The sequence below is a fragment of the Peromyscus maniculatus genome, chromosome 1, assembly GCF_049852395.1.
Source record: "Peromyscus maniculatus bairdii isolate BWxNUB_F1_BW_parent chromosome 1, HU_Pman_BW_mat_3.1, whole genome shotgun sequence".
NCBI classification, from domain to species: Eukaryota; Metazoa; Chordata; class Mammalia; order Rodentia; family Cricetidae; genus Peromyscus; species Peromyscus maniculatus.
The window spans coordinates 6,418,343-6,562,163 of NC_134852.1; the positions used below are offsets into that span (position 1 = coordinate 6,418,343).

The 143,821-nt window shown below is 44.2% G+C and overlaps 4 protein-coding genes, 1 long non-coding RNA gene and 3 pseudogenes across 14 annotated transcripts in view; 7 read left to right on the forward strand and 1 right to left on the reverse strand.

The window, feature by feature from the left end:
• LOC102909565 (leukocyte immunoglobulin-like receptor subfamily A member 6) overlaps nt 1-9,496 on the reverse strand; it is an 11,398-nt gene extending 1,902 nt beyond the window's left edge. Inside the window, exons 1-6 of one of the 3 annotated variants that reach the window (XM_076568653.1) lie at nt 9,444-9,496; nt 9,262-9,297; nt 8,364-8,669; nt 7,358-7,663; nt 4,956-5,121; nt 1-1,156 (exon numbers count right to left, since the gene is read on the reverse strand). The exon at nt 1-1,156 is cut by the window's left edge and continues 1,902 nt beyond it. In XM_076568653.1, coding sequence (XP_076424768.1) covers nt 4,958-5,121; nt 7,358-7,663; nt 8,364-8,669; nt 9,262-9,297; nt 9,444-9,477 — 846 coding nt within the window. In that variant the 5' untranslated portion in view covers nt 9,478-9,496 and the 3' untranslated portion in view covers nt 1-1,156; nt 4,956-4,957. The other 2 variants (XM_076568648.1, XM_076568652.1) reach the window with 2 other exon arrangements.
• A 21,307-nt stretch (nt 9,497-30,803) lies between these two features.
• On the forward strand, nt 30,804-38,701 carry LOC121820890 (paired immunoglobulin-like receptor B). The gene is made up of 10 exons (XM_076568667.1): nt 30,804-30,905; nt 31,071-31,106; nt 31,284-31,571; nt 31,708-32,013; nt 32,986-33,270; nt 33,397-33,702; nt 33,890-34,186; nt 34,426-34,728; nt 35,023-35,073; nt 38,209-38,701. The coding sequence occupies exons 1-10, from the start codon at nt 30,872-30,874 to the stop codon at nt 38,343-38,345; spliced, it is 2,043 nt and encodes a 680-aa protein (XP_076424782.1). The 5' UTR covers nt 30,804-30,871; the 3' UTR covers nt 38,346-38,701.
• Nucleotides 38,702-49,818: 11,117 nt separating this feature from the next.
• Nucleotides 49,819-80,534, forward strand: LOC121820863 (paired immunoglobulin-like receptor B). 5 transcript variants are annotated; one of them, XM_076568665.1, is made up of 10 exons: nt 72,598-72,673; nt 72,835-72,870; nt 73,050-73,325; nt 73,465-73,770; nt 74,754-75,038; nt 75,165-75,473; nt 75,700-75,996; nt 76,227-76,529; nt 76,827-76,877; nt 79,992-80,534. In XM_076568665.1, the coding sequence occupies exons 1-10, from the start codon at nt 72,640-72,642 to the stop codon at nt 80,126-80,128; spliced, it is 2,034 nt and encodes a 677-aa protein (XP_076424780.1). In that variant the 5' UTR covers nt 72,598-72,639; the 3' UTR covers nt 80,129-80,534. The 5 variants fall into 5 exon arrangements, 2 of the variants coding, with proteins under 2 accessions (XP_076424780.1, XP_076424776.1); XM_076568661.1 differs by having other exon boundaries at nt 72,614-72,870; XR_013050331.1 differs by lacking the exons at nt 72,598-72,673; nt 72,835-72,870; nt 73,050-73,325; ... (5 more) ...; nt 76,827-76,877; nt 79,992-80,534 and adding exons at nt 49,819-49,955; nt 50,091-50,396; nt 52,312-52,558.
• Nucleotides 80,535-91,782: 11,248 nt separating this feature from the next.
• On the forward strand, nt 91,783-95,236 carry LOC143267618 (paired immunoglobulin-like receptor B; annotated as a pseudogene). The gene is made up of 4 exons (XR_013042932.1): nt 91,783-91,878; nt 93,361-93,502; nt 93,685-93,972; nt 94,111-95,236. The product of XR_013042932.1 is annotated as a paired immunoglobulin-like receptor B (transcript).
• LOC143267664 (paired immunoglobulin-like receptor B) lies at nt 94,532-98,952 on the forward strand (annotated as a pseudogene). The gene is made up of 6 exons (XR_013043043.1): nt 94,532-94,629; nt 95,340-95,659; nt 95,775-96,085; nt 96,315-97,162; nt 97,463-97,503; nt 98,823-98,952. The product of XR_013043043.1 is annotated as a paired immunoglobulin-like receptor B (transcript).
• A 22,469-nt stretch (nt 98,953-121,421) lies between these two features.
• LOC143271898 (uncharacterized) lies at nt 121,422-122,508 on the forward strand. The gene is made up of 3 exons (XR_013049217.1): nt 121,422-121,595; nt 121,684-121,747; nt 122,342-122,508. It is a non-coding gene; the product is annotated as an uncharacterized LOC143271898 (long non-coding RNA).
• Nucleotides 122,509-128,738: 6,230 nt separating this feature from the next.
• On the forward strand, nt 128,739-136,107 carry LOC102904024 (paired immunoglobulin-like receptor B). The gene is made up of 15 exons (XM_076568657.1): nt 128,739-128,849; nt 129,012-129,047; nt 129,228-129,503; nt 129,643-129,948; nt 130,921-131,205; nt 131,332-131,640; nt 131,867-132,163; nt 132,396-132,698; nt 132,994-133,044; nt 133,918-134,034; nt 134,339-134,414; nt 134,491-134,528; nt 134,755-134,807; nt 135,551-135,706; nt 135,783-136,107. Exons 1-15 carry the CDS (start codon nt 128,816-128,818, stop codon nt 135,960-135,962), a joined length of 2,517 nt encoding a protein of 838 aa, XP_076424772.1. The 5' UTR covers nt 128,739-128,815; the 3' UTR covers nt 135,963-136,107.
• A 3,320-nt stretch (nt 136,108-139,427) lies between these two features.
• Nucleotides 139,428-143,821, forward strand: part of LOC102904944 (paired immunoglobulin-like receptor B) — a 5,884-nt pseudogene continuing 1,490 nt past the window's right edge. Inside the window, exons 1-7 of the transcript XR_013045956.1 lie at nt 139,428-139,449; nt 140,054-140,338; nt 140,465-140,773; nt 140,969-141,265; nt 141,506-141,808; nt 142,105-142,155; nt 142,886-142,918. The product of XR_013045956.1 is annotated as a paired immunoglobulin-like receptor B (transcript). The remainder of the gene's footprint in view (nt 139,450-140,053; nt 140,339-140,464; nt 140,774-140,968; nt 141,266-141,505; nt 141,809-142,104; nt 142,156-142,885; nt 142,919-143,821) is intronic.

A 143,821-nucleotide genomic window follows, 5' to 3' on the forward strand; every position in this document is an offset into this window, starting at 1 on the left:
GACCATACTCAGCATCTTAATTGAAATGATCAGCATCTTCTTCCATGTTATTCCAGACATCTTCTTTTTTATCCTGCATGAGTTCTGAGATGTTCTTACTGTATGCAGAATGAGATGAGGATCTGTTCACATTGGTAACATTCTCCACCCATACCTGAAAACCTGGATGCTCACAGTGAATGTGGGGTCAGTGAGTGAATGGTGGCTGTCATCAGAGGACTGTGCTTTGGATTTATTTGTGGATAACATATACTGGATCCTTGAATCCCTTTGAATTCCCCATTAAAACTAGAGCTTGGTACAAACTCATGTAAACTGGACATATCTGAGGAAACCTATATCCAACATTGAGAGTTTATTTTCAGACATTTTCAGCAGATGGAATTAACATGCCCTTTTGTAACAAATCTAAATTCTGCTGATTTTTCAAAGTAAGGTGTTCTGAGGGCAGGACCTCAGTGCTCAGTCACTCTGGCTTAATTCGGAAGCAGATGGAGGTAAAGGCAACAACTCCAGATGCTCTCATAATCAGAACCTTTGCTGACCTGAGAGTCTCCTTCCCTCATTTGAGGAGACATAAAGATCCCTGTGTATGTGAGGGGGTGCAGCTCAGTGTCTCTCAGCATAAGGGAAGAGTTGTGCTGATGTATCTCCAGGTCCTGTTGCTAAATGGCCCATCTGCTCTTCTTTCACATTAACCCTGAGCATAAGAACATTTGTAATTCATCCATGGGCACTGCCCCAATGTTCACCATGCCTTGATGTCCTCTCCATTGATCTTTTTCATGTGGCTGTTCCTTCTCGTGGGGCAAACCTCTTCTCCAGGTGACAAATTCTTATTTAGCTTGCCTTCTGCCTGTACCAGCACCAGGCTCTCTACTGACAGCAAAGACAATAACAGGGTCTCAGCACATGACATTCTCTGTCTCATTTCTCTATATCCAGAAATAGCTGCAGATAGTACTTCTGTATTCCTCATGCGGTTGATTCTCAGCAGGTTTGAGTGAGGGTTGCTCCACTGTCTAAGAACCTCTGCATGGATTCCTTCTTTTCCTCATCTTGTCCATTTGTATAGCACTTGGTTCCTTATCATAACTGATCACCTTCCTGGCCTTGGAGACACTTTGATGAAGATGCAGGTTGATGCTGCCCAGGGCTTGCAAAGCAGGAAAGACAAACTAATCAACTAATTACAGTTTATGTGGAGACAAGTCCTTTCTCCTAGACCTCTTTTCCATGCAAGCATTTCTCTTTCCTTAAATTCGCATTCATTCATCAATAACAAATATGCCCTTGTCACATCCATGTAATCTCAGAACAAAAAGTGACTCATGACATCAAATGGTTTCTTGCAGGGAATTAAGACATTTGAAAAGGTACAAATTCAACTTCAGTTAATCAACTTCAGCTTTCTGCACTTCAGGGAGCTACATGGAAGGGGAATTTAAATCTCTCTGTCAATAGAAATCAAGTGAATCTAGGGTTGAGGCTGCATTAAGGATGGGCAAGATCCAGGCCAGAACAAAGGGTAGAATACACTAAGGATTGCTTACTCATCAAGGATGACCATCAGCTATTTGAAGAATTGAAACTCTCACAGAGTTCTGTGGCTCCACCTTATTCTTTTGCAATGTTTTTTTTTAATCTCCAATTAAAGAGATATCACTAGGTAAAGAAATATCTGACTTAGTTGCTGCTCTAAGGAAACCACTGTTAGGGAAGGATAATAGTTGAAGGAATCTAGTGGTATTAAACTCTGATAAACCTCCAGTAGTAATCTGAACCTAAACAATATGTCTTCTACTGTACTAAGTTGTTTATGTGGGTTTCTAGCATGTTCCTCTAACATGGAACTGAATTCATGAATATATATATATGTATATATATATATATATATATATATATATATATATATATATATATACAGTTGAATAGGTCAAGGTAAGCATACTTCTCTGCCCATATGTGTGGTGTATTCTAGTCTCTAATTGTCCTTGGAAAGTAAGTGTGAGAGGCACAGATATTTTATTACTTTGAAGTGTGATATCATTACTGCTCTTTCTTTCTCTCTCTCTGTTTATCTTTCTGTCTCTCTGAATCTATTTCTTTCCCTTCCTTCCTTCCTTCCTTCCTTCCTTCCTTCCTTCCTTCCTTCCTCTCTCTCTCTCTCTCTCTCTCTCTCTCTCTCTCTCTCTCTGTCTCTGTCTCTGTCTCTCTGTTTATGTGTATGTGTGTGTATTTGTGTATGTGTATACATGATTGTTTGGTAGAGGCCATGTATGCCATGTAGTAAGTATGGGTATGTCATGTAGTAAGGTGTCAGTTTCCTGTAGGAGAGGCTATCTCTCCAAACTGTGAACATCAGGAAGGGATTCTTGGTGATGTTGTTGGAGGAAGAATTTAACATGGATGAGGATAGGGACCAGAGAAGAATGTTAGAAAACCATCTGTAGAGTCTAAAGGAATTGGGATCAAGTGAACCAGAAGCCTAGAGTACTGCAGGATGTGGATGAATTAACAGTATAGATAGATGTATTTTGTCTTCACTGACCTTGGATTGTGCTGATGCTCAGGGGACAGCGACAGAAACAGCTAAGGCAAGGGCTCTTTTGAGTTAATATCAGAATGAAAAGGGAAGAATGAAGAAAGTGAGGATTCCTCTTTACTACGCAGTTCAAACATGGTCATCATAGACAGTACCACAGAAATTTAGGGAGAGTTCTATAAGTTCTGTGTTACTCACTTTATTTACTGGCCAGTAATTTTCTTACTCCTCAACTTTTTTATTTCTGTAAGAGGCAGTACTTTCTACTCCTACCTCTGTATGTAAACCTCCTCAATGTTTTTGATCCTCCAGTTAATCTTATCTCTAGACAACAGTTTCTGATAGGACACTGCAGATCATGTCTCAATCCTTTTTTTTTTTTTGACATAGACTAAACTCACTTATGAATGAAGGAACCTCTACTGAGAAATTGCATCCATCAGATTGGCCTATAGGAAGAAATTATGGTCTACTCACATAGCTTGTCAGTAAGGTGCAAAGAATGGAAAATGTCACTTAAGTCATGCTTTGAGGCCAGCATCAGCTAACACTAAGTCAAGACAAAGACATTAGATAAAACTATGTATTGACAAATGCCTCTCATAAACACTGCTGTGGGATAATGATCTTGTACACTGCTTCAATAATGTGCTGATTGGCCAGTAGCCAGGCAGGAAGTATAGGTGGGGCAAGCAGACTAGGAGAAGGCTAGGAAGAGGAAGGGCAGAGTAAGGACTCGCCAGCCAGAGACAAAGGAAGCAAGATGACAAGGCAGAACTGAGCAAAGGTACCAAGCCACGTGGCTAAACATAGATAAGAGTTATGGGTTAATTTAGGTGTAAGAGCTAGCTAGCAAGAGACCTGCCATAAACCATACAGTTGATAATTAATATTAAGCCTATGAGTGATTGTTTTACAAGCAGCTGCAGGACCAAGGGGATAGGTGGGACTGGAGAAAACTTATAACTACATAAACACAGGTTCAAAGTCTTCAAAAATCATCATTTTTGCACCATATAAAGATGATTCCTGAAGATCCTATAATATGTGACAACATATTCATATTTTTCTGTGACATCAACATCATGAGAAACTGACTAGATGTACAACCATCAGATAATATTCTGCTGTTACTCATACAAATTTATTCTAAAATGTTGTAAGAGGATTTAAATTTCACAAAACTAGAATTTACACTTATGTAAATGACATTTAACATTCAAAATTATGTGTCATTGATGGTAGTAACAAGGTAAAAACTTAAAATATACATTCTAAAGGCACAGTTCTTGATAGAGACAGCATTTGGCAGTGTCCTACAGTCATTAATCATGAACACTCACAGTAAATTAGGAACAGAGAACCCCTGAGTCAGAACAATATCCTGTACTAGGAAGAACAAAGTTACCATCAGACAAAATGGTGAGAAAGCTGAAGTTTGACATTAATGACTGAGGAACCCAACCGTATTCCCTCTTTGCACACATTGTCCATCTTACACTTGAAGTATTAAGTAACACAGTAACAGAACTAGGTAAATGATCATTTCTCATATTGACAAAAAAGGGAAAGAAAGACTACCATTGTTTGAGCATAACCAGATAGTGTGTATAAAGATTCTGTGTTACTGTATAAGCAAAGGGATTCGTGGATGACTGAGCTGTGTGCCAATTTCTTTTGCACATGTGAGGAATTGACACTGGAATTTGAAACAAACAATGCATCAATTTCATGTGTCATTTCCACCTCCATGCCTGTTATGCTACATTGCTTTTTTTTGTAAGTGTCAGTGAAGGCCATAAATCAAGACATTTGGTTAAGGAAATAAAACTTTCTAAGTCGTGCCCCACAGTATCTTGCCAAATAGTTCATATCCTACCAGAATTACAAAATTGGCTCCGTATTTCAAGGGAAGAACTGTGAGGAATATGTACTGAAGACTGAAGAGTTGGGTTGAAGGGGCATGGAGAAGGTTTGGGGCATTATAGGCACACAGTGATTTTTCATTATGGACTTTGATTTACTTATTTTTTTCTTTTCTTTTTTATCTAGTCCAACAGACAGAGACTCCTGCCAGGAGAATGTGGTAACTGATAATAAAGGAAAATGTCACAAGATAGGGAAGGAAAGAAAATATGTACAGAAAAAAGGAATCTAGCCAGGCAGTCAAGACAGTAGGTCCCCTTACATTGTATATTCAGAGAGTTTCGTCAGTCAGTACAGTCCACAATAAGTGGAGGGTCAGAACTTCATTTCTGAGGTAGGATCTCATCACATCACTCAACCTTGTTCTATGCCCAAAACACATCTGCTCCCTAGACATTCTCTCAGAACATATCTTCAACATAAGGACTGAATTTTCTTACAGAAAATTTTGGAAATAACTTATTTATTTCCCATATCCTTTTACCTTCAAAGTTGTGCATCTGCCTCTTCTGAGTAGGCCCCAGATGCATTGTGGGACCGCCTCTGGCTGTTCCAAGCCTCACACATCAGAATTCCAAGGACTATGAGGATCAAGCCGGCCATCCCCATTCTAATGAGATTCTCAACTGTTTGATCCTGTGTCTCTGAGGCTGTGTTTGTGGACAAAGAAGTCACAGAGGTTAGGGCAGAGCAAAGTTTCTCCCATGATAACTGGCTGTCCACTCAGGCACATGCCTTCCCAGGACAGAACTTGGACCCTCTGTGTCCGGTGTCATTGTTTTCAGTTATCCATATTCGCCTGCCTTGATTTTCATCATGTTGTGTAAAGGACTGAGTGTCTTAGCTGATCCTGAGCACAGAGTAAGAGGAGTAGAATGCAGAAAGTGCTTGAGAGCCCTGAGTGTTCCCTAAGTGTTGCACAGTCTCCATTCCTGTAAATGACCATCATTATCATCATATATACTCATGAAGTTCTGGGGTGAACCTTTCTCTGTCTCTATCAGGCTCCCTCTTGTATTCTTATTAGAATCTTCAGCTTGACTGGGCTAAAAGAGACACCAATGATACACAATTGAAAACAGAAAATTCGGAGCAGAACAAATTGACAAGGCATTGTCCAGTTGATGATCTTTGGTCATGCAGTCCCTGCACTGAACAACAACCACAAGGCACTATTCTGGCTATGGCATTTCTGGTGATCTCAGTAGGGACTCTGCAGATTTAGATGCCCAGTGTTGTGGAATTGTGCTCAAGAAACCTTGGTGGACTTGAACCAAGAAGACACATGCCAAGGGGGCACAGCGGAAAGTTACTCACAACTGAAGTGGGGAATGCTTGATTAAGATGTCATGCAAAGTGTTGTACAATTCTAGCCCTCAGTAAACATTTGAAAGGGGTGTGTGTGTGTGTGTGTGTGTGTGTGTATGTGTGTGTGTGTGTGTGTGTGTGTGTGTGTGTGTGTGTGTGTGTGCATGTGCCATGGAACAGAGTACAAAGCACTGAGAATTTATCTATACAGTTCCCTAGTAGTTTGGAATCCTCTCACTAAGCATAGGTCCCAAGATGGTTCTATCTGCCCCAATCCTTGTCATCTTTACAAATAACAGTAATTGAGGCAAGCAGTACAGGCCATAGAGTGACAAGCCTGGATCAGCTCTCCTATGACCTCAGAAGTCTGGAAGTTCAGCAGTGGAGGGTCACTGGAGGTCTTAACCCCACATCCTCTCTTGTTCAGATGGACACACCCAGGGCAGGATGAAATCCTCTTATTTATCCTCTTCCAAGAGAATTCTGAATCAATGCATATTCTGCTCCTGTATGTCATCCTGAAGAACAAGGTTGCAGGCTTCACTGAATTCTAGGTTTTGATTGACTCACTGGATGTTGGTTTAGTCTAAGTGTGATTAGTCATGTGGTATGTCTAGGTACTCTTGGCAAATTCTGTCTGGTAGGACTGAGTTATGGTTTTAGATCATATGTAGATGAGAATGGTCATGTGTCCCTACTTAATATAGAAGGAGGGTCTAGAATGGTCTATGATTAATGCAGTAGGGCTGTCTCTTCCTGTGTAGGCAATGTGTGGTGTGGCTACACTGAGAGAGATCATGTGACAGAGGCCTGTCCTAAAGGGAAGAGAATAGGAGTAGGGGTAAGTCCAGTGTTCTGTGCTGAGACCTCCATGGGGCCTGACTCTGAGGACCTGGACTCTGTCTTTATTCTCTGACTTAAGCATCTTCTGTGCATCAACTGTATCTTTGCATCACCTCCTGTCTATGACCCCCATTCCTCTTCCCAGTCATCAGCTTATGGAATCCCCCATCAGGGCCTCTGCAGAGGCTACGAACCTAATTGAATCTGCTCAGACTCTCACCTGTGATCATGATATCCAGGAACTCAGTAGACGGACTGCTCAGCAGAGAGGCTGTGTGCCCCATAACCTCTCATTGGCGCCCAGGGGAGTGGCTCAAAAAGCCAAGGGTGAAGTCAGCCAAAGGGAAACAACCCGTATTTGCTGGCCACAGTGTTGGCTGAGGTTAGTTCACCCAGTTTTTACAGATCAACTCTTTCATAGTTGATGCCAGAGCCAAACTGTAAGGTCAGGGTTTTCCCAGGTTCCAGCATATGGCCTTGATGGGGAAGGATTTGGAGTTTTAGCCCCAATGGGAAAATGATGGGCTAGGAATTGTGCAACTAGATTTTACCAAAAATGTATCCCATGCCATGTTGCCTTGCACATATTATGGCTTTTATGTAGCTGTTGGGCTCTGGCTAAAAAAACACACTCTCCTGTTAGTTACTCTCTACAGGGCACTCCCCAAAAGGGCAGGGCAGTAGCATGGGTCTTATAGCTCAAAAAGAGATTATTCAGTGATGGTGCTAACTCACCTGAGACGTGTATTTCCAGGGGATCACTGGGTACAGACCACAAATGTGGGGTATTCTTGTAGTAACCATAACATCTGAATGTTCCTGTGTGGTGTGGGGTCACATGATCTATAGAGAAAAAGGCTTGGTACTGCATAATATGGTGTATATACTGTGAGTTCATGGAGCTGAGGAACTTCTGACCTTCCTTGGTGAGAATGAACTTGTCATATCCCTCCCAGGAGACACACTTGAGAGTCATGTTCCCTCCTGAGGTCACCACAGGGCTGGGCAGGGCTGTCAGGCTGGGTTTATTGTGGTAGATTCCTAGGAGAGGAGGCAGACTGTTACATGAACTCACTCAGCCAGTGTTCTCCAGGGCTAGACTGTGGGAGGGGATTACTCCTGAGAGCAGAGCTTGGGGCTGAGACCTTGATTGTCCCCTCACTTGTCACAGCCATCTCTAGGATGTCACTGTGATCTGACCAGCCTGTTGAGGTGAAACTGTATCTGTGACATTGCTAAGCATGTTCCTGTATCACAGAAGGGATGGGAATTTGGATGTCTTCCCAAGGTACTCTGTGGTTTGTGTGCCCCAGGTCTTGTGGCTTCCCACTTTATAAAGAGCAGGTATTTCTGCATCCAGGTTCCCCTGACACCAGATGGTCATGGGACTTCCTGAGGTGATCACAGAGCCTGGTTCAGCCTTGATGGAAGATCTATTGAGAGGCCCTGGAAAAGGTAGCAGCTAAGGAAGTGGGTGTGTTTGAAAGTGATGCAGAATAGACCACACTTAAGGTGATTCAGAATAGCAGACAACCCACTGTAGACTCACTTCTGTCCTGGACCTCCTGCATCACTTCCTCACTGTCTGCTTTGGATTCTGTCTCTTGGGTCCCACTGTCTTCCGGACTCTCTAGCAATGGCCTAAAGAGAACTGGCTTCTCACACACACCACACACTCAGTCCTCCATGTGCACCTATATCAAGTCCAACATCATTTTAGGGACAGGCAGGGGTCCCTCACCTGAGAACAGCAGTTCCAGGGGCTCACTAGGTTCTGACCACACCTGTGGTTTGTTCCTGTAATTGCCGTAGCATCGGAATGTCCAAAGCTGGTTGGGAGTCAAAAAGCCCAGAGAAAACAGGGCTTCAAACTGCCCAGAAGATTGGTTATACTGTGAGTCCATGATCCAGGAGAGCTTCTGTGGTCCTTCCTTAATCAGAACAAACCTGTCATATTGCTGCTTTGAGACACACTGGAGGGTGACATTGCCACCTGGGGCCAACACAGGACTTGGTTGTGCTGACAGTCTGGGTTTACTGTAGGCTCCTGAGAGAGAAGAAGGGATAAGGTATGTGTTCTCAGATATTATATCCTCAAGGGCTGCCAGGGGAGCGGAAATCCTGAGAGCAAACCTACTTCTTGACAGTCCAAATGAGGCTGGGAAACCTGTGTGTCCTCTTACTTGTCAGCGGCAGCTCTAGTGGGTCACTGTCCTCTGACGCTCCAACACAGTATCTGATAGTGACAGCAATATCACCCTGCATGGTGCTGCTCAATTTTTGGGATGAAGACTTCAGCCTTGTTACCAAACTCCAGTACAATCTGTTCGCACATTGGATTTGGGCCTCTGTCTTTGTAGACATCATGCTTTTTGGCTTCTGTGTTCACCTCACAGAAGATCATCACCTTACTCCACTTGGGGACTACAGAGGCTGTTTGAGCTCTCAGGATAGGTTTAGCGAGGGTCACTGCAAGTAACTAAGCATCTGGAACCCAGGGCACCCTTCCTCAGATTCCAAGTCTCAACCTCACTGCAGCCCAAATCACGATGAGCACACAGACATTGTTTTCCATCCTTGCTTTCCAGCCACGGCTGGGTATGAAGAGAAGGGCAGCAGAGGAAGCTTCGGATACTCACCTGCCAGCACTGCATTCCTGAGGCCCACAGTCAGTTCTGGAAGAGAATTCAGTGTGAGAGGTTTGTCCCTGAAGCTAGGGCCCGTCCTCCCCTTAGCAGAGCCTTTTGAGACCCTAGGGTTTTCTGATGCTTGTCTGTGGATCGGGATCATTTCTAGACAACAGATCGCGGCCCCATCTCACCCAAACAGAGCAGTGTTGTGAAGAAGAAGGTCATGGTATCTCTTCCTAGAGGCTGTAGGAGTGCAAAATTAGGAGCGGAACTACCAAGCCTGTTTGAAGGAACAGGAAACAGGGTGTGGTCTTTGGAGGCAGGGCAGTCCTCATTACATGATTGTCCTTCGAACCCACAGGAAGGGGAACTGCCTTTCTCAGGCACCAGCCTCTTATATCCCCAGTGCAGTGGACAGTTGACTCGGGGCTTACACGGATGTTTCCACAACCCCATTAGTGTTTGCCTTCTCTGCCTTCCTCCTACTCAGGATAGACAGGAGTAATGGCAAACAAACCTGATGTCTCCCTTAAGTATCTCCCCAAAGGTGAAATTTGCATATGTCCTTAATACATCATTACAATGTTGCAAACTTAGCAAGCACACAGTGCTTCTTCTTGAGTAAGACACATGGTCGTATTAGTACACCCTTTAAATATTCTAACAGTTATAGACAAGGCATCAAAGCAGATCAGGTGCAGGCATGTCCGTCCCCAGCCCTGATTCCAAGCTCATGTCCTCATTACCATCTATTGTGCCAGTCAGTAGATAAGATGGTTCTGTTTACTGGGGCTAAAGGGAAGTCTCACATTCATGCCTCCATGAAGGGAGAGTGAGGGGTCAGCTTCTTTCCTGAAATAGGTGAGCTGTCTTGACCCCAGAGTCACACAGAGAAATATTCAGATTATAGTTTTTACATTGATTTTTCCTGTCTCAGGCAGAAAGCTTTAACACCAGAGTTGACTATGAAGTTGTTGTAGTTAAAGAGAAGCACTAGAGTCATAGAGGAGAGGGGAGTGCATGTACACATGACAAGGATGATGAATGGTGAAAGTCAGACAAACTGGTTAGATGTGTGACATCGAGGGGAGAGTGTGGCTGTAGATACTGAGAAGCCTTGTGTGAGTTGTCAACCCTTTTAACCTCTCAGATTCTCAGTTAGGTATGAAACTGTCATTTTACTTTGTTCAATGATGGGACTCTTTCTATATCTCTGCAAACACTACAGTTTCCCTTTGTCTTAGTCACCGCTCTACTGGTGTGAAAAGACACCCCGAGCAGAGCAAGTCTAACAAAGGAAAGGATGAAATTGAGGCTTGCTTGTAGTTCCAGAGTTTCGTCCATCATCCTCATGTCAGGGAGGAGGGTGGCATTCAGGCAGACATGGTAGCTGTGAGTTCTACGTCTGCATACACAGACAGCAGAAAGAGAGAGAGGGACTGGACCTGAGTTGGGATTTTGGAAAGCAGAATCCAACCATGCACTTCTTCATCAATGTTACACCTATTCCATCAAGGCCGCACCCAGTTCCCCTCAAATAGTGCCACTCTCTGATAACCAAACCTTCAGGTATATGAATTTATGGGGGTCATTTTTATTCAGGCAACCACATTCCACTCCCTGACCCCCCATAGTCATGTAGCCATATCACAATGCAGAAAATGCCTTCAGACCAACTTTAAAAGTCCCCATGTTCCTTCAGTCTCAAGACTGCTTCAAAGTCCAAAGTCTCATCTGAGACTCAAGGAAATCTTTTAACTTTAGCCCACTGTAAAATCAAAATAAAAAAGGAGACAACATACTTCCAATGTACTAGGGCACAGAATGCACATTACCACTCCAGAAGAGGGAGAGGGGAGCATAGTGAGGAAATATTAGAAGAAAGCAAGATTGCAAAGCAGTAGAGAAAACTCTAAATGCTGCATCTCCATGTCTGAAGTTAGAGAGCTCTTCAGGACTCCAACTCTTTTCAGACGTGTTGACATGCTTCTCTCTCCTGGGCTGGTTCCAATCCTAGTCTACAGCTTTCCTTGCCAAGTCTCCCACAAATCTGGCATCACCACCATCTACGGGTTCCCAAGGCAGTGCAGGCCTTACCTCTTCAATTTCCATGCATTGGCCTCTTTGGGACTCCATGCAAGGACACCACTGACACTTGTCCAGTCCCATCATCTTTCCTTAACTGTGGAGGGAGATTCCACAGCCCCTTTCTTCTCTCCCTGACTCTAAAGCTATAACCACATGGCCAAAGCTGCTATGTTCTGCTGCTTGCTGGAGATGGAACCTGGTCCCTTCATTCAAACACATTTTACCAACTTTCTGTCTTCAATAGTTTCCTTGACTGATTAAGGATTTCTTTAATTACTTTTCACAAGTTGGAATCTTAGCTGGATTGGTTCTTGACATAGGCCACCACCCCCTTTATTCCATTTAACATAAAACTTTTCCTCAAACATTTTATTTCCCTGAGTACTGGCTTAACTCCATTATACTTCATGGTATTCTTTTACTCTTCAAACTATAAATTTTATATTTTTCCTTGCTCAGCATGCCCCCTTTCACATAGGTCTGCATATGAGTGGCCACTAATAACAACATTACACAGTCAATACTAGACTCACTTGAAATATTGTCTGCCAATGTCAATAATTCCAAACTCTTCACTTTAGATCAGACAGATTTTTTTTTGGGGGGGGGGACAAGATCAGAAAACAGACACACTCTTGGCCAAAATATCTCAGGAATGGTCTTTAGTCCATGATAGACTGCAACATCTGACCAGCAAGGCCTTCCAACACAGGAAGGCAACACTGAAAACCGCATACACGATGAACTACAATGATGGTCACATTGTCTGGGTTCAGATCAATGCTAGAGATTTACAGATTACTACCAATATGTTCCTTATACCAACTTTCCTACTTAACAGTGGCTTCCCTGGAGCACTAACAAAGTCAAATATTCTTTGCCCAAAAGATTTCCCTTTCTTTGGAGATGAAACCACAGATCATATTCATCATGTAAGACTGAGATGGAGCCATAGCACTCTGTGAGAGCTTCTCTTCTCAGAATAGCTGATGGTCCTCTTTGATGAGTGTGCAATCTTTAGTGTTTACTACTCTGTGCTCTGACCTGAACTCCACCCATGTTCAATGCAGCCTCAACCCATGACTTACTTGTTTTGGATTACTAGAGAGACTTAGCTTCCTTTTCTATGTAGCTCCTTGAAATTCACAAAGAAGAACCTGGAGGAAGGATTCAGCATTTAGGAGGGTAAGGATCAGAGCAGTCTGTTAGAAGGACATTTGGAATGTTGATAGAAATGAGATGGAGAGGGTCAGGAGTTTGGTGTGCTGCATGAGATGGATGGTTGAAGAGCATCCACAGATGCCTAGAGTCTTCTCTGAGCCTGGACTGTGCTGATGACAGGCAGACAGTGAGAGCAGGAGCTCAAGTTGGAACTGTTTGAAGTTAATGTTAGAATGAGAAGGCTGAGGATGTCTCTTCACTACTGGGGTTAACTGGGGATCAAATATTGCCATCATAGGCAGCCAGTACCAGAGAAGCTGTAGAGAGAGTTCTACAAGCCATAGGTGACTCACGTGGAGAAGATGACCCCCTCCTGATCTGAACCTGGGCGTTTTTCACTAATTTCCTTGTATAAGGAATTTCCTTATTCCTCTGAGTTCTTCATTTCTGTAAGGGGTAGAAACTCATACTTCAGACTCAGCATCTGAACCTCCACAAAGCTTATCCTCCCTGAGTGCCTCTTATCTCTGGATGAAGAGTTCTCATAGAACACTGCAGATATTGTGAGAATTAGTGCTTGGGGCATTGAGACAGGATCTGCATTGTCTTATGAGAAATAATGCTCGAGGGAGGCAAAGTCACCAGTGTCTATATGAGGGACAAGGACAACATTTACCAACTCTTAGCCTCAAGTGGTAATTATATCCCTTCAGTCTCCAGGCTGCAATAATGGAAAAGATCATTCTTTCAGAGTTAGTGTGAGGATCATATAGTCCAGTGACATGGAAACATCCAAATATATATTATAAGTTTTGAGAATGAGAAATGGGGTGGGATAGTGTACTGACCTGTAGGCATGTCAGTGGGGCATTATTTGAGAATGATGTGGAAAGATATCAGATCCTGTTGCTGTCCATCCACCTCAAAGAGATTAGTGAAGGGAACCTACGGCTGGAGCTCCAGACATAGCCACTGCCATTTCTCTGATTCCAGCAAGTAGCCAGCTGACTTGGGTATAAGAAAAGGCCAACAGCTCCCAGAATCCTGGCTCTCTCAGTTGGGTCAAACTAGCCCTTTTATTCCTGGTTCACTTGGAAGTTATCCATTCCTTCTTTCACAGCTTCAGGAAGCTTCCTCAAAGTATTGGGAAGTGTCAGGGATGGTTGAAGTTAAGATGACACTGTTTCTTCCTTGAGGCAGGAACGATGAATGCTGCTGATGCTCACATCAGCAACCTGTTTCCTTTGCCATGTTTCACGACTTCCTGGGACATAGTGTGGAATAGAGAGTATGGAGAACTGCAGAGCTTCTGGGCTGATTTGTAGCCTGTGGGGTTCGAGCTTTCCATATCCACTTGCAGTGACCTCCAATGTCCTGTCAGATTCATTCTCTGTAGTTTTCTGTAGACGTCATGGATCAGGATCAGGGAGTGGTATTGATCTCCCTCGTGGTCCTTCCAGACTCTGAAGAAAGTATAATAGTATCAGGACTACCTTTCTACCTGGACAGAGTGAAGGATTTTCTTTGGGTGCAAATGAGTCTCTTCCCCTCATATAAAGATTTTCCATATATAAGAAGAAATTGAATACAGTCTATCTAGATTTAGACCCAGTGAGTGTCACATGTAACCTTAGCTATGCTGTGAGGCTTGTATCACCTAACACTAAGTCTAGAAAAAGACAGTACAAAAAACAAAGTATAGACCAATATCTCTCATTAGCACATTTAATGTTTGCAACAAATGTCATTCACAAAGCAATTAATGGTGGTCTCTGAAGATCATATGATCTGTGACATCATTTCCATGGAACATTTTATAAGTATTTTGTGATGTTAATGCTCTTAAAATCATTGCCTAAATGTACATTTACCAGAATACATTCTGTTGTAAGTCACAAAATTTAATTCAAAATGCTGTAAAAGGATTCACTTCTGTAGTGAAATTTAACCAATTACATTAAGTCCATCCAACATTCAAATATCAAATATCATGGATGATAGTTAAATTATTTAAAAATACATAATGTAAACACAGTATTTTAATGAAGGGTTAGCATTTGTCAATGTGCCACAGCCACTTATTATGAACTCTCACAGTAAACAGAGAACAGAGAACATCCTGATTCAGAATAAGATCATGGTCTAGGAGAACTATGTGAGCATCATATCGGATGGTGAGAAAGGAGAAAATTTGTATTAAAAATTGAAGAAATAAACAGTGCTCCTCTCTCCACACATTTCAGCCTTACATTTGAACCCTTAGACATTAAGTAACTGAAGAAAAAAAGAAGCGAAGCAAAACAAGAACAAAAAAGAACAGTTCACGAATATACAAAAAGAAAAAGAAATAGAGCTATAATTGTATGAAAACAAAATGATTGTGTGTGTTGAAAATCTCAGTTATTTTATAAGTCATCCTAAGAAGGTGGTGATGTTATCTTTAATTTGGTTGCTAATTGCTTTTGCATAAATGAGCAGTAAACAGGGGGCCTTGTAATGAAAATCACATGGGTTTCATACATCATTTCCCGCTCTCACAACTTGCCATTTTCTTGCTATTAAAAGGTAGATAATAAAACACTGTATACAGTGGTCATCAAAAGCCATGTATCAGGAATTTACTTTCAGAAAATGATACTTTCAAAGCCCTGCCAACAGTGTGTCTCCAGACAGTTCCTTCATTCCTCAGTGTAACAACATTGGCTTTGTATTTCTAGAGAAATCCTGTAAAGAACATATACTGCAGACTGTTGAGGGTTGAAGGTTTGGAGGGGCACACAGAGAGATTTTGGGCATCATAGACACAAAGTTACATTTCAATTTGGAGTCTGGCTTAACTCATCATTTTTGTTACTGAGGCAGCTTCTCTGTTTCTAGTTCAAGAGACACAGTCTCCTGCCATGGAGAGTGTGGTAGCTTCTATTAATGACACATGAGAGGGAGGCCAAGCTGAGAGAATGCACAGAAGTGAGAACCAAACCACACAGATGGGATGGGACGTTACCTCGTGTATTAGAAACAGAGGAGAGATGGGTCAGTCATAAAATGCCCACAGTAGATGGAGGGATAGAAATTCATATACTGAAGAAAGAACTCCTCATAACACCCAAATCTTCCTCTGCACCCCAAATCCATTTGCTCCCTGGACACTTTCTCACAACATTTCTTCAACATAAGAATGGGATTTTCTTACAGAAAACTTGCATCACCAGGTTTATTTTCCAGACACTGGAACCTTGAAATTTGGGTTTTTGTCTTATCTGCTTACCTCTGAGCCGCATGTTGCTTCCATCTCTGAATGTGCCAAGCCTCAGACAGCAGAATCCCAAGAACTATGAGGACGAAGGCAGTCATCGACATCCGGATGAGATTTTCAATTGTGTGGTCCAGGATCTCTGAGGCTGTGTTGTAGACAATGAATTTACAAATTTTAGGAAAACTCAAAATTCCCCCCATGATAACTTGTCCCCTGGGGCACCTGACTTCTTTGGCTAGGACTTGGAATTTCTACATCCAATGCTATGGCTTTTAATTCTCCTTATTTATCTGTCTTGGGTTTGGGTATGATCTGTGATGGTCTGATGGTCTCAGCTGATCCCAAGAACAGAATAAGATGTGTAGGATGTGTTAAGTGCTCAAGAGACCCTAGTGTTTCTTTTGAGGTCCACATTCTCCTTTTCCGTAAATGTCCATTATTCTCATCATACAGCATCATTAAGATCTGAAATGAAAAATTTCCCTGCTCTTTCAGGCTCCCTCTCATACTTTTATTAGAATCTTCAGTGTACTGTGCTAAAACATGAACCAATGATACACAAGAAAAAGCAGCAAGTTTGGCACAGAAGAAATTAACGAGACATTCCAGGCAGTGACCCCTGAGTCACTGCACAGAGCAGCCACGGGACTATCCCGAGTGTGGTGTCTCTGGAGAGCTCAGCAGAGGTTGTGCAGACTCAGGTCCTCGGTCTGGGATGCTTCTCCCAAATGCTTGTTTTTGCTGAGTGCTCCCTTGTCCAACTCAGACCCCATCTAAGATGTGAGTAACCTCTGGCCTGTTCTGGGTACCAAGGAACAGCCAGGTGTCAACAAGGCCGAACTGTCTCATAATTTCTCAGAAATGAAAATTATTTTTCCTGAGACACAAAAATGATTTGTGTCTTGTTGCTAAACTCTCCCAGATATTTCTCTCCACATCAGACTCAGAAACTTCACTATTTGCAGTTGAGATAGAAAGCAGATATCTTTACTGTCCATGGTTTTTCACCCCCTTTTCTTCTCAGTCCTACTGTAGCAAATGTCAAATCAAGGGCTGGGGCAGTATATGGATAGTGTTGCACAGTGTTGGCTCTTAACAACACATCCGAAAGTCTTGTGTGAACGTGTGTGTGTGTGTATGAGAGAGACAGAGAGAGACAGAGAGACAAAGAGAGATTGTGTGCTTGAACCAGGAACGAGAATAGGCCATAACCACCTGGATTTCATCTGTTCACTTCCCATATTAGCATGGCTTCCCACCTGGATTTCATCTGTTCACTTCCCATGTTAGCATGGCTTCCCACTTGGATTTCATCTGTTCACTTCCCATATTAGCATGGCTTCCCACCTGGATTTCATCTGTTCACTTCCCATATTAGCATGGCTTCCCACTTGGAATTCATCTGTTCACTTCCCATGTTAGCATGGCTTCCCACTTGGATTTCATCTGTTCACTTCCCATATTAGCATGGCTTCCCACCTGGATTTCATCTGTTCACTTCCCATGTTAGCATGGCTTCCCACTTGGATTTCATCTGTTCACTTCCCATATTAGCATGGCTTCCCACCTGGATTTCATCTGTTCACTTCCCATATTAGCATGGCTTCCCACTTGGAATTCATCTGTTCACTTCCCATGTTAGCATGGCTTCCCACTTGGATTTCATCTGTTCACTTCCCATATTAGCATGGCTTCCCACCTGGATTTCATCTGTTCACTTCCCATGTTAGCATGGCTTCCCACTTGGATTTCATCTGTTCACTTCCCATATTAACATGGCATCCCACCTGGATTTCATCTGTTCACTTCCCATATTAGCATGGCTTCCCACTTGGAATTCATCTGTTCACTTCCCATGTTAGCATGGCTTCCCACTTGGAATTCATCTGTTCACTTCCCATGTTAGCATGGCTTCCCACTTGGATTTCATCTGTTCACTTCCCATATTAGCATGGCTTCCCACCTGGATTTCATCTGTTCACTTCCCATATTAGCATGGCTTCCCACTTGGAATTCATCTGTTCACTTCCCATGTTAGCATGGCTTCCCACTTGGAATTCATCTGTTCACTTCCCATGTTAGCATGGATTCCCACTTGGAATTCATCTGTTCACTTCCCATGTTAGCATGGCTTCCCGCCTGGATTTCATCTGTTCACTTCTTCCCATGTTAGCATGGCTTCCTTACACCAAGCTTAGATCCCAGGGCTGGTATATCCACCTCTATCTTTTTCATGTTTACAAATCACAGTAATTGAGACAAACAAACGGGCCATAGAGTGACAGGCTTGTGCAGGACTCCTGTGACCACAGAAGTCTGGAAGTTCAGCAGGGGCGTTTCCCTGGAAGTCTTCTTTCCACAGCCCCTCTTGCTCAGATGGGCACACCAAAGGCAGCAGGAAGGAACCCTTCACTTCCACCTCCCAAGAGAAAGCTGAACCAAGGCAGATTCAGCTCCTTTATGTCACCCTGAAGGGTAAGGGTTCAGATTTCCCGGAATGATACGTTTTTAGTTGACTATGCTGTATTTTGGTTTAATCTAAGTGTGGTTGCTCATTTGGTATGTCCTGTTCTCTTAGGGAATTCTGTCTGGTAGGACTGAGCTATGGTTCAGATCTAAAACAGACAGGATGGTCATGTGTCCCTGTTTTGTACAGAAGGAGAGTCTAGCAGAGTTTGTGTTTAATTCAGTAAGGCCATCTTTTCCCCTGTGGGCACTGTGGGGCTTTGCTTCACTGAGAAGGATGGTGTGACAGAGAGATGTTCAAAATAGAGCTAGGTAAAGTGAAGTCTTCACTGTTCTGAGCTGATGCCTCACCAGGGCCTGACTCTGAGCACCTGGACACTCTTTCTTTTCTCTATCTCAAGCACTATTCTGTACTCCTTTTTATGCATCAATTTCTAAGATCCTAGTTCCACATGGAAGGCATCACCTCCTTGAATTCCCATTTATGGCCTGGGCAGAGGCTAGGTCCCTGACTGAATCTTGTGGGTTCCTCACCTTTGATCAGGATGTCCCGAGGCTCACTGGAGTCTGACCACGCAGTGAAGAGTGTACAGGCAGCGCAGCCCCTGTGTTATCCCCCAGAGCAGTGGCTCACAAGGCCCAGGATGACATTGGTTACAGGAGGTCAGCCTGTGTTTGCTGGCCTCAGTGCTGGCTGAGGTCAGCCTCACCAATGTTTTGCAGAGCACATCTATCATAGTTGATGTCAGAGCAACACTGCAGGGTGAGGCTGTTTTCAGGGTGAGGATATGGCTTTTGTGGGCCAGCAAGGACGGCTTCTTGGAGAGGGCTAGAGGGAAACTGATAGGCTAATGATTGTGGATATTATCTTTAACAAATACTGATCTCCTCCAAGCCTGCATTACACATGTAACTGCCTTTAATCAGCTGTGGAGCTCTGCCTCAGACACCGGATGCTCCCTTCAGTCACTTTTTACCTGGAACTCCCCAGGGTAGTGGGACCGTGACAAAGTACTTAGGGTATCAAAGAAGATTGGCCAATGATGGGGCTGACCTCACCAGAGCCGTGTAATTCAAGTGAGTCACTGGGTGTTGACCACAACTGTGGGGTATCCCTGTAGTTACCCTAATATATGAACGTCCTCTGTTGTCTGGAGTAACTCTATCCATAGAGAACAGGGCTTGGTATAGCCTAGTAGGAGGGTATATACTGTGACTCCTGGGAGCTAGAGAAGTTCTGATTATTCTTGGTGAGAATGAATTTATATTCCTGAATGAGACACTGGAGTGTCATGGTTCCTCCTGAAGTTACCCCAGGGTTGGCAGGCTGCATTGGTTTTTATAGTAGATTCCTGGGAGAGGAGCCAAGTTGATACATGAGATTACATAGCCACAGTGTTCTCCAGGGCTACTCTGTGGTAGGGGGTTACTCCTGAGTGCAGAGCCTGGGGCTGAGACCCTGAATGTCCCCTCACCTGTCACCACCAGTTCCAGTGTGTCTAATATGTTGCTGTGCCACAGAAGGGATGGAGAAATTGCTCTTGTTCTTGGCCTGCTCTTGGGTTTGTGTGCCCAAGGGTTTTTGGTTTCCCTCTTTATACAGATCGTACATTTCTGCATTCAAGGTCCCCTGACACCAGATGGTCATGGAACTTCTGGAGGTAATCACAGAGCCTGGCACAGCCATGATGATGAGTTTGTGGAGGTTCCCTTCAAGGAAGTAGGAGAGAAGGAGCTAGGTCTGTTTGTAAGCGACACAGAGATGGTCACACTTGCGGATGTCACTTTAGGCTGATCCAGAGTAGTAGATGGTCCCTGAGGATTCATCTCTCTTCTGGACCTCCTGGGTTTCACTGTCACTTTCTGCTTTTTCTTCTGTATCTTGCATCCCATGGTCTCCTGTGCTCTGTGTCAGCGCACTGAACATCCATGGCTCCTCGGATACACCACGCTTCAAGGTGCCTCTATTAAGTTCAGTTCTATGGAAAGGCTGTTGATTTTCTGCTGTGGATATCACTCTATATAACTAAAATACTGATGGCCAGTGACCAGACAGGAAGTATAGGCGGGACAAGGAAAGAGGAGAATTGGGGAAAAAGGAAGAAGGGGAGAGACACACTGCAGCCATTGCCAGGACAAGCAGCATGTAAAGACACTGGTAAGCCACCAGCCATGTGGCAAGGTATAGATTTATAGAAATGGGTTAATTTAAGATATAAGAACAGTTAGCAAGAAGCCTGCCACGGCCATACAGTTTATAAGTAATATAAGCATCTGAGTGATTATTTTATACGTGGATTGTGGGACTGTGGGGCTTGGTGGAACCTGGAGAGAAGCCCTCCAGCAACAATTTTCACTTGAGAGCAGGAGCTCACTGGGTTCGGACCGTACTTGTGGCCTGCTTCAGTAGTTGCTCTAGCATCTGAATGTCTACCTCTACCTGGCAGCCACAGGACCCACAGGGAGTAGGGCTAATAACTACCCAGGAGAGTAGTTATTCTATGATTCTAGCATCCAGAAGAGCATCAGTGGGCCTTCCTTTGTCAGAATGAACTTGTCGAATTGCTGCCAAGATTTAATTTTAGATTTATTTAATGTATGTATGAGAATTTTTTCTGCATGAATGTATGAGTAACACATGGATGCCTGGTGCCTGTGGTGTTCAGAAGAACACATTGAATTCCTTAGGACTAGGGTCACTTGTGGACACGACCCACAATATGAGTGCTAGGACTCAATTTCCAGTTTTCTGCAAGAGCAATAAGTGTTCTTAACCAATGAGCCATCTCCTTATTCCTGAATAAATCTTTATAATATATTCATTGAAAAGTTGACAGAGAGTTTGATGTTTTACATTCTTTTTTTTTTCCTTTGGTTTTCGAGACAGGGTTTCTCTGTGTAGCTTTGCGCCTTTTCCTGGAACTCACTTGGTAGCCCAGGCTGGCCTCGAACTCACAGAGATCCTCCTGTCTCTGCCTCCCTAGTGCTGGGATTAAAGGCATGCACCACCACCACCCGGCTATGTTTTACATTCTTAAACCAACATTGATTTTTTTTAAATAAACCCTTGATCTTGTCTTTCATTCTTCTCACATGCTAAGGTGTGTTACCTGCTAATATTTAGTACAGGATTTTGCACTAAATCTAGCTCCATGGCTGACTGAGAAGGGCCGTGTTAAAGGACATCATTGGGCCTGTCCTGCCTCAACTTGCCCTGCCATGTTTTGTTGATTCCCATGGGAGGCCTTCCCTTTTCTGAATGGAGATGGAGGAGGAATGGATGGGGAGGGGTGTAGATGGGAGGCAGGAGGAAACAATGGGAGGAGAAGAGGGAGGGGAAACTGGTTGATATGTAAACCAAATGAGAAAAAATTAATTAATATTAAAATAATTACTTACTTGTCAAGGGGGACCGTCAGCTGTTCTGAAAAGTGAAACCTCACAGGATGCTGTGGTTCCACCTCACTCTTGTGCAATGGGCATCATCTGGAGTTTCCTCTCCAAATAAAGGGAAATGTCTGGGAAAAGGAGTATTTGACCTTGTTGCTGTTCTAGAGAAACCACTGTCAGGGAGGACGACAGCATAAGGAATATACTGGCAGTAAACTGTGGTGAATCTCTAGCAGTAATCTGAACCCAAACAATGTGATCATCAATTTCGTTATCCATGTGGGTTTCCAGTGCGCTGTAATATAGAACTGAGCTCATGAATATCTATATCTATATCTACATCTATATCTATCTATCTATCTATCTATCTCTATATCTATCTATCTATCTATAGTGGGTCAATAAAAGCACACTTCTCTGTTCATTTAATATGCAGAGGCTGCAGTAGTGTTTTCTAGTCTCTCATTGTCCTTGGAAAACAAGTGTGAGAGGAAGAGTTATTATAGTGACAAAAGTTCAATCTCTCTCTTTCTGTCTATCTCTGTCCCTCCTTGTGCCCTCCGTGTGTGTGTGTGTGTGTGTGTGTGTGTGTGTGTGTGTGTGTGTGTGTCCACCAGGAAACAGCAAGGTAGTAAGCATTTGCACTTTCACGTGGATAGATTCCCCCATTAGTATGGCCATCTCACATTAAGTGTAGATCTCAAAACTGAACTATCTACTTTATTCCTATTTATGAATAACAGTTGTTAAGACAAATAGGTCAGGCTATATTGTAATGAGAGGGCAGTACATGTCAGTCACCCACTACCCCCAGAAGCCTCAAGGGTAAGCAGAGTTGGTAGGGGGGAACCCATTGAAGTCTTAATCATATACCGGTTTATTTCAGATGGACAAACCAAGGGCAAAAAGAGGACATTTCTAGCTGTCACCTACCAAGACAAGATTAAATACAATCTTAGCTCCTCTTTGTCACTCTGAAGGGCAGGGCTGCAGACTTCACTGAGCTATATAGGTTTTGATTGGCACTACTGGATATTTTTGCCTAATTTGACAATGTTCTCATGGAGAATTCTGTCTGATGAGGCTGAGATAGGGTTTTGGATCCTAGAGAATGGGTATGGTCTGGTGTGTCTGTTTTGAGGTGAAGAGGCTAGCAGGTTCTGTAACTATTACAGCATATCTACCTCTTCTGCTGAGGCACTGTAGGCGGTCACTATAATAACTCTTCCTCTCAAACTTGTTTTCCAAGGACAATGAGAGACTAGAAAACACTACTGCAGCCTCTGCATACTAAATGAACAGAGAAGTGTGCTTTTATTGACCCACTATAGATAGATAGATAGATAGATAGATAGATAGATAGATAGATAGATAGATAGATAGATATAGATATAGATAGATAAATATCTCTATACTGAGAGTGATGGTCTAGCATGGATCCTTTGAACACTAGAAAAATGAGGGTGATAAGAAGAGCTGGTGTTGGACCCCAAAGTTTAGGGTCTCAAGTGGGTGCCCCAAGAACCCAGACTCCAGTTCAGTTGATGCAATAGCAGGAGGATTTATTAAGCTTCTGTACAGAAGGGCTCCTCTGCTCCCAAGAGCAAGAGTCGCCTCTTACTGCAGCCCCATAAGGGCTTATAAAGGAAAAACCCACAAAACCCACAAGATTAAAATTCCCATACAGTTTCGTTTTACAAGAACATGGTCTGGGTACAGAGTGATCACAGATGGGTAATTTGCATCAACAGGTACATTCTTCCTGAAACCTCAAGGGGGGATATCAGGGCGGGAGTGGAGTTTACACACAGGTCACAGTGGTCCTTCGTGGAACACCTGCAACTATCCCAGTCCCAGTTGAGCACATCTCTTAACAGAAATCTCTTTACATTGTTATATGGTTGCAGGGGAGATTGAACAATGGCTAAGTCAGGTTGCCCTTGGAACTAGATTTTTAGTTTCTCATTTCCTGGTGCTTGAAGTTTCTCCTTTCCTGAGGCTTGGGGGTGTAAGCCTGAAGGGCTAGGGTCTTTCACTGGCACTGGGGACCTGTTTCTGTCTGTGGCCTCCCCAAGTTGCTTCTGAAGAGTACTTAGAACATTCTAGATTCTATTAGCAGGGAGTGTTGTGAGCATTCCTTGATAGATTCCTATTGGCCTCCACCATGAAAGTGAATATCCATCTGACTGACCTTCAGAGACATCTCTCACCCTCGTCTAGCCAGCAACTGTCATGAATGGAGGATGATGAATAACATCTTTGGTTCAGAAAGATCTAACTCACCTCACATGAAGAAACCATGGGCTTTAGAAAGTTCTGGCATTTGACAAGAGGTAAAGGTATGAGTCTTCAATACTCTAGCACCTGTAGGTATCCCCAAGAGCAGAGGTCACAGCACTCATGAAAAATTCTGCCTAGAGCTGGCTATCCAGGAACTTTGATCTTAGTTGCAGGCTTGGAAGTACTGCTTCCTCCTTGGACAGAATGAAAGTGTCAACTCTGTACATTGATGCATCAGTGTCACAGTCTCTGGGGTGTTCCATGGGGCTCATCTGCATTGTGAGAGAAGGTGTAACAGAGGTGCTGCCCTAAGGAATAGAAGGAAGAATGAAGAGCTCCCATTATTGTTCTAAACTTCACCAAGGTCTGGTCAGAGTGCTTGGGATTCTGTCTCTTTTCTGGCTGAGCCCCTCTCCTGTCCTTCTGTCTCTGTATCTGTTACTGCCTAGAATCCTTGTTCCTCATCCCAGCTATCACCTCCTTGACTCTTCCCTGAGGGCCCATGCAGAGTCTCGTTACCTGATTGAAGCTGCTGTGTTCCTCACCTGTGATCAGGATCTCAAGGGGGGCACTGCAGGTGGACCACTCAGAGAAGAGGGTGTATGCAGCCTAGCATTTGTATTGGTGTCCAGCAGAGCTGTTCACGGAGCCCAGAGTAAAATTGGCCACTGAGAGGCCAGTCATGGCCTGATGGTCGCTGTGTTGGATGAAGTCAGCTCTCCCCACCTTGCACAGAGCACATCTGTCATAGTTGATGTCAGAGCAACACTGCAGGGTGAGGCTCTTCCCAGGGTCCAGGATATGGCCTTGGTGAGTCAGCAAGGAGGGCTTGTTGGACAGGCCTAGAGGGAAGGTGACAGGCTAGGGATTGAGGAGCTTGTTTTTATTAAACACCTATTTCCCCCATCCTGACCTGAACATGTCACTACTGCTCCCAGCTTTGGGGTACAAAAATCAGGCTCTCACTTTCTTCACTCTCTAACTTTAACTTTGCAGAGGGGCAGGACTGTGACAAAGGGCTGAGGGTCTCAAACAATTTTATATCAACGATGGAGCTGACTCATCTGAGATGTGCATTTCCAAGGGCTCAGAGGATACTGACCACAATTATGGGTTATCCTTCTAGAAACCAAAACATTTGAATGTCCCTCTGTGTTCTTCTACCACAGGACCCATAGAGAATATGGCTTGGTATTGCCAAATACTATCTATGTATATAATGTGAGTCCAGGGAGCTGAACAACTGCTGATCTTTCTTGGTGAGAATCAACTTTTCATATCTCTTCCCTGAAGAGTCATTTTCCCTCCTGAGTGCATCACATGGCTGGGCAGGGCTAACTGGCTGTGTTTATTGGAGTAGTAGACTCATAGGAGAGGATGACAGCCTGTTGCATTGACTCACACAGCCACAATGATCTTTAGGCTATGGGAAAGGAATACTGTCAAGAGCAGAGCCTTGGACTGAAACACTGAGAGTCTCCTCACATGTCACCACCTGTTCCAGGGGCTCACTGTACTCTGATGATCCAGACATTTTTATCACCCTGAATAATTCTGGTCAATCTTGGAGATGGGGAATTCAGCCTTTTTCCCGAGGCTTGAATGGAATCTGTTTGCACCATGGATATGGGCTTCTTTTTCTGTAGATGTGGTATTCTTTGACTCCTGATGTCCTTTCATGCAAGAGTGTCACCTTAGTCTGCTTGGAGACCACAGAGTCTGGCTCTTCTCTGAGGATAGGCTTAAGGGGGTTCCCTGAAAGGAAATGAACAGCTAAGTCCAAAGACATCCATCTTCTAATTGCAGGTCTGAAACCCATGACCTCCCCCAGGATCGTCACATGTTTGTTTTCCATCCTCACTACCTAGGCATGGCTCCTGGGAATGATAAGAATACCAGGTGAAGACAACTTTAGACACACTCATCTGCCAGCACCAGGGTCCTGAGGGCCAGAGTCGTCATGAAAAAGAGTTCTCTGTGAGAGGTTTGTTCCTAAAGCTTGAGGTCCTCCCCTCTGAAAAAACTCCTGAGACCCTTGTGTTTCCTTATGGACCAGTGTTTGGCTGTGGGGCAAGTTCATTTCTTGATCACAGAATCCTCCACCACTATTCACATCTCACCTGGACCTAGCAGGACTGTGAAGGTTAAAGTCTGTCATCTCCTTGCAGAGGCTGGAACTGTGCTTTTGGGCAGAACTACAGCCTAGCTGGAGGGACAGGAAACATAGGGTTTGACGTTTTGAGTCTGTTCTTCAGGAAACCCACAGAAAGGGGAACTCATGCACCCAGCTGTGACTTCCCCAATTTTGTGGCTAGGCTAGGGTGGTACACTCTCTGCAGTTCATTTTTACATAGACAACTACCACTGTCATGAGGACCAGCCTCCAGCAGCTCAGAGTTTGAGTGGGAGCAAACAGAGTAAGCAAACTAATCACTCAACTTGACTTCTGTATCTGAGGGACTAAAACTTAATTCTCTGGAGCCAGCTAGGGAGTCAAAACTTAACTCTGTGGGGCTGGTAAAAAGGGAAAACACACACACACACACACACACACACACACACACACACACACACACACACACACACACACACACATCTCCAAAATGTCAGGATCTCACCCAGGGTGCTGATGAATGGCAAGCCTTCAGCAGATCAGAGAAATTGAAGAGGAGATATAGAGCACATGAACTACTGGAAAGATAAACAGACACACGAGGACTTTCCTGAGGGCCAGAGCTTAGCTCTTCATTTCATTATTTTTACTGTTACTTGCTCTACTCTGTTCCTTTTTTGTTCTGTTCTTCTACCCTGCTGCCTTCCTTCTAATTTTATTTTTCCCTCACAGATTATATACCCCAGCAAAATCTCCCAAGCAGTATAAAAATTACAGTGTGGTTACATACTATTTTTCAAGTGAATGATTACAAGTAAAACAAGTAAAAGCCAACATGTGTACCATATACCTTACATGATTAAGAATTTTATGCATTACAAGTGAAAAACAAATTATTCCCAGGAACCCACATACATTTATGCCCAAGCAATTTTTTTATAGATTAACAAAGTGTAAGCAAGCAAGGCACTTTTCTCAGCCAGTTCTTTTATGGGCAGGCTGCATTTTGTAGTTACAAAGAAAGGAGCAATCATATTATTACTTATCTCAAAAGGTAATCGTATAAGAAGAATCACAAATCTAAACTTTTATATATGAAAAAGGATCAGTCATCTCTACTTTAAATCTTCAGGGTGCATATCCATTCATCAACAGTTTTTTATAACAGGAAGTTAGGGCAGGAATGGTTACAAGGAATTAATCATCATTCTACCTTAGCAAGAAAGGTATGTCAGCCAGCCTAGCCAGGCTGTCATTGTACTTGTTTCTTAATCTCAGCGAGGCCCTTCCTCAGCTATTAAAAGCATGGCTTTAAATTGTTTTTCAAGTTTTTTTTTCACCTCAAAGACATTAACACAAACATCTAAACTGAACATTAAGTCATTGTTTAAAGCTTTGTTTTAGCTGTGTTGCACGCCAAAACCTGTGAACACATCTCTCAACATTAAGATTAAAGAACTTGAGGTAGCTGGGCTTCTGGGACTCAACTGTTTTCCTTAATCATTAACCTAATTCACAGTCTATATGCCTCCTCAAAAGAAACTAGCTGTATGACATTTCCTTGTTCTTCTTTTCTATCCTCAGCAGCCACTTCTTCATCAGGGGTGGGGCTCACCATATCTTGCTTTTACCTATATCAGTTTTCCCACTAAGCTAATCTCTATCATAATCCCTTACTATATTTATTAAAGACCCTCAATCATCAAAATCCAATTTAAACTAACACTATTGTTATATAAAATCATCGCTCCAGTTAAACAGTGCAGCTTAGGAGAAAATCAGCCTCATAATAATCCACAGGTGAAAATGCCTAGTAGAATGAGGTATTTCCAAGAGATGATCATACTGCAGTAAAGGCAGTGGGGATCTCCCCACACCCAGTCACACCATGCTGGATACCAGGGGAAAATGGCAGTGGTAAACATATAAAGGCATAGTAGTAGCAAGAGACATATAGGGTTGAAGCCCTGCGGGCCGTGTCTATCCATGATTTACCCATCAGTGCCTTGCATGCTGCTGGGCTGATCCGCTGAAGTCAATTGCCACCTGCTGCTTCTTTGACACAGCCATCAGCAGATAATAATTTCACAACCCCACCAATGTCTCCTTCATCTGTCATCATTACACTCAGAAAAAGGTGGCAGCAGGCATATATGAATATTTCAAAAAACAAATACAAGTTTATGTTTTTATTAAGAAAAAATTTCCATTCATTTTACACACCAATCAAAGATCCCCCTCTTTCCTCCATCCACTGCCCCAGCCTCCCTTTCCCAACCTACCCCCCACTCCTCCCCACAAGAAGACAAGGTCTCCCATGGAGAGGCATATCCAGTAGAGGCAAGTCCAAGCCCCTCCTCTGCGTCAAGGCTGCAAGAGCTGTCCCACCATAGGTAGTGGGTTCCAAAAAGCCCTCTCATGCACTAGGGATGGATTCTGATGCTACCGCCAGGGGGGCCCCCAAGCAGATCAAGCTACACAACTGTCTTGCCATACAGAGGGCCCAGTCCAGTCCCATGCAGGCTCCACAGCCATTGATCCAACTTTCATGAGTTCCCTCTAGTTTGGTTTGGTCATCCCTGCAGGTTTCCCCATCATGATCCTGATGCACTTGCTCATAGAATCCATCTTCTCTCTCTTTGACTGGACTCCTGGAGCTTGGCCTGGTATTTGACTGTGGATCTCTGCATTTGCTTCTATCAGTCACTGGAGAAAAACTCTGTGATGACAGTCAGGGTATTCACCGATCTGATCTCTGAGGCAAGCCAGTTCAGTTCAGGTACCCTCTCCACTATTGCTAGTAGTTCAAGCTGGGGTCATCCTTGGGGATCCCTGTCAGCTTCACTAGCACCGGCTTTCTGTTTATATCCATGACGTCTCCCTCTATCACAGTATCTCTTTCATTGTTTCCCCACTTCATCCCTGTTCCAACTTGACCATCCCATTCCCTTATGTTCTCATCCCCATCCCCTACTCCCTATTGCCCACCCCTCATCCCCAGTTTACTTATGGAGATCTCATCTATTTCCCTGTCCCAGGGTGATCCATGCATCTCTCTCTGGGTCTTCCTTGTTAGCTAGCTTCTCTGGAGCTGTGGGTTGTCGTCTGGTTATCCTTTGCATATACCCAAGCAATACTCAACCATACCACAAGGACACATGTGCAACTATGTTCATAGCAGCATTATTCATAATAGCCAGAACCTGGAAACAACCTAGATGCCCCTAAACTGAAGAGTGGATTAAGAAAACGTGGTACATATACACAATGGAGTACTTACTCAGCAGAGAAAAACAATGACATCATGAAATTTGCAGGCAAAAGGGTGGAACTAGAAAATATCATCCTGAGTGAGGTAACCCAGACTCAGAAGGACAAACATGGTATGTACCCACTCATACTAGATATAATGCAAAGGTTAATCAGGCAACAACCCACAACTCCAGAGAAGCTAACTAACAGGAAAGACCTAAAGAGGGACGCATGGGCTGCCTTGGGAAGGGGAAATAGAGGAGATCTCCATGAGTAAACTGCAGATGAGGGGTGGGCAATGGAGGGTAGGGGATAGGGGATGAGAACACAAGAGAATGAGATGGTTGAGCTGGAACAGAGAGGGAGGAGGGAATGCAATGAAAGAGATACCATGATAGAGAGACATCATGGGGATAGAGAGAAACCCGGTGCTAGAGAAGCTGCCAGGATTCCCCAAGGATGACCCCAGTCTGGGCTACTTAGCAATAGTGGAGAGGGTGCCCGAACTGAACTGGCTTGCCCAAGAGATCAGACTGGTGAATACCCTGACTGTCGTTATAGAACTTTTCTCCAATGACTGATGGAAACAGATGCAGAGATCTGCGACCAAACACCAGGCAGAGCTCCAGGAGTCCAGTCAAAGAGAGAAAAAAGAGGGATTCTATGAGGAAGTGCATCAGGATCATGATGGGGAAACCTGCAGGGACAACCAAACCAAACTAGAGGGAACTCATGAAAGTTGGATCAATGGCTGTGGAGCCTGCATGGCACTGGACTAGGCCTTCTGCATTGCGAGACAGTTGTGTGGCTTGATTTGCTTGGGGGGCCCCCTGGCGGTAGAATCAGAATCCATCTCTGGGCATTAGTGGACTTTGTGAAGCCCACTACCTATAATGGGACACCTCTTGCAGCCTTGAGGCAGGGGGAAGGGCTTGGACTTGCCTCTACTAGATGTGTCTCTCCATGGGAGGCCTTGCCTTCTTGTGGGTGGGAGTGGGGGGTGTAGTGGGAGGGGAAGGCTGGGGGAGGGAGGGAGGAGGGAAGAGGAGAATTTTTGATTAGTGTGTAAAATGAATGAAAAAATTTCTTAATTGAAAAAAAGATTTTAAAAAATGAACAACCAACCAGAAATAGAGGTGCACATTTTTAACCCAGCACCTAAGGCTATGAGGAAGAGGATTATAAATTTTATTCCATGCAGATGTACACACTGAGACCCTTCACAGACACCTGCAAATATTTTGAAAACGAAGAAGTATTTCACATAAAAAATGTGAAAAGAAATAAAGCAAACCCTTTTGTAAATTTTTTCTTGTGTGTAATATTCAGATATGTCTGTTAGTTTGTCAGTTCCACTTGGAACAGACAAAAATGAGGACAGATGAAACAAAGAATTGATTGCAGAGTCTACTACCTGACCTAGCCACAGCCTTGAGGAAGTCAGAACCTGGTGCCTAAGAAGGGCACTTCCTCTTCCTGTGGGACTGCTGAAGTACAACCATGTCATAGGGAGTGTCCTGCCTCCAGAGGCCACACCCAGTGTCTCCTGTCCCTCCAGACAGTCTCTGTAGCTCTGCCCATGAGCACAGTTGCAGCCTCCAGGAGGAGATGCCATGACCTTCACCTTCACAGCCCTGCTCTGTCTGGGTGAGATGTGCAGAGGGGGAGGGGATACTGTGGTCCAGGAATGACCTTCACCTACACAGCCCAGCACTGGTCCATCAGGAAGCCCCAGGGTCTCAGGAGATTCTGCAGAGGGGAGGATCTGCTCAAGCTTCAGGGACAAACCTCTCACAGGGAACTCTCTTCCAGGACTGACTCTGGGCCTCAGGACCCCAGTGCTGGCAGGTGAGTGAGTATCTGCAGATGTCCTGACCTTCACTTCTCATCATTCCTGCAGCCATGCCTGGGCAGTGAGGAGGGAGAACAACACATGTGTGCTGCCCCTGGGGATGGCTGGAGGGTTGGGGTTGGGAGCTTCAATCTGATGGCTGTCCTGAATCCTAGATGCTCTTTTCCTTGCAGGGACCCTCCCTAAACCTATCCTCACAGTACAGCCAGACTCTGTGGTCCACAAGCAGACTACAGTGTCCTTCTTTTGTGAGGGGACCACAGGAGCCAAAGCATACAGATTCTACAAAGAGGAAATGCAAACCCTAAAGCCCCTAGAGTTTCTACAAAATCCTAAGGACAAGGCTGAATTCTCAATCTCAAAAACAGACCACAAACATGCAGGACGATATCGTTGTCAATATCAAATCCATAATGAATGGTGGTCAGAGTTCAGTGACTCCCTGGAGCTGGTGGTGACAGGTGAGAGGACACATAGGCTCCCCAGCCTCAGGCTTGACTGTCAAGAGGTGGGTCTGTTAACAGGGTTACCTCCACCTCACAGCCATAGAGGATAAGGAGCCCTGATACATTTAACTGATTCCTGTTTCTCTACTAGGAGTCTACAGTAAACCCAGCCTGTCATCCCAGCTCAGCCCTGTGGTGACTGAAGGAAGGAATGTCACCCTCAGGTGTGTCTCAGGGCAGCAATATGACAGGTTTGTTATGATGAAGGAAGGACCTCAGAAGCTCTCCTGGATGTTGGACTCACAGTATAACCGCTATATTAGACAGTTCCAGGCCCTGTTCTCTGTGGGCCCTGTGACCTCCAGACAAAGGTGGACATTCAGATGCTACAGCTTCAACAGGAACAGACCACAGGAGTGGTCAGAACCTAGTGACCCCCTGGAGCTCCTGGTCTCAGGTGAAGAACCCCAGCCTTTCCCTAGAATGATGCTGAAATGATACAGATGCTCAGGGAGGTCTTGGTGTGTGGTGTGTGTGAAATTCCAGGGCTCCTGAGCCCATGACACAGAGCGTGGTAGAGAGTGGGACACAAGAAACAGAATCCAAGGCAGAGAGTGACAGCAAAGCCCAGGAGGTCCAGGACAGAGATGAATCCTTATGGGCCCTTCTGTTACTCTGGATCAGCTCATGTGCCATCCACAACAGCTCGGGGAAACCCACAGAAGAGAGGGAGGAAGGGTTGCAGGAGCCAGAGCACTCAGGACATCAGGAGAACATGGACCACACAATCAACTAAGCAGGGATCATGAGGGCTCACAGAGACTGGAACAGCAACCATGGAGCCTGCACGGGTCTGCCCTAGGCCCTCTCAACACACGCTGTGCTTGTTTACCTTGGGCTTTTGCTTTTTTGTTGTTGTTGTTCCATTTTTTTAAGAGTTTGACTGTGTAGCACAGTCTATCCTGGAACTCACTCTGTAGACCAAGCTGGCATTGGACTCACAGTGATCTGCCTGCCTCTGCCTCCTGAGTGCTGAGATTAAAGGCATGCACTAACACTGCCTGACTAGCTTGGAGTTTCTGTTAGATTCATAACAATGGGAAGGGTGATGCCTCTGACTCTTTTGTCTGCACGTGAGATCTTTTTCCTCCAACGGGGTTTCCTTGTCCAGCCTTAATATGAGGGTTTGACTAGTCTTGTTGCGTGCTGTTATACCATGCTCAGTTAATATCACTGGGAGGCCTGCTCCTTTCTAAAGGGAAAAAACAAAGGAGCAGTGGATTTCAAGGAGAGGGGATATAGGAAGGCTGCTGTCAGGACGTATTGTATGAGAGAAGAATAAATTAAAAATAAAAAAGTGACATCCACAACTGTGACTTTCTCTCTACCACTTTCAGGCAGACACAACTTCTCTTCCTCTTCCTTGCAGGGACCCTCCACAAACCCACCATCAAGGCTGAGCCAGGCTCTGTGGTCACTTACAGAAGCCCCATGACCATCTGGTGTCAGGGGAGCCTGGATGCAGAAATATGTTTTCTGCATAAAGAGGGAAGCCAGAAACCCTTGGACACACAGACCCTAGAGAAGCCTGAGAACAAGGCCAAGTTCTCCATCCCTTCTGTGACACAGCAACATGGGGGACAATATCGCTGTTACTGTTACAGCTCAGGTGGCTGGTCAGAGCCCAGTGACACCCTGGAACTGGTGTTGACAGGTGAGGGGACAGTCAGGGTCTCAGCCCCAGGCTCTGTTCTCAGGAGTAATCCCCTCCCTCAGCCTAGTCCTGGAGAACACTATGGCTGTGTGAGTCCATGAAACAGGCTGCCTCTTTCTCTCCTAGGAATCTACAACAATAAATCCAGCCTGACAGCCCTGCCCAGCCCTGTGGTGACCTCAGGAGGGAACATGACTCTCAAGTGTGTCTCCTGGGAGGGATATGACAAGTTCATTCTCACCAAGGATGACCAGAAGTTCCTCAGCTCCATGAACTCACAGTTCATACACAGTATTATGCAGTACCAAGCCTTGTTCTCTATAGATCATGTAACACCAGACCACAGAGGGACATTCAGATGCTACGGTTACTACAAGCATGCCCCACACTGGTGGTCAGTACCCAGTGGACCCCTGGAAATACACATCTCAGGTGAGTCAGCTGACCAATCTGTCCCACTGGGTAGTTGTAGGTAGAAAGAGGTTGAGGAAGAGCCTGGTGGCTGAGCCAGAGCCCCACTCCTGGGGAGAAGCAGTGACGTGTGCAGGGCAGGAAGGGAGGGGATCAGTGTTTGGTAAAAACCAGCTCCTCAATCACTAGCCTGACACCTTCCCTCTAGGTCTGTCCAAGAAGCCCTCCTTGCTGACTCACCAAGGCCAGATCCTGGACCCTGGGAAAAACCTCACCCTGCAGTGTGGTTCTGACATCAACTATGACAGATTTGCTCTGTATAAGTTAGGGGGAGCTGACTTTACCCTGCATGGGGGCCAGTGGACCCAGGCTGGTTTCTTCTTGGCCAACTTCACACTGGGCCCTGTGAGCAGCTCTACTACAGGTCAATACAGATGCTATGGTACACACAACCTCTCCTCTGTGTGGTCAGCCTCCAGTGACCCCCTGGATATCCTGATCACAGGTGAGGAGATAAATAGATTCCCTCAGGTACCTAACCTGTGCATGGGTTCTCATGGGGGAGTTAAGGAGCTGATGGCTGGGATGAGGGACAGGGATCTTAGGCAGAATCAGATACATAGACAAGCAGGAGAGGGGACAGGCAGAGAAGAGAGACAGAGTCCCAGGTGCTCAGGGCAGACCCGGATGAGTTATCATCTCAGAATATTGAAGGCAGCCTCTCATCATCCCTCTTCTCTTTAGGACAGCTTCCCTTCAGTCCTTCCCTCTCAGTGAAGCCTAACTCCACAGTACACTCTGGAGACAACGTGACCCTGCTGTGTCAGTCACCATACAAAGTGGACACTTTCATTCTGTCCAAGGAGGGAGCAGCCCAACAACCCCAGCGACTAAAATCAATGTTTCAAATCTGGGAGTTCCAGGCAGAATTCTCCGTGAGTGCTGTGACCTCTGACCTCTCAGGCACCTACAGGTGCTATGGATCTCAGGACCCATATCCTTACCTGTTGTCATATGCCAGTGACCCTGTGGAGCTCATTGTCTCAGGTGAGGTGACCCTGAACTCTCAGAGTGACTTACAATTCAAACCCTAAGAGACCCCTTGACTTGGGTGGGATTAAGGGGACAGGAGGAAGGTTAGTCAGAAGTCACTTTCCCTGCCAGAGAAGTGGATGCCAGCAGCGGTCTCTCAAGTAATGTCCACTCCACATTTATTGAAATCTATGTTTGGGGTAGACACCATGAGGATCATGGGGAAGTTTCATGGTAGGTATTGAAAAGTTAGCAGAGGCAGTTCCCTGGATTTTTACCTCCTATCCTTCCTTTGGTTTTTATCCCTAGGATCCATTGGAGTATCAAGCCTGTCACCCTCAAGGCCCATGCCAACAGATGGTGAGTATCAGGCACTTCAGTGCAGGGAGTATGCTGCATACTCATGGAGCCTCTGGCTGTTAGCCCAGAAAAGTTCTCATTTCTCTGTCACTTCAGCTTATGCATGTGGGAGTGAACAGAGATCACAATGGAGAGTTCAGAAACCCAGGGATTAGTTTGTGCTACAGAAGGTGGCATCCAGAGATATTTAGGCTCAGCCTGGAGGATGGGCCAGATGGATGACATGAAGAACACGAAACCCAGACACTCACCTCCTCATCCTGCTGCTAAAGGAACTGAGAGCAAACATCTCAGCTGCATGGAGTCAGACCCAGGGAGGCTATGTAAAGACCCTATTGGAATGTGGGGCCCTGCTGGACAGTAGCTAGTTATAGCCTTAATATAGTTGCTTCTAGAGATGCAGAACTGGACAAATCCTTCTGTTTCCAGAAAACTGCTCTTCTGTTTATAAATGGAAGTTTGAGGCCCACACCGTTAAGTTTCTTTCAGTTCTGTCCTTGGCTTCTCTTGAACAAAGAATCCTCTAGCACCTGATTCTGCAGTGGGTCTGTCCCACAGCTGTGGTGACATGTGCAAGGGTGAAGCACAGGGCCATGCCAGGGCATTCTGGACCCCTCCCTCTAGATCATAGGGTTGGTTCTAGTATTCTTCTTGAGTTCTGTGACCTACACTATCAGGGGCACCTGCAGGTGCGATGAATAAATCAACTCATCTCTGTACCTGTTGTCAGGTGCCAGTGACCATATGGAGCTCATTGTCTAAGGTGAGGGGATACAGACCTTTCTGAGATAAAGGACATATCAGCATTATACATTTACAATTATTGGCTAGGAGTGAGTTCCAAATCCTGCAGAGGGTCATCCGGAAGGATATTCACCCTCATGATGGTGGAGGCCAACATGGATATTTCTAGGAATGCTCATAACAGTCCCTGCTTATGGAACTCAGAAATGTTTGAGATAGTCTAAAAGAGCATCTTGGGGAGGCCACAGACAGATATAAGATACTAGGCAGAAACCAATCCAGTGACAACCTTTGCTCATCACCCTCCACTTACCAGTATTCTCAGACCCTTGCTCTCAGTGTGTCAGGACCCACAGTGTATCTATGGGAGGAGGTACCTTGGCAGAATAAGTACAAATCCTGCTATATTTTCCTTCTGTTCAAAACAGATTCACATCCATAGCTCAACACTACCAAATAGAAGTTGTCATAAGAACTTGAACATAACAGTGATCACATTAAGCAAAATAAAATCCAGCATTCTCATTCAAAACCTATTGCTTTGTGGAGTCTACAACATTTCTCTTCAGGGTGAAATTGAGGAACTGAGACTGTATGGGTTCATATGAGACTGTACTTTTGAAGAGAGACAGCTAAGAATGTCTTCTTCCTGCCCTTGGTGTGCTCATCAATCCACCATTGATTCTTGAGTCTCCAAAAGTGATGGAAGAGCTGAACCTCTCTCTACTCACAATATAGCTGTCCTGTTTGTCTCAATAACTATTATTTGTTAAGAGGACAAAAGTAAGGCTTAGATATGTCAGTCTTGGGAATCAATACTTAGTGTGGGTTAGCCATGCCTTTGGGGAAAACATTAGGTGAAAGCCCAGAGATGTGCAATAATATACTCTTTCCTTCTTCTTCACACACACACACACACACACACACACACACACACACTTCACATCTTATTGTGAGAGCCAGGACTGCAAACACTCTGCCTCACACCTTTATCCTGCATTTCCCACATGATATGTGAAAGGAAAGAGATGGAGGACAATCTACATCAGAAGGATGAGCTCCTACCTGAACTGGACATAGAGAAGTTTCTTGGTCTGATGTGGGGAGTAACAACTGGGAAAGTTTATGAACAAGACAGGTTCTCAGTCTTAGCATAAACCATATCTCATTTCTGAGAGACTGTAAGTTCTTTTCTCCTTGACCAGCCCTGGGTGGTCCCTGGGTACTCAGAACAGATCAGGGAAAGTCTCAGATCACAGGAGAGATGGGAGGTCTACGTGGGACAAGAGAACAAACACTCAGAAAAAAATCATTTAGGAAATCATCCCAAACTGAGAATGTTGTCCACATAACCTCTTCTGAGCTAAACAGAGATACCACATTCAGAATGGCCCTGTGGTTGCTCAGTGTCATGACTCAGGGGTCAGTGCCTGGAATGTCTTGTCAATTTTTCTACTCTGAATTTACTCTTTTCTTAAGGGGTTTTCACAGTGGTCCTGAAGAATCTAATAAGAACTAGTGGGAACAGAGAATGTCTCTGAAACTTCTAGTGGCTTTGGGGACCCTACTCCTCATACTTGGTCACTTTACCCCACCATAATACAAGGGGAATTGCTCAGTCTTACCTTGACTATATATACATCATGTGTTGTTGATACTCATGGGAGACCTGCCCTTTCCTAAACAGAAATGGAGGAGTGGATTCAAGGGTTAGAACAGAGGGATTTGGGAGGAGACTGGGAAGAGTGGTGGGAACTGCAGATGGGATGTAACATAAACAAACAAATTAATTAATTAATGTTTTTTTAAAAAGAATAAGAGAGGGAACACAGCCATAACAGTGAAAAGATTCATCCAAGACTTAGTGAGCTTTTAGGATAAGAATTATTGGTATTTACAATAATAAGAAAGTAGAATTCAGAAGAAACACCTAGATATCTTTATTTATTTTTTAGATTTATTACTTATTATGTATGCCATATATATGACTGCAGGCCAGAAGAGGGCACCAGTTCTCATTACGGATGTTTGTGAGCCACCATGAGGTTACTGGGAATTGAACTCAGGACCTCTAGAAGAGCAGTAAGTGCTCTTAACCTCTGAACTATGTCTCCAGTTCACACTCACATCTCTTAAGCATGCACACATCCTATTTCTCTTCTTCTGTTCTCAGAATCAGTTGAGATTTTCAGTGCATCCCAGAACATGCCTAAACCCAGCACAGTTGAACAAAGAGAATTTAAAGTCATAACACTGGAAACAGAGGCTCCAGGTTTTGTCACAGTAAGGCAGGGGACCTGCGTGGACATTTAGTTATCTTGGGAACATATAGTTATATTGAGAACATTTGACAATCAGTAAACTCTGTAACTTCTTTGTCCACAACCCCAGCCTCAGAGAACCAGGATCACACAGTGGAGAATCTCATCAGGATGGGATTTGCTGTCATGATCCTCATAGTCCTTGGGATTCTGGTCTTTGAGGATTGGGTCAGCCAGAAGCGGGCCCAACGTGCAGCTGAGAAGTAATCAGAGAAGAAAGAACTACATCTCTCAAGGTTCCAGAGTCTGGGAATTAAATGTGATGATCCCAAGAATTCTGTAAGAAAATCCAGTTCTTACACTGAGGACCTTGTGAGAGAATGTCCAGGGAGCAAATGTGATTTAGGTGCAGAGATAACCTTGGGTGTGATGAGATCCTTCCTCAGCAAATGAGTTTACATCCCTACACCTACTGTGGATGTTTGCTGAATGAACCAACTCCTTTAATGATCTATATACTGTGGGAATATCCTGTCCCATCTGCCTGGCTTTGGTCTTCATTTCTGTACATTTCCCCCCCTCCCCATGTGTCATTTTCCATTTTAATAAATTGTCACATTCTCTCTGGCAGAAACATCTCTCTATTGAACTAGAAATAAAGAATGTACCCCAATAACAAAAAAAACAAGGAAAGTCAGAGCCCAGAATTCAAAGTCACTCTGCCTATGATGTCTCAAAACTCTCCTTGTGACCCTCCATCCTTTCAGTCTTCAACACATGTTCTTCATGGGGTTTCTCTTGAAATATAAAGCCAGTGTTAACACACTGGTGGAATATGGACTGTCCCACAAGACAGTGTGGGCAGGACTTTGACAGTGTTTTCTTAACACAAATTTCTGATTTGTAGCAATTGTTAACCACTGTAAATAACCCCATCAGAGAAACTTTCACAAGAGCAAAGTCACATGACAGGTGTGAGGGTGGTGAATCCAGAATGAAATTGGTGTGTCTTTCATTTCATTTTCCAATGCCTATTTTTCATATATGAAAAAGCAATTGGCTTGCAGATCAGTCATCCCAGATTCACCTTGCTAGAAAGACCTATCATACAATGATTCATAATTTCTACATAGACAATCATGTGATGTTTACACAATGACAGTGGTATTTATTTCCCTCTCTTTTATCCTATACTTCTGTTTCTGTATTAGGTAAGTCTTCAAGTACTAATCTGAAAATGTGTGAAAAGAGGTGACTCTTAACTTCAAGACTTAATGAAAATTTTCTACTTTTTTGTCAGGGACAAGGACAGAATCTCTAGTTAGTGGAAAAATACAGACCCCCAATAAGACAGGGAACTAGATCGTCTTACAGTCAGGTTGCCTAGCAACAGGACATTGAGTCAGAGCCCTTGACCCTCTCACCCTGTAAACATCCTATACAAACATCCTGTTAGCCTGTGCCACCTTATGCAGATGACAGCTTCTTGCTCCCCTCACCCTGTGGAGCTATATAAACCTTTGTGGAAGAAAAATAAAGTGGCACCTTGATCAGAATCCAGACTTGGTGTCTTTCCTTTGTATCTCCTGTCCCTACATTCCCTCCTTAGGGTGCTCGAGAACCCGTTGAAGCCCTGCAGGCTGGGCACTTTTTCACAATTCAGTATGATACTGACATTGGTACTTTGATACATTAATTAGTATGACTCTGAAGGGTCTCTGTTACTAATGTCCTGTGACTGTTCATGATAAATGGCTGTGGGACACTGACAAATACTAACTCTTCATCAAAAACTGCCTCCATTATATATGCTTTTAATTTTAACCCTGTTAATTAATACCATATGCTTTACAATGTTGGATGGGATTTACATGAATGGATAAATTCTACTTTTTCAGGAGGTGTTCTTTTAATTTTATAATACATACTCATGGCTAACAGCAGGATATCATCTAAAGAACTCACATTCAGTAAATGATTTTCACATTTTTAACATTATAGAATACTAAGCAAAGTCTCATGAATACGATGCCATAGATTACTTGCTCTTCAGGACTGTCTCTACAGGTTGCAGGAATGATATTTTTGTAGATTTTGTAGTTGTGTTCATGGGAGGTTTTAGCCTATAATTTGTTTCTTCTAATTTCTTTTTCTTGATTTACAATTAGGTGATGCTGTCTTTACAGCATGGATTAGGTTACAAGTTCCATTCTCTAGACCTGAGTGTCCAGTTAATTAGGTAGCCTATACTCAATTTCTCTCTATATATAAGTAGATCCTTTTGTTTAGTTTTGGTTGTGTTATTGGTTTTTTTTTTTTCAAGACAAGGTCACTCTGCAGAGTCCTAGCTGTCCTGGAACTCACTATGAAGACCTAGTTTTTCTTAATCTTACAGATATCCACCTTCCTCTGCTTCAGAAGTCTGAGTTTAAAAAAATGAGCCACCAGAACTAGGAGCTAAGCAGGCCCTAGGAGACTACACTTGTCCACCCCATCAATACACCACCTCACTCTGTCCTCATGGAAAATGTTACCTGGACCTGTCAGACTTTCATCTGAATCTTGGAGGCCCATGGAGGGAGGAGATATGTCCTGGTCCAGAAACATGATGCCTAAAATAAATCTAGAAATTGATACTCTGAAAGTTACTACATTGGAGGTCAATGGGAGATGTACAAGGAACTGGCATACTACATGACACCAACTAGTCTAGATGCTCTAAGGTCCTTTCTACTCTGTACACAGCACTAGTTTACAGGAAGTTATACAAGGTGGTGAGGGGAACAGGTTGCTAATGGAAGCATGAGCAGAATCTATTGTCTCTGCCTCAGGGAAGAAGTGGTTGTCCTTTCTTCAACCATTACCAATATTCCCTAATAATTCAGACACTTCTACATGAAGCTGTCGGGGAAGGAATGAGCAACACCAAAGTGAACCAGAAGAGAAAGGGCTGGTTGGATACAGCAAAGATGCCCATTATCCGTGAAATTATAGACCGTCCTCCTATTCCTAAGTCAGCAAAATACATTCTGGCATCAGATGCAAGTGATCATGTCAGGAGTCTCAAACTTTGCTTCCATGTGTTGTCCTCTGAGAGGGTAGCATCAGGTTCTGATGTCTCTTAGACTCATTAATCAGGAAGGGCCAACAGACATGACTAAAGTGTAATCTAATCAAACCACATCCTCAGGTGAGGTTCCCTATTTCACAGGTGACTTTAGTCTACCTCAAGATGAAAAAACTAACCATTGCACTCTCCCACCCTGATTCATATGCTCAGAAATTAGAATCTATATATGGATCCAACCATGCCACTGAACTAGTTGATTCTCACACTAACCCTGAAAGACAGAGAACTGCCTCACTGTACCCAAGGAGGGGTGGATATAGATTAATACCATCTTCAGTTTGAAAGTCAGCAAGTGATATTCTTATACCTTAGAGAGCAGTTAGATTATTTGATCCCCTGAGCATTAGTGCTGAGGGCATTGAGACATTATCTGCAGTGTGATATCAGGAACTGTGGCCCAGATAGTAAAGTAACACAGGGAAAAGAAACAGAGGCAGGAAGTGTGGAAGAAGAAGAGGGAGTAGGCGGGGCTTCCTGTGCCAGAAATGAGGAAGTCAGGAGAGTATGGAAATTGCCAGTTAGAAATCACAAGGCCAGGCAAGGAGGGAAGTCAGCTTCCCGAGAGTCATCTAGGGCTTGCATAACTTTGGAAACCTGCTCTGTCACTATCTGTGATGGCCATGGTTAATGATGCAATCAATCTCAGGACGGAAGAGCCCTGTTCAGCTTATCCATCCTTCCATTCTCACAGTCCCAATCTGAGCTGTTGTATTACATCAGCACAGGCAAAGTGCAGTGCAGACTCAAGACATCTGTCTATACTCTTGATTCATCCACCATTTGTAGCACTCTGGGACTCTGTCCACACTTCATCCTTTACTCAATACACTTTATACTTCTGCTCTGGTCCCTACCTTCTGCCGTGCTGATAATATCCCAAAGACTCTTCTTCCTCCAGTGTCACAGAATCCTTTCCTGATGTGCACAATCAGGAGAGCCAATCTATCCCCAGCAAACCTATTCTTCCCACACAGAAAATTCAGATCAGGACACAAGCTGCATCTAATACACACACACACACAGAAAGAGAGAGACAGAGACAGAGACAGAGACAGGAAAACAGAGGCTTAGAGAAACCTATAGAAACATACAATGAGAAAGAATGTGAAAGAGAAGAAAGAGGAAGAGAGAGAGAGAGAGAGAGAGAGAGAGAGAGAGAAAGAAAGAAAGAAAGAAAGAAAGAAAGAAAGAAAGAAAGAAAGAAAGAAAGAAAGAAAGAAAGAGAGAGAATCTGTTTTGCTGAACAATTCCTGGTGTTCTGACTCTTACAATCTTTCTGCACCCTCTTCTGTCGTGTTCCTTGGAACCTAGATGCAGGATTTATGATGTAGAAGTATCCTTTGTGGCTATACTCCCCACAATTCATGGGTCTCTCCTTTTGTATCCAGTTGTGATTTTATATGACAGCCTCCATTTACTGTAAAGAAAGGCTTTCTTGATGAGGGTATCTGAAATTGTGTGTATCTGAAATGATACACACAAACAACAAAAACAGACTGACTCAGCAGAACGTATTTATATATTTGTGCACACATATGTACACACATAAAATAATGATGATAGGCAAATAAAAAGAAGTTATACACTTGAGAGTGGGAGGCATGTGAGACTTTGGAGGAAGGGTGCCTGGGAAGGGCTAGAGGGTAGGGATGGATGGAGGGGAAAAGTGATGTAATTCTATTTCCATTAAAAACATATTTTAAAAAGAACTCACCTTCCTCCACAGTGGACATTTCTTGCCTAAGGTGACCCTATGGTAACTGCATCAGGAGGGCTCCAGGAATTCATCACTAGACTATTGGAGAGGCTGACAGTCCAGTGTCTCTCTGATGGCCAGAGATGGAGAAACTGACAACTCCATGTTCTCTGGACAAAAGCTTAGAATGGGTTCTCTCAGTGTGACCTCCCCTTGGGCTATTTGAGCAGCTGGTGGCAGAAAAAACAATATAATGCACAGAGCTGTATTGTTCTCTCTGCCCCCGGTGAGCTGCTGGACATTCTATTGTAGAAGGTGAGTCCAGCAGGAATTGTCAGAAGTCTACACTTGACACAGGAGCCGCTGGAGGATTCCAGAAGGTGATAAGCATAGTAAGGATGGATTCCTGGAGGGAGAAAGTTGAAGAGCACAGTGATGGGAGTGGACAAGTATTAAGAGACAGAGAAACACAAGTCCTCAGAGGCTGGCATGGTGAGATTTCAGCTGAGAAAATGTGTAGCATGAATCTTAAAAGTTCTTATTAATAAAATCAAACCTGTGAGCCAGGTATTGGGGTGAAGTTGGAAGATCAGAGAGACAGAACAAGTCACAACTACCTCACCTCGCTGGATCCTTAGCTGGTCTTGTTTCCTCAGACTGGATGCCTCTGAGTCCTCACCCAGAATGGGTCTCAGCTGAATTCTTAACTAGGCCAAATGCTTCTAGTTTCTGGTCCTCACACCTTATATACCTTTCTGCTTTCTACCATCACTTCCTGGGATTAAAGGATCGCTTTCTGAGATTAAAGGCCTGAGTCACCATGCCTGGCTGTTTCCAATGTGGCCATGAACTCACAGAGATCCAGAGGGATTTCTACCTCTGAAATGCTAGGATTAAAGGTGTGAGTGCCACCATTTTCTAGCCTTTGTATCTAGTGGCTATTCTGTCTCTGACCCCAGTGTTCTGTTTGACAAATGTGTTGCTCTGATTGGTCAATAAATAAAATACTGATTGGCCAGTGGCTAGGCAGGAAGTATAGGCAGGACTAACAGAGAAGAGAAAAGAAAGAATAGGAAGGCAGAAGGAGTCACTGCCAGCCACCACCAGGATAAGCAGAATGTGAAGACGCCGGTAAGCCATGAGCCATGTGGCAAGCTATAGATTTATAGAAATGGATTAATTTAAGCTATAAGAACAGTTAGCAAGAAGCCTGCCAAGGCCATACAGTTTGTAAGTAATATAAGTCTCTGTGATTACTTGGTTGGGTCTGAGCGGCTGTGGGACTGGCAGGTGACAAAGATTTGTCCTGACTGGGGGCAAGGCAGGAAAACTCTTGCTACACCCCAGATAAGTTTATTAGGGTGCAAAATATTTGGGGGAACACAATACCACCACAGAAATGTAAGAAGCTATTTGAACACCCTTCTCTCCCACACAGCTTTCTATACAGCCTTCTCTGTCGGTGCAGCCAGGCCTGATGGTGTCCTTAGGAGAAGACAGGACCCTGCTTTTTCCATCTTGAAGCTGTGTCAAAAATTTCTTCCTGTCTAGTGATCTATGAAAAATCCTGAACTAAGTATAAGGAGGAAACACATCCTGGCAAATGGATGTATTGATAGACATGATCAACATGAGCATACTCCCAAGTTTGGGTTAAAAAGGTAAAACTTCAGACTCGTGTGTGTGAGTGCATATGCATGTGTGATAGGGTGTGGATGTGTGTGCCTCATTAACAGGGATTACATAACGAGAAATGTGTTCCTGAGAACTGAAGAATAATTTTATCAAAAGTCAATAACCAAGATCTGAACATACTTGGAAAGGGATAGAAAATCACTCACTGCCCAAAAGAGCAAAACACTAGATACAGTGTGACATTAAAGAGAGTCAAACAAACACAGAGCCTGCACTCAAGATCCAACCACTGAAATTCTGCCCAATAATGAGGTGGACTCAAGACAGAGACTCTCCTGAATTCCACCATGAGCTGTTTGTGAAAAGCAACAGGAACTCTCCTCAGCTGGGCACACTCTGATGGACACACAGGTTTACAGGACTCACAGAGTCAATCTATTCATGTGGTCAGTAATTGTGCTCCATGTGGAGTGATACAGATGGAGATCATGGGTCAAAGTTGGAGAAGAACCATGATCCTACATCCCAGGGAGTGCATATCCACCAGCAAACAAGATGCCTCTGCTGGAACCCTACATCTGAACATCTGTGTCAGAGAGGACAGATGAGATGCCATGTGTGTCTGTCAGTCATCTGAGGCAAGTTCATCACATGGAGCTCAATTCACCATGTGAAGTGCGGATGTTCAGTTTCTCACAGGGCATGGAAAAAACAGGGACACACCAGGAGAAATATTAGATTTTTCCAGGGCAGGAGAACCAGCTTCTAGTGAACTGACTGATGTTTGCTTCACATGAGGCTTTTCTGTTGTTATACAATTTACACCTTAGCAAGCCAATTTCCCCATACCAAAACCTCTAATCTAAAGCTTCCCAGAGAAAACAAATGCCAAAGCAATTCTCAGGCCCAGGATGTCTCAGTTTTCTGATACCTACTACAGCCAAGTCATATATAGGTTTGAACCATTCAGGAAGAACTGAGATAATATTTACATACTTCAAACAGAGGTTATCCAGCACAAAAGATAACAACCACAAATGGCAGATCAAAGTCCAGTGCTACAAAACACAGGCCAGCTGCAAGGCTCTGCAGGAACTCCTGCTACACAACCAGGAGAGGGCAGCATGTCTTCTCACTGACAGAGATGCCTGTGGGTTGGTTTGTGTGAATGAGCTCACAGCACTCAGTGAAACCCTGACTAGTTCAAATGGCATGGCCCCATCTCTTGTTCTCAGGTCAGGAAATGCAGCTGCCCATGAAATCAATAGAAAAGAGACACTGTATCCATGAGACACACTGGACATGACAACTCACAGGGGTGCAAAAGATGCAGGTGCTAGGATAGGAATATCCCTTAGAAATGGATGTAATGAAATACTTGGACATATCCCCAGTGTGGGCCCTTTATACTAAATACATTTTCATTATTTCTTTGAAGATAATTATACCCATGAAATGTATCTGATCATGTTCACCACATACTCTAAGGGACTTTTTCCCCTTTTATGTGATAGGGCCTGATATAGCCCAGGCTGACCCCAAACTCATTGCATAGAGTTTCCTTAAACTCCTGATACTCTTAGCTCTAACTCCTGAATGATGAAGTCAAAAGACATGAGCCACAGCATCATATTTATACAGTACTGGGGATCAAACCCAGACATCCAAGAATGTCACACAAGTACTCTACCAACTGAGCCTTTTTCTGATTTAGTAAAGGACATACATAGGCAGATTTACAAGATGGTAATTATTCACAATGACATTGATACAAAGAGGAAATTAAGGATGTCCTTTGAGCTCAGCAACAAAAGAGGGAAATACTCAGTGACTTCTATATCATTCTCCATGTGAGAAACAGGACATGTGTGAGCCCTGGACACATCCTTTGAAGTAATTCTAGGTTAGAGAATTTTCCCCATGTGACACAATCATAGCATGGGATCATTAGTGAAGAGGAGGCTGAAAAATAAACTTTTTTCTGGGCACTGCAAAAAACATCTGAGCTCACCTTGGTTGTGATGATATCTACAAGTCCACAAGCTCAATGAAGAAAAAATCCAGTATGGGGATGGGAGTTGGACACAAAGTCTCATCCAAAGATGAAGAGCTATTGGCATCTGATATCTACTGGGAGAAGGAGAGTCAGTTTTCCTTAATGGTGTGGACCCTGGTAATATGCTCTAGAATATAGGAAGCACAAATTGAGCAACATGAGAGGAAGAAAATAGAAAGTTAGATGTGTAAGGAAAGACAATGGATTTTTAACAACTAGCAGGTCACAGAAGGAATCAAAAAGAAAATCAGGTCAGTGAGTAAGGAAACAGTTAGTGAGGGTGTGGAAAAAGGGAAGATGTGGGAAGATGAATTCCATCAAAACATACTACATACAGATATGATATTTTCAGACAATTTAAAAATTAAAACCCAATATGGATTACTAATGCAATATAGAAATGAAGTGTATTGTAATGTAATGTTTCACAATAAATAATTTTAAAATATGTCAAAAATTAAACTTATGGCCAGGTTTGGTGGTCCACACCTTTCATCTAAACACTTGGGAAGCAGAGACAGGAGGATTTCTGTGATTTCTCACTCATCCTGGTCTACATAACTAGCTCTAGGATAGCCAGGATTCCAGAGAGAACCTGTCTTGTATCAACAACAAAAATAATTATACCCATAAGGATAAGAAAAAAATAGCAGATGAAAATTTTTAAGATCAGAAATTGAAAATTGCAGGATAAAGTAGATGTGGCTCAGAAGTGGAGTATGGCTCAGGAGTAGGAGAACACTGGAGGTCCTGCCATCAATGTCTAGCACAAAAAGTAAAAAGAAATAAAATATTTTTACTGAGTTCTCTTTCTCTTCAACTATTTGGCCAACAAACACCAACACGCAGATCTTTGGCAAAGCCCTGAAGGGGAAGATCACTACTGTCAAGGTTGAACCCAGTCACTTCATGGAGAATGGCAAGGTGATGATCCAAGACAAGGGAGGCATCCCACCTGACCAGCAGCAGCTGGAAATTGCTGCCAGCAGATAGAGCATGGCTGTAGCGGTAACTCCCGCATTACCGATACCCATTTACCATGTCTGAGCTAAGGGCTGCGGATTAAAAATAGAGACAAGAGACAGTGAGTCATTCGCCACGACTGGATGTGGAACGCCGTTTATTGAAAGAGGGAAGAAACCTTAAATACAGGCTTACAGTACAAATGGAGGAACCCCCGGAGGGCAGAAGTTCACTACCAATGGTCTACATTCCAGACCCAATGTTCTACATTCTTGCATCTAAGTTGTTAATGCCCAAAATGCAGGATACACAAACAAGGAACTTCCCTTAAGCATTCAGAAGGGTGGATACCGGCAGGGAATCTGAATAGGGAGGACGTCTGATCAAGGTCAGCAAGCAAGGCCGCAGCCACTCACAGTCGGGGGCCAGGGCCCATGGCGCCCACACATGGCTGCACCCTAGACAATGGCAAAGTCCAGAAAGAGTCCAACTCTGCACCTGGTGCTGTCCCTTGGTGATGACATCATAGAGCCATCCCTGTGTCTGTTTCTGCAGAAGTACTGCTGTGACAAGACCATGCACAGCTGCCCAAGTGCTGCCCACACCTGCACCTTGTGCAGTCAAATGCCTCAAGAAGAAGGGTGGCCACATAGACAGCCTGCGCCCCAAGAAAGTCAAATAAAATGGGTACTTGTTTGGCTTAGGACGCCTGAGATCTGGTGATTTTTTTAACTGAAGCAGAAGGACAAAGGAGTGATGGTGCTAAGATTGGACCTAGTAACACAGATCAGTGTGTAAGTGCTGCTGCCAACCTTCAACCCTGACTCTGATCCGTACTGTGTAATGAGAAAACTGCCTCCTGTACTTGTCCTCTGACCTTCCTGTGTGTGCTGTGGCACATGTGAATGCACACACATATAAAGAAAAAAGTAAATGTGATCTAAAGAAATAAGTGTAAATTAAAAATAAGTGTAATTTAAAGTTGTAATGGAAAGTACACATATCAAAAACGAACAAACAACCAGAAATAGTGGTGCACATTTATACCAAGCACTTGAGACATTGAGGAAGAGGATTATATTTTACTCCATAAAGATGTACACAATGAGAGTCTTCACACAAACCTTCAAACATCTGAATATGTGTAGATATTTCAAATAAAAAGTGAAAGTGTATAAAGCAAACTCACACGCAAATTTATATTTCTTTTTTTTTTTTTTTGAGGATAGGACTTCTTGTGTAGTTTTGTTGCCTGTCCTAGATCTTGCTCTGTAGACCAGACTGGGCTCGAACTCAGAGAGATCCACTTGGCTCTGCCTCCTGAGTTCTGGGATTAAAGGCTTGCACCACCACCTGGCTAAATTTATATTTCTTATGTGTAATAGTCATACATGTCTGATACCATCTGGCCCTGACAAAGATTAGGACAAAAGGAGACAGAAAATTATGGGGTTATGGAAATGTCATCCATCAAAGAATTGATTGCAGAGTCTACTGCCTGACCTAGCCACAGCCTTGGGGAAGTCAGAGCCTGGGTCCTGAGGAGGGCACTTCCCCTTCCTGTTGGGCTGCTAGAGTACAACCATGTCATGGGGATTGCCCAGCCTCCAGAGACCACACCCTGTGTCTCCTGTCCATCCAGACAGTCTCTGTAGCTCTGCCCATGAGCACAGTTGCAGCCTCCAGGAGGAGATGCCATGACCTTCACCTTCACAGTCCTGCTCTGTCTGGGTGAGATGTGGAGATGGGGAGGGGATACTGTGGTCTAGGGTTGATGCTGCCCCACAGCCCAGCACTGGTCCCATCAGGAAACCCCAGGGTCTCAGGAGGTTCTGCAGAGGGGAGGACCTGCTCAAGCTTCAGGGACAAACCTCTCACAGGGAACTCTCTTCCAGGACTGACTGTGAGCGTCAGAATCCCAGTGCTGGCAGGTGAGTGAGTGTCTGCAGATGTCCTGACCTTCACCTCTGAACAATCCTGGAGCCATGCCTGGGCAGTGAGGATGGAGATCAACACATGTGTGCTGCCCCTGGGGATGGCTGGATGGCTGGGGTTGAGGACTACAATTGGATGATGGCTGTCCTGAGTTCTGGCTGCTCTTTTTCTTTGTAGAGGCCCTCCCTAAGCCTGTCCTCACAGTTCAGCCAGACTCTGTGGTCTACAAGCAGACTACAGTGACCTTCTTGTGTAAGGGGACCAGAGTAGCCAAACAATACATACTGTATAAAGAGGGACTCCAGTTTCTACGGAGCACAGAGAGTCCACAGAAGCCTAAGAACAAGGCAGAATTCTCAATCCCAAAAGTAGACGACAAGCAAGCAGGGCAATATCAATGTCGATATCAGACTCAAGATGGATGGTCAGAGTTCAGTGACTCCCTGGAGCTGGTGGTGACAGGTGAGAGGACACACAGACTCCCCAGCCTTAGCCTTGACTGTCAAGAATTGGTTCTGTTCACAGGGCTAACCCCACCTAGAGCCAAGCAGGATAGTGAGGTCTGATAGATTTAACTGATTTCTCCTTCTCTCCTAGGAGCACACAGTAAACCCAGTCTGTCAGCCCAGCCCAGCCCTGTGGTAACTGAGGGAGGACATGTAACCCTCCAGTGTGTCTCAAAATAACGATACCACAGGTTCATTCTGACTGGGAAAGGAACACGGAATATCTCACAAATGCTGGATTCAGAGTATGACTATTCTACTCAGCACTACAAGGCCCTGTACTCTGTGGGCCCTGTGACCTCCAGCCAAAGGTGGACATTTCAATGCTACAGCAATTATTGGAGAAGCCCATTGGTATGGTCAGAACCTAGTGACTGTCTGGAGCTCCTGTTCTCAGGTGAGGAACCTCAGTCTTTCTCTAGAATGATGTTGAAATGATACAGATCCTCAGAGAGGCCTTGGTGAGTAGTGTGTGGTGTGTGATATATGTGAGCAGTCAGGGCTCCTTAGGCCATTGACACAGAGCATGGTAGAGAGTGTGGGACACAAGACACAGAATCCAAGGCAGAGAGTAACAGCAAAGCCCAGGAGGTCCAGGACAGAGATGAATCCTTATGATACCTTCTGTTACTCTGGATCAGCTCATGTACCACCCACAAGAGCTTGGAAAATCCACAGAAGAGAGGGAGGAAGGGTTGTAGGAGCCAGAATGGTTGAGGACACCAGGAGAATCTACTAAGCAGGGATCATGAGGGCTCACAGAGTTGAAGCAGCAGCCATGGAGCCTGTATGTGTCTGCCACAGACCCTCGGCACACATGCTGTGATGGTTTACCCTAGGTTATATTTTTTTTGTTTTATTTTTTAGAGTTTCACTGTGTAGCCCTGTCTTTCCTGGATCTCACTCTGTAGACCAGGCTGGCCTTGAACGCACAGAGATCTCCCTGCATCTGTCTCCTGAGTGGTGGGATTCAAGGCGTGTGCCACCATGGCCTGGCTAGCTTGGTGTTTTTGTTAGATTCATAGCAATGGGAATGCGAAATCTCTGAATCCATTGCTACATATAGGATATTTTTCTTCCTATTGGATTGATTTGTGCAGCAATTACATGAGGGTGTGTAGCTAGAGTTTTCCTGCTTTGCCCACAGTCAGGACAAATCTTTGTCACCCGCCAGTCCCACAGCCGCTCAGACCCAACCAAGTAAACACAGAGACTTATATTGCTTACAAACTGTATGGCCGTGGCAGGCTTCTTGCTAACTGTTCTTTTATCTTAAATTAATCCATTTCCATAAATCTATACCTTGCCACGTGGCTGGTGGCTTACCGGCATCTTCACATGCTGCTGGTCATGGCGGCGGCTGCAGTGTCTCTCTGCCTCAGCCTTCTGCTTCCCAGAATTCTCCTCTCTCCTTGTCCCACCTACTTCCTGCCTGGCCACTGGCCAATCAGTGTTTTATTTATTGACCAATCAGAGCAATTTGACATACAGACCGTCCCACAGCACTTCCCCTTTCTTTTTTTTAAAAGGAAGTAGGTCCCTGTTCGGGCGCCAGATGTTGATGTAACCAACCGTCTTATTAAATAAGAAACACAGAAACAATGTAAAAGAGAAAGCCGAGAAGTCAGAGCTCAGAGCTAAAATCTCACCCTTCCTCCTGCTGTCCCAGCTTCGCGAAAAGAGACCTACTTCCTGTCGGTTCGTATTTTTAAAGTATGTTGTTCTGCCTTCTCATTGGTTGTAAACCCAAACACATGACTGCCTCGTCACTGTCTGAATGTACAGCCCCCTAGGTCTTAAAGGCATATGTCTCCAATGCTGGCTGTATCCCTGAACACACAGAGATCTTATGGGATTAAAGGCGTGTGCCACCACCGCCACACTCTTGCTATGGCTCTAATAGCTCTGACCCTGAACACACAGATATCTTATGGGATTAAAGGCGTGTGCCACCACCGCCACACTCTTGCTATGGCTCTAATAGCTCTGACTCCCAGACAACTTTGTTTATTAACATACAATCAAAATAATAATTCAGTACAATTAGATTATCACCACAAGGGTGTGTGACTAGTCTTATTGAATATTGTTATGCCATGTTTGGTTAATAGTACTGAGAAGCCTCTTCTCCTCTAAAGGGAAACAGAGGAGCAGTTGATTTGGGGGAGAGAGTGGAGGCAAGGAGGCTGCTGTCAGGATGCATTGTATGACAGCAGAATAAATTAAGAATAAATAAATTTGCAACCCACAAGTGAGACTTTCTCCACACCATTGTCAGATACACCCACCTCCTCTATCCTTCTTCCTAGCAGGGATCCTCCACAAACCGACCATCAAAGCTGTGCCAGGCTCTGCGGTTACCCCAGGAACTTCCATGACAATTTGGTGTCAGGAGGCCCTGGATGCAGAAATGTATGTTCTGCATAAAGAAGGAAGCCAAAATTCCTGGTGCACACAGACCCGAAAGAAGCCTGAGAACAAGGCCAAGTTCTCCATCCCTTCTGTGACACAGTAACATGGGGGACAATAAAAACCAGCTCCTCAAACACTGCCTGTCACCTTCCCTCTAGGCCTCTCCAAGAAGCCCTCCTTGCTGAGTCACCAAGGCCAGATCCTGGACCCTGGGAAGAGCCTCACCCTGCAGTGTTGCTCTGACGTCAACTATGAGAGATTTGCTCTGTACAAGTTGGGAGGAGCTGACTTCACCCAGAATGGTGTCCAGTGGATCCAGAGTGGCGTCTCCTTGGCCAACTTCACACTGGGCTCTGTGACCCCCTTTACTGGAGGCCAATACAGATGCTATGGTGCACAAAACTTCCTCTCCGAGTGGTCAGCCTCCAGTGATCCCCTGGACATCCTGATCACAGGTGAGTAACTAAATAGATTCCCTCTGGTACCTAACCTCTGCTTGGGCACACATGGGGGAGTTAAAGGGGTGATGGCTGGGATGAGGGGCAGGGATCTTATTCAGAAACAGATGTAGAGGCAGGAGAATAGGACAGGGGCTAAGTCAGAGAAAAGAGACAGAGTCCAAGGTACTCAGGGCAGACCCAGGTGAGGTGTCATCTCAGAACAATGAAGGCAGCCTCTCACCATCCCTTTTCTATTTAGGACAGCTTCCCTTCAGTCCTTCCCTCTCAGTGAAACCTAACTCCACAGTACACTCAGGAGACAATGTGACCCTGCTGTGTCAGTCAACAGACCAGGTGGACACTTTCATTCTTTCTAAGGAGGGAGCAGCTCAACAACCCCAGCGACTAAAATCAAAGTTTCAAGTTCAGGAGTTCCAGGCAGAATTCTCCATGAGTGCTGTGACCTCTGACATCTCAGGCACCTACAGGTGCTATGGTTCTAGGCACTCATCTTCCTACCTGCTGACACAAGCCAGAGCCCCTGTGGAGCTCACTGTCACAGGTGAGGTGACCCTGAACTCTCAGCGTGACTTACAATCCAAACCCTAGGAGACCCCTTGACTTGGTTGGGATTAAGGGGACAATAGGAAGGTTAGTCAGAAGGCGATTTCCCTGCCAGAGAAGTGGAAGCCAGCAGCAGTCATTCTCATAATGTCCACTCCATCCTTTATTGCAATCTAGGTTTCAGGTAGACAGCATGAGGATCTTGGAGAGGTTACAGGATAGTGAGCAGAGACAGGCCCCTAGGTTGGCATCTAACCCTCATCCCCTCTTGTTCTGTTTCCTAAAACCAATTGGAGCCGCCAGCCCACCACCCTCAAGACCTATGCCAACAGCTGGTGAGTATCAGGCACCTCAGTGCAGAGGGTATGCTCCATCCCCAGGCTGCCTCACAGCTCTCAGCTCACTGAAGTCCTCATTTCTCTGACAGTTTAGTTTGTGAGTAAGGGAAGCAAATAGAGATCCCAAAAAAGTTCGCAAAGACCCAGGACTTAGAGGTTGGGATACAGAAGGTGGCATCCAGAGAGAGATAGATGTTCTGGTTTTGTCTGGAGGATGGGGCAGGTCGGTGATATGGAGGGCAGGGATCCCAGATATTTGCCTCCCCATCCTGCCTCTAAGGCCCTGAGAACAAACCTCTCTCAACTGCATGGAGTCAGGCCCCAGGAGTATAATAAGGACTCTGTTGGAAGGTGGGACCCAGATGGGCAAAAGCTAGTTATAGGCTTGATACAGCTGCTTCAGGAGATGCTGACTTGGACCAGCCTTTCCCTTTCTGGATTGGTTGCTGTTTCTCTGAATAAAAAGAGGAGAAGCCTGGCCCACATGTCTAAATTTCTTTCAGTGCTGGCCATGGCTGTGACTTCTCCTGACAGAGGAGACCCCAGAACCTGATTCCTCAGTGGGTCTGTCCCACAGTGGTGGTGGTGTGTGGAAAGTGGGGCAGAGGGCCATGGCAGGCCATTGAGACTCCTCTGCTCCAGTCAGGAGGCTCTGCTCTGGTGGAGAGAAGAGATGGAACTAAGAGGCCCTGGGTTCAACTCCCAGCTCTGCCACTTCCAGTCAGGTGATCTGAGGCTGGTGAACTGTGGAGACAGAAAAAAAAGAGACATTTCATCCTTACATAAGATTGTGAGGAGGGCAGATGATGAGTGCAAAGACCCAGCACGGATCTGTCACTGAGCTGTAGGTACTCAGTTAAGCAGCAACATTCGCCACTCATGACGTCACTTGTGTCTCAGGACTGGAAGGGTACCTGAAGGCTCTGGTCGGAGTCTCTGTGGCCTTCCTCCTGTTCCTCTTCATCCTCATCTTCCTCCTTCTACGACGAAGGCATCAGGGAAAATTCAGGAAAGATGGTGAGTAAGGTGTGGGTGACCTGGGTTTCAGCTGGTGGTAGGTTCCCCTGTGAATATCCAAACAGGGGATCAGAACACCAGTCCCAGGGAACTGTCAAATGGGCTGGGTAGTTTAGAAACACTTGCTGATCTCAGATCAGAAAGAACATGATCTCAGAACCTGTGCAATGTCAGTGGTTCTGTGAGCTTCACCATGTCCTGGGACATTTGCTCACTCACCCATGTTGTAAAGGATCCTTCCTTCCTTCCTTCCCTGTACATGCCTGGAGGGAGGGGAAAGCTGAGACTCTTCTCTCTCTTGCAGCCCAGAAAGATACAGAACTGCAACTTCCCACAGGAGCTGTAGAGCCAGTAACCAGAGACAGAAGCTCCCAGAAGAGGTAACTCATGACCAGAGACATAGACCCCACCTTCCTGACACACCTCACTGACAACTGACATCTTCTTGTCTCTCCAGATGCAATCCAGCTGCTTCCACCCAGGAAGAAATCCTTTGTGAGATAAAGAGGGTCCTGGGGAGGGAGATGTCTGAGGACTCAGCATTGCAGGGGTGGTGGAGAGGCTCTGGGGTCTTTGCTATTTGGGTCTGAACTTCTCACTATAGACCCTGGATATCACAACACTCCCTGATTCTCTGTCCACACCTGGGGCAATACAGAAAACTAAGGGTCAGAGTCATCCCTAGACTCTGGTCAGGAGACATTCTGTTTGTTCTTCTGACAGACACTTCAGCGGAGGACACACAGCCTGAGGATGGTGCCAATCCGGACAGTTGGGTGAGTTTTCTGTCCCTATCTGCAGTGCTAAGGACTTAGGTTCCAGTTTAGTCCAGAGGATGCCTTTTTTGTTCTCCATCCCTTGGCCATCAGAAGCAACCACAGCTGACCCTTACCTCTTTTCTGCAAGTAAAACCTACCTCACTCTCTCCTGGTATTCCCTGGATCATGTGTCTCATCGATACTATCCCCTTTCTGGCACCGTGGCATCTGTCTGATTGTCTTCTGAGTGGCAGCCTGGAAGGGAAAGCCCACAAAAACATTTATGGAACTAGTAGCTACAGGCAGGAAGGAAGCCCTTCCATCTGGATCTACTCCCTTTCTTTATGTCATTAGAAAAGGATAGGATTCTAAGATGAAATATTAAAATAAAACAAAATAAAATGCAATGAGATTTGTTGCCCGAGTCCTAATTGGTCTTATTAAAAAGTCGGATCCATATATTGGGGTACATACTGAAAGGTCAGAGAGACAAAGGAACAAACCACTAGAGAAACTTCTCACCACTCATAAATCCTCAGGCTAAAAGGGGAGGCAAGATCCTCTCTCCATGAATTTTGTGAATAAATGCCTCTGAGTCCTCAGCCGAAAGAGCCTTGCGTTAGTTCTACTCCTGCCTTGTATGCCTTTCTCTGCCCAGCCATATCACTTCCTGTGTCCATCTTACCAGTGCTTGGATTAATGGTAAGCATGCTTCCCAAATACTCATAGCAGAGATCTGAGATCACAAATGCTGGTATTAAAGATGTGTGCCACCCTGACTGGCTCTGTTTCTTTTAGACTAGATTAATCTCATGTAATCTAGGGTGGCCTTGAACTCACAGAGATCCAAACGGATGTCTGCCTTTGCCTCCTGAGGGCTAGGATTAAAAATGTGTGCCACCATTGCCTGACCTGCATGGGTAACTGTATGTCTAGCTCTGTTCTCTGATCTTGAGTCAAATTTTATTAGTATGTGACAAAATATCACCATAGAGATTAAAAGAAAGACTATCACATTAAATTTGAATGGACAAATAAACAGAAGGAAAGAGCCAAAAAGAAGGCACAAGAATCAGAAACCCACTCATTTGAATATTCAGGCATCCCACAAAAACAGGAAACTGGAATCCATAATATATAAACAGAATTAGATTTACTCATTTTATTTTATGTGTGAGTGTTTTACCTATTTGTGCATATGTGGAAAAGAGAGCATCATATCTCCTGGAACTAGAAGTATGGATGCTTATGAACCACCATTTATGGCGCAGGAATTGAATCTGAGTCCTCTGTAAGGACAAAAAGTCTTCTTTACTCTCCAGCTCCCCTCCCAACACAAGCTATTTTTTTAGTGAATTTTTTTCTCCACTTGGAATATCATATCTTTTTTTCTCCCTCTGTGTGGTTAGAAAAATGTTTATATTTTAACAAGATGTGTGTCACATTATCAAAATGACTCTGATGTGAGGGAACAGTCCTCCAAAAAGAAAAGGCAGGAAGGAAAGCATGGAATCAAACAGCCCCACAGTTAACTGTGTGATTGCAGTTCAGATGACAAAAGACATCGTTCACTGACTCTTCATCCTCGCTAAAATGCATGAAGACCTCTATTTTTGCTATAATTTTAAGATGGAAAAATGTCCCTTTCCCTATGTTGATAGCATTAGTTTTCCTTATATTTGGACCATGATTTCCCAGACCTTTGTCCATGTCCACCATTATTAGTGTAGATTGTCATAGTTAACAGTCAGCCTTTGGCTTCTGTTTTTCTTTGTTTCTTCCTAAATAGACATGTTGCACCTCTCTCCATAGATTTTTTTAAGTCTTTACCCTTTTGTCACTCAGTTCTTTTAAACATTTTTACTATGTCTGGCCATTGATAGTTACACATTCCTTTACTAATGTATAATTCCAACCACTTTTTCATATGATCCTTTAGCCTTTCTAGGAACATGATAGGCCCCTTTTCTTGTTGTTCATTAGGCTTTCTCAGTTTCTTCTCTGCATTTTGATGAAGCAAATTCCCTAGCCATCATGCTTTCAGAACAAAGAAATGGGACCCTGAGGCTTTTTTTTTTTTCATGAAGCAGTCTTTATTGTGTACTAGCATAGTATGTGGGATTTCTCCACAAAGTCAGAGATCCAAATATCTGGAACAAAATGTTTTATATGTCCTTTGCTTCTTTGTCATTCACATAGCGTAATTTATATCCCTATTGGGAACTTTGCTATAGAATGTTTAAAAGCTGGAATGGGGAGAGAGGGAAAGGAAAGGTTGTTGCAGAAGGAAAGGGGTGTGGTTGCTCCCAGAGTCAAGGACCCTGACCGGATAATATGGCTGTTTCTTGATTTTCTTATTGGCTATTGGGAATCCCTACAATATGACCTGTTATCCTGACATTCTGAACATTGTTGTCTTGTCTCAAATCACACAATATGTCTTCCTGCTTGAGTTATTTGCCTCTGCTGTGTCTTCTGCCTACAGTTGCTGGTTTCTTAGACATCTCTGTGGACGTCTCTATCCAGGCTTCCCCTCAGAAGACACCTCTCAGTGTCTTCCCTGGTGATTCACACTGGCCTTCTCTGGTCCACACAGTCAATGCCTTTACTCTGCTTTGTTTCCTCCAAACATTTTGTGCTGCATACACTCTGCCTTTATTAACATGTTGTCTCAGCCTGGCTAAGGAATTTGCCCTTTGCTCTAACTTTAACCTCTTCAGAGAGCCTGGCCAAGAGGATGTCTCTTGTGACACCTTAGTGAATGGGTGGTGGTATTGGGAACATCAAGACTCATTTAGTCACATGACCTCCTGAGATCCTAGGAGCATGTTAACAACCAGACAGATGCCAAGGACCCCCAAAGGGAAAAGGAGGAAGCAGACATGTGGTTCCAAAAAAAAAAAAAAAAAAAAACCAGGGTAGAATGAGACCAGAGCACACAGGAGGCAGGTGTTTGCAGAAGGGAGGGGTCAGCTGTGGATCTTCCTGAGGGTCTAGATGGGGAGAACAAAAAAGGCCCTCTGGACTAAATAGGGGCCCTAGTTCTTAGCACTGCCAATGGGGGCAGGGTGCTCACTCAACTCTCAAGCTCCACACTGTCCTCAGAATAGATTTCTTCCAATGAAGCACAAAATAAAGATAGAAAACAGGGAGTGTGGTAAAGTCCTGGGTTTAATTCCTCAGAATGTTGACCCCAGATCCTATCCACTATCTCTCTGATACTGAACTGATACCTGCCTGGGTCTAATCTCAGTTCAGGTACAGGTCCTGAGGTCAGGAGGGGGCATCTGAACAAAGAAAAATAATGATCACCAAGTGGATTGCACTCAAGTGGCCCAAAATAACTTAAACTGTCTTTATTTATACTTTAAATTTTTTTACCAGTTTTGCCTACACAAACAGCTTTATAATTGGCTCCTATTTTTTACTTTAAAAAAATAAACCACATTTTAAGAAAAACATCACAATCACCGTGAAAAGCCTTCATAGTTCCCCTTTATACCTCCCCAAGTACACTTTCCCACCCCCTACACAACCTTATTCCAGATATAGAGTTCAGCATTTTGCAGACTTAGTTAAATATTGAGCCAGACACAACCTGCTCTGCAGCACTGATGTCAGCTGGCAGCCGCTGTCAGTTGCAAAATTAAAAAATAACAGACAATGCTTTAAGGACAACAATATTCAAACACAAACAATTCTTTCATATCTGCAAGATATGCTTTTATACAGTCTTCCTTTTCTACAAGAGGGCCCCGTGTTTCAATCTCTCTGTATAAGACAGACTTAGGTAAGGCACTCTTTTGCCATCCCTCTATACCACACTTCTTCCACCAATGTGTGTGGTAAAGATGGATTTGTCCATCCCATATTTTACACTGCATTTTTCCCTTCGTTCATACTAGGCCCTATCATTGATTCTATTGGCTTGGTGTCTAGGGAACTTACTCTTGACAGGTGGCACTATGCGTATTCCCTAGGCATTTTCCATATTCAGTGTATGCATGTCATACTCTCCTTTCCAGAACTGTGAGGCAATGTTCCACATGCTGTTTTCTCAAATGTACCTAACTATCTCCACTGAGTTAGGGAAGTTCCCAGGATTAGGAGTTGTAATTAGTAGTTCCAGATAAGAGAATTAAGAAGCACTAGCCCCCTGCTGGATCTTAAGGCAAATATTTGAGAAAGAAGAGAATTTCCATCTTAAATTATAGCTACTGCACATAAGACTGACAAAGAAAATAAAAAACTACCCAAAGAATCACAAATATAATGAGAGAAAGAGATAAGCCTGCAAGCCACATGAATTTTGCAAATTTCTGAGCTGTCCTGTGGCCTACTGGTTCTTGCTAATTGAGAGTCCACTTCCATGGGTGCCTTACCCTAAGAAAATCCATTGGGCAGGTAGTCATATGCTAAACCAAGATGAGGCTGCAGAGAACCCAACAGATACCTTGGATCTCTCTCTCTCTCTCTCTCTCTCTCTCTCTCTCTCTCTCTCTCTCTCTCTGCCTTCTTCCTCACACACAGGTTTCCTTCATAGATGGCAGTAAATAACCAGAAACTGAGGAAACAAAAGGCTGTTATTTGGAACTGAGCACTATCCAGCAGATGGTTGTTTGTGACTCTGGGGAAAAATGACCTATTCTGAGGGGCCTCTTTCCCTAGTAACTTGCTCCACAGATTCTGAAAAAGTGTAAGCAGTTGTCTCTCTCTAGACTCCAATAGAGCAAAGAGTCTCAGCCAGGATGACAGAGACCCTACAGGCCAGGGCACCTGCAGAGAAATGAAGGTATCTTGGCAACTCATGGGATAAATTTCTGAAGTTGGAAAATTGCACAGAATGCTTGACATCTGCACAGACACTCAGATCACATTTTCACAGAAGTGTTTCTAAGTTTGTTTCCCAAATTTTGGTGGTTCCCTGGGCTTGGTGCCCAGAGACCCTGGTTGGATTGCACATAGGAAAGCCCACCACCTTCTGAGACCCTGGTCACCTGTACTCTCACCCATTCACACTTTCACACTCCTTCCTGAGTTTGTCTTCTTGACTGCATCAGAGAAAAGGGAGGGTGAGGAATGAAAGGAACAGAAGGAAATCCAAAGACACCTCAATGAGAAATTTAAGTAACTCTCCAGCCCTGGGGCATAAATGATGTCAGGAATGAGAGATGGCTCTGTCATTGGTATGCAAAAATGAATAAAAAATATTCTTAATAAAAAATGAAAATAAAAAAGAAGACAACATGACCCTGCTCATTCCATCATGAAGCTGGATGCAAAATTTCTTCATGTCTAAGGAGACTAAAAATAATGAACACCAGCAGGAAACATCATGGATTATGGTATGAGCATGAATGTATTCCAGGATTCAAGGTTGAATAAAATATGTAAAACTACAAACTTCTGTGTGTGCTTGCATGTGCATGTGTGCTGGAGTGTGGGTATGTGCTTTGTTCACAAGGAATAAATAGTGTGAAACCTGTTCCCTCAAATTGAAGAATAAAAAGAATTTAATCAAAAGATAATAAAATTTGAACCTTGCTATGGGATATCATTTAGTATGCTGTGAATGTATGTTGCTCTGATTGGTTGATAAATAAAGTACTGATTGGCCAGTAGCCAGGCAGGAAGTATAGGCTGGGTGAGCAGATGAGGAGAATTCTGAGAAGAGGAAGGCTGAGTCAGGAGTCACCAGCCAGACACAGAGGAAGCAAGATGTCAAGGCAGAACTGAGAAAAGGTGACAAGCCTTGTGGCTAAACATAGATAAGAATCATAGGCTAATTTAAGTGTAAGAGCTAGTCAGTAATAAGGCTGAGTTAATGGCCAAGCAGTTAAAATTAATATAAGCCTGCCTCTGTGTGTGTACTTGGGGAATGGGAGTGGGAGAGATTTGTCCTAACCGCTCACTGGCCAGGACACAGGAAAACTTCTGACTACATTTGGTGTACCAATGTGAGGCGCTCGAATTTCCATAAGGCATAAAAGAGTTAAAAAGGGCTTCTAAACACACAACAATGGAGCTATAAACAGCTTCCTCGTTGTGTCTCAGGCCAGCCATGAGCTACAGTATGGTGGATTCATGGCATTCAGACTGGAGCTACAGCATGGTGGATTCCCACACAGAGGTTTCTCCAAGCCATGCACAGCACACTGCATGGCAGATTTAGCTTTTTCTAGTACAGACAAAAAATTGTTTCTGGGCTACACGCTGCTTTAATGGTGGCATAGACCCACTGCTCCCGAGAGTTGGTAGTAGCATGGCTCCCAGAGCTGGTGGTAAATGTACCACCACCATGCTGAAAAACTGAGGTGGGAGGAGTCATCAGCCAATGCCTCTGTTCTAACCACTCTTCAGTTTAAAGCAATAGATTCACAATAAAAGAGATTCAGATGGAATAAACCTCTAAACAGTTTACAATGTGTATAAAAATATATGTAAGCTTAAAAGAGATTGGAAAAGGAATATAGATGGTAATATAAAGAAACAGATAGTTTTAAAAAGTCTTTAAAGGGAAAGTAAAAGTAATAAAAACAAATAAGCCACATGAAGATAAAAATCACACAGAGAATCTGGATTACATTGTCTTTGGTATTTTTAACTGGAGAGAGACATTTGATTATAAAAGTTGATAAGTTAAACCAATATATGTATTTTTAAGGTATCTTGATTTCAAAATTTGGATCTAAGATAATGTTGCTTTGGAAAGGAGGCTCTGCTTTTGCACAGGAAATGAGAGGCTATGGATTTGTTCCAGGTTAAGATAGATCAGATTTGATCAAGAGAGACCTCCTGAATCTTAACAGATGGTACCTATTAACAAAGGTTATAGCTGTTCTTTCCAGGACTTGACCATTATCTCGAATTTTTCAGGATCCCCAAAAGACAACCACTGCCCCCTGTCAGCAGGAAATAGCCTAGAAAACTATGCCCACATCTCCCAAAACTGGATTGTGGATATTTGTCTTTGTTTAGAGATTGATTACAAATTGTTATTGGTCATAGTCAATATCTTTCTAAAGAAGAAAAGGGGATAGAGATATGATAAGATAAAAGGGGGGGGGGTGGCACACGCCTTTAATCCCAGCACTCAGGAGGCAGAGCCAGGCCGATCTCTGTGAGTTCGAGGCCAGCCTGGTCTACAGAGCGAGATCCAGGAAAGGCACAAAGCTACACAGAGAAACCCTGTCTCGAAAAACCAAAAAAAAAAAAGATAAAAGGGTAAATTATTGAATCTACTTTTAAAGAGCAACAACTTGTTTGAAATGTTTTACAGTGCTATAGATTTTAGTTTATTGATACAAATTTAAAGTTAATTTTGTTATACTGCATATATATTTCTACTCTCAAGGTATTATGTTTATGTAAGTCATTTAAATTATAATGGATAATTAAGAAATACAGATTAAGCCGGGCGGTAGTGGTGCACGCCTGTAATCCCAGCACTTGGGAGGCAGAGCCAGGCGGATCTCTGTGAGTTCGAGGCCAGCCTGGGTTACCAAGTTAGTTCCAGGAAAAGGTGCAAAGCTACACAGGGAAACCCTGTCTTGAAAAACCAAAAAAAAAAAAAAAAGAAATACAGATTAATAATTAGTCATCCATGATAATCAAATTTATAGTCATGTTAGCTTAGTCTTCTAGGTATACATAGATAAACTTCAGTTAGGTAGGTAATCTTCAAACACTTCAAAGACCCTCAGAAAATGGCATCTAAATGTTTTAAAAACTTAGACTTTCTGGACAGTGAGACACTTCTGCTCCTGGCAGCACTGATTTACTTCAAAAAGGAAGAGGGACGTCGAAGACACTCCATGTGGAGTTTATCTTCTTCTTGGCAAAAATAGCCATTTGGGTAAAAAACTGCTCTTGCCTGTGCGAGGATGGGAGCTCCACCTCAAGCCCTGGCACCCTGGTATCCCCATACCCAAAGAGTCTGGAATGTTTGGGGGGGAGATCCACCTCACACAGCTCCTCTCCAAAACTGCCCCTTCAGGGCCCATCAAATACAGCTCCTCCCCCAGAGAGGCACTAGACCACTCCCACAGGGGATATGTAAGTGGCATCCCAGAAAACAGACTGGTGGTTCTTCCACTCTTTTCCCCTTCTCCTCTCTGTGGGGAACCAGGAAATCTCCTGGGAGCGCTTTACCCATTAAACCTGGACTTTTCCTGATTTGGTCTGATTGAGTTTGTTGAGACAGCGAAGAGGCCTTCAGGGGGCCTTAAACTTATTATCTGAAGGTTCCACAGAGGAGGGGTTGATTTTTCCCCACTGGCCCAGAGCCACTTGGTGGGAAAACACCCCTCTCCCCAACACCTGCTCTCTGTCAGACTGAGCTGTCTGCACAAGCATCTGCATTGGCTCCTGGCTAGCTAAGTTTCCTTTTCAAGCCATTGCCTAGGAGGCCCAGGGCCTCTTCATTTTTCAGAGTGTCTTGCTAGAGACACAGTCACACCAGGCCCCAGACCCCTTCTGGAGCACAGGACTGCCTCCGTTCCACCTGACCCTTTCCAGGGGGAAAGGGCTGCCTCCACTCCACCCCAACCCATTCCAGAGTAAAGGGCTGCCTTTGTTCCATTGGACGCCTTCTCCAGAAGTTGGGTCCCCAGCATAGACTTGAAAAACAGCACTAGCCATTCAAAACCTGATCGCCAAATGCCCGTGGGGTCTTTTACAGAATCTATTCAAATTGGGGTTACAGTATTGCCCTATGTCCACGGTTTTTTGGGTTCTGTGCTCCTGCCCTCCCTACAGGGGCCAGTGTCTCACAGCACCTGTCCATTCACTGCTGGAGACACTGACCCCGCCCCTCCCCTTGCCCACTTCCCTCAAACTCTACCTACCCAACCTTCTCCTCCAGGGCCACAAATCTAAGACCAAATTCCTCCTCCTTACCTTCCTTCCTGTCCTCCCCTCCCCCCACTGCTCCCCCATCTCCCAATGCCTCAACCTACACACTGGACTAACACCCCCAAATCTTCCCCGGTTTCTTCTTATACTCGGTCTTGCCAGACTCCTGCCTTCCCACCCATTTCATTTCTCAGTCAGCGTCAGATATTACAAGAAAGGCTGAGGAGGATCCCCAAACTCCCCCACAGGAATTGGTGAAAATGGTTCCTAAAGTTTTTAATGCTCGAGAATGACAGCTGAGTCAACCCAACAGACAAGGCTGCAACAGAATATGCTCCAAGCCCAAGTCTTAGCAGCTGCTCCGGGGCCATCAGTGTCCCCTACAAGGGATACAAGGGAAGCTGGCCATGAGGCTCCATCTTGCTGGAACTCAGCCAAAGTCAACTCTGCCAAAAACCTGCTTCAAATGCGGCAAGCAGGGTCACTGTTCACAGTATTGCTCTGACCCCAGCCACCCCAGAGGCCATGTCCTGTCTGCTGACAGCCTGGGCACTGGAAATCAGAATGCCCCCATACAGCTGGTCCTCTATGCCATGCCATGGAGGTCCAGCCTCACCAACACTGGCAACTGAGAACTCATAAGCCTGGTGGAGAACTGACAAGACCTAGACCTAATGACTCCCATTGCCCTCTTGGAGCCTAGGGTGATGCAGCAGGTAACAGGTAAGTCCACTGACTTTCTTTTGGACATGGGACCTACCTATTCTGTTTTGACATCACACTCAAGTCCTACAGTTCCTCACCAATTTCTGTCATGCAGGTAGACAGGTTCCCTTCCTTCTCACTTAAGACCCTGACACTTCCCTGCATACTTGCATGGTGATTCTTCTCACACTCTTTTTCTGGTCACACCCGCTTACCTTTCTGCTTAGTCACAATGTGCTCAGCCTTTTTGGGGGCCACACTCACATTAGCCCCCACAATCTCCTGAGTATTTCACAGGTCCATGCACAGGAGCCCTCTTGATATGTCAGCATCTGCACAAGCTTTGAGGACACCAACCAGGTGAGGATTGGCAGGTGGACTTCATTCATATGCCCACACCTAAGGGACTCTGTTACCTCCTAACTATGGTTGACACCTTTATCCTCAGGAAAGGTTGAGAAGGCCAGTGGACTCACCAAACAACAGCTCACCAAGCTCTCCACTGAACTCAGGTTATCTTGGCCCTTCCTTCTCCCCATTGCCCTTACCCATCTCCGGAACACCCCATGCTCTCCTACAGGCTTGAGCCCTTTTAAGCTTCTTTACAGAAGGCCCTTCCTCCTCAATCACCACCTCCCAGCCTAAACCCCACTGGCTGGGTATCTCCCCTACCTCTCTCTTCTAAGGTCCCTTCTCCTTTCACAAGCTGACAGCCATCTCTTTGCCTCAACACCAACAGACCCAACTGCTCCTTAGCCTGCCCCACTCTCCCCAGGGGACAAAGTACTTATCAAACAGCTAGCTCCTAAGTGTCTTGAGCCCCGATGGACAGGACCTTATACTGTGATCCTCACCACCCCCTCGGCTTGCCAAACTCCTGGAACATCCATGCTGGTACCATCTCTCCAGGGTCAAATGGGCACCTATTCAAGATATATGGTCTGTCCAGCAGCTGGGACCCACCACCCTCCAGTTTTCTAGATGCCCCTATAAAGGGCCTATCTGCTCTTCCTCTCTGTTCATTCATCTTTACAGTACAACTAGGGCAGATGTTAATGATCTATTTTTTCCTAGAAACTTGCCTTCTTTGCTTCCTTAAAAAACAGATGCCTGAGGTCTCCAGGATGACAATTAACCAGATGCTCCTCCACTGACATCTCCTGCTGAATATGAGCTCACCAATTCCGACTCCTCTTCCCCACATCGCCCCATATCCGCAGAAAGTAGTCAGACTTGAACCAGCATCCCTATACCCAAAGAGTCTGGAATGTTTGGGTGGGAGCTCCAACTCACATAGCTCCTCCCCAAACCTGCTCCTTCAAAGCCCATCAAACACAGCTCCTCCCCCAGAGAGGCTCAAGACCACTCTCACAGGGGATATATAAGTGGCATCCCAGAAAACAGACTCATGGTCCTTCCAGTCTCATGTCCCTGTCTCCTCTCTGTGGGGCTGGGGAATCACCTGGGAACGATTCACCCATTAAACTTGGGCTTTTCCTGATTCGGTCTGATTCAGTTTGTTGCAATGGTGGAGAGGTCTTCAGGAGGCCTAAAACTCATGAGCCTGGACTGCTGATAGTATGTTTTATAAAATGGATATGTGGGGCCCATAAAAAGATGACTGCTGAACTTTGCAAGACGAGGTGGCTCTTCAGGTTTCTGCTTCACAGAAGAGACTGTCAGATATTCTACAGGACACACAGAGAAGCAACTAAAAATCTCTAGACCTATTGGCTGAAGATGGATGCCCCAACGTTACAGAGGAAATTTGGATGACTGTCTAGGAAGGCAGCTGTCGTTGTCATTCAAAAGATTTTTGAAAGTTGCTTACAATGCACTTCCTGTTTACTTATATCCTTCTGAGGTCTTTGATGTAGTTGAAGACTAAATAGTTATAATTTTTCTTGTTTATGATAGAAGATAAATTAGATATGAAACTTTAGACTCACAAATATAAGATAGATGATAGAATACTTTCTTTAATTTTGCAAAATACAAATAGACTAAATGCCCCTGTGCAGGCTTGTCCTCTATGCCATGCAATGGAGGTCCAGCATCACCAACGCTAGCAACTGAGAACTCCTAAGCCTGATGGAGAACTAATACAGAGAACTGGAACTATAATTCTTGCTTGAGAACTGTTCTATTATATGTAATTTTACTATGTTAAAGTTAAAACCAGGCTGTAGAGGTGGCTCAGAGGTTAAGAACACTGGCTGTTCTTCCAGAGGTCCTGAGTTCAATTCCCAGCACTCATATGGGGGCTCCCAACCATCTGTAATGAGATCTGGCTCCCTCATCTGGCCTGAAGGGATACATGCAAACAACACTGTATACATAACAAGTAAATAAATCTTTTTTTAAAAATAAAGTTAAGCCGGGCAGTGGCTGCGGCGCACGCCTTTAATCCCAGCACTCAGGAGGCAGAGGCAGGTGGATCTCTGTGAGTTCAAGGCCAGCCTGGGCTACCAAGTGAGTTCCAGGAAAGGCACAAAGCTACACAGAGAAACCCTGTCTCGAAAAACAAAAACAAAAAATTAAAACCTTCCTTTTGGGTTAGACAGAAAAAAGGAATATGCTGTGGGATATCTTTCTGTATGATGTGAATATGTGTTGCTCTGATTGGTTAATAAATAAAACGCTGATTGGCCAGTAGCCAGGCAGGAAGTATAGGCAGGATAAGCAGACAAAGAGAATGCCGGGAAGAGGAAGGGCTGAGTCAAGGGTTACTAGCCAGACACAGAGGAAGCAAGATGACAAGGCAGAATTAAGAAAAGGTACCAAGCCTTGTGGCTAAACATAGATAAGTATTATAGGTTAATTTAAGTGTAAGAGCTATTCAGTAATAAGCCTGAGCTAATAGACAAGCAGTTATAATTAATATAAGCTTGACTCTGTATATTTATTTAGGGGATGCAAGTGAGAGATTTGTTTCAACTGCCAGCTGGTCGGGACACAAAAACACTTCCAACTACAGAACCTATTTACAAAAGGATAGACAATCACTCACTGCCTCAAAAAGCAAAACATAGATACAGTGTGGCTGCACCATGAGTCACACAAACACAGATTACACTCAAGATCCAGTCACTTAGATTCTGCCCAGTATTGAAGTGGATTCAAGCCAGAGACTCCTGTACATTCCATCAAAAGCTGTTTGTGAAAAGCCACAGGAACTGACCTCAGCTGGGCACACTCTGATGGACACACAGGTTTAAAGGACTCACCCAGCATAGTCTAACTGGCTATGTGGTCAGTAACTGTGCTGCATGTGAAGTGCTGTGGATGGAGGCCACAGGGCAAAGTTGGAGAAGAATCTTGATCCTACATGCTGGGCAGTTCATAACCACCAGCAAACATGATGCCTGTGATTGAACCCTACATCTATCCCTTCTGTGTCAGAAAGGACTGATGAGATGCCATGTGTGGCTATCAGTCATCTGAGGCAAGTTCATCACATGGAGCTCATTGTACCATGTCAAGTGTTGGTGTTTCTTTACACACAGGTCCATGGAGGAAACAGGGTCACTCCAGGAAGAACTTTGGCTTATGCAGAGGCAGGGGAGCTGGTTTCTGGTGAACTGACTGAGTTTTGTTTGGTAAAAGGTTTTTTTTTAATTTTTATAAAATTTACACCTTAGCCCTATACAAAAACCTCTTATCTGAAGGGTCCAAAATGAGACAAATGCAAAGTCACAAGTCCTCTCAGTTTTCTGAGTCCTCCTACAACCAAGTTTTGCATAGGTGTGAACCTTTCAAGAAGAACTCAGATAAGATTTACATGCTTTAAACAGTGAATGCCCAATCACTTTCTCTCAGGACTGAAAAAAAAACCAGCTGTCCATGAAATCAAGATCATGATGATGAAACCTACAGAGACAACCAAACCAAGCTAGTATGAACTCATAAACTTTAGACCAGCACTTATGAGGCCTGCATGGAATTGGACTAGGCCCTCTGAATGAGCGATACAGTTGTGTAGCTTGGTATTTATCAGGGCCCCTGGCAGTAGGATCAGGATCTATCCCTGGTAAATGAGCTGACTTTCTGGGACCCATTACCTATGGTGGGACACCTTGCACAGCCTTGATGCAGGTGGAGGGGTTTGGACCAGCTGCAACTGAATGTACCAGGCTTTGGTGACTCCCCATTGGAAGCCTTACCATTTTGGAGGAGAGGATAGGGGTTTGGTCGTGGGGAAAGCTGGGGGAAGTGGAAGAAAGAATGAGAGGGGGATCTGTGGTTGGTATGTAAAATGAATTTAAAAAATTCTTAATAAATTTGAGAATGAAAATGAAAGATGGTCATAACTGAAAATATAGGCAATATTTATATATGAACTCATATATGCCCAAGGTCAAAATAATTCTGAAAATAAATGAATAAGTGAATAAATTTTAAAAAAGAAATCAATAAGATAGCCATGTGACATGCTGGACATGACAATTTGCAGGGGTGCAAAAGAGAAAAGGGCTGGGATAGGAATATCCCCTTAGAAATATATGTAAAGAAATATGTGGGACATATTCCCAGTGTGGGAGCTTTATAGTAAATATATTTTCATTTTCTCTTTGAAGATAATCACATGCATAAAATGTGCTTAATCCTGTTCACCACATACTCTAGGGATCTTTTTCTTTCCTTTGATATAGCCCAGGCTGACCCCAAACTCATTGCATAGTAAGAATTTCCTTAAACTCCCAATACTCTTAGCTTGGCCTCCTGAATGATGAAGTCAAAGACTTGAGCCACAACATCAGATTTATGGAGTACTCGGGATTAAACCAAGACATCTAAGAATGTCATACAAGTACTCTACCAACTGAGCATTTTCTGGTGTAGTAAAGGACATACACAGACTTACAAGATGGTAAATATTCATAATGACATTGATACAAAGAAGAAATTAACAACAACAGGAGGAAACACTCAGTGACCTCTATCTCATTCTCCATGTGGCAAACAGGACATGTGTGTGCCCTGAACTCATGCTTTGAAGTGATGCTAACTTAGAGAATTTTCCCCAGGTGACACATTCCTAGCATGGGGTCATCACTGAAGAGGAAGTTGAAAAATTTTAAGACCCAGACACAATGGATGATGACAATAAACTCTTTCTAGACACTGCAGAACAGTTGAACACCTCAGCTACAGTGGTTGAGATGACATCTACAAGCGCCATGTAAACTCAATGCCGAACAAATCCAGTACAGGGATGGGAGATGGGCACAGAGTCTCACCCGGAGATGAAAAGCTATTGGCATCTGAAACCTACTGGGAGTGAGAGAGTCAGTTTTCTTTAATGGTGTGGCCCCGGATATATGATCAAGACTGTAGGAAGCAGAAATTGAGCTGCATGGGAGGAAGAGAACAGAAGGTTAGGTGTGTAAGGAAAGGCAGCAGATTTTCTACAACTAGAAGGTCACAGAAAGAATCAAAAAGAAATCAAGGTCAATGAAAAGAGAACCAGCAAGGGAGGGTGGATTCTACCAAAACATAATAGATAGTGATATGACCCTTCCAAACAATTAAGATAATAAGACCTTGGCCTGGTCTGGTGACCCACAACTTTAATCCAAACACTTGGAAGCAGAGGCTGGGGGATTTCTGTGAGTTCCAGCCCAGCCTGGCCTACAGAACCAGCGCTAAGGACAGCCAGGGATCCACTGAGAGAGCCTGTCTCAAATCAACAACAACAAAAATAATTAAATGCATAACCATAAGAAAATGATAGCAAGTGAAAAAATTAAAGTAAGATCAGAAATTTACAATTACAGGATAAGGTAAGTAAGTGTAGCTCAGGGTTCAAGCATGTTCTTAGAATACTGGAGGCCCTGCCATCAGTCCCTGGCACCAAAAGGAAAGGGAAATAGGTATTTTTACTGAGCTCTCTTTTTCTCCAACTAGGTTGCCAAACAGACACAAGTATGCTGATATTTGGCAAAGCCCTCAAGGGTTAGCCCGGTGACATCATAGAGAATGTCAATGCTGACGTCTAAGACAAGGAAGCGATCCCACCTGGCCAGCAGCAGCTGGTGTTAGCTGCCGGCAGATAGAACACAGCTTCACCCTGGCCAACATCAAGGTCCAGAAAGTGTCCCACTCTTCACCTGGTGCTGTGCCTGTGTGGTAGCCTCATAGAGCCATCCCTTTGCCAATTTTGCCAGAGACACCACTGTGACAAAGCCATGTATTGCTGCCCACATGGTTGGTTTTAATGTGGCAGCATAATGTTATTTATTAAGCAGCACTGTTACCGAGTGAGAAAGGCCACGAGGCACAAGAAAACCCACTATCAAAGTTTTATTAGGAGAAGAGAGGGACAGAAGAGAGTGTGACCAGGCCTGTGGAAGACATGGGGAGGTCGGGAGAGGGAGTCTGTGTCCTGCTTCTTATGGATTCCCCTGTACATGCCCATATGGGCTTATGGAGCTACACCATGCATGTGATCACGCTGCATGCTGGATTACATAGGACATAAAGCCCCTTGCTTAGGAACTGAACTGGGCCGATTCAGTCATATAGTTGGGGGAGTGGCCAGGAATTCAGCACACATCTGCACCTCTGTATAGTCACATGCCTCAAATACAAGGGTGGCCACACACACAACCTGTGCCCCAAGAAAGTCAAATAGTGCTGGGACCATGTTTGGCCCAGGACTCCTGGGACACAATGAATATTTTTTTCCCTGCAGGAGAAGGACTAAGGAAAGTGATGATGCTAAGATTGGGCTAGTGACATGGACCAGCATATGAGTGCTGCTGGCAACTTCAGCCCTGACTCTGATCCACATTATGCAAAGAGAACCATGCCTTCTGTAGGTGTCCTCTGACCTCCATGTATGTGTTGTGACACACATGTGATACACACATGAAGGAAAAAGTAAGTGTAATTTATTATTATTATTATTATTATTATTATTATTATTATTAAATAAGTGTAATTTAAAGAAATATGTGTAAATAAACAAGTGTAATTTAAAGTTGTAATGGAAAGTACACACAGCAAAAAAGAACAAACAACCAGAAATAGTGGTGCACATTTGTAACCCAGTGCTTGAGACTATGAGGAAGAAGATTATTAATTTTATTCCATGCAAATAGACACAGCAAGACCCTTCACACAATCCTTTGAACATTTCAAATACAAAAAGTATTTCACATTTAAAAAATTAAATAAAGAAAGCCTGCATCTAAATTTGTGTTTCATGTGTGTAATAGCCATACATGTGTTTTTATGTGTAATATTTATACAGTTCCATCCAGGTGGAACTGACAAAGATTAGGACAGATGAGACAGACACTGATGAGAATATGGAAATGTCATCGATGAAAAAACTGACTAAAGTCTACTACCTGAACTAGCCACAGGCTTGGGGAAGTCACACCCTGGGCCTGAGGAAGGAAGATCCCCTTCCTGTGGGACTGCTGAAGTATAACCATGTCAAAGGGAGTGTCCTGCCTCCAGAGACCACACCCTGTGTCTCCTGTCCCTCCAGACAGTCTCTGTGGCTCTATACATGAGCACAGCTGCAGCGTCCAGGAGGAGATGCCATGACCTTCACCTTCACAGCCCTGCTCTGTCTGGGTGAGATGTGCACAGGGGGAGGGGATACTGTGGTCTAGGGCTGATGCTGCCCCACAGCCCAGCACTGTCCATCAGGAAACCCCAGGGTCTCACGGGGTTCTGCAGAGGGGAGGACCTGCTCAGCTTCTGGGACAAACCTCTCACAGGGAACTCTCTTCCAGGACTGACTCTGGGCCTGGGGACCTCAGTGCTGGCAGGTGAGTGGGTGTCTGCAGATGTCCTGACCTTCACTTCTCACCATTCCTGCAGCCATGCCTGGCAGTGAGGATGGAGAACAACACATGTGTGCTGCCCCTGGGGATGGCTGGAGGGTTCAGGTTGGCAGTTGTAATCTGAGGCTGGGTGCCCTGGGTCCTAGCTGCTTTTTTCCTTGTAGGGGCCCTCCCTAAGCCTGTCCTCACAGTACAGCCAGACTCTGTGGTCTACAAGCAGACTACAGTGACCTTCTTGTGTGAGGGGACCACAGGAGCCAGAACATACAGACTCTATAAAGGACAACAATGGCAAACAGAGCATCCACAGAATCCCAAGAACAAGGCTGAATTCTCAATCTCAAAAATAGCCCATCACCAAGCAGGACGATATCAATGTCAATATCAGACTCATGATGGATGGTCAGAGTACAGTGACGCCCGGGAGTTGGTGGTGACAGGTGAGAGAATGCACAAGGTCCCCAGCCTCAGACTTCACTGTCAAGAAGCGAGTCTGCTCTTAAGGGTGCCCTCCCCACCTCACAGCCCTAGAGGATAAGGAGGCCTGATACATTTAACTGATTCCTGTTTCTCTCCTAGGAGCACACAGTAAACCCAGCCTGTCAGCCCAGCCCAGCCCTGTGGTGACTGAAGGAGGGAATGTCACCCTCCAGTGTGTTTCAGGGCAGGCATATCACAGGTTTGTTCTGATGAAGGAAGGACCACAGAAGCTCTCCTGGACACTGGACGCACAGTATAACGACTCTACTAGAGAGTTCCAGGCTCTGTTCTCTGTGGGCCCTGTGACCTCCAGACAAAGGTGGACATTCAGATGCTACAGCTTCAACAGGAACAGACCACAGGTGTGGTCAGAACCTAGTGACCCTCTGGAGCTCCTGGTCTCAGGTGAGGAACCCCAGCCTTTCCCTAGAATGATGCTGAAAAGATACAGATGCCAGGGAGGCCTTGGTGTGTGGTGTGTGTGTGAGAAGCCAGGGCTCATAAGCCCATGACCCAGTGCATGGTAGAGAGTGGGACACAAGATACAGAGTCCAAGGCAGAGAGTGACAGCAAAGCCCAGGAGGTCCAGGACAGAGATGAATCCTTATGGGCTCTTCTGTTACTCTGGATCGGCTCATGTACCATCCACAACAGCTCGGGGAACCCCACAGAAGAGAGGGGGAAGGGTTGCAGGAGCCAGAGCACTCGGGACATCAGGAGAACATGGCCCACACAATCAACTATGCAGGGATCATGAGGGCTCACTGAGACTGAAGCAGCAACCATGGAGCCTGCATGGGTCTGCCCTAGGTCTGACCTAGCATGCACACATGCTGTGGTGGTTTACCTTGGGTTCTTTTTTATTTTCTCTCTATTTTTAGAGTTTCACTGTGTAGCCCTGTATATCCTGGACCTCACTCTGTAGACCAGGCTGCCCTTGAACTCACAGAGATCTCTCTGCATCTGTCTCCTGAGTGCTGGGATCAAAGGCATGCACTAGCATGGCCTGACTAGTTTGGGGTTTTTGTTAGACTCATAACAATAGGAATGGAGATGTCTCTGATACTTTTGCCTGCATGTGGAATCTTTTTCCTCCTACTGGGTTGCCTTGTAAACCTTAATATGAGGGTGTGTGCCTAGTCTTGTTGCATGTTGTTATGCCTTGTTCTGTTAATATTTTGTTAATATTATTGGGATGCCTTCTCTAATCTGAAAGGACACAAAGGAGCACTGGATCTCGAGGGCAGGGGTGGCAAGGAGGCTGTCGTCAGGATGTATTATATAACATAAGAATAAATTGAAAAGATAATAACAGTGCCATCCACAGTGAGATTTTCTCTGTGCCACTGCCAAACATACCCAACTCCTTCTCTCCTACTTCCTTGCAGGGACCCTCCACAAACCCACCATCAAGGCTGAGCCAAGCTCTATGGTCTCTTCTGGGAGTGCAGTGACCATCTGGTGTCAGGGGACCCTGGATGCAGAAATATGTGTTCTACATAAAGAGGGAAGCCAAAAACCCTGGGGCACACGGTCCCCAGAGAAGCCTGAGAACAAGGCTAAGTTCTCCATCCCTTCTGTGACACAGGAACATGGGGGACAATATCGCTGTTACTGTTACAGTTCAGCTGGCTGGTCAGAGCCCAGTGACACCCTGGAGATTGTGGTGACAGGTGAGGGGACAGTCAGGGTCTCAGCCCCAGGCTCTGCTCTCAAGAATATTGACGTCCCACAGCCTAGTCCTGGAGAACACTGTGGCTGTGTGAGTCCATGAAACAGTCTGCCTCCTTCTCTCCTAGGAATCTACTACTACAATAACCCCAGCCTGACAGCCCTGCCCAGCCCTGTGGTGACTTTAGGAGAGAACATGACCCTCCAGTGTGTCTCATGGCAGGGATATGAGAAGTTCATTCTCACCAAGGATGACCAGAAGTTCCTCAGCTCTCTGAACTCACAGTATATACACCATATTAGGCAGTACCAAGCCTTGTTTTCTATAGATCATGTAACACCAGACCACAGAGGGACATTCAGATGTTATGGTTACTACAACCAAACTCCACACTGGTGGTCAGTGCCCAGTGAGCTCCTGGAAATACACATCTCAGGTCAGTTAGCCCCACCACTGACCAATTTTTTTAACACCCTAAGCCCTTTGCCATGGACATGTCCCCCTGGGTAGTTGTGGGTTGAGAGTGGGAGAGGAAGAGCCTGGTGGCTGAGCCAGAGCCCCACTCTGGGGAGAAGCAGTGACGTGTGCAGGGCAGGAAGGAAGGGGATCAGTGTTTGATAAAAACCAACTCCTCAATCACTAGCCTGACACCTTCCCTCTAGGCCTGTCCAAGAAGCCGTCCTTGCTGACTCACCAAGGCCAGATCCTGGACCCTGGGAAGAGCCTCACCCTGCAGTGTTGCTCTGACATCAACTATGACAGATTTGCCCTGTACAAGTTAGGGGGAGCTGACTTCACCCAGCATGATGGCCAATGGACCCAGAGTGGCCTCTCCTTGGCCAACTTCACACTGGGCCCTGTGAGCAGATCTACCGCAGGCCAATACAGATGCTATGGTGCACACAACCTCTCCTCTGCGTGGTCAGCCTCCAGTGACCCCTTGAACATCCTGATCACCGGTGAGAAACTAAAAAGTTTCCCTTGGATACCTAATTTCTGCATGGTGGAGGTAAGGAGGTAATAGCTGGGATGAAGGACAAGGATATTATTATTCGGGAACAGATGCAGAGAAGGGGAGCGGGACAGGAGTTCAGGGAGAGACAAGAGAAACCCAGGTTCTCATGGCAGATCCAGGTAAAGTGTCATCAGAACAAGAGAGGCAGGCTCTCACCATCCCTCTTCTCTTTAGGACAGCGTCCCTTCAGTCCTTCCCTCTCAGTGAAGCCTAACTCCACAGTACACTCTGGAGACAACGTGACCCTGCTGTGTCAGTCAACAGACCAGGTGGACACTTTCATTCTGTCCAAGGAGGGAGCAGCCCAACAACCCCAGCGACTAAAATCAAAGTTCCATGTCTGGGATTTCCAGGCAGAATTCTCCATGAGTGCTGTGACTTCTGAAATCTCAGGCACCTACAGATGCTATGGATCTCAGGACTCATCTCCCTACCTCTTGTCACATGGCAGTGCCCCCGTGAAGCTCACTGTCTCAGGTGAGGTGACCCTGAACTCTCAGGATGACTTACAATTCAAACCCTAAGAGACCCCTTGACTTGGGTGGGAGTAAGGGGACAATAGGAAGATTAGTCAGAAGGCACTTTCCCTGACAGAGAAGTGGATGCTAGCAGCGGTCTCTCAAGTAATGTCCACTCCACGTTTTATTGAAATCTATGTTTGGGGTAGACATCATGAAGATCATGCGGAAGTTTCATGGTAGGTATTGAAAAGTTAGCAGAGGCAGTTCCCTGGATTTTTACCTCCTACCCTTCTCTTGTTTTTTTTTTCCCTAGGATCCATTGGAGTATCCAGCCTGTCACCCTCAAGGCCCATGCCAACAGATGGTGAGTATCAGGCACTTCAGTGCAGGGAGTATGCTGCATACTCATGGAGCCTCTGGCTGTTAGCCAGAAAAGTTCTCATTTCTCTGTCACTTTGGCTTATGCATGTGGGAGTGAACAGAGATCCCAATGGAGAATTCGGAAACCCAGGGATTAGTTTGTGCTACAGAAGGTAGCATCCAGAGATATTTAGGCTCAGCCTGGAGGATGGGCCAGATGGATGACATGAAGAACACGAAACCCAGACACTCACCTCCCCATCCTGCCACTAAAGGAACTGAGAGCAAACATCTCAGCTGCATGGAGTCAGACCCAAGGAGGCTATGTAAATACCCTATTGTAATGTGGGGCCCTGATGGACAGTAGCTAGTTATACCCTTAATGCAGTTGCTTCTAAAGATGCAGAACTGGACAAATCCTTCTGTTTTCAGAAAACTGCTCCTCTGTTTATAAATGGAAGTTTGAGGCCCACACCATTAAGTTTCTTTCAGTTCTGGCCTTGGCTTCTCTTGAACAAAGAATCCTCTAGCACCTGATTCTGCAGTGGGTCTGTCCCACAGCTGTAGTGACATGTGCAAGGGTGAGGCACAGGGCCATGCCAGGGCATTCAGGACCCCTCCCTCTAGATCATGGGGTTGGTTCTAGTATTCTCCAAGACTTCTGTGACCTACACTATCAGGGGCACCTGCAGGTGCGATGAATAAATCAACTCATCTCTGTTCCTGTTGTCAGGTGCCAGTGACCATATGGAGCTCATGGTCTAAGGTGAGGGGATTCAGACCTTTCTGAGATAAAGGGCATATCAGCATTATACATTTACAATTATTGCCTAGGAGTGAGTTCCAAATGCTGCAGAGGGTCATCCAGAAGGATATTCACCCTCATGATGGTGGAGGCCAACATGGATATTTCTAGGAATGCTCATAATAGTCCCTGCTCATGGAACTCAGAAACGTTTGAGATAGTCTAAAAGAGCATCTTGGGGAGGCCACAGACAGATATAAGATACTAGGCAGAAAACCAATCCAGTGACAACCTTTGCTCATCACCCTCCACTTACCAGTATTCTCAGACCCTTGCTCTCAGTGTGTCAGGACCCACAGTGTATCTATGGGAGGAGGTATCCTTTGTGGAATAAGTACAAATCCTGCTATATTTTCCTTCTGTTCAAAACAGATCCACATCCATAGCTCAATACTACCAAATAGAAGTTGTCATAAGAACCTGAACATAACAATGATCACATTAAGCAAAATAAAATCCAGCATTCTCAGTCAAAACCTATTGCTTTGTGGAGTCTGCAACATTTCTCTTCAGGGTTAAATTGAGGAACTGAGACTGTATGGGTTCATAGGAGACTGTACTTTTGAAGAGAGACAGCTAAGAATGTCTTCTGCCTGCCCTTGGTGTGCTCATCAATCCACCACTGATTCTTGAGTCTCCAAAAGTGATGGAAGAGCGGAACCTCTATCTACTCACACTATAGCTGTTCTGTTTGTCTCAATAACTATTATTTGTAAAGAGGACAAAAGTAAGGGTTAGATATGTCAGTCCTGGGAATCTATACTTAGTGTGGGTTAGATGTGCAATAATATACTCTTTCCTTCTTCATCACACACACACACACACACACACACACACACACACACACACTTCACATCTTATTTTGAGAGCCAGGACTGCAGAACACTCTGCATGACATTGCCCCACACCTTGATCCTGCATTTCCCACATGATATATGAAAGGAAAGAGATGTAGGACAATCTACCTCGGAATGTTGTGCCCCTACCTGAACTGGACATAGAGAAGTTTCTTGGTCTGATGTAGGGAGTAACAACTGGGAAAGTTTATGAACAAGACTGGTTCTCAGTCTTAGCATAAGCCATATCTCATTTATGAGAGACTGTAAGTTCTTTTCTCCTTGACCAGCCCTGGGTGGTCCCTGGGTACTCAGAATAGATCAGGGAAAGTCTCAGATCACAGGAGAGATGGGAGGTCTACGTGGGACAAGAGAACAAACACTCAGAAAAAAATTATTTAGGAAATCATCCCAAACTGAGAATGTTGTCCACATAACCTCTTCTGAACTAAACAGAGATACCACATTCAGAATGGCCCTGTGGCTGCTCAGTGTCATGACTCAAGGCTCAGTGCCTGGAATGTCTTGTCAATTTTTTCTACTCTGAATTTACTCTTTTCTTCAGGGGTTTTCACAGTGGTCCTGAAGAATCTAATAAGAACTCCTAGTGGGAACAGAGAATGTCTCTGAATCTTCTACTGGCTTTGGGGACCCTACTCCTCATACTTGGTCACTTTACCCCACCTTAATACAAGGGGAAGTGCTCAGTCTTACCTTGACTATACATCATGTGTTGTTGATACTCATGGGAGACCTACCCTTTCCTAAACAGATAGGGAGGAGTGGATTCAAGGGTGAGAACAGAGGGATTGGGGAGGAGACTGGGAAGAGTGGTGGGAACAGCAGATGGGATGTAACATAAACAAACAAATTAATTAATTAATGTATTTTTAAAAAGAATAAGAGAGGCAACACAGCCATAACAGTGAAAAGATTCATCTGAGACTTAGTGAACTTTTAGGATAAGAATTATTGGTATTTACAATAATGAGAAAGTAGAATTCAGAAGAAACACCCAGATATCTTTATTTATTTTTTAGATTTATTATTTATTATGTATGCCATATATATGACTGCAGGCCAGAAGAGGGCACCAGTTCTCATTACGGATGTTTGTGAGCCACCATGAGGTTACTGGGAATTGAACTCAGGACCTCTAGAAGAGCAGTAAGTGCTCTTAACCTCTGAACCATGTCTCCAGTTCACACCCACATCTCTTAAGCATGCACACATCCTATTTCTCTTTTTCTGTTCTAAGAATCAGTTGAGATTTTCAGTCCATCCCCGAACATGCCTAAACCCAACACAGTTGAACAAAGAGAATTTAAAGTCATAACACTGGAAACAGAGGCTCCAGGTTTTGTCACAGTAAGGCAGGGAACCTGGGTGGACATTTAGTTATCTTGGGAACATATAGTTATCTTAAGGAAATTTTGATCATCAGTAACCTCTGTAACTTCTTTGTCCACAACCCCAGCCTCAGAGATCCAGGATCACACAGTGGAGAATCTCATCAGGATGGGATTTGCTGTCATGATCCTCACAGTCCTTGGTATTCTGGTCATTAAGGATTGGGTCAGCCAGAAGCAGGCCCAACGTGCAGCTGAGAAGTAATCAGAGAAGAATGAAGTACATCTCTCAAGGTTCCAGAGTCTAGGAAATAAATGTGATGATCCCAAGAATTCTGTAAGAAAATCCAGTTCTTAAACTAAGGAACTAGAGAGATTATGTCCAGGGAGCAAATGTGATTTAGGTGCAGAAATATCCTTGGGTGTGATGAGATCCTTCCTCAGCAAATGAGTTTATATCCCTCAACCTACTGTGGGTGTTTGCTGAATGAACCATCACCTTTATTGATCTATATAGTGTGGGAATATCCTGTGCCATCTGCCTGGCTTTGGTCCTCATTTCTGTACATTTCCCACCCTCCCCATGTGTCATTTTCCATTTTAATAAATTGTCACATTCTCTGTGGCAGAAGCATCTCTCTATTGAACTAGAAATAGAAAATGTACCCCAATAACAAAAAAGACAAGTAAAGTTGGAGCTCAGAATTCAAAGTCACTCTGCCTATGATGTCTCAAAACTCTGTGATCCTCCATCCTTTCAGACTTCAACACATGTTCTTCATGGAGTTTCTCTTGAAATAAAAAGGCAATGATACCACACTGGTAGAATAAGACTAGCTGGCAAGACAGTTTGGGCAGGACTTTGACAGTGTTTTCTTAACACAAATTTTTGATTTGTAGCAATTGCTAACCACTATAAATTACCCCATCAAAGAAACTTTCACAACAGCAAAGTCACATGACAGGTGTGAGGGTGTTGAGACCAGAATGAAATTGTTGTGTTTTTCATTTCATTTTCCAATGCCTATTTCTCATATATGAAAAAGCAATTGGCTTGCAGATCAGTCATCCCAGATTCACCTTGCTAGAAAGACTTATCATACGATGATTCATAATTTCTACATAGAAACTCATGTTATGTTCACACAATGACAGTGGAATTTATTTCCCTCTCTACTATCCTATACTTCTGTTTATGTATTAGGTAAGTCTTCAAGTACAAATCTGAAAATGTGTGAAGAGAGATGACTCTTAACTTCAAGACTTAATGAAAATTTTCTACTTTTTTTTGTCAGGGACAAGGACAGAATCTCTAGTTAGTAGAAAAATACAGACCCCCAATAAGACAGGGAACTAGGTCATCTTACAGTCAGGTTGCCTAGCAACAGGACATTGAGTCAGAGCCCTTGACCCTCTCACCCTGTAAACATCCTATACAAACATCCTGTTAGCCTGTGCCACCTTATGCAGATGACAGCTTCTTGCTCCCCCCCACCCTGTGGAGCTATATAAACCTTCGTGGAGAGAAAGAAAGTTGCACCTTGATCAGAATCCAGACTTGGTGTCTTTCCTTTGTATCTCCTCTCCCTACATTCCCTCCTTAGGGTGCTCGAGAACCCAGTGAAGCCCTGCAGGTGGGACACTTTTTCACAATTCAGTATGATACTGACATTGGTACTTTGATACATTAATTAGTCTGACTCTGGAGGGTCTCTGTGACTAATTTCCTGTGACTGTTCATGATAAATGGCTTTGGGACACTGACAAATACTAACTCTTCATCAAAAACTGCCTCCATTATATATGCTTTTAATTTTAACACTGTTACAATCATTAATAACATATGCTTTACAATGTTGGATGGGATTTACAAGAATGGATAAATTCTACTTTTTCATGAGGTGTACTTTTCATTTTATAATACATACTCATGGCTAACAGCAGGATATCATCTAAAGAACTCACATTCAGTAAATGATTTTCACATTTTTAACATTATAGAATACTAAGCAAAGTCTCATGAATACGATGCCACAGATTACTTGCTCTTCAGGACTGTCTCTACAGGTTGCAGGAATGATATTTTTGTAGATTTTGCAGCTGTGTTCATGGGAGGTTTTAGCCTATAATTTGTTTCTTCTAATTTCTTTTTCTTGATTTACAATCAGGTGATGCTGTCTTTACAGCATGGATTAGGTTACAAGTTCCATTCTCTAGACCTGAGTGTCCAGTTAATTAGGTAGCCTGTACTCAATTTTTCTCTCCACATACGCAGATCCTTTTGTTTAGTTTTTGTTGTATTATTGGTTTTTTTTTTTTCAAGACAAGGTCACTCTGCAGAGCCCTAGCTGTCCTGGAACTCACTATGAAGACCTGGTTGTTCTTAATCTTACAGATATCCACCTTCCTCTGCCTGAGAAGTCTGAGTTTAAAAAAATGAGCCACCAGAACTAGGAGCTAAGCAGGCCCTAGGACACTGCATTTGTCCACCCCATCAATTTACCACCTCACTCTGTCCTCATGGAAAATGTTACCTGGACCTATCAGACTTTCATCTGAATCTTGGAAGCCCATGGAGGGAGGAGATATGTTCTGGTCCAGAATCATGATGCCTAAAATGAATCTAGAAATTGATACTCTGATAGTTACTACATTGGAGGTCAATGGGAGACGTACAAGGAACTGGCATACTACATGACACCAACTAGCCTAGACGCTCTAAGGTCTTTTCTACTCTGTGCACAACACTAGTTTACAGGAAGTTATACAAGGTGGTGAGGGGAACAGGTTGCTGATAGAAGCATGAGCAGAATCTATTGTCTCTGCCTCAGGGAAGAAATGGTTTTCCTATCTTCAACCACTACCAATATTCCCTAATACTTCAGACACTTCTACATGAAGCTGTCGGGGAAGGAATGAGTAACCTCAAAGTGAACCAGAAGAGAAAGGGCTGGTTGGATAGAGCAAAGATGCCCAGTATCTGTGAAATTATAGACTGTCCTCCTATTCCTAAGTCAGCAAAATACATTCTGTCATCAGATGCAAGTGATCATGTCAGGAGTCTCAAACTTTGCTTCCGTGTGTTGTCCTCTGAGAGGGTAGCATCAGGTTCTGATGTCTCTTAGACTCATTAATCAGGAAGGGCCAACAGACATGACTAAAGTGTAATCTGATCAAAGCACATCCTCAGGTGAGGTTCCCTATTTCACAGGTGACTTTAGTCTACCTCAAGATGAAAAAACTAACCATTGCACTCTCCCACCCTGATTCATATGCTCAGAAATTAGAATCTATATATGGATCCTCCAATGCCACTGAACTAGTTGATTCTCACACTAACCCTGAAAGACAGAGCACTGCCTCACTGTACCCAAAGAGGGGTGGATATAGATTAATACCATCTTCAGTTCAAAAGTCAGCAAATGATATTCTTCTACCTTAGAGAGCAGTTAGATTATTTGATCCCCTGAGCATTAGTGCTGAGGGCATTGAGACATTATCTGCAATGTGATATCAGGAACTGTGGCCCAGATAGTAAAGTAACACAGGGAAAAGAAACAGAGTCAGGAAGTGTGGAAGAAGAAGAGGGAGTAGGCAGGGCTTCCTGTGCCAGAAATAAGGAATTCAGGAGGGTATGAAAATTGCCAGTTAGAAATCACAAGGCCAGGCAAGGAGGGAAGTCAGCTTCCCCAGAGTCATCTAGGGCTTGCATAACTTTGGAAACCTGCTCCGTCACTATCTGTGATGGCCATGGTTAATGATGCAATCAGTCTCAGGACGGAAGAGCCTTGTTCAGCTTATCCATCCTTCCATTCTCACAGTCCCAATCTGAGCTGTTGTATTACATCAGCACAGGCAAAGTGCAGTGAAGACTCAAGACATCTGTCTATACTCTTGATTCATCCACCATTTGTAGCACTCTGGGACTCTGTCCACACTTCATCCTTTACTCAGTACACTTTATCCTTCTGCTCTGGTCCCTACCTTCCACCATGCTGATAATATCCCAAAGGCTCTTCTTCCTCCAGTGTCACAGAATCCTTTCCTGATGTGCACAATCAGGAGACCCAATCTATCACCAGCAAACCTATTCTTCCCACACAGAAAGTTCAGATCAGGACACAAGCTGTATCTAACACACACACACACACACACACACACACACACACACACACACACACACACACAGAGAGAGAGAGAGAGAGAGAGAGAGAGAGAGACAGAGACAGAGACAGAGACAGAGACAGGGAAATAGAAGCTTAGAGAAGCCTATAGAGACATATAATGTGAAAGAGAAGAAAGAGGAAGAGAGTGAGAAGAAAGAAAGAAAGAAAGAAAGAAAGAAAGAAAGAAAGAAAGAAAGAAAGAAAGGAAGGAAGGAAGGAAGGAAGGAAGGAAGGAAGGAAGGAAGGAAGGAAGAAAGGAAGAAAGGAAGAAAGGAAGAAAGGAAGAAAGAAAGGAAGAAAGAACAAGAATCTGTTTTGCTGAAGTATTCCTGGTATTCTGACTCTTACAATCTTTCTGCACCCTCTTCTGTCATGTTCCTTGGAACCTAGATGCAGGAGTTATGATGTAGAATTATCTTTTGTGGCTGTACTCCCCACAATTCATGGGTCTCTCTATTTGTATCCAGTTGTGATTTTATATGACAGCCTCAATTTACTGTAAAGACAGGCTTTCTTGATGAGGGTGTCTGAAATTGTGTATATCTGAAATGATACACACAAACAACAAAAACAGACTGACTCAGCAGAATGTATTTATATATTTGTGCACACATATGTACACACATAAAATAATAATGATAGGCAAATAAAAAGAAGTTATACACTTGAGAGTGGGAGGCATGTGAGACTTTAGAGGAAGGGTGCCTGGGAGGGGCTAGAGGGTAGGGATGCATGGAGGGGGAAAGTGATGTAATTCTATTTCCATTAAAAAGAACTCACCCTTCCTCCACAGTGGACATTTCTTGCCTAAGGTGACCCTATGGTAACTGCATCAGAAGGGCTCCAGGAATTCATCACTAGACTATTGGAGAGGCTGACAGTCTGGTGTCTCTCTGATGGGCAGAGATAGAGAAACTGACAATTCCGTGTTCTCTGGACAAAAGCTTAGACTGGGTTCTCTCAGTGTGACTTCTACTGGGCTCCATGAGAAGCTCGGGGGTGAAAAAACAATATAATGCACAGAGCTGTATTGTTTTCTCTGCCCCGGTGAGCTGCTGGACATTCTATCATAGAAGGTGAGTCCAGCAGGAATAGTCAGAACTCTACACTTGACACAGGAGCCGCTGGAGGATTCCAGAAGGTGATAAGCATAGTAAGGATAGATTCCTGGAGGGAGAAAGTTGAAGAGCACAGTGATGGGAGTGGACAAGTATTAAGAGACAGAGAAACACAAGTCCTCAGAGGCTGGCATGGTGATATTTCAGCTGAGAAAATGTGTAGCATGAATCTTAAAAGTTCTTATTAATAAAATCAAACCTGTGAATCAGGTATTGGGGTGAAGTTGGAAGATCAGAGAGACAGAACAAGCCACAGCTACCTCACCTAGCCGGATCCTTAGCTGGTCCTGTTTCCTCAGACTGGAGGCCTCTGAGTCCTCACCCAGAATGGGTCTCAGCTGAATGCTTAACCGGACCAAATGCTTCTAGTTTCTGGTCCTCACACCTTATATACCTTTCTGCTTTCTACCATCACTTCCTGGGATTAAAGGATCACTTTCTGAGATTAAAGGCCTGAGTCACCATGCCTGGCTGTTTCCAATGTGGCCATGAACTCACAGAAGTCCAGAGGGACTTCTACCTCTGAAATGTTAGAATTAAAGGTGTGAGTGCCATCATTTTCTAGCCTTTGTATCTAGTGGCTATTCTGTCTCTGACCCCAGTGTTCTGTTTGACAAACGTGTTGCTCTGATTAGTTAATAAATAAAATACTGATTGGCCAGTGGCTAGGCAGGAAGTATAGGCGGGACTAAGAAGAGAAAAGAAAGAACAGGAAGGCAGAAGGAGTCACTGCCAGCCGACACCAGGACAAGCAGAATGTGAAGACGCCGGTAAGCCACGAGCCACGTGGCAAGCTATAGATTTATAGAAATGGATTAATTTAAGCTATAAGAACAGTTAGCAAGAAGCCTGCCAAGGCCATACAGTTTATAAGCAATATAAGTCTCTATGATTACTTGGTTGGGGCTGAGCGGCTGTGGGACTGGCGGGTGACAAAGATTTGTCCTGACTGTGGGCAAGGCAGGAACACTCTTGCTACACCCCAGATAAGTTTATTAGGGTGTAAAATATTTGGGGGAACACAATACCACCACAGAAATGTAAGAAGCTATTTGAACACCCTTCTCTCCCATACAGCTTTCTATACAGCCTTCTCTGTCACTGCAGCCAAGCCTGATGGTGTCCTTAGGAGAAGACAGGACCCTGCTCTTTCCATCTTGAAGCTGGGTCAAAAATTTCTTCCCGTCTAGTGATCGATGAAAAATCCTGAACTAAATATAAGGAGGAAACACATCCTGGCAAGTGGATGTATTGATAGACATGATCAACATGAGCATACTCCCAAGTTTGGGTTAAAAGGGTAAAACTTCAGACTCGTGTGTGTGAGTGCATGTGCACGTGTGACAGGGTGTGGATGTGTGTGCTTCATTAGCAGGGATTAAATAATGAGAAATGTGTTCCTGAGAACTGAAGAATAATTTTATCAAAAGTCAATAACCAAGATCTGAACATATTTGGAAAGGGATAGAAAATCACTCACTGCCCAAAAGAGCAAAACACTAGATACAGTGTGACATTAAAGAGAGTCAAACAAACACAGAGCCTGCACTCAAGATCCAACCACTCAAATTCTGCCCAATATTGAGATGGATTCAAGACAGAGACTCTCCTGTGTTCCACCATGACCTGCTTGTGAAAAGCAACAGGAACCGTCCTCAGCTGGGCACACTCTGATGAACACACAGGTTTAAAGGACTCACAGAGTCAATCTATTCATGTGGTCAGTAATTGTGCTCCATGTGGAGTGATACAGATGGAGATCTTGGGTCAAAGTTGGAGAAGAACCATGACCCTACATCCCAGGGAGTGCATATCCACCAGCAAACAAGATGCCTCTGCTGGAACTCTACATCTGACCATCTGTGTCAGAGAGGATAGATGAGAAGCCATGTGTGACTTTCAGTCATCTGAGGCAAGTTCACCACATGGAGCTCATCTCATCATGCAAGTGTGGATGTTCAGTTTCTCACAGGGCATGGAAGAAACAGGGTCACACCAGGAGAAATATTAGATTTTGCCAGGGCAGGAGAACCAGCTTCTAGTGAACTGACTGATGTTTGCTTCACATGAGGCTTTTCTGTTGTTATACAATTTACACCTTAGCAAGCCAATTTCCCCATACCAAAACCTCTAATCTAAAGCTTCCCAGAGAAAACAAATGCCAAAGCAATTCTCAGGCCCAGGACTTCTCAGTTTTCTGATACCTACTACAGCCAAGTCATATATAGGTTTGAACCTTTCAGGAAGAACTCAGATAAGATTTACATGCTTCAAACAGACGGTATCCAACACAAAAGATAACAACCACAAATGGCAGAGCAAAGCCCAGTGCTACAGAATACAGGCCAGCTGAAAGGCTCTGCAGGAAATCCTGCTACACAACCAGGAGAGGACAGCATGCCTCCTCACTGACAAAGATGCCTGTGGGGAGGTTTGTGTGAATGAGCTCACAGCACTCAGGGAAACCCTGACTGGTTCAAATGGCATGGCCCATCTCTTGTTCTCAGGTCAGGAAATGCAGCTGCCCATTAAATCAATAGGATAGAGACGCTATATCCATGAGCCACACTAGACATGACAACTCACAGGGGTGCAAAAGATTCAGGTGCTAGGATAGGAATATCCCTTACAAATGGATGTAATGAAATACTTGGGACATATCCTGAGTGTGGGATCTTTATAGTAAATATATTTTCATTGTTTTTTAAGATAATTACACCCATAAAATGTGTTTGATCATGTTCACCATATACTCTAGGGGACTTTTCTTTCCCTTTTATGTGATAGGGCCTGACATAGCCCAGGCTAACCCCAAACTCAGTGCATAATAAGAGTTTCCTTAATCTCCCAGTACTCTTAGCTCTACCTCCTGAATGATGAAGTCAGAAGACATGAGCCACAGCATCATATTTATACAGTACTGGGGATCTAAGAATGTCACACAAGGACTCTACCAACTGAGCCTTTTTCTGATTTAATAAAGGAATACATAGTAGACTTACAGGATGGTAATTATTCATATTGGCATTGATACAAAGAGGAAATTAAGGATGTCCTTTGGGCTCAGGAACAAAAGGGGAAAATACTCAATGACCTCAATCTCATTCTCCATGTGTGTGTCCTGGACCCATCCCATGAAGTGATGCTAATGTAGAGAATTTTCTCCATGTGGCACATTCCTATCATGGGATCATTACTGAAAAGGAGGATGAAAAATAAACTCTTTCCTGAACACTGCAACAGGGTTGAAAATCTGAGCTCACCTTGGTTTTGATGAAATCTACAAGTCTAGAAGCCCAATGTAAACTCAATGAAGAACAAATCCAGTATGAGGATGGGAGATGGGCACCAAATGCCACCAACAGATGCATAGCTATTTGCATCTGACATCACTGGGAGAGAGTCATTTTCGTTAATGGACCCTGGTGATATGCCCTAGAATATGGGAAGCACAAATTGAGCTACATGAGAGGAATAAAATAGAAAGTTAGGTGTGTACTAAACAGGCAAGTGAAGGACCTATATGACAAGAACTTTAAGTCTCTGAAAAAAGAAATTGAAGAAGATGTCAAAAAATGGAAGGATCTCCCATGCTCATCGATAGGCAGGACCAGCATAGTAAAAATGGCAATTTTACCAAAAGCAATCTACAGATTCAATGTAATCCACATCAAAATACCAACACAATTCTTCACAGACCTGGAAAGAATAATACTCAACTTCATATGGAAAAGCAAAAAACCCAGGATAGCCAAAAGAATCCTGTACAATAAAGCAACCTATGGAGGCATCACAATCCCTGACTTCAAGCTCTAATATAGAGCTAGAGTAATAAAAACAGCTTGGTATTGGCATAAAAACCGACATGTGGACCAATGGAATCGAATGGAAGACCCTGACATTAACCCACACACCTATGAACATATAATTTTTGACAAAGAAGCCAAAAGTGTACAATGGAAAAAAGAAAGCATCTTCAACAAATGGTGCTGGCATAACTGGATATCAACGTGTAGAAGGCTGCAAATAGATCCATATCTGTCACCGTGCACAAAACTTAAGTCCAAGTGGATCAAGGACCTCAACATAAATCCAGCTACTCTGAACCTGCTAGAAGAGAAATTAGGAAGTAGTCTTGAACACATTGGCATAGGAGACCACTTCCTAAATATAACACCAGTAGCACAGGCACTGAGAGAAACAATCAATCAATGGGACCTCTTGAAACTGAGAAGCTTTTGTAGAGCAAAGGATATGGTCAACAAGGCAAAGTGACAGCCTACAGAATGGGAAAAGATCTTCACCAACCCCACATCTGACAGAGGAATGATATCCAGAATATATAAGGAACTCAGGAAATTAGACATCAAAATGACCAACAGTCCAATTAAGAAATGGGCCATAGAACTAAACAGAGAATTCTCAACAGAGGAAACTCAAATGGCTGAAAGACATTTAAGGAATTGCTCAACATCCCTAATCATCATGGAAATGCAAATCAAAACAACTCTGAGATACCACCGTATGCCTGTCAGAATGGCTAAGATCAAAGACACTGAGGACACTTTATGCTGGAGAGGATGTGAAATTGGGGGAACTCTCCACCACTGCTGGTGGGAATGCAAGCTTGTACAACCACTTTGGAAGTCAATATGGCGCTTTCTTAGAAAATTGGGAATCAATCTCCCCCAAGATCCAGCTATACCACTCTTGGGCATATACCCAAGAAATGCTCAATCATACCACAAGGGCACTTGCTCAGATATGTTCATATCAGCATTGTTTGTAATAGCCAAAACCTGGAAACAACCTAGATGCCCTTCAAGTGAAGAATGGATAAATAAAATGAGGTACATATACACAATGGAATACTACTCAGCAGAGAAAAACAATGACATCATGAGGTTTGCAGGAAAATGGATGGATCTAGAAAAAATCATCCTGAGTGAGGTAACCCAGACTCAGAAAGACAAATATGGTATGTACTTACTCATAAGAGGATACTAGATGTGGAACAAGGATGACTGGACTGCTACTCATATCACCAGGGAGGCTATGTGGAAAACAGGACCCCAAGAAAGACACGAGGATTGCCCAATGACAGAGAAATGGATGAGATCTACATGAACAGCCTGGACATGAGTGGGAGCAATGAATGGCGAGGGTTGAGGGAAAGAGAACGGGAGATCCCAGCTGGATCAAGAACAGAGAGGGAGAACAAGGAATAGGTGACCATGGTAAATGAAGACCACATGAGAAAAGGAAGAAACAAAGTGCTAAAGAGGCCCACAGAAATCCACAAAGATACCCCCACAAAAGACTGCTGGCAATGGCCAAGAGACAGCCGGGACTGACCTACTCTGGTGATGGGATGGCCAATCATCCTAATAGTTGTGCCAGAAACCCCATCCAAGTATTGAGGAATCTCGATGCAGACATCCACGGCTAGGCCCCGGGTGGAGCGCTGGGAGTCTAATTAGTGGGAAAGAGTTGGGTTTATATGAGCGAGAATTGTTGAAACCAAGGTTGGATAAAGCACAAGGACAAATAGCCAAACGAATGGAAACACATGAACTATGAATCAAGGGCTGAGGGGCCCCCAACTGGATCAGGCCCTCTGAATAGGTGAGACAGTTGTTTGGCTTGATCTGTTTGGGAGGCATCTAGGCAGTGGTACCAGGTCCTGGGCTCACTGCATGAGATAGCTGTTTGAAACCTGGGACTTATACAGGGATGCTTGGCTCAATCTGGGAGGAGGGGACTGGACCTGCCTGGACTGAGTCTATCAGGTCGATGCCAGTCCTCGGGGAGACCTTGATCTGGAGGAGGTGGGAATGGGGCATTGGCTGGGGGAAAGGGGAGGGGAGCAGGAAGGGGGAGAACAAGGGAATCTGTGGCTGTTATGTGGAGCTGAATAGTATTGTAAAATAAAATAAATAAAATAAAATAAATAAAAATAAAAAAGAAAGTTAGGTGTGTAAGGAAAGGCAAAGGATTTTCAACAATTAGCAGGTCACAGAAGGAATCTTAAAAAAATCAGGTCAGTGAGGAATGAACCAGTAAGTGAGGGTGAGGGAGCAGGGGAATGGTTGGAGGGTAAATTCCATCAAAACACAATACCTACTGATATGATATTTTCAGACAATTAAAAATTAAAACCCAAAATGGATTGCTATTGCAATATAGAAATGAAGGAAAGTATAATGTAATGTCTTCACAATAAATTATTTTAAAATATGTCAAAAAATTAAACTTATACCCAGGTTTGGTGGTCCACACCTTTAATCTAAACACTTGGGAAGCAGAGGCAGGATAATTTCTGTGATTTCCCACTCATCCTGGTATACATAACTAGCTCTAGGACAGCCAGGATTCCACAGAGAGAACCTGTCTCGTATCAACAACAAAAATAATTATACCCATAAGCATAAGAAAAAGATAGCAGATGAAAATTTTTAAGATCAGAAATTGAAAATTGCAGGATAAAGTAGATGTGGCTCAGGGGTGGAGTATGACTCAGGAGTAGGAGAACATTGGAGGTCTTGCCATCAATGTCTAACACCAAAAGTAAAAGGAAATAAAATATTTTTACTGAGTTCTCTTTCTCTTCAACTAGGTTGCCAACAAACACCAACATGCAGATCATTGGCAAAGCCCTGAATGGGAAGACCATCACTGTTGAGCCCAGTCACTCCATGGAGAATGGCAAATCAAGAACCAAGACAAGGGAGGTATCCCACCTGACCAGCAGATAGAGCATGGCTGCACCCTAGCCAATGGCAAAGTCCAGAAAGAGTCCAACTCTGCACCTGATGCTGTCCCTTTGTGGTGGCATCATAGAGCCGTCCCTGTGCCTGTTTCTGCAGAAGTACTGCTGTGACAAGGCCATGCACAGCTGCCCAAGTGCTGCCCACACCTGCACCCTTGTGTGGTCAAACGCCTCTAGAAGAAGGGTGGCCACATCGACAGATAGCGCCCCAAGAAATTCAAATAAAATGGGTACTTGTTTGGCTTAGGACACCTGAGATCTGGTGATTTTTTTTAACTGAAGCAGAAGGACAAAGAAGTGATGATGCTAAGATTGGACCTAGTGACACAGATCAATGTGTAAGTGCTGCTGCCAACCTTCAACCCTGACTCTGATCCGTACTGTGTAATGAGAAAACTGCCTTCTGTACTTGTCCTCTGACCTTCCTGTGTGTGCTGGGGCACATGTGAATGCACACACATAAAGAAAAGAGTAAGTATGATCTAAAGAAATAAGTGTAAATTTAAAAAAAAGTGTAATTTAAAGTTTTAAAGGAAAGTACACATATGAAAAACGAACAAACAACCAGAAATAGTGGTACACATTTATATCCCAGCACTTGAGACTTTGGGAAGAGGATTATAAATTTTATTCCATAAAGATGTACACAATGAGAATCTTCACACAAACCTTCAAACATTTTGAATACGTGTAAATATTTCAAATAAATAGTGAAAAGGAATAAACAAACTCATACACAAATTGTACATACATTTATATATAATATATTTACATACATTTATAAAGTATAATATTATAATATATAATATAATATAGGTATATATATATATATATATATATATATATATATATATATATATATATATATAGGTTTATTAAAGACAGGATTTCTCTGTGCAGTTTTGGTATCTGTCCTGTATCTCACTCTATAGACCAGGTTGGCCTCCATTTTACAGAGATTCGCCTGTCTCTGCCTCCTGAGTGCTGGAATTAAAGGCGTGTGCCACCACTACCTGGCTAAATTTATATTTCTTATGTGTAATAGTCATACATGTCTGATACCATCTGGCCCTGAAAAAGATTAGGACAAAAGGAGACAGAAAATTATGGGGTTATGGAAATGTCATCCATCACAGAATTGATTGCAGAGTCTACTGCCTGACCTAGCCACAGCCTTGGGGAAGTCAGAGCCTGGGGCCTGAGGAGGGCACTTCCCCTTCGTGTGGGGCTGCTCCAGTACAACCATGTCATGGGGAGTGTCCTGCCTCCAGAGACCACACCCTGTGTCTCCTGTCCCTCCAGTCTCTGTAGCTCTGCCCATGAGAAAAGTTGCATCCTCCAGGAGGAGATGCCATGATCTTCACCTTCACAGCCCTGCTCTTTCTGGGTGAGCTGTGGAGAGGGGGAGGGGATACTGTGGTCTAGGGTTGATGCTGCCCCATAGCCCATCACTGGTCCATCAGGAAACACCAGGGTCTCAGGGGGTTCTGCAGAGGGGAGGACCTGCTCAAGCTTCAGGGACAAACCTCTCACAGGGAACTCTCTTCCAGGACTGACTCTGGGCCTGGGGACCCAAGTGCTGGCAGGTGAGTGAGTGTCTGCAGATGTTCTGACTTTCACTTCTCATCATTCCTGCAGCCATGCCTGGGCAGTGAGGATGGAGACCAACACATGTGTGCTGATCATGGGGATGGCTGGAGGGTTGGGGTTGGGGCCTGCAATTGGAGGATGGCTGTTCTGGATCATAGCTGCTCATTTTTTTTTGCAGGGGCCCTCCCTAAGCCTATCCTCAGAGCACAACCAGACTCTGTAGTCTCTCAGCATACTACCGTAATCTTCTTGTGTGAGGGGACCACAAGAGCCAAAGAGTACTATCTGTATAAAGATGGACACCAATATTTAAGGTGCACAGAGACTCTACAGAGTTGTAAGGACAAGGCTGAATTCTCAATCTCAAAAATAGACCATTACCATGCAGGGCAATATCGCTGTCGATATCAGACTGGTGATGGATGGTGGTCAGAGTATAGTGACGCGCTGGAGCTGGTGGTGACAGGTGAGAGAACACATAGGGTCCCCAGACTGAGGCTTGACTGTCAAGAAGTGGGTCTGTTCACAAGAATGCCCCCCACCTCATATCATCGAAGATAATGAGACCTTGAGAACATTTAACTGATTCCTCCTTCTCTCCTAGGAACCTACAGTAAACCCATTCTTTCAGCCCAGCCCAGCCCTGTGGTGACTGAAGGAGGGACTGTCACTCTCCAGTGTGTCTCATGGCAGTCATACCATAGGTTCATTCTGACTAAGGAAGGACCTCAGAAGCTCTCCTGGATGCTGGACTCATAGTATATCTCCTATACTGAACAGTTCCAGGCCCTGTTCTCTGTGGGCCCTGTGACCTCCAGCCAAAGGTGGACATTCAGATGCTACAGCTTTAACAAGAACAGCCCACAGGTGTGGTCAGAACCTAGTGACCACCTGGAGCTCCTGGTTTCAGGTGAGGAACTCTAGTCTTTCCCTAGAATGATGTTGAAATGATACAGGTGCTCAGGGAGGCCTTGGTGTGTGGTGTGTGTGAGAAGCCAGGGATCCTGAGCCCATTCACACAGAGCATGGTAGAGAGTGGGACACAAGATACAGAATCCAAGGCAGAGAGTAACAGCAAAGCCCAGGAGGTCCAGGACAGAGATGAATCCTTATGGGCCCTTCTGTTACTCTGGATCAGCTCATGTGCCATCCACAACAGCTCGGGGAACCCCACAGAAGAGAGGGAGGAAGGGATGCAGGAGCCAGAGCACTCAGGACATCAGGAGAACATGGACCACACAATCAACTAAGCAGGGATAATAAGGACTCACAGAGGCTAAAACAGCAAGCACAGAGCCTGCATTGGTCTGCCCTAGGGTCTCTGCACACATGCTGTGGTTGTTTACCTTGGGTTCTTTCTTGTTTTGTTTTGTTTTGTTTTGTTTTTTAGAGTTTCACTGTGTAGCTCTGGCTGTCCTGGAACTCACTTGTAGACCAGGCCGGCCTTGAACTCACAGAGATCTGTGGCATCTGCCTATGGAGTATTGGGGTTAAAGACCTGCACCACCACTGCCTGGCTAGCTCTGGGTTTTTGTTAGACCCATAACAATGGAAGTGGGGAACTCTCTGACTCTTTGGCCTGCACATGGGATATTTTTCCTCCTCCTGGGTTCCCTTGTCCAGTCTAAAATGAGGGTGTGTGACTAGTCTTATTGCATGTTTGTCATGCCATGTTCAGATAATATCACTGGGAAACCTGATCTTTTCTGAAGGGAAACAGAGTAGTGGATCTAGGGGATAAAGGAGGTGGGAGGCTGCTGTCAGAATACATTGTATGAATTCATTTAAAAGAAAAAAGTGCCATCTGCAAGTGTGACTTTGTGCCACTTTCAGAGAGACCCACCTTCTTCTATTCAATTTTCTTCCAGGGACCCTCCACAAACCCACCATCAAGGCTGAGCCAGGCTCTGTGGTTTCTCTCAGAAGTGTTGTGACCATCAGGTGTCAGGGGAGCCTGGATGCAGAAATATGTGTTCTGCATAAAGAGGGAAGTCAAAATCCCTTTGATACACAGACGCCAGAGAAGCCTGAGAACAAGGCCAAGTTCTCCATCCCTTCTGTGACACAGCAACATGGGGGACAATATCGCTGTTACTGTTACAGCTCAGCTGCCTGGTCAGAGCCCAGTGACACCCTGGAGATTGTGGTGACAGGTGAGGGTCTCAGGACCAGGCTCTGCTCTCAGGAATATTCCCCTCCTACAGCCTAGCCCTGGATAGCATTCTAGATGTGTGCGTCCATGAAACAGTCTGCCTCCTTCTCTCCTAGGAATCTACTACCATAATAAACCCAGCCTGTCAGTCCTGCCCAGCCCTGTGGTGACTTTAGGAAGGAATATGACCCTCCAGTGTGTCTCTTATGGGAGGGATATGAGAAGTTCATTGTCACCAAGGATGACCAGAAGTTTCTCAGCTCCCCGAACTCACAGTTTATACCCAATATTAGGCAGTGGCAAGCCTTGTTCTCTATAGATCATGTAACACCAGACCTCAGAGGGACATTCAGATGTTATGGTTACTACAAACATACCCGACACTGGTGGTCAGTACCCAGTGAACCCCTGGAAATACACATCTCAGGTGAGTCAGCGCCATCATTGATCCATCAATTTTTGACACCCTTAGCCCTTTGCCATGGACCTGTCCCCCTGGGTAGTTGCAGGTGGAGAGTGGGAGAGGAAGAGCCTGGTGGCTGAGCCAGAGCCCCACTCCTGGGGAGAAGCAGTGACATGTGCAGGGCAGGAAGGGAGGGGATCAGTGTTTGGTAAAAACCGGCTTCTCAATCACTAGCCTGACACCTTCCCTCTAGGTTTGTCCAAGAAGCCGTCCTTGCTGACTCACCAAGGCTAGATCCTGAACCCTGGGAAGAGCCTCACCCTGCAGTGTTGCTCTGACTTCAACTATGACAGATTTGCTCTGTACAAGTTAGGGGAAGCTGACTTCACCCAGCATCGAGTCCAGTGGAACCAGAGTGGCCTCTCCTTGGCCAACATCACACTGGGCCCTGTGAGCAGCTCTACTGGAGGTCAATACAGATGCTATGGTGTACACAATCTCTCCTCTGAGTGGTCAGCCTCCAGTGACCCCCTGAATATCCTCATCACAGGTGAGGACCTAAACAGATTCCCCCAGGTACTTAACCTCTGCAAGGGCTCTCATGGGGGAGATAAGATGGAGATTGCTGGGATGAGGGACAGGGATTTTATGAAGAAAGAGTTGTTGAGGCAGGAGAACAGGAAAGGGCCTAAGTCAAGAAAAGAGAGAGAGTCCCAGGTGCTCAGGGCAGATACAGGTGAGGTGTCAGCTCAGAACATTGAAGGCAGCTTCTCATCATCCCTCTTCTCTTTAGGACAGCTTCCATTCAGTCCTTCCCTCTCAGTGAAGCCTAACTCCACAGTACACTCTGGAGACAACGTGACCCTGCTGTGTCAGTCAACATACAAAGTGGACACTTTCATTCTGTCCAAGGAGGGAGCAGACCAACAACCCCAGAGACTAAAATCAAAGTCTGAAGCTGGGGACTTCCAGGCAGAATTCTTCATGAGTGCTGTGACCTCTGACCTCTCGGGCACCTACAGGTGTTATGGTTCCCAAGACTCATCTCCCTACCTGCTGACACAAGCCAGTTTCCCTGTGGAGATCACTGTCTCAGGTAAGGTAACCCTGAACTCTCAGAGTGACTTACAATTCAAACCCTAGGAGACCCCTTGACTTCGATGGGATTAAGGGGACAATAGGAAGGTTAGTCAGAAGGCACTTTCCCTGCCAGAGAAGAGGATGCCAGCAGCGGTCCTTCTAGTAATGTCCACTCCATCCCCTGCTACAGTCTAGTTTGGGTAGACAGCAGGAGAATTATAGGGAGTTTACAGGGCAGATGTAGAAGAGCGTGCAGAGGCAGGTCCCTGGTTAACATCCAAACCTCACCCTCCTACTCTTCTTTTTCCTGGGACCCATTAGAGTCTCAAGACCACCACCCTCAAGACCTATGCCAACAGCTGGTAAGTATCAGGCACCTCAGTGCAGGGAGTATGCTCCATCCTCAGGCTGCCTCACAGCTCTTAGCCCAGAAAAGTCTTCATGTATCTGTCACTTCAGCTTGTGAGTGTGGAAGTAAACAGAGATCCCAACTGAGACCCAAGAAGCCCAGGGTTTAGTTTGTGACATCCAGAGAGAGATTTTTAGGCTCAGTATGGAGGACTGGACAGCTGGGTAAGGTGGAGAACAGGAAACCCAGACACTCACCTGCCCATCCTGCCACTAAGGTCTTGAGAACACACTCCTCAGCTCTATGGAGTCAGGCACCAGAAGACTATGTAAAGACCCTGTTGTTGTGTGGATCCTGATGGACAACAGCTAATTATGGACTTCATACAGATGCTATGCAAATTTTGACTTGGACAAATCCTTCTGTTTCTGGACTGCTGATAATCTTCATAAAAAATGGAGACGGTGGCCCATACCTTTAAGTTTCCTTCAGTGGTGACCTTGGCTGTGAGTTCTGACAGAAGAATGATTCAGAACTTGATTCTGTGGCAGATCAATCTCACAATGGCAGGGACATGTGCAAGGGTGAGGCAAAGGGCCATGTCACAGAATTCAGGTTTCTTCTGTCTACATCATGGGACATGGATCTAATATTCTCTGTGACTTCTGTGACCTCCACTCTCAAAGGCATCTACAGGTGCTATGGAGACCTCAACTCATCACTTTATCTATTGTCATGTGTCATTGCCCTTGTGGACAGCTCTTGGTCCTAGGTAAAGTATTCCAATCATTCTAAGCTGAAAGGGTTTCTCAACATTTTCCATCTACAATAATTATTGGTTTGGCCGGCCATTGGTGGCACTCACCATTAATCTCAGCAATTGGGTGGCAGAGTCGGGAAGATCTCTGTGAGTCTGAGGCCAGCCTGGTCTACAAAGCAAGACCCAGGACAGGCACCTACACAGATAAACCATGCCTCAAAACAATTATTGGTTGGATTGGGTTATAACTGCTGCAGGGGATCATTCAGTTGGATATTCACCATTATGATGCTGGAGGCCAACATGGATATTTCCAGGAATGCTCATTCTCTTTCTTACTAGTGGAATCCAGAAGGTTTCAGTTAGTCTGAAAGAACACCTTGGGGAGGCCTTGGACAGATTTAAGACACTAAGCAAAAGCTTGTTCCCAGTGACAACCTCTGCTCATCTCCACATATCAGTATTCACAGACTCTTTCACTCAGTGTACCCATAGGCCACTTTGTCTCCACCAGATGAGGAAGCCTTGTGGCAGTAATTATAAAGCGTGCTGTATTCTCCTTCTGTTGAAAGCGGACCCACATCCATAGTTGAACCATACAAGATACAATTCATCATGATGATTGATTATGAAGTCAGCAGCCTTTCTCTTCAGGGTGAAATAGAGGAACTGAGAATGTATGGGTTCAGCCTTCTTGTGTGAGGTGACAGATAAGAATGTCTTTTGCCAATACTTGGTGTGCTCATCTGAACAAGATGAGGTTTAGGGATGGGATCTCCAGGTATGATCCACCACTGACCCATAAGTCTCCTACACTGATTGGAGACAGGAACCACTCTCTCCTCATGCTATACCCTGTCTCTTTGTCTCAATAACTATTATGTGTAAAGATGACTAAAATAACAGTTAGATATGTCAGTCTTGGAGTCTATGGTTAGTGTGAGCTATCCAAGCTATTGGGGAAAACATTAGGTAAAACGCCAATGTCTTACTATCTACTGCCTTTCCTGGTACACACACACACACACACACACACACACACACACACACACACACACACACACACACCACACACCACGCACACACACCTATGCACACACAAATACACACACAGAGTCACTTCACAGCTTCGTTTGAGAGCCAGGACTGCAAAACACTCTGCATGACTCTGCCCCACACCTTGATCCTGCATTTCTCACATTGTATGTGAGAGAAAAGAGATGTAGGACAATCTACATCAGAAGGATGTGCTCTTAACTGAACTGGACAGAGAGAAATGTCTTGGTCTGATGTGGCAAAGAACATGTGGGAAAGATTAGCAACAGTAGACAGGTTCTCAACATTGGCAGAAACTATATCTCACCTCTGATTCTATATGGTAATTTCTCCTCAAGAAACCCTATGTGATCCCTGGATACTCAGAAGGGATCAGGGGAATGCTCAGATCACAGGAGAGATAGCGGTGTCTGAGTGTGACAATGGAACAAACACTCAGCAAAAACACCCCTTTAGGAAATCAACCCAGACTGAGGATGTGAGTCCATTCAACCTCTGCTGAGTTCACCAGACATACAGACACCACACTCAGAATGGTCTGTGGCTGTTTAGTACAGTGACTTAGGATCAAGGCCAATAATGTTTTAATAATTTATTCTACTCCAAATTGATATTTTCACTGGTGTTTGAACAATGGTGCTAAAAAAAAACTAGCAAGAATAGGGGAGGGAACCAGCTATGCCAGGGGAAAGAACCATCACAGATCTCTCTGAGCTAATAGAATGAGAATGAAGGGTATTTACAGTAAATGAGAAAGTGAAACACTCAGGTCTCCTAAGCATGCGCACATCCTCTTCCTCCTATTTTGTTCTTGGTATCATTTGAGACTCTCAGCTCATCCTAGAACATGCCGGAACTCAGGACATTTGAATAAAGAGAATTCAAAATCATACCACTGAAAAAAGAGGGACCAAGCTCCATCCAGGGAAGGCATGATCTCTGGTTAGATATTTAGTTATATTGGGAACATTTAGTAATCTTGGGGGCATTTAGTTATCTTGAGGATATTTTGACTGTTCCTAACCCCTGTAACTTCTTTGTCCACAACCACAGCCTCAGAGAACCAGGATCACACAGTGGAGAATGTCATCAGGATGGGGATGGCTGTCATGATCATCATAGTCATTGGGATTCTGGTCTTTGAGGGTTGGGGCAACCAGAGACAGATCCACCATGCAGCTGAGAGGTAATCAGAAGAGAAAGAAGTAAATCTTTCAAGGTTCCAGAGTCTGAGAAATAATTCTGATGATTCAAGCTTTCTGTAAGAAAATCCATTTCTTATGTGAGAGAATTGTCCAGGAAGCAAATGTGATTTGGATGAAGAGGAAGATGTGAGTATTGTGGTGAGATCTTTCCTCAGTCAATTCATGTCCCTCCACCTGCTGTGGGCATTTGCTGACTGAACCAACACTTCTGAATCTATAAAGTGAGGGATTATGCTGTCCCATCAGTCTGGCTTGGGTCCTTATTTCTATACATATTTTCTTTCCCTCCCTCTCATGTGTCATTTTCCATTTTTATACATTGCCACATTCTCCATGGCAGGAGGCTCTGTCTATTTGACAAAAACAAGGAAGGTGCCTCAATACCAAAATGATGAGTAAAATCAGAGCCAAGAATTCAAATTACTCTGCCTATGATGCCCCAAAACCGCCTCTGTGACACCCCATCCATTCAGTCTTCAAAATCTATTCTTCATGGGGTTTCTTTTTAAATATAAAACAAATAATACCACACTGGTAGAATAAGGATTATTAAGGTAGTGTAGACACAACAAAAAAATGTGTTTTCCTAACACAATTTCCTGATTTGTGGCATTTGCTGACCACTCTATATAACCCCATCAAAGACACCTTCACAACAGCAATGTAACATCACAGATGTGATGTTGAGAGTTGGATGAAATTTATGTGTTTGTCATTCCATTCCCCATTGCCTATTTTCATATATACAAAAGAAATTAGCATGCTGATCAACCATCTCAGAAACACCTTGCTAGGATGAATTATCATACAATGATTCATAAGTTCTACATAGAAAATCGTATGTTATCTTCAAACAATGATAGAGGTGTTTGTTTCTCTCTCTTCTTTTTACCTCTATTGAAATGCCCTTTTACTTTTCTGCCATTTCTGTCTTAGCTAAGTCTCCAGTACAATGCTGGAAATGTTTGAAGAGAGGAGACTCTCTTACCTTCTTCAGGATTTAATGCAAAATATCTGTTTTCTCGCCATTCAGTATGATGATAACTTTGGTGTTTTGGCACAGGATATAATTCTGACTCTGGAAGTTCTTTGTTCTTAATTTTTTCTAAGTGTCCATGGTGAATGGCTGTGGGATATTGACAAATGCTAACTCTTCCTCAAAAGCTGTCCCCATTATGTATGTTTTTAATTTTAACCTTGTTACTATCATCAATATCATATGGTTTTGAACATTGAATGGGATTCCATGACTGGGTAAATTCTACTTTTTTGTGAGGTGTTCTTTTCATTTTATACTACATTCTCATAGCTATAAACAGGATATGTTCTGAAGAATACACATTTAGTAAATGTTTATCACAGTGTTAACATCACAGACTACTTAGCAAAATCTCATAAACATGATCTCACAGAAGATGTACCATTTATGACTGTCTTTACATGGTGAGAAATAATAATTTTTGCATATTTTGCAGCTGTGTTCATGGGAGGTTTCAGCCTATAATTTGTTTCATCTAGTTTCTTTTATTGACTTACACTTCAGTGATGCTGACCATAGAGCAGGTCTTAGGTTACATATTTCATTCTCTAGACCTGAAAGTCCAGATATTTGGGTAGGCTGTACTCAATTTGTCCCTCTACCTGATAAGATCCTTTTGTTTTCTTTTTGTGTTGTTGTTGTTGTTGTTGTTGTTGTTGTTGTTTTGAGACAAGGTCTCTCTACAGAGCCCTAGCTGTCCTGGAATTCACTATGTAGACCTGGTTGGTCTTAAACTCACAAATATCCACCTTCCCCTTCTTCTAAAGTGCTGGATTTAAGAGATGTGCCACCACAACTAGTAGCTGAGCAGTCCTGAGGAGTCTACAATTGTCCACACCATCTGTATACCATTCTGTCCTAATGAAAAACACTAACTGGACCTATCATATATTCATCTGACTCCAGTAGGCACATGGTAGCAGGAGACATTTATTGATCCTGATTTATGATGTTTAGAGTGAACACTAGAAATGGGTTCTCTGATAGTTACTACATGGAGGTCAATGAAAGGGCTAAAAGGAGCTAGGATGACACATGATACCACCCAGCCTATATGTGCTAAGTCCTTTCCACTCTGTACACAACACTAGCTCACAAGATTTCATGTTGAGGTCTTTGATCCACTTGGACTTAAGTTCTGTGCATGGGAACAGATGTGGATCTATTTGCAATCTTCTACATGTTGACATCCAGTTATGCCAGCACCATTTGTTGAAGATGCTTTCTTTCTTCCATTGTACAGTTTTGTTACCTTTGTAAAAAAAAATATATGTTCATTGGTGTGCAGATTAATGTCAGAATCTTAAATTCCATTCCATTGGTCCACATGTTGGTTTTTATGCCAGTACTAAGCTGTTTTATTATTGTAGCTCTAGAGTAGAACTTGAAGTCAAGGATCGTGATGCCTCCAGAGGTTGTTATGTTGTACAAAATTTCTTTAGCTATCCTGGAATTTTTGCTTTTCCATATTAAGTTGAGTATTGTTCTCTGCAGGTCTGTGAAGATTTGTGTTGGGATTTTGATGGGGATTGCATTGAATCTGTAGATTGATTTGGTAAGATTGCCATTTTTACTAGGTTAATCCTGCCTATCTTTGAGCATGGGAGATCTTTCCATTTTCTGATATTTTCCTCAATTTCTTTCTTCAGTGACTTAAAGTTCTTGTCCTACAGGTCCTTCACTTACTTTCTTAGAGTTACTTCAAGGTATTTTATATTATTTGTGGCTATTGTAAATGGTGGTGTTTGTCTGATTTCCTTATCAGCCCCTTTTTTGTTTGTATATAGGAGGGCTACTGATTTTTTTTTTAGTTAATATTGTATCCTGCTACCACACTGAAGGAGTTTATCAGCTGTAGGAGTTCCCTGGTAGAAGTTTTGGGGCCACTAATGTATACTATCACATCATCTGCAAATAGTGAAAGTTTGACTTCGTACTTTCCAATTTCTATCCCTTTGGTCTTCTTTTGTTGTCTTATTGCTCTAGCTAGAACTTTGAGTCCTATGCTGAATAAATATGGGGAAAGTAGGCAACCTTGTCTTGCTCCTGATTTTAATGGAATCCGTTTGAGTTTCTCTCCATTTATTTTGATGTTGGCTGTCAGCTTGCTGTAAATTGCCTTTATTATGTTTAGGTATGTTCCTTGTGTTCATGATCTCTCTAGGACTTTTATCATTAAGGGGTGTTGGATTTTTTGTCAAAGGCTTTTTCAGCATCTAATGAGATGATCATGTTTTTTTTTTCTTTCAGTTTGTTTATGTGGTGTATTACATTGACAGAATTTCATATGTTGAACCATCCTTGCTTCCCTTGGATGAAGCCTACTTGATCATGGTGGATAATTTTTGATGTGTTCTTTGATTCAGTTTGCAAATATTTTATTGAGTATTTTTGCATCAGTGTTCATGAGAGAGATTGGTCTGTAATTCTCTTCTGCATTGCATTGTTGTGTGATATGTGTATCAGGGTAACTGTAGCCTCATAAAAAGAATTTGGTAATGTCCCTTCTGTTTCTATTGTGTGGAACGATTTGAAGAGTATTGGAATTAGCTCTTCTTTGAAATTCTGGTAGAATTCTGCACTGAAACCATCTGGTCCTGGACATTTTTGGTTGGTAGATTTTTAATGACTGTTCATACAAATCACAAAAATCAGACATGAAAAGGGAGACATAACAACAGATAATGCAGAAATCCAGATAATCATCAGGTCATACTTCAAAAACCTGTACTCTACAAAATTGGAAAATCTGAAAGAAATGGACAATTTTCTGGATAGGTACAATGTAACAAAGTTAAATCAAGACCAGATAAACTATTTAAATAGGCCAATACACCCTAAGGAATTCATAAAACATGATGAAAGGAAGACATTGCTGATAGATGCATGAGCAGAACTATTGCCCCTCCCTCAGGGGACAAATGGTTGTCCTAACTTCAACCATTATCAATACTTAGTTACACTTCAGACATTTCTGCCTGAAGCTGTGGGAGGAGGAATGAGCAACACCAAAGTGAACCAGAAGAGAAAGGGCTGGATAGATCCTGCAAAGATGCCCAGTGTCTGTGAAAATACAGACCCTCCTCCTCCTATACCTAAGTCAGCAAACTACATGCTGGGAACAGGGAATGGAAGTGCTGTGTCAGGAGTTCCAAACTTTGCCCCATGTATCCTCTTAGAGGTGTAGCATTAGATTCTGATGTATCTTAGAATAATTAATCAAGAAAATACCCCACAGTCATGAAAAAAGTCTTATCCAATCAAAGTACTTCCTCACTTGAGGACCCCTATTTTCCAAGTGACTTTAAGTCTACTTCAAGATAACAAAATTTTTATTGTATTTTTTATTTTATAATTTAATTTTACATATTATTAACCAATGCACTCTCTCACCCAATTCATATTGTCAGAAATAAATATCCATAAATGAACTCCTGCATGTTACAGAATCAGTTGATTCTCACACTAACCTGAAAGAGAAGTCATTGCCTTTATTGTGCCCCAAAGAAGGACAGAGGGATATTACTACCAGCTTCAGTTTGAAAGTCTGTAAATGATATTCCTGCACATTACACAGCAGCCAGAAAATATGCTCTCCTGGGCATTATTGCTGATGGAATTGAGAGCTGTCATATCAGGAACTGTGTACAGAGACAAAGGAACAGATGAAAAATCCCAGTGAGGAGGTTTGGAAGAAAAGGGGGGAGTAGGAGGGACTTCCTTTGACAGAAATGAAGTCAGAAGAATATGAAAATTATCAGTTACACATCACAAGCCCAGGCAAAGAGGGAAGTCAGCTTCCCCAGTGAGTCACCTAGAACTTGCAGAACTCTTTCTAAACTTCTGTGTCACTATCTGTGAAGGTCATGTTTGACACCCAAATTAACTTCAGGAGTGAAGAGTCTCCCTCGATTCCTCTATCTTTCCTGTCTCATTCTCATACCAACCTCAAACCAACATGAACTGTTTCTACCACTGTCCCCTGGACATCAGCACAGCTCAAGTGCAGTGAAGACTCAAGGCATCTATATGTCCTTTTGATCCTCCCACATTCAGCAGCACTCCAGGCCCCTTTCCCCCTTCGTCTATTCCTTTAACCCTGCAATCCATCTTCAGTCATTCTACTGCAGTCCTTACCTCATCTATGCAGACTCCTTACTAAGGGATCTCCTTCCTGCAGGATCACAGAAGCCCTTCTGATGTTCAGAGTGAGCACAGGCAATCTCTCCCACAGACACCCATTTTTCCCTCAAGGCAAATTCAATTGAAGACACAACATGCAAATGATATACACTGATACGCGCACATGCAGAGAGAGGGGTGGAGGAGAGAGAGAGAGAGAGAGAGAGAGAGAGAGAGAGAGAGAGAGAGAGAGGAGAGAGGAGAGAGAGAGGAGAGAGAGAGGAGAGAGAAATATGACCTATCACTAAAATGCCTGTAACACTCACACTAGCTTTCCTCCAACCATCAGAAACTAGGACATACTACTGCAGCCTCTGAACACTGATGTTGGCAAAGAAATGTGCTTATGTTGACCCACTGAATGGCAATATATTAATGAGTTCAGGTCCTTATTATGGGTACACTGGGCTCTCACGTACAACTTACTACAATGATGGACACGTTGTCTGGATTCAGATTCCTACTGGAGGTTTAACAGAATTTAATGCAAATGAGTCCATTCAGCTTTCTATAACAATTGACATCCTAAAGCAGCAACAACTCAAATATTCTGTTGCCTAGACATTTCCCTTATTTAAAGAGGAAAGCACAGATCATATCCATTGCACAAGAGAGAGATGGAGTCACAGCACACTCTGAGAGTTTCACTTCCCAGAATCGTTGTAGGTCTTCCTTTTTTTTATGGCCAAATATATATTTTTTTATTATTATTTTACAACACTATTCAGTTCAACATAATAGCCACAGATTCCCCTGTTCTCCCCCTCTCGCCCCCCCTCCCCCCAGCCCATCCCCCATTCCCACCTCCTCCAGATCAAGGTCTCCCCCAAGGACCGGGGTCGACCTGGTAGAGTCAGTCCAGGCAGGTCCATTCCCCCCCTCCCAGACTGAGCCAAGTGTCCCTGCATAAATCCCAGGATTCAAACAGCCAACTCATGCAACGAGCCCAGGACCGGGCACCAATGCACAGCTGCCTCCCAAACAGATCAAGCCAAATGACTGTCTCATGCATTCAGGGGGCCTGATCCAGTTGGGGGCCCCTCAGCCTTTGGTTCATAGATCCTGTGCTTCCATTCATTTGGTTATTTGTTCCGGTGCTTTATCCAACCTTGGCTTCAACAATTCTCGCTCATATAAACCCTCTTCTTTCTCACTAATTAGACTCCCAGTGCTCCACCAGGGGCTCAGCCGTGGATGTCTGCATTCAGATTCCTCAGTCCTTGGATGGGGTTTATGGCACAACTATCAGGGTGTCTGACCATCCCATCACCAGAGTAGGTCAGTTCCTGCCGTCTCTCGACCATTGCCAGCAGTCTTTTGCGGGGGTATCTTTGTGGATCTCCGTGGGCCTCCCTAGCTCTCTGCTTCCTCCCCTTCTCACCTTCTCATGTGGTCTTCATTTACCCTGGTCTCCTATTCCTTGTTCTCCCTCTCTTTTCTTGATCAAGCTAGGATCTCCCACTCTCTTTCCCTCGACCATCACCCTTCATTGTTCCCACTCATGACCAAGCTGTTCATGTAGATCTCATCCATTTCTCCGTGTCTTTTTTGGGGGTCCCGTTTTCCAGGTAGCCTCACTGGTGATGTGAGTAGCAGTCCAGTCATCCTTGTTCCACATCTAGCATCTTCCTATGAGTGAGTACATACCATATTTGTCTTTCTGAGTCTGGGTTGCCTCACTCAGGATGATTTTTTCTATATCCATCCATTTGCCTGCAAACCTCATGATGTCATTGTTTTTCTCTGCTGAGTAGTATTCCATTGAGTATATGTGCCACACTTTATTTATCCATTCTTCGGTTGAAGGCCATCTAGGTTGTTTCCAGGTTTTGGCTATTACAAACAATGCTGATATGAACATAGCTGAGCAAGTGCTCTTGTGGTATGATTGAGCATTTCTTAGGAATATGCCCAGGAGTGGTATAGCTGGATCTTGGGGGAGATTGATTCCCAATTTTCTAAGAAAGCGCCATATTGATTTCCAAAGTGGTTGTACAAGCTTGCGTTCCCACCAGCAGTAGAGGAGAGTTCCCCTAGTTCTACATCCTCTCCAGCATAAAGTGTCCTCAGGGTCTTTGTTCTTAGCCATTCTGACAGGCATAAGGTGGTATCTCAGAGTTGTTTTGATTTGCATTTCCCTGATGATTAGGGATGTTGAGCAATTCCTTAAATGTCTTTCAGCCATTTGGGTTTCCTCTGTTGTGAATTCTCTGTTTAATTCTAAAGCCCATTTCTCAATTGGACTCTTGGTCGTTTTGATGTCTAATTTCTTGAGTTCCTTATATATTCTGGATATCATTCCTCTGTCAGATGTGGGGTTGGTGAAGATCTTTTCCCATTCTGTAGGCTGTCACTTTGCCTTGTTGACCATATCCTTTGCTCTAAAAAAGCTTCTCAGTTTCAAGAGGTCCCTTTGATTGATTGTTTGTCTCAGTGTCTGCACTACTGGTGTTATATTTAGGAAGTGATCTCCTATGCCAATGCGTTCAAGACTATTTCCTACTTTCTCTTCTAGCAGGTTCAGAGTAGCTGGATTTATGTTGAGGTCTTTGATCCACTTGGACTTAAGTTTTGTGCACGGTGACAGATATGGATCTATTTGCAGCCTTCTACACGTTGATATCCAGTTATGCCAGCACCATTTGTTGAAGATGCTTTCTTTTTTCCATTGTACACTTTTGGCTTCTTTGTCAAAAATTATATGTTCATAGGTGTGTGGGTTAATGTCAGGGTCTTCAATTCGATTCCATTGGTCCACATGTCAGTTTTTATGCCAATACCAAGCTGTTTTTATTACTGTAGCTCTATAGTAGAGCTTGAAGTCAGGGATTGTGATGCCTCCAGAAGTTGTTTTATTGTACAGGTTTCTTTTAGCTATCCTGGGTTTTTAGTTTTTCCATATGAAGTTGAGTATTATTCTTTCCAGGTCTGTGAAGAATTGTGTTGGTATTTTGATGGGGATTACATTGAATCTGTAAATTGCTTTTGGTAAGATTGCCATTTTTACTATGTTAACCCGGCCTATCCATGCGCATGGGAGATCTTTCCATTTTCTGACATCTTCTTCAATTTCTTTTTTCAGGGACTTAAAGTTCTTGTCATATAGGTCCTTCACTTGCTTGGTTAGTGTTACCCCAAGGTATTTTATGTCATTTTTGGCTATTGTAAAGGGTGATGTATCTCTAATTGCCTTCTCAGCTTCTTTGTCCATTGTATATAGGAGGGCTACTGATTTTTTTGAGTTGATCTTTTATCCTGCTATGTTGCTGAAGGTGTTTATAAGCTTTATCAATTCCTGGGTGGAATCTTTGGGGTCACTCAAGTATACTATCATGTCATCTGCAAATAGGGAAAGCTTGACTTCTTCTGTAGCTGGAGGGCTTCTCTCCAGGTTCCCCAAGCCCCGCAGTCCCACAATCCATTTATAAAATAATCACTCAGACGCTTATATCACTTATAAACTGTATGGCCGTGGCAGGCTTCCTGCTAACTGTTCTTTTATCTTAAATTAACCCATTTTTATAAATCTATACCTTGCCACGTGGCTGGTGGCTTACCGGCATCTTTACAGGTTGCTTCTCCTGGCGGTGGCTGCAGTGTCTCTCCTCCTTCTTCCTGTTTCCCCAATTCTCCTCTCTCTTTGTCCCGCCTATACTTCCTGCCTGGTCACTGGCCATCAGTGTTTTATTTATATAGAGTGATATCCACAGCACTTCCCCTTTCTTCTTTTTTTAAAAAGGAAGGTTTTAGCTTTAACATGGTAAAATTACATATAACAAAACAATTACCGAGCAAGAATTATAGCTACAATATTAAAGAAGATGTCCTATCTATCTTATATTTGTGAGTTTCAGGTTTTATAGCTAACTTATCTTTTATCATAACTGAGGAAATTACGACTATCTAGTCTTCAACCACATCAAAGACCTGAGAAGGAACATAATGGTCCCTGAGAAATGGTAGATGGATGCAAGCAACTTTCGGGAATCTTGAAAGAGTAGACCAAGACAGCTGGCAGCCTGGACAGTCACCTAATGTTTCTCAGCATTGTTGGTGCATTCAAATTGGCTACAGGCCTAGAGTATCTGACAGACCATTTTCAGAAGCAGGATTTCTGAAAGACCATCTTACCCTGTCTTGGCAGAATACAGTGGTCGCTTTCCTTGTGTCCCGCTTGTCCAGAAAGGACAGCATTGCATTTGTACTGTCAGCCATCAAGGCAAGGGCAGTTCTTTGCCCAGTAGGCCATTTTGTGCCAAGAAGACAAACTTCCAAATGGAAATGTCTTAGAAGCCCAACATTCTCTCGGGATCAAATTGGTGCAGCCAAGAGCAATTGTGTCTCATGTCAACAGAATTCTAAGTTATTTAAATGCCATATTCTCTAGGTCTATGAAGTGTTTGAAGATTACCTATCTATCTGAAATATATCTATGTATACCTAGAAGACTTAACTAACATGGCTACAGATATGATTATCATAGATGACTAATTATTAATCTATTTTTTAATTATCCATTACAATTTTAAATGAGTTATATAAACATAATACCTCAAACAAGAATAGAAATATATATATATACAGTATAACAAAATTAACTTCAAGTTTGTATCAATGAACTAAAATTTATACCAATGTAAAACATTTTAAACATAAACTAAAATCTATACCAATGTAAAACATTTTAAACAAGTTGTTCTTTAAAAGTAGGTTCATTAATCTACCCTTTTATCTTATCATCTCCATATCCTCCTATATATCATATCCCCTTTTCTTTTTTAGAAAGAGATCACATTTATAATCAACCTGTTTTAAATAAAAATATTGGTTTTTCTCTGTCCCACACCAAAGGGCTCTTCTGATTTGGGACACAAGAATCTCTTAACCATTTTTTTTTAAAGCAATATGTCTGGGTTTAGAGGGGGAGTGAGCCAATTCCACCTCTAAAGCCAGCTTGGTATATTTGGGAATTTGGGCGTAGCATCTCTTACTAATTCCTGCTGGAGGGGGGCGCTGTATCTTATGGGGACGCAAAGAAAATTTTAGACCTATGGGGTAGTCCGTGAGGCTGTATTGTGTGAACCAGTTGCCTTGAAACCGGTCTGGATGTTGGATCATCTGGGCCATGGTGTCATCAGAGACCTTTCGGGGGTCTTGGCTGGTGAAACCTGATGTATCTTAATCTGGAACAAATCCACAGCCTCTGGCTTTCTGTGGAAACAAAAGCAGAACCTCTTTTCCAAAGTAACATATCCTTATATCCAAATTTTGAAGTCAAGGTACCTTTAAAATATACATTTTGGCATAACTCAATAGCTTTTGCAATCAAATGTTTTTCTTTAGTTACGAAAATCAAAGAGAACATAATCCAGATTCTCTGGGTGGTAGCCATCTTTACGTGGCTTATGTTTTATATTACCTTGAGCCTATTGCTTTAAACTGTACCATTGTAAGACTGAAACAGCGCTGTGGCTGCTGGCTCCGCCCACTTCAGCTTCCCAACATGGCAGTGGTACGTTTTCCGCCAGCTCTGGGAGTCATCAAGTCTCAGAAATAGTGGGTCTAAGCTTTTATCAAAGCAGCGTGTAGCCCAGAAACCTTTTTTTTTTTTTAAATACTAGTAAAGACTAAATCTACCACACAGCATAATGTGCCACTGGCAGAGCCTCATTCCCGCCATACTGCCGGTCAAACGCACACGCCAGCAACCCGCCAGTGTTCAAACCCGCGTTTTGTGGCGTCTAGCTGCCCATATGAGAAAAGAAGCAGGAACCTGGTTTTGGCTCTATTTAGAATTGGTTATTAAATATTCTCAGGTTTAAGGTGGAAACTTGAGCCGTTGGGCGCCATTTGAAGCTAGAGGGCTTCTCTCCAGGTTCCCCAAGCCCCGCAGTCCCACAATCCATTTATAAAATAATCACTCAGACGCTTATATCACTTATAAACTGTATGGCCGTGGCAGGCTTCCTGCTAACTGTTCTTTTATCTTAAATTAACCCATTTTTATAAATCTATACCTTGCCACGTGGCTGGTGGCTTACCGGCGTCTTTACAGGTTGCCTCTCCTGGCGGTGGCTGCAATGTCTCTCCTCCTTCTTCCTGTTTCCCCAATTCTCCTCTCTCTTTGTCCCGCCTATACTTTCTGCCTGGTCACTGGCCATCAGTGTTTTATTTATATAGAGTGATATCCACAGCATTCTTCCTTTCCAAATTGAATCCCCTTAATCTCCTTATGTTGTCTTATTGCTCTGGCTAGAACTTCAAGTACTATATTGAATAAGTATGGGGAGAGTGGACAGCCTTGTCTCGTTCCTGATTTTAGTGGAATTGCTTTGAGTTTCTCTCCATTTAATTTGATGTTGGCTGTTGGTTTGCAATATATTGCCTTTATTATGTTTAGGTATGTTCCCTGTATTCCTGATCGCTCCAAGACTTTTATCATGAAGGGGTGTTGGATTTTGTCAAATGCCTTTTCTGCATCTAGTGAGATGATCATGTGGTTTTTTTCTTTGAGTTTGTTTATATGGTATATTACATTGATGGACTTTCGTATGTTGAACCACACTTGCATCCCTGGGATGAAGCCTACTTGATCATGGTGGATAATTGTTCTGATGTGTTCTTGGAGTCTGTTTGCCAGTATTTTATTGAGTATTTTTGCATCAATGTTCATGAGGGAGATCGGTCTGTAGTTCTCTTTCTTTGTTGCATCCTTGTTTGGTTTAGGAATCACGGTAATTGTAGCCTCATAGAAGGAGTTTGGTAATGTTCCTTCTGTTTCTATTATGTGGAACAATTTAGAGAGTATTGGTATTAACTCTTCTTTGAAGATCTGGTAGAATTCTGTGCTGAAACCATCTGGTCCTGGGCTTTTTTTGGTTGGGAGACTTTTAATGACTGTTTCTATTTCCTTAGGGGTTATTGGACTATTTAAATAGTTTATCTGGTCTTGATTTAACTTAGGTATGTGGTACCTATCCAGAAAAATGTCCATTTCTTTTAGGTTTTCCAGTTTTGTGGAGTAGAGGTTTTTGAAATATGACCTGATAATTCTCTGGATTTCCTCAATGTCTGTTGTTATGTCCCCCTTTTCATTTCTGATTTTGTTGATTTGGATTCTCTCTCTGTGTCTTTTGGTTAGTTTGGATAAGGGCTTGTCTATCTTATTGATTTTCTCAAAGAACCAACTCTTTGTTTCATTAATTTTTTGTATTATTCTCTTAGTTTCTAATTTATTAATTTCACCTCTCACCTTGATAATTTCCTGGAGTCTATTCTTCCTTTTTTTTAGTGAATTTTTTTCTCCACTTGGAATATCATATCTTTTTTTTCTCCCTCTGTGTGGTTAGAAAAATGTTTATATTTTAACAAGATGTGTGTCACATTATCAAAATGACTTTGATGTGAGGGAACAGTCCTCCAAAGAGAAAAGGCTGGAAGGAAAGCATGGAATCAAACATCTCCACAGTTAACTGTGTGATTGCAGTTCAGATGAAAAAAGACATCGTTCAGTGACTCTTCATCCTCACTAAAATGCATGAAGACTCTATTTTTGCTATAATTTTAAGATGGAAAAATGTCCCTCTCCCTATGTTGATAGCATTTGTTTTCCTTATATTTGGACGTTGATTTCCCAGACCCTTGTCCATGTCCACCATTATTAGTGTGGATTGTCATAGTTAACAGTGAGCCTTTGGCTTCTGTTTTTCATTGTTTCTTCCTAAATAGACATGTTGCACCTCTCTCCATAGATTTTTTAAGTCCTTACCCTTTTGTCACTCAGTTCTTTTAAACATTTTTACTATGTCTGGCCATTGATAGTTACACATTCCTTTACTAATGTCTAATTCCAACCACTTTTTCATATGATCCTTTAGCCGTTCTAGGAACATGATAGGCCCCTTTTCTTGTTGTTCATTAGGCCTTCTCAGTTTCTTCTCTGCATTTTGATGAAGCAAATTCCCTAGCCATCATGCTTTCAGAACAGAGAAATGGGACCCTGAGGCTTTTTTTGCATGAAGTAGTCTTTATTGTGTACTAGCATAGTATGTGGGATTTCTCCACAAAGCCAGAGATCCAAATATCTGGAACAAAATGTTTTATACGTCCTTAGCTTCTTTGTCATTCACATAGCGTAATTTATATCCCTATTGGGAACTTTGCTATAGAATGTTTAAAAGCTGGAATGGGGAGAGAGGGAAAGGAAGGGTTTTTGCAGAAGGAAAGGGGTGTGGTTGCTCCCAGAGTCAAGGACCCTGACCAGATAATATGGCTGTTTCTTAATTTTCTTATTGGCTATTGGGAATCCCTACAATATGACCTGTTATCCTGACATTCTGATCATTGTTGTCTTGTCTCAAATCACTCAATATGTCTTCCTGCTTGAGTTATTTGCCTCTGCTGTGTCTTCTGCCTACAGTTGCTGGTTTCTTAGACATCTCTGTGGACGTCTCTATCCAGGCTTCCCCTCAGAAGACATCTTCCCTGATGATTCACACTGGCCTTCTCTGGTCCACACAGTCAATGCCTTTACTCTGCTTTGTTTCCTCCAAACATTCTGTGTTGCATACACTCTGCCTTTATTAACATGTTGTCTCAGCCTGGCTAAGGAATTTGCCCTTTTCTCTAACTTTAACCTCCTCAGAGAGCCTGGCCAAGAGGATGTCTCTTGTGACACCTTAGTGAATGGGTGGAGTTATTGGGAACATCAAGACTCATTTAGTCACATGACCTTCTGAGATCCTAGGAGCATGTTAACAACCAGACAGATGCCAAGGACCCACAAAGGGAAAAGGAGGGAGGAGACATGTGGATCCAAAAAAAACAGGGTAGAATGAGACCAGAGCACACAGGAGGCAGGTGTTTGCAGAAGGGAGGGGTCAGCTGTGGATCTTCCTGAGGGTCTAGATGGGGAGAACAAAAAAGGCCCTCTGGACTAAGTAGGGGTCCTAGTTCTTAGCACTGCCAATGGGGGCAAGGAGCTCACTCAACTCTCAAGCTCCACACTGTCCTCAGACTAGATTTCTTCCAATGAAGCACAAAATAAAGACAGAAAACAGGGAGTGTGGTAAAGTCCTGGGTTAATTCCTCAGAATGTTGACCCCAGATCCTATCCACTATCCCTCTGATACTGAACTGATACCTGCCTGGGTCTAATCTCGGCTCAGGTACAGGTCCTGAGGTCAGGAAGGGGCATCTGCACAAGGAAAAATAATGATCACCAAGTAGATTGCACTGAAGTGGCTCCAAATAACTTAAACTGTCTTTATTTATACTTTAAAAATTTTACCAGTTTTGCCTACACAAACAGCTTTATAATTGGCTCCTATTTTTTACTTTTAAGAAATAAACCACATTTTAACAAAACATCACCATCACCATGAAAAGCCTTCACTGTTCCCCTTTATACTCCCCCAAGTACACTTTCCCACACTCTACACAACCTTATTCTAGATAAAGAGTTCAGTATTTTTGTAGACTTAACTAAATATTGAGCAAGACACATCCTGCTCTGCAGCACTGATATCAGCTGGCAGCCGCTGGCAGTTGCAAAGTTAAAAAATAACAGACATTGCTTTAAGGACAACAATATTCAAACAAAACAATTCTTTCATATCTGCAAGATATGCTTTTATACAGTTTTCCTTTTCTTTCAATCTCTCTGTATAAGACAGACTTAGATAAGGCACTCTTTTGCCATCCCTCTATACCACACTTCTTCCACCAATATAAGCTCCTGTGTATGGTAAAGATGGATCTGTCCATCCCATATTTTACATTGCATTTTTCCATTGGTTCATGCTAGGTCCTATTATTGATTCTATTGGCTTGGTGTCTAGGGAACTTACTCTCGACAGGTGGCACTATGCATATTTGCTAGGCATTTTCTGTATTCTGTGTATGCATGTCTTACTCTCCTTTCCAGAACTGTGAGGCAATGTTCCACATGCTGTTTTCTTATATGTACCTAACTATCTCTATTGAGTTAGGGAAGTTCCCAGGATTAGGAGTTGTGGTTAGTAGTTCCAGATAAGAGAATTAAGAAGCACTAGCCCCCTGCTGGATCTTAAGGCAAATATTTGAGAAAGAAGAGAATTTCCATAAAAAATTAGAGCTACTGCACATAAGACTGACAAAGAAAATTAAAAACTACCTAAAGAATCACAAATATAATGAGAGAAAGAGATGAGCCTGCAAGCCACATGAATTTTGCAAATTTCTGAGCTGTCCTGTGGCCTACTGGTTCTTGCTAATTGAGAGTCCACTTCCATGGGTGCCTTACCCTAAGAAAATCCATTGGGCAGGTAGTCATATGCTAAACCAAGATGAGGCTGCAGAGAACCCAACAGATACCTTGGATCTCTCTCTCTCTGTCTCTCTCTGTCTCTCTCTCTGTCTCTGTCTCTCTCTCTCTCTGCCTTCTTCCTCACACACAGGTTTCCTTCATAGATGGCAGTAAATAACCAGAAACTGGGGAAACAAAAGGCTGTTATTTGGAACTGAGCACTATCCAGCAGATGGTTGTTTGTGAAAAAATGACCTATTCTGAGGGGCCTCTTTCCCTAGTAACTTGCTCCACAGATTCTGAAAAAGTGTAAGCAGTTGTCTCTCTCTAGACTGAAATAGAACAAAGAGTCTCAGCCAGGATGACAGAGACCCTTCAAGCCAGGGCACCTGCAGAGAAATGAAAGTATCTTGGCAACTCATGGGATAAATTTCTGGAGTTGAAAATTGCACAGAATACATTACATCTGCATGGATACTCAGATCACATTTTCACAGAAGTGTTTCCAAGTTTGTTTCCCAAGTTTTGTTGTTTCCCTGGGCTTGGTGCCCAGAGACCCTGGTTGGATTGCACATAGGAAAGCCCACCACCTTCTGAGACCTGGGTCACCTATACACTCACCCATTCACAATTTCACACTCCTTCCTGAGTTTGTCTTCTTGACTGCATCAGAGAAAAGGGAGGGTGAGGAGTGAAAGGAACAGAAGGAAATCCACAGATACCTCAATGAGAAATTTAAGTAACTCTCCAGCCCTGGGGCATAGATGATGTCAGGAATGAGAGAAGGCTCTGTCATTGGTATTCAAAAATGAATAAAAAAATCTTAATAAAAAATGAAAATAAAAAAGAAGACAACATGACCCTGCTCATTCCATCATGAAGCTGGATGCAAAATTTCTTCATGTCTAAGGAGACTAAAAATACTGAACACCAGCAGGAAACACATCATGGATTATGGTGTGAGCATGAGTGTACTCCAGGATTCAAGGTTGGAAAAAATATGTAAAACTAGGGTTGGAGAGATGGCTCAGAGGTTAAGAGCATCGGCTGCTGGTTGCTCTTCCAGAGGTCCTGAGTTCAATTCCCCGCAACCACATGGTGGCTCACAACCATCTGTAATGAGATCTGGTGTCCTCTTCTGGCCTGCAGGGATATATGCAAGCAGAACACTGTATACATAATAAATAAATAAATCTTTTAAAAAATATGTAAAACTAAAAACTGCTGTGTGTGCTTGCATGTGCATGTGTGCTGGAGTGTGGGTATGTGCTTTGTTCACAGGGAATAAATAGTGTGAAATGTGTTCCCTCAAATTGAAAAAGAAAAAGAATTTAATCAAAAGATAATAAAATTTGAACCTTGCTATGGGATATCATTTAGTATGGTGTGAATGTGTGTTGCTTTGATTGATTGATAAATAAAGTGTTGATTGGCCAGTAGCCAGGAAGGAATTATAGGCTGGGTGAGCAGATGAGGAGAATGCTGGGAAGAGGAATGGCTGCATCAGGAGTCACCAGCCAGACACAGAGGAAGCAAGATGTCAAGGCAGAACTGAGAAAAGGGGACAAGCTTTGTGGCTAAACATAGATAAGAATTATGGGCTAACTTAAGTGTAAGAGCTAGTCAGTAATAAGCCTGAGCTAATGGATAAGCAGTTATTATTAATGTAAGCCTACCTCTGTGTGTTTACTTGGGGGATGAGAGTGGGAGAGATTTGTCCTAACCGCTCGCTGGCCAGGACACTGGAGAACTTTTGACTACATTTGGTATACCAATGTGGGGCTCTTGAATTTCCATAAGGCCTAAAAGAGTTAAAAAAGGCTTCTAGCCAGGCGGCGGTGGTGTACGTCTTTAATCCCAGCACTCGGGAGGCAGAGGCATGTGGATCTCTGTGAGTTCGAGGCCAGCCTGGTCTACAAAGTGAGTTCCAGGAAAGGCACAAAGCTACACAGAGAAACCCTGTCTGGAACCCCCCCCAAAAAAAAAGAGGGGGGCTTCTAAATACACAACAATGGAGCTATAAACAGCTTCCTCGTTGTGTCTCAGGCCAGCCATGAACTACAGTATTGTTGGTTCATGGCATTCGGACTGGAGCTGCAGCATGGCGGATTCCCACTGAGTTACACAGAGGTTTCTCCAAGCCATGCACAGCACACTGCATGGCAGATTTAGCTTTTGCTAGTACAGACAAAAAATTGTTTCTGGGCTACATGGTGCTTTAATGGTGGCATAGACATACTGCTCCCAAGAGTTGGTAGTAGCATGGCTCCCAGAGCTGGTGGTAAATGTACCACCACCATGCTGAAAAACTGAGGTGGGAGGAGTCATCAGCCAATGCCTCTGTTCTAACCACTCTTCAGTTTAAAGCAATAGATTCACAATAAAAGAGATTCAGATGGAATAAACCTCTAAACAGTTTACAATGTGTATAAAAATATATGTAAGCTTAAAAGAGATTGGAAAAGGAATATAGATGGTTATATAAAGGAATAGATAGTTTAAAAAAATAAAATCTTTAAAGGGAAAGTAAAAGTAATAAAAACAAATAAGCCACATGAAGATAAAAATCGCACAGAGAATCTGGATTGCATTGTCTTTGGTATTTTTAACTGGAGAGAGACATTTGATTATAAAGGTTGATAAGATAAACCAATATATGTATTTTTAAGGTATCTTGACTTCAAAATTTGGATCTAAGATTATGTTGCTTTGGAAAGGAGGCTCTGCTTTTGCACAGGAAATGAGAGGCTATGGATTTGTTCCAGGTTAAGATGGATCAGATTTGATCAAGAGAGACCTCCTGAATCTTAACAGATGGTACCTATTAACAAAGGTTATAGCTGGTCTTACCAAGACTTGACCATTATCTAGAATTTTCCAGGATCCCCAAAAGACAACCACTGCCCCCTGTCAGCAGGAAATAGCCTAGAAAACTATGCCCACATCTCCCAAAACTGGATTGTGGATATTCATCTTTGTTTAGAGATTGATTACAAATTGTTATTGGTCATAGTCAATATCTTTCTAAAGAAGAAAAAGGGATAGAGATAGGATAAGATAAAAGGGTAAATTACTGAATCTACTTTTAAAGAGCAACAACTTGTTTGAAATGTTTTACAGTGCTATAGATTTTAGTTTATTGATACAAATTTAAAGTTAATTTTGTTATACTGCATATATATTTCTACTCTCAAGGTATTATGTTTATGTAACTCATTTAAATTATAATGGATAATTAAGAAATACAGATTAATAATTAGTCATCCATGATAATCAAATTTATAGTCATGTTAGCTTAGTCTTCTAGGTATACATGGATATATTTCAATTAGGCAGGTAATCTTCAAACACTTCAAAGACCTACAGAAAATGGCATCTAAATGTTTTAAAAACTTAGACTTTCTGGACAGTGAGACACTTCTGCTCCTGATAGCATTGATTTACTTTGAAAAGGAAGAGGGACGTCGAAGACACTCAATGTGGAGTTTATGTTCTTCTTAGCAAAAATAGCCATTTGGGTAAAAACTGCCCTTGCCTGTGCTTGGATGGGAGCTCCACCTCAAGCCCTGGCACCCTGGTATCCCTATACCCAAAGAGTCTGGAATGTTTGGGGGGGAGATCCACCTCACACAGCTCCTCCCCAAAACTGCCCCTTCAGAGCCCATCAAATACAGCTCCTCCCCCAGAGAGGCACAAGACCACTCCCACAGGGGATATGTAAGTGGCATCCCAGAAAACAGACTGGTGGTTCTTCCAGGCTTGTCCCCTTCTCCTCTCTGTGGGGAACCAGGAAATCTCCTGGGAGCGCTTTACCCATTAAACCTGGACTTTTCCTGATTTGGTCTGATTCAGTTTGTCGAGACAGCAAAGAGGCCTTCAGGGGGCCTAAAACTTATTATCTGGAGGTTCCACAGAGGAGGGGTTGATTTTTCCCCACTGGCCCAGAGCCACTTGGTGGGAAAACACCCCTCTCCCCAACACCTGCTCTCTGTCAGACTGAGCTGTCTGCACAAGCATCTGCATTGGCTCCTGGCTAGCTAAGTTTCCTTTTCAAGCCATTGCCTAGGAGGCCCAGGGCCTCTTCATTTTTCAGAGTGTCTTGCTAGAGACACAGTCACACCAGGCCCCAGACCCCTTCTGGAGCACAGGACTGCCTCCGTTCCACCTGACCCTTTCCAGTGGGAAGGGCTGCCTCCACTCCACCCCAACCCATTCCAGAGTAAAGGGCTGCCTTTGTTCCATGGGACCCCTTCTCCAGAAGTTGGGTCCCCGGCATAGACTTCAGAAACAGCACTAGCTATTCAAACCTGATCGCCAAATGCCCGCGGGGTCTTTTACAGAATCTATTCAAATTGGGGTTACAGTATTGCCCTATGTCCACGGTTTTTTGGGTTCTGTGCTCCTGCCCTCCCTACAGGGGCCAGTGTCTCACAGCACCTGTCCATTCACTGCTGGAGACACTGACCCCGCCCCTCCCCTTGCCCACTTCCCTCAAACTCTACCTACCCAACCTTCTCCTCCAGGCCACAAATCTAAGACCAAATTCCTCCTCCTTACCTTCCTTCCTGTCCTCCCCTCCCCCCACTGCTCCCCTACCTCCCAAAGCCTCAACCTACACACTGGCCTAACACCCCCAAATCTTCCCCGGTTTCTTCTTATACTCGGTCTTGCCAGACTCCTGCCTTCCCACCCATTTCATTTCTCAGTCAGCGTCAGATATTTCGAAAAAGGCTGAGGAGGATCCCCAAACTCCCCCATAGGAATTGGTGAAAATGGTTCCTAAAGTTTTTAATGCTTGAGAATGACAGCTGAGTCAACCCAACAGACAAGGCTGCAACAGAATACGCTCCAAGCCCAAGTCTTAGCAGCTGCTCCGGGACCATCAGTGTCCCCCACAAGGGATACAAGGGAAGCTGGCCATGAGGCTCCATCTCGCTGGAACTCAGCCAAAGTCAACTCTGCCAAAAACCTGCTTCAAATGCGGCAAGCAGGGCCACTGTTCACAGTATTGCTCTGACCCCAGCCACCCCGGAGGCCATGTCCTGTCTGCTGACAGCCTGGGCACTGGAAATCAGAATGCCCCCATGCAGGCTGGTCCTCTATGCCATGCTATGGAGGTCCAGCCTCACCAACACTGGCAACTGAGAACTCCTAAGCCTGGTGGAGAACTGACATGGCCTAGACCTAATGACTCCCATTGCCCTCTCGGAGCCTAGGGTGATGCAGCAGGTAACAGGTAAGTCCATTGACTTTCTTTTGGACATGGGACCTACCTATTCTGTTTTGACATCACACTCAAGTCCTACAGTTCCTCACCAATTTCTGTCATGCAGATAGACAGGATCCCTTCCTTCTCACTTAAAACCCTGACACTTCCCTGCATACTTGCATGGTGATTCTTCTCACACTCTTTTTCTGGTCATACCTGCTTACCTTTCTGCTTGGTCACAATGTGCTCAGCCTTTTGGGGGGCCACACTCACGTTAGCACCCACAATCTCCTGAGTATTTCACAGGTCCATGCACAGGAGCCCTCTTGATATGTGAGCATCTGCACAAGCTTTGAGGACACCAACCAGGTGAGGATTGGCAGGTGGACTTCACTCAAATGCCCACACCTAAGGAACTCTGTTACCTCCTAACTATGGTTGACACCTTTATCCTCAGGAAAGGTTGAGAAGGCCAGTGGACTCACCAAACAACAGCTCACCAAGCTCTCCACTGAACTCAGGTTATCTTGGCCCTTCCTTCTCCCCATTGCCCTTACCCATCTCCGGAACACCCCATGCTCTCCTACAGGCTTGAGCCCTTTTAAGCTTCTTTACAGAAGGCCCTTCCTCCTCAATCACCACCTCCCAGCCTAAACCCCACTGGCTGGGTATCTCCCCTACCTCTCTCTTCTAAGGTCCCTTCTCCTTTCACAAGCTGACAGCCATCTCTTTGCCTCAACACCAACAGACCCAACTGCTCCTTAGCCTGCCCCACTCTCCCCAGGGGACAAAGTACTTATCAAACAGCTAGCTCCTAAGTGTCTTGAGCCCCGATGGACAGGACCTTATACTGTGATCCTCACCACCCCCTCGGCTTGCCAAACTCCTGGAACATCCATGCTGGTACCATCTCTCCAGGGTCAAATGGGCACCTATTCAAGATATATGGTCTGTCCAGCAGCTGGGACCCACCACCCTCCAGTTTTCTAGATGCCCCTATAAAGGGCCTATCTGCTCTTCCTCTCTGTTCATTCATCTTTACAGTACAACTAGGGCAGATGTTAATGATCTATTTTTTCCTAGAAACTTGCCTTCTTTGCTTCCTTAAAAAACAGATGCCTGAGGTCTCCAGGATGACAATTAACCAGATGCTCCTCCACTGACATCTCCTGCTGAATATGAGCTCACCAATTCCGACTCCTCTTCCCCACATCGCCCCATATCCGCAGAAAGTAGTCAGACTTGAACCAGCATCCCTATACCCAAAGAGTCTGGAATGTTTGGGTGGGAGCTCCAACTCACATAGCTCCTCCCCAAACCTGCTCCTTCAAAGCCCATCAAACACAGCTCCTCCCCCAGAGAGGCTCAAGACCACTCTCACAGGGGATATATAAGTGGCATCCCAGAAAACAGACTCATGGTCCTTCCAGTCTCATGTCCCTGTCTCCTCTCTGTGGGGCTGGGGAATCACCTGGGAACGATTCACCCATTAAACTTGGGCTTTTCCTGATTTGGTCTGATTCAGTTTGTTGCAACAGTGGAGAGGTCTTCAGGAGGCCTAAAACTTATGAGCCTGGACTGCTGATAGTATGTTGTATAAAATGAACATGTGGGACCCAGAAGAAGGTGACTACTGAACTTTGCAAGACGAGGTGACTCTTCAGGTTTCTGCTTCACAGAGGAAACTGTCAGATATTCTACAGGACACACAGAGAAGCAACTAAAAAACTCTAGACCTATTGGCTAAGACAGATGCCCCAACATTACAGAGGAAATTTGGATGACTGTCTAGGAAGGCAGCTGTCGTTGTCATTCAAAAGACTTTTGAAAGTTGCTTACAATGCACTTCCTGTTTACTTATATCCTTCTGAGGTCTTTGATGCAGTTGAAGACTAAATAGTTATAATTTTTCTTGTTTATGATAGAAGATAAATTAGATATGAAACTTTAGACTCACAAATATATGATAGATGATAGAATACTTTCTTTAATTTTGCAAAATACAAATAGACTAAATGCCCCTGTGCAGGCTTGTCCTCTATGCCATGCAATGGAGGTCCAGCATCACCAACTCTAGCAACTGAGAACTCCTAAGCCTGATGGAGAACTGATACAGAGAACTGGAACAATAATTCTTGCTTGAGAACTGTTCTATTATATCTAATTTTACTATGTTAAAGTTAAAACCAGGCTGTAGAGATGGCTCAGAGGTTAAGAACACTGGCTGTTCTTCCAGAGGTCCTGAGTTCAATTCCCAGCACCCATATGGTGGCTTACAACCATCTGTAATGAGATCTGGCTCCCTCATCTGGCCTGAAGGGATACATGCAAACAACACTGTATACATAACAAGTAAATAAATCTTTTTTAAAAAATAAAATTAAAACCTTCCTTTTGGATTAGACAGAAAAAGGGGATATGCTGTGCCATATCTTTCTGTATGATGTGAATATGTGTTGCTCTGATTGGTTAATAAATAAAATGCTGATTGGCCAGTAGAAAGGCAGGAAGTATAGGCAGGATAAGCAGACAAAGAGAGTGCTGGGAAGAGGAAGGGCTGAGTCAAGGGTTACTAGTCAGACACAGAGGAAGCAAGATGACAAGGCAGAATTAAGAAAAGGTACCAAGCCTTGTGGCTAAACATAGATAAGAATTATAGGTTAATTTAAGTGTAAGAGCTATTCAGTAATAAGCCTGAGCTAATAGACAAGCAGTTATAATTAATATAAGCTTGACTCTGTATATTTATTTAGGGGATGCGAGTGAGAGATTTGTTTCAACTGCCAGCTGGTCGGGACACAAAAACACTTCCAACTACAGAACCTATTTACAAAAGGATAGAAAATCACTCACTGCCTCAAAAAGCAAAACATAGATACAGTGTGGCTGCACCATGAGTCACACAAACACAGACTACACTCAAGATCCAATCACTTAGATTCTGCCCAGTATTGAAGTGGATTCAAGCAGGAGACTCCCGTACATTCCATCAAAAGCTGTTTGTGAAAAACCACAGGAACTGACCTCAGCTGGGCTCACTCTGATGGACACACAGGTTTAAAGGACTCACCCAGCATAGTCTAACTGGCTATGTGTTCAGTAACTGTGCTGCATGTGGAGTGTTGTGGATGGAGGCCACAAGGCAAATTTGGAGAAGAATCTTGATCCTACATGCTGGGCAGTTCATAACCACCAGCAAACATGATGCCTGTGATTGAACTCTACATCTATACCTTCTGTGTCAGAAAGGACTGATGAGATGCCATGTGTGGCTATGAGTCATCTGAGGCAAGTTCATCACATGGAGCTCATTGCACCATGTCAAGTGTTGGTGTTACAGACAGGTCCATGGAGGAAACAGGGTCACTCCAGGAAGAACTTTGGCTTATGCAGAGGCAGGGGAGCTGGTTTCTGGTGAACTGACTGACTTTTGTTTTGTAAAAGGTTTTTTTTTTTTATTCTTATAAAATTTACACCTTAGCCCTATACAAAAACCTCTTATCTGAAGTGTCCAAAACGAGACAAATGCAAAGTCACAAGTACTCTCAGTTTTCTGAGTCCTCCTACAACCAAGTTTTACATAGGTGTGAACCTTTCAGGAAGAACTCAGATAAGATTTACATGCTTTAAACAGTGAGTATCCAACACAAAATGTAAGAATCACAAAAGGCAGATCAAAGCCTACATGCTAAGACTCCTGAATACAACAAGCCTGCTGCAATGCTCTAAAGGAAGTCTTGCTACAGGTGAGGGCAGCAGCTATTGTCAATGACAAATAATGCCTGTGGGGAGGTGAGTGTGAATAAGTTCACAGCACTAGGTGCAAATCTGACTGGTTCAAATCGAATGCCCAATCACTTTCTCTCAGGACTGAAAAAAAAAAACCCAGCTGTCCATGAAATCAAGATCATGATGATGAAACCTACAGAGACAACCAAACCAAGCTAGTATGAACTCATAAACTTTAGACCAGCACTTATGGAGCCTGCATGGAATTGGACTAGGCCCTATGAATGAGCGATACAGTTGTGTAGCTTGGTATTTATCAGGGCCCCTGGCAGTAGGATCAGGATCTATCCCTGGTAAATGAGCTGACTTTCCAGGGTCCATTACCTATGGTAGGACACCTTGCACAGCCTTGATGCAGGTGGAGGGGTTTGGACCAGCTGCAACTGAATGTACCAGGCTTTGGTGACTCCCCATTGGAAGCCTTACCATTTTGGAGGAGAGGATAGGGGTTGGGTTGTGGGGAAAGCTGGGGGAAGAGGAAGAAAGAATGAGAGGGGGATCTGTGGTTGGTATGTAAAATGAATTTAAAAAATTCTTTATAAATTTGAGAATGAAAATGAAAGATGGTCATAACTGAAAATATAGGCAATATTTATATATGAACTCATATATGCCCAAGGTCAAAATAATTCTGAAAATAAATGAATAAGTAAATAAATTTTCAAAAAGAAATCAATAAGATAGCCATGTGACATGCTGGACATGACAATTTGCAGGGGTGCAAAAGAGAAAAGGGCTGGGATAGGAATATCCCCTTAGAAATATATGTAAAAAAATATGTGGGACATATTCCCAGTGTGGGAGCTTTATAGTAAATATATTTTCATTATTTCTTTGAAGATAATCACATGCATAAAATGTGCTTAATCCTGTTCACCACATACTCTAGGGATCTTTTTCTTTCCTTTGATATAGCCCAGGCTGTCCCCAAATTCATTGCATAGTAAGAATTTCCTTAAACTCCCAATACTCTTAGCTCGGCCTCCTGAATGATGAAGTCAAAGACTTGAGCTACAACATCAGATTTATGGAGTACTGGGGATTAAACCAAGACATCTAAGAATGTCATACAAGTACTCTACCAACTGAGCATTTTCTGATGTAGTAAAGGACATACACAGACAGACTTACAAGATGGTAATTATTCACAATGACATTGATACAAAGAGGAAATTAGGGAAGTCTTTTGGGCTCAGCAACAACAGGAGGAAACACTCAGTGACCTCTATCTCATTCTCCATGTGGCAAACAGGACATGTGTGTGCCCTGAACTCATGCTTTGAAGTGACACTAACTTAGAGAATTTTCCCCATGTGACACATTCCTAGCATGGGGTCATCACTGAAGAGGAGGTTGAAAAATTTTATGACCCAGACACAATGGATGATGACAATAAACTTTTCTAGACATTGTGGAACAGTTGAACATCTGAGCTACAGTGGTTGGGATGACATCTAGAAGCCCCATGTAAACTCAATGCCGAACAAATCCAGTACAGGGATGGGAGATGGGCACAGAGTCTCACCCGGAGATGAAAAGCTATTGGCATCTGAAACCTACTGGGAGTGAGAGTCAGTTTTCTTTAATGGTGTGGACCCTGGTTATATGATCAAGACTGTAGGAAGCACAAATTGAGCTGCATGGAAGGAAGAGAACAGAAGGTTAGGTGTGTAAGGAAAGGCAGCGAATTTTCTACAACTAGCAGGTCACAGAAAGAATCAAAAAGAAAATCAGGTCAGTGAAAAGAGAACCAGCAAGGGAGGGTGGATTCTACCAAAACATAATAGATAGTGATATGACCCTTCCAAACAATTAAGATAATAAGACCTTGGCCTGGTCTGGTGACCCACAACTTTAATCCAAACACTTGGAAGCAGAGGCTGGGGGATTTCTGTGAGTTCCAGCCCAGCCTGGCCTACAGAACCAGCGCTAAGGACAGCCAGGGATCCACTGAGAGAGCCTGTCTCAAATCAACAACAACAAAAATAATTAAATGCATAACCATAAGAAAATGATAGCAAGTGAAAAAATTAAAGTAAGATCAGAAATTTACAATTACAGGATAAGGTAAGTGTAGCTCAGGGTTCAAGCATGTTCTTAGAATACTGGAGGCCCTGCCATCAGTCCCTGGCACCAAAAGGAAAGGGAAATAAGATATTTTTCCTGAGCTCTCTTTTTCTTCAACTAGGTTGCCGAACAGACACAAGTATGCTGATATTTGGCAAAGCCCTCAAGGGTTAGCTAGAGAATGTCAAGGCTGACATCTAAGACAAGGAAGGGATCCCATCTGGCCAGCAGCAGCTGGTGTTAGCTGCCGGCAGATAGAACACAGCTTCACCCTGGCCAACATCAATGTCCAGAAAGAGTCCCACTCTTCACCTTCTGCTGTGCCTGTGTGGTGGCCTCATAGAGCCATCCCTTTGCCAATTTTGCCAGAGACACCACTGTGACAAAGCCATGTATTGCTGCCCACATGGTTGGTTTTAATGTGGCAGCATAATGTTATTTATTAAGCAGCACTGTTACCGAGTGAGAAAGGCCACGAGGCACAAGAAAACCCACTATCAAAGTTTTATTAGGAGAAGAGAGGGACAGAAGAGAGTGTGACCAGGCCTGTGGAAGACATGGGGAGGTCGGGAGAGGGAGTCTGTGTCCTGCTTCTTATGGATTCCGCTGTACATGCCCATATGGGCTTATGGAGCTACACCATGCATGTGATCACGCTGCATGATGGATTACATAGGACATAAAGCCCCTTACTTGGGAACTGAACTGGGCCGATGCAGTCATATAGTTGGAGGAGTGGCCAGGAATTCAGCACACATCTGCACCTCTGTATAGTCACATGCCTCAAATACAAGGGTGGCCACACACACAACCTGTGCCCCAAGAAAGTCAAATAGTGCTGGGACCTTGTTTGGCCCAGGACTCCTGGGACACAGTGAATATTTTTTTCCCTGCAGGAGAAGGACTAAGGAAAGTGATGATGCTAAGATTGGGCTAGTGACATGGACCAGCATATGAGTGCTGCTGGCAACTTCAGCCCTGACTCTGATCCACATTATGCAAAGAGAACCATGCCTTCTGTAGGTGTCCTCTGACCTCCATGTATGTGTTGTGACACACATGTGATACACACATGAAGGAAAAAGTAAGTGTAATTTATTATTATTATTAAATAAGTGTAATTTAAAGAAATATGTGTAAATAAACAAGTGTAATTTAAAGTTGTAGTGGAAAGTACACACAGCAAAAAAGAACAAACAACCAGAAATAGTGGTGCACATTTGTAACCCAGCGCTTGAGACTATGAGGAAGAGGATTATAAATTTTATTCCACGCAAATGGACACAGCAAGACCCTTCACACAATCCTTTGAACATTTCAAATACTAAAAAGTATTTCACATTTAAAAAAATGAAATAAAGAAAGCCCGCATCTAAATTTGTGTTTCATGTGTGTAATAGCCATACATGTGTTTTTATGTGTAATATTTATACAGTTCCATCCAGGTGGAACTGACAAAGACTAGGACAGATGAGACAGACACTGATGAGAATATGGAAATGTCATCTGTGAAAAAACTGACTAAAGTCTACTACCTGAACTAACCACAGCCTTGGGGAAGTCCGACCCTGGGCCTGAGGAAGGAAGTTCCCCTTCCTGTGGGGCTGCTGAAGTACAACCATGTCATAGGGAGTGTCCTGCCTCCAGAGGCCACACCCTGTGTCTCCTGTCCCTCCAGACAGTCTCTGTGGCTCTATACATGAGCACAGCTGCAGCCTCCAGGAGAGGATGCCATGACCTTCACCGTCACAGCCCTGCTCTGTCTGGGTGAGATGTGCAGAGGGGGAGGGATACTGTGGTCTAGGGTTGATGCTGCCCCACAGCTCAGCACTGGTCCCATCAGGAAACCCCAGGGTCTCACGGGGTTCTGCAGAGGAGAGGACCTGCTTAACTTCTGGGACAAACCTCTCACAGGGAACTTTCTTCCAGGACTGACTCTGAGCCTCAGGACCCCAGTGCTGGCAGGTGAGTGAGTGTCTGCAGATGCCCTGACCTTCACTTCTCATCATTCCTGCAGCCATGCCTGGGCAGTGAGGATGGAGAACAACACATGTGTGCTGACCCTGGGGATGGCAAAAGGGTTGAGGTTGGGAGCTGCAATCTGAGGCTGGCTGCCCTGGGTCCTAGCTGCTTTTTTCTTTGTAGGGGCCCTCCCTAAGCCTGTCCTCACAGTACAGCCAGACTCTGTGGTCTACAAGCAGACTACAGTGACCTTCTTGTGTGAGGGGACCACAGGAGCCAGAACATACAGACTCTATAAAGGACAACAATGGCAAACAGAGCATCCACAGAATCCTAAGAACAAGGCTGAATTCTCAATCTCAAAAATAGCCCATCACCAAGCAGGACGATATCAATGTCAATATCAGACTCGTGATGGATGGTCAGAGTACAGTGACGCCCGGGAGTTGGTGGTGACAGGTGAGAGAATGCACAAGGTCCCCAGCCTCAGACTTCACTGTCAAGAAGCGAGTCTGCTCTTAAGGGTGCCCTCCCCACCTCACAGCCCTAGAGGATAAGGAGGCCTGATACATTTAACTGATTCCTGTTTCTCTCCTAGGAGCACACAGTAAACCCAGCCTGTCAGCCCAGCCCAGCCCTGTGGTGACTGAAGGAGGGAATGTCACCCTCCAGTGTGTTTCAGGGCAGGCATATCACAGGTTTGTTCTGATGAAGGAAGGACCACAGAAGCTCTCCTGGACACTGGCCTCACAGTATAACGACTCTACTAGAGAGTTCCAGGCTCTGTTCTCTGTGGGCCCTGTGACCTCCAGACAAAGGTGGACATTCAGATGCTACAGCTTCAACAGGAACAGACCACAGGTGTGGTCAGAACCTAGTGACCCTCTGGAGCTCCTGGTCTCAGGTGAGGAACCCCAGCCTTTCCCTAGAATGATGCTGAAAAGATACAGATGCCAGGGAGGCCTTGGTGTGTGGTGTGTGTGAGAAGCCAGGGCTCATAAGCCCATGACCCAGTGCATGGTAGAGAGTGGGACACAAGATACAGAGTCCAAGGCAGAGAGTGACAGCAAAGCCCAGGAGGTCCAGGACAGAGATGAATCCTTATGGGCCCTTCTGTTACTCTGGATCAGCTCATGTACCACTCACAACAGCTAGGGGAACCCCACAGAAGAGAGGGAGGAAGGGTTGCAGGAGCCAGAGCACTCAGGACATCAGGAGAACATGGACCACACAATCAACTAAGCAGGGATCATGAGAGCTCACTGAGACTGAAGCAGCAACCATGGAGTCTGCCCTAGGCCTGACCTAGCATGCACACATGCTGTAGTGGTTTACCTTGGGTTCTTTTTTATTTTCTCTCTATTTTTAGAGTTTCACTGTGTAGCCCTGTATATCCTGGACCTCACTCTGTAGACCAGGCTGCCCTTGAACTCACAGAGATCTCCCTGCATCTGTCTCCTGAGTGCTGGGATCAAAGGCATGCACTAGCATGGCCTGACTAGTTTGGGGTTTTTGTTAGACTCATAACAATAGGAATGGAGATGTCTCTGATACTTTTGCCTGCATGTGGAATCTTTTTCCTCCTACTGGGTTGCCTTGTAAACCTTAATATGAGGGTGTGTGCCTAGTCTTGTTGCATGTTGTTATGCCTTGTTCTGTTAATATTTTGTTAATATTATTGGGATGCCTTCTCTAATCTGAAAGGACACAAAGGAGCACTGGATCTCGAGGGCAGGGGTGGCAAGGAGGCTGTCGTCAGGATGTATTATATAACATAAGAATAAATTGAAAAGATAATAACAGTGCCATCCACAGTGAGATTTTCTCTGTGCCACTGCCAAACATACCCAACTCCTTCTCTCCTACTTCCTTGCAGGGACCCTCCACAAACCCACCATCAAGGCTGAGCCAAGCTCTATGGTCTCTTCTGGGAGTGCAGTGACCATCTGGTGTCAGGGGACCCTGGATGCAGAAATATGTGTTCTACATAAAGAGGGAAGCCAAAAACCCTGGGGCACACGGTCCCCAGAGAAGCCTGAGAACAAGGCCAAGTTCTCCATCCCTTCTGTGACACAGCAACATGGGGGACAATATCGCTGTTACTGTTACAGCTCAGCTGGCTGGTCAGAGCCCAGTGACACCCTGGAGATTGTGGTGACAGGTGAGGGGACAATCAGGGTCTCAGCCCCAGGCTCTGCTCTCAAGAATATTGATGTCCCACAGCCTAGTCCTGGAGAACACTGTGGCTGTGTGAGTCCATGAAACAGTCTGCCTCCTTCTCTCCTAGGAATCTACTACTACAATAACCCCAGCCTGACAGCCCTGCCCAGCCCTGTGGTGACTTTAGGAGAGAACATGACGCTCCAGTGTGTCTCATGGCAGGGATATGAGAAGTTCATTCTCACCAAGGATGACCAGAAGTTCCTCAGCTCTCTGAACTCCCAGTTTATACACAGTATTAGGCAGTACCAAGCCTTGTTTTCTATAGATCATGTAACACCAGACCACAGAGGGACATTCAGATGTTATGGTTACTACAACCAAACTCCACACTGGTGGTCAGTGCCCAGTGAGCTCCTGGAAATATACATCTCAGGTCAGTCAGCCCCACCACTGACCAATTTTTTTAACACCCTAAGCCCTTTGCCATGGACATGTCCCCCTGGGTAGTTGTGGGTGGAGAGTGGGAGAGGAAGAGCCTGGTGGCTGAGCCAGAGCCCCACTCTGGGGAGAAGCAGTGACGTGTTCAGGGCAGGATGGGAGGGGATCAGTGTTTGATAAAAACCAACTCCTCAATCACTAGCCTGACACCTTCCCTCTAGGCCTCTCCAAGAAGCCGTCCTTGCTGACTCACCAAGGCCAGATCCTGGACCCTGGGAAGAGCCTCACCCTGCAGTGTTGCTCTGACATCAACTATGACAGATTTGTCCTGTACAAGTTAGGGGAAGCTGACTTCACCCAGAATGGTGGCCATCTGACCCAGAGTGGCCTCTCCTTGGCCAACTTCACACTGGGCCCTGTGAACAGCTCTACTGCAGGCCAATACAGATGCTATGGTGCACACAACCTCTCCTCTGTGTGGTCAGCCTCCAGTGACCCCCTGAACATCCTGATCACCGGTGAGAAACTAAACAGTTTCCCTCGGATACCTAATTTCTGCATGGTGGAGTTAAGGAGGTAATAGCTGGGATGAAGGACAAGGATATTATTATTCGGGAACAGATGCAGAAACGGGGAGCAGAACAGGGGGTCAGGGAGAGACAAGAGAAACCCAGGTTCTCATGGCAGATCCAGGTAAAGTATCATCTCAGAATAATAGAGGCAGCCTCTCATCATCCCTCTTCTCCTTAGGACAGCATCCCTTCAGTCCTTCCCTCTCAGTGAAGCCTAACTCCACAGTACACTCTGGAGACAACGTGACCCTGCTGTGTCAGTCAACAGACCCGGTTGACACTTTCATTCTGTCCAAGGAGGGAGCAGCCCAACAACCCCAGAGACTAAAATCAAAGTTCCAAGATTGGGACTTCCAGGCCGAATTCTCCATGAGTGCTGTGACCTCTGACCTCTCAGGCACCTACAGATGCTATGGATCTCAGGACTCATCTTCCTACCTCTTGTCACATGGCAGTGCCCCCGTGAAGCTCATGGTCTCAGGTGAGGTGACCCTGAACTCTCATCATGATTTACAATCCAAATTGTAAGAGAGCCCTTGACTTGGATGGGATTAAAGCCAACAGGAAGCATTAGTCAGAAGGCACTTTCCCTTCTAAGAAGTAGATCCAAGCAGCGGTCTCTCAAATAATGTCCACTCCACCCTCTAATGCAATCTAGGTTTGTGGTAGACAGCAAGAAGTCTTGGGGAGGTTACAGAACAAAGGTAAGACAGTGAGCAGAGACAGGTCCCTAGGTTAGCATCTAACTCTCACCTTCCTCTTGTTCTGTTTCCTAGGACCTACTGGAGCCTCAAGACCACCCCCATCAAGACCCATGCCAAGGGCCAGTAAGTATAATACACCTCAGTGCAAGACGTAGGCTCCCACCACAGGCTAGCCCATTGAAGTCCTCATTTCTCTGTCCATTCGCTTTGTGAGTGTCGGAAGGAAATAGAGATCCAAACAGAAACCCTACAAGCCCAGGACTTAGAGGTTGGAATACAGAAGTTGGCATCCAGAAAGAGATGTTTTGGCTCATTCTGGAGGATGGGGCAGGTGGGTGAGGTGGAGAGGAGGGATCCCAGACATTTGCCTCAACATCCTGCCTCTAAGGCCCTGAGAACAAAACTCTCACAAGCATGGATGGAGTGAAGTTCCAGAGGGATAATAAGGACTCTGTTAGAAGATGGGACCAAGAGGGCAATAGTTAATTATGGGCTTGATACACAGCTGACTCTGGAGATGCTAACTTGGACCAGCCTTTCCCTTTCTGGATAGACTGGTCTTTTCCTGAGTAAAAAGGAGAGAAGCCTGGCCCACATTTCTTTCAATGTTGGCCTTGGCTGTGAACTCTCCTGACAGGAAACCTTCAGAACTTGATTCTGCAGTGGGTCTGTCCCACAGTGGTGGTGACATGTGTAAGGGTGAGTCACAGGGCCAGCCAGGGTATTCAGGCTCCTCCCCTCCAGCTCAGGAAGCTCAGCTCAGGTGGAGAGAAAAAAGCTGGAAGAGTCCCTGAGTTCAGCTCCCAGCTCTGCCACTTCCAGTCAGGTGATCCTCATGAGGCCAGTGAACTGTGGGGACAGAAAGAGAGACAATTCCTTGTTGCATGATTGTGAGGATGGGAGATGATGAGTGCAAAGACCCAGCATGTCTCTGTCACACAGTATGTACAGAGTTAAGCAGCAACATTCCCACTCATGACGTCACTTCTGTCTCAGGACTGGAAGGGTACCTGAAGGCTCTGGTTGGAGTCTCTGTGGCCTTCCTCCTGTTCCTCTTCATCCTCATCTTCCTCCTTCTCCGACGAAGGCATCAGGGAAAATTCAGGAAAGATGGTGAGTACAGTGTGGGTGACGTGGGTCTCAGGTTCCCCTGTGAACAGCCAAGCAGGGGATGAGGACACCAGCCCCAGGGAAGCCTCAAATTTGGGCTGGGTAGTTTAGAAACACTGCTGATCTCAGATCAGAAAGAACATGATCTCATAACCTGTGCAATTTCAGGTGTTCTGTGAACTTCACCATGTCCTGGGACATTTGCTCATTCACCCATGATGTAAAGGTTCCTTCCTTCCTTCCTTCTTTCCGTCCCTGTATGTGCCTGGGGGGGAGGAGGAAGCTGAGACTCTTATCTCTCTTACAGCACAGAAAGATATGGAATTGCAACTTCCTGCAGGAGCTGCACAGCCTGTAACCAGAGACAGAGGCTCCCAGAAGAGGTAACTCATGGCCAAAGACATAGAACCCCACCTTCCTGACACATCTGACTGACCTGACATCTTCTTGTCTCTCCAGATCCAATCCAGCTGCTGCCACCCAGGAAGAAGGCCTTTGTGAGATAAAGAGGGTCCTGGGGAGGGAGATGTCTGAGGACTCAGCATTGCAGGGGTGGTGGAGAGGCTCTGGGGTCTTTGCTATTTGGGTCTGAACTTCTCACTATAGACCCTGGAAATCACAACACTCCCTGATTCTCTGTCCGCACCTGGGGCAATGTAGGAAACCAGGGGAGAGACATCCCTAGACTCTGCTCAGGAGACATTCTGTTTGTTCTTCTGACAGACGCTTCGGTGAAGGACACACAGCCTGAGGATGGTGCCAAGCTGAACAGTTTGGTGAGTTTTCTGTCCCTATCTGCAGTGCTAAGAACTTAGGGCCCAGTTTAGTCCAGAGGATGCCTTTTTTGTTCTCCCTCAGAAGCAAGAACAGCTAATCCCTTACCTCTCTTCTGCAAGTACAACCTGCCTCACTCTCTCCTGGTTTTCCTAAAATCATGTGTCTCATTGATCCTGTCCCATTTCTGGCTCCTTGGCATCTGTCTGATTGTCTTCTGAGGGGCAGCATGGATAGGAAAGCCCACAGAAACATCTAAGGGACTAGCAGCTGCAGGCAGGAACCAAAGGGACTTGGGCAGAAACGTGGGGTTTTGTATTGTGTGTGTGGATGTTTTACAAGCATGTATGTCTCTGCACCACATGCCTGCATGATGTTCCAGGGGACAGTAGAGAGTGCCATATACCCTGGAATGAGAGCTACATATGAATGTGGGTTGCCTTGTGGGTTCTGGGAACCAAACCTGGATCCACTGAAGTAGTACTCAGTACTCTTAAACACAGAGCCATCTCTCCAGCACCCAGAATCATGTTTTCAGGTAGATGGACTGTGTGAGTACAGCCAACACAGCAAGGTTTAGAATGTCAGGATAAGAGGCCAGAACTGTAGGAAGGAAGCCTCAGAAGATCCCATCAGGGATGCTGTCATCTAAATGGGTCACTCTGGCCATGCTGTGGAAAACTGGCCAGAGATACCCAGGGGAACAGGGAGACACTGTCTGTCCCTCACTACTTCCCTGCTACAGAGACCAGCTGAGGAAGACCCCCAGGGAGAGACAAATGCCCAGGTGAAAGGCTCCAGGCTCAGGAGGTCAGGGGCTGTCCTTCCTTCTGTCATGTCAGGAGAAGTCCTGGACACCAAAGATGGACAAGCAGAAGATGACAGAGTGATCGACAGTCAGGTGAGTCCTGTCCTCCCCAGGACTTCAGCATCCCCCAAACCAAGCATAACCTTCCTCTCACTCTCTCCCACTCCAGGCTGCTGAATCTGAGGAGCCCCAGGATGTGACCTATGTCCAACTGTGTATCAGGTCACTCAGAGAGGGGACAGCTGCATCTCCTCCCTCCCAGGCAGGGGAGGCCCCAGAGGAGTCCACTGTATATGCTGCTCTGGCAGTCACTCAACAGGGCTCTGTTCCCAGTAACAAGGAGCAATGACCCTCTGCCTGCTGGGAGACCTAACAGACACATCCAAGGGATCCTGTGAACTTTTGGGAACCTGATTGCATTTTAACTAACATCATACATTTTGGAAATAAAGCAGATTTCTCAATAATCACGTGAAATGAGAAACTAAATAGAAGGGAATGGTTTCACACTGAGTACTAATTTTAATGACATCACTCATTAAAGCCATGAAATGAGAAAATTTACTGGCTTGGTTGTACAGATCCATAATCCCAACCCCAGGGAGGCTGAGGCAGGAGAATTGCTTTTGTTTGTGGTTATCTTGACATACCTACTGAATTTCATGACAGCCTGAGCTGCAGAGTGAGGCATGTTTCACACATTAACCACCAAAGGCCAGGGTGGAAGTACACACCTGAAATCCCAGCACTTTGAAGGTGTGGACAGGAGGATCAAGAAGTCAAGGTCATCTTCACCTTCATAGCACAGGAATAAGAGGCCAACCTGGAACCCATGTGACACTGTTTTAAAATAAATAAGCCAGGCATGGTGTCGCAAGCCTTCAATCTCAGCACTTAGGAGGTAGAGACAGGCAGGTCTCTCTGAGTCTGAGGCCAGCTGGTCTAATAGTGAGTTCTAATTATCCAGAGGTACATAGGGTAACCATATCTCAAAGAATAAGTAAATAAAATAGGGCCAGTGAGATGGCTTGGCCAGTAAAGGTACTTGCCACCAAGCCTGATATCCTAAGTTCAATCAGCAGGAATAGGAGAAGGAGAAAACTGACTCCCACAACTTGTTCTCTGACCTCCAGCTAAGTCCTTGGTGTCTTCCCCACACCTAAGAAATAAATAAAACAATTTAAAATATAAACTAACAATTATAAATGAAAGCTGGGTATGGCGGTGTAGGCCTGTGATCCCAACAAGGCTGGCCTCCAACCTGCTCTCCTTCTGCCTGGGTTCCCATATGTACAACATATATTCACTTTATTTTCTTAAAGGTTTATTGTGTTTTATTTATGTGTTTGTATATGTGTTTGTGTGTTTTTATGCTGTATGTATACAGATGCCCATGGAGGCCAGAGTGGACACTGGAGCTGGAGTTATAGATGTTTGTGAGCTACATGCTGTAGGTGCTGGAAACTGAACTCAGGTCCTCAGCAAGAGCAGTGCATGCTCCTAACCACAGAGCTACCTTTCCAGCCTCCCTACATTCACTAAAAATGTAATAACAGCAGAGCACTATGAACAATTTTATACCAACAAATCAGGAGCTGTACATAAAATGGAGAGATCCCTTGATTGCCCAATAAATACAAAATCTTAGTGACTTCCTACATATTAAACACACTGTCACTAGAAAAGTTCCCCCATGGAAATTCACTTTCTGGAAGCTGGTGACTTTTTCCAAATGTTTGTGTATTTGAAATAAAGACATTATGAAACTAGGGAAAGAGGAAATATAGCCCAACATAGTTTATCAGGCCAGGAAATTATTATTAACAAAACCTGACAAAGAAAACCTAGGAAGAAAGTTCTTTCACATCAGCCTAGATTTGACCCCTAAAAAATTAATGACCCAAAAACTAGGGAGCCTGCATGAGACAAACCTAGACCCTCTGCATATCTATTACAGCTGTGTATCTTGGTCTTATGGGACTCCTGACAGTGAGAGCAGGGGCTGTCCCTGACTCTGTTGCCTACTTTTGGGACCCATTCTTCCTACTGGATTGCCTCATCTAGCATTAATAGAAGAGGAGGTGCTTAGTCTCACTGCAACTTTATATATAATGGCTGGCTGATATCCATGGGAGACCCTCCATTTTCTGAAGAGAAACAGGAGGAGAAGGTTATCAATTTGAGAATGGGAGGCATGTGAGACCTTGGTGGAAGGGTTTTTGAGGGGGGACTAGAGTGCGTGGAATGTCATTCTAAATGCTGTGCCTGTGTGTTGCTCTGATTGGTTGAAAAATAAAATGCTGATTGTCCAGTAGCCAGGCAGGAAGCATAAGCAAGATGAATAGACAAGGAGAATGCTGGGAAGAGGAAGAACAGAGTCAGGAGTCAGCAGCCAGACACAGAGGAAGCAAGATGACAAGGCAGAACTGAGAAAAGGTACCAAGCCATGTGTCTAAACATAAAAAAGAATTATGAGTTAAGTGTAAGAGCTAGTCAGTAAAAAGCCTGAGATAATGGCTGACCAGTTATAATTAATATAAGCTTTCAAATGATTATTTTATAAAAGACTGCGGGACAGTGGGTGAGAGATTTGTTTTGACTATGGGATAGGCAGGACACAGAAAAACTTCCATCTACATTTGGCATACCAATGCGGAGCTCTTGAATTTCATAAGGCGGAAAAGAGTTTAAAAAAAAAAGGTCTTCTAAACACACAATAATGGAGCCAAAAAAGGTTTTTACTTCATGTCTTATGTAGGTTGAGATATAGAGACACCAAGGTACAGAGAGGCTGTGGCATACAGACTTGAGCTACAGTATGGTTGAGTCACACTATATGACCTTGAGTGCAGCAGGCAGATTCCTGCTACTGTACACAGTGGCTTCTGCAAGCCATGCAGCAAGCTAAGCGATGGATTTACCTTTTGCTAGTACAGACAAAAAAGAGAGAGAGAGAGGTTTCTGGGCAACACATTGCTTCGTAGAAACAGACACATTGCTTCCTGGAGTTGGCAGTAGGCATACATCTGCCATGATTGGAAGCTGAGGTGGGCTGAGTCAGCACCCAAGGCTGTCAAGTTGGTCCTAGCCAAGAATTTCAGCAGTGAAAAATCTCTCCTGGTCAGAGAAGAATTATAGATTCACAATAAAACACATTCAGATTAAATAAAAGCCTAAATAGTTTACAATGTATGTAAAAATGTATGTAGGCTTGGAAGATAGAGGAAAAGTATAGACAGTTATATAAAGAAATAGTTTTAAAAAATAATTTATTTAAAAAGAAATTAAAAGTAATATAAAATAAGCCACATAGAGATAGAAATCACACAGAGAATCTGGATTGTATTGTCTTTGGGATTTTTAACTGCAAAAAGACATTTGATTGTAAAGGCTGTTGAGTTAAGCCACTATATATATTTTAAAGGTATCTGGACTTCAAAGTTCATGACTAAGGATATGTTACTTTGGAAAAGAGGTTCTGCTTTTGTTTATGCAGAAGATGTAGATGTATTCCGAACGGTCTTTTTTAAAAAGAAACACAGAGCCAAATACCGAATTAAAAGCCCAAGAGGTCAGAGCACTAGAGAGTAGCCCTTAGCTTACCAGCCACTGTCGTCCTTCCCCTGAGAAAAGAGGCCTACTGCCTGTGTGTCTGTATTTTTATTCTGTTTTGAGTTCTCATTGTTTCTAAACCCAACCACATGACCTCCTCGTCACTGCCTGTTTATACAGACCTCCAGGTCTCTGTTGTTGGTATTGAGATTAAAGGCATGTGTCTCCAAGCTGGCTATGTCCTTGAACACAGAGACTCTGCATGCCATGTGATCGGAATAAGGGTATGTGCTACCACTGCCAGACTTCTGCTATGGCTTGCTATTAGTTCTGACCCCCAGGCAACTTTATTTATTAACATAAAAATAAAATCACATTTCAGCACAAATAAAATATCACCACATGTGGATTGCTTCCAGGCTGATATGGTTGATCATCCAAGACCCTCTGAAAGGTCTCTGATGGCACCATGGACCAGATGATCCAACATCCAGAGCGGCTTCAAGGCAACTGGCTCATAGAATACAGCATCACAGACTATTCCAGTCAGGACTTGATTATAATTCTTAATTTTCTCAGGATCCCCATAAGAATTCGGTGCCCTCCATCTGCAGGAAGTAACCTGGAACACTACACCCACATTCCAAAAAAAATGGATTATAGAAGTTTTCTTTGTTAGAGATTGGTTACAAATTGCTATGGGTCTGCTCTTTTCTAAAGGGAAACAAAGGAGCAGTGGATTTCAGGGAGAGGGGATATAGGAAGGCTGCTGTCAGGATGTATTAAATGAGAGAAGAATAGATTAAAAAGAAAAAAGTGCCATCCATAACTGTGATTTTCTTTCTACCACTTTCAGGCAGACACAACTTCTTTCCTACTTCCTTGCAGGGGCCCTCCCCAAACCCACCATCAAGGCTGAGCCAGGCTCTGTGGTCACTTACACAAATGCCGTGACCATCTGGTGTCAGGGGAGCCTGGATGCAGAAATATGTGTTCTGCATAAAGAGGGAAGACAGAAACCCTTGGACACACAGACCCCAGAGAAGCCTGAGAACAAAGCCAAGTTCTCCATCCCTTCTGTGACACAGCAACATGGGGGACAATATCACTGTTACTGTTACAGCTCAGCTGGCTGGTCAGAGCCCAGTGACACCCTGGAGATTGTGGTGACAGGTGAGGGGACAATCAGGGTCTCAGCCCCAGGATCTGCTCTCAGGAGTATTCCCCTCCCACAGCCTAGCCCTGGAGAACACTGTGGCTGTGTGAGTCCATAAAACAGGCTGTCTCCTTCTCTCCTAGGAATCTACTACTATAATAAACCCAGCCTGACAGCCTTGCCCAGCCCTGGGGTGACCTCAGAAGGGAACGTCATTCTCAAGTGTGTCTCCAAGGAGGGATATGATAAACTCGTTCTCAGCAAGGATGACCAGAAGTTCCTCAGCTCCATGAACTCACAGTTTATATACAGTATTATGCAGTACCAAGCTTTATTCTCTATTGATCATGTAACACCAGACCACAGAGGGACATTCAGATGCTACGATTACTACAAGCATGCCCCACACTGGTGGTCAGTACCCAGTGGACCCCTGGAAATACACATCTCAGGTGAGTCAGCCACACCATTGACCAATCTGTCCCACTGGGTAGTTGTAGGTAGAGAGAGGTTGAGGAAGAGCCTGGTGGCTGAGCCAGAGCCCCACTCCTGGGGAGAAGCAGTGATGTGTGCAGGGAAGGATGGGAGGGGATAAGTGTTTGATAAAAATCAGCTCCTCAATCACTAGCCTGACACCTTCCCTCTAGGTCTGTCCAAGAAGCCGTCCTTGCTGACTCACCAAGGCCATATCCTGGACCCTGGGAAGAGCCTCACCCTGCAGTGTTTTTCTGACATCAACTATGACAGATTTGCACTGTAAAAATTGGGGGGAGCTGACCTCACACAGCATGATGGCCAGTGGACCCAGGCTGGCCTCTCCATGGCCAGTTTCACACTGGGTCCTGTGAACATCTCTACTGGAGGCCAATACAGATGCTATGGTGCACACAACCTCTCCTCAGAGTGGTCAGACTCCAGTGACCCCCTGGACATCCTGATCACAGGTGAGGGGATAAATAGATTCCCTCAGGTACCTAACCTGTGCTTGGGCTCTCATGGGAGAGTTAAGGAGATGATGGCTGGGATGAGGGACAGGGATCTTAGGCAGAATCAGATACATAGACAAGCAGGAGAGGGGCTCAGGCAGAGAAGAGAGACAGAGTCCCAGGTGCTCAGGGCAGACCCAGGTGAGGTGTCAGCTCAGAACATTGAAGGCAGCCTCTCACCATCCTTCTTCTCTTTAGGACAGCGTCCCTTCAGTCCTTCCCTCTCAGTGAAGCCTAACTCCACAGTACACTCTGGAGACAACGTGACTCTGCTGTGTCAGTCACCATACAAGGTGGACACTTTCATTCTGTCCAAGGAGGGAGCAGCCCAACAACCCCAGCAACTAAAATCAACATTTCAAATCTGGGAGTTCCAGGCAGAATTCTCCGTGAGTGCTGTGACCTCTGACCTCTCAGGCACCTACAGGTGCTATGGTTCTCAAGACTCATCTCTCTACCTGCTGACACAAGCCAGTGTCCCTGTGGAGCTCATGGTCTCAGGTGAGGTGACCCTGAACTCTCAGAGTGACTTACAATCCAAAACCTAGGAGAGCCCTTGACTTCGATGGGATTAAGGGGACAGGAGGAAGGTTAGTCAGAAGGCGATTTCCCTGCCAGAGAAGAGGATGCCAACAGGGGTCTCTCAAGTAATGTCCTCTCCACCTTTTATTGAAATCTATGTTTGGGGTAGACACCATGAGGATCATGGGAGAAGTTTCATGGTAGGTATTGAAAAGTTAGCAGAGGCAGTTCCCTGGATTTTTACCTCCTATCCTTCCTTTGGTTTTTATCCCTAGGATCCATTGGAGTATCAAGCCTGTCACCCTCAAGGCCCATGCCAACAGATGGTGAGTATCAGGCACTTCAGTGCAGGGAGTATGCTGCATACTCATGGAGCCTCTGGCTGTTAGCCCAGAAAAGTTCTCATTTCTCTGTCACTTCAGCTTATGCATGTGGGAGTGAACAGAGATCACAATGGAGAGTTCAGAAACCCAGGGATTAGTTTGTGCTACAGAAGCTGGCATCCAGAGATATTTAGGCTCAGCCTGGAGGATGGGCCAGATGGATGACATGAAGAACACGAAACCCAGACACTCACCTCCCCATCCTGCTGCTAAAGGAACTGAGAGCAAACATCTCAGCTGCATGGAGTCAGACCCAGGGAGGCTATGTAAAGACCCTATTGGAATGTGGGGCCCTGCTGGACAGTAGCTAGTTATAGCCTTAATATAGTTGCTTCTAGAGATGCAGAACTGGACAAATCCTTCTGTTTCCAGAAAACTGCTCTTCTGTTTATAAATGGAAGTTTGAGGCCCACACCGTTAAGTTTCTTTCAGTTCTGGCCTTGGCTTCTCTTGAACAAAGAATCTTCTAGCACCTGATTCTGCAGTGGGGCTGTCCCACAGCTGTGGCGACATGGGCAAGGGTGAAGCACAGGGCCATGCCAGGGCATTCTGGACCCCTCCCTCTAGATCATGGGGTTGGTTCTAATATTCTTCATGAGTTCTGTGACCTACATTATCAGGGGCACCTGCAGGTGCTATGAATAAATCAACTCATCTCTGTACCTGTTGTCAGGTGCCAGTGGCCATATGGAGCTCATCGTCCAAGGTGAGGGGATACAGACCTTTCTGAGATAAAGGGCATATCAGCATTATACATTTACAATTATTGGCTAGGAGTGAGTTCCAAATGCTGCAGAGGGTCATCCAGAAGGATATTCACCCTCATGATGGTGGAGGCCAACATGGATATTTCTAGGAATGCTCATAACAGTCCCTGCTTATAGAACTCAGAAATGTTTGAGATAGTCTAAAAGAGCATCTTGGGGAGGCCACAGACAGATATAAGAGACTAGGCAGAATCCAATCCAGTAACAACCTTTGCTCATCACCCTCCACTTACCAGTATTCTCAGACCCTTGCTCTCAGTGTATCTAGGACCCACAGTGTATCTATGGGAGGAGGTATCCTTGGCGGAATAAGTACAAATCCTGCTATATTTTCCTTCTGTTCAAAACAGATCCACATCCATAGCTCAACACTACCAAATAGAAGTTGTCATAAGAACCTGAACATAACAATGATCACATTAAGCAAAATAAAATCCAGCATTCTCAGTCAAAACCTATTGCTTTGTGAAGTCTTCAACATTTCTCTTCAGGGTGAAATTGAGGAACTGAGACTGTATGGGTTCATACTGAAACTGTACTTTTGAAGAGAGACAGCTAAGAATGTCTTCTGCCTGCACTTGGTGTGCTCATCAATCCACCATTGATTCTTGAGTCTCCAAAAGTGATGGAAGAGCTGAACCTCTCTCTACTCACAATACAACTGTTCTGTTTGTCTCAATAACTATTATTTGTAAAGAGGACAAAAGTAAGGGTTAGATATGTCAGTCTTGGGAATCAATACTTAGTGTGGGTTAGCCATGCCTTTGGGGAAAATATTAGGTGAAAGCCCAGAGATATGCAATAATATACTCATTCCTTCACACACACACACACACACACAC

Bases quoted from the DNA above. Each gene is read 5' to 3' on its own strand.
- LOC121820890 (XM_076568667.1), top strand. From the start codon at position 30,872: ATGACCTTCACCTTCACAGCCCTGCTCTGTCTGG. The intron at 31,572-31,707 runs GTGAGAGGACAC...TTTCTCTACTAG, and splicing joins CCTGGAGCTGGTGGTGACAG to GAGTCTACAGTAAACCCAGC. The intron at 32,014-32,985 runs GTGAAGAACCCC...TCTTCCTTGCAG, and splicing joins CCTGGAGCTCCTGGTCTCAG to GGACCCTCCACAAACCCACC.
- LOC121820863 (XM_076568661.1), top strand. From the start codon at position 72,717: ATGCTGCCCCACAGCCCAGCACTGTCCATCAGGAAACCCCAGGGTCTC. The intron at 75,039-75,164 runs GTGAGGGGACAG...CTTCTCTCCTAG, and splicing joins CCTGGAGATTGTGGTGACAG to GAATCTACTACTACAATAAC. The intron at 76,530-76,826 runs GTGAGGTGACCC...TTTTTTCCCTAG, and splicing joins CGTGAAGCTCACTGTCTCAG to GATCCATTGGAGTATCCAGC.
- LOC102904024 (XM_076568657.1), top strand. From the start codon at position 128,816: ATGACCTTCACCGTCACAGCCCTGCTCTGTCTGG. The intron at 129,949-130,920 runs GTGAGGAACCCC...ACTTCCTTGCAG, and splicing joins TCTGGAGCTCCTGGTCTCAG to GGACCCTCCACAAACCCACC. The intron at 131,206-131,331 runs GTGAGGGGACAA...CTTCTCTCCTAG, and splicing joins CCTGGAGATTGTGGTGACAG to GAATCTACTACTACAATAAC.